The sequence below is a fragment of the Procambarus clarkii genome, chromosome 79 (assembly GCF_040958095.1).
Source record: "Procambarus clarkii isolate CNS0578487 chromosome 79, FALCON_Pclarkii_2.0, whole genome shotgun sequence".
Lineage (NCBI taxonomy): Eukaryota > Metazoa > Arthropoda > Malacostraca > Decapoda > Cambaridae > Procambarus > Procambarus clarkii.
Genome location: NC_091228.1, coordinates 1,389,563 through 1,533,741, shown reverse-complemented (window position 1 = coordinate 1,533,741; position 144,179 = coordinate 1,389,563). Strand labels below are relative to the sequence as shown.

General features: G+C 44.4%; 1 protein-coding gene across 16 annotated transcripts; it reads right to left on the bottom strand.

Annotated features, from left to right (window-relative positions):
• Window positions 1-27,505: 27,505 nt before the first annotated feature.
• LOC123750373 (PI-stichotoxin-Hcr2g) lies at window positions 27,506-100,407 on the bottom strand. 16 transcript variants are annotated; one of them, XM_069314418.1, is made up of 6 exons: window positions 99,980-100,407; window positions 69,707-69,787; window positions 55,817-55,913; window positions 45,688-45,922; window positions 45,528-45,655; window positions 27,506-40,205 (listed from the first exon to the last, which is right to left on the bottom strand). In XM_069314418.1, exon 6 carries the CDS (start codon window positions 38,933-38,935, stop codon window positions 37,730-37,732), a length of 1,206 nt encoding a protein of 401 aa, XP_069170519.1. In that variant the 5' UTR covers window positions 38,936-40,205; window positions 45,528-45,655; window positions 45,688-45,922; window positions 55,817-55,913; window positions 69,707-69,787; window positions 99,980-100,407; the 3' UTR covers window positions 27,506-37,729. The 16 variants fall into 16 exon arrangements, with proteins under 16 accessions (XP_069170519.1, XP_069170516.1, XP_069170517.1 ...); XM_069314415.1 differs by having other exon boundaries at window positions 27,506-40,346; window positions 99,980-100,405; XM_069314416.1 differs by lacking the exon at window positions 45,528-45,655 and having other exon boundaries at window positions 45,784-45,922; window positions 99,980-100,406.
• Between the last annotated feature and the right edge of the window lie 43,772 nt (window positions 100,408-144,179).

The following is a 144,179-nucleotide window of genomic DNA, read 5'->3' as shown; positions in this document are numbered from 1 at the left end:
AAATTATAGTTTTTAAGTATCCGACATATTTGTATCCGAAATTTCATCTCTGCAATGAAAGAGTTGTGTAGCCGAAGAGGAACATTGTACGTAGTGAAAAACAAAACCAGTTTGTTGCCTTGTTAAAGGGTTCAGCAAAACTCTTTGTGTAAGGACCTGAATACAGGAAAGTTGCAAAATATATTGAGAATCCCTCACTGTGTATGAAGTGTTCTCGTTTAGAAATGCCAGTTTACCTGAAAAATAACTGAAAAAGAAGAAAAAATTTTGCCATCTTGATGCAATTGTAGAGACATTCACAATGATGGTTCCTCTTTGTGTCCCATGAAGCGCCAAGTGAGGGATTCCAAGCCGGCACTACTCACAAGCAGGATAATCGAAGCTCCGAAGGAAGGCAAAATCGTACAGCAGGAACGAAGAAGTGACAGTGGAGAGACAACGACAGTTTAGGAGGTAGCCAAATGTGGTAAAAATGCCTGTTTCTTTATAGACAGTAGAGGAGCGTCGGAGTCTTTAAATAGCAGACGACCAATATACCCGAATATTGTGATCGAGTGTAAATCACAATATTCTACGTAAATCACAATAGAGAATTTTAAGACATTAGACAAAAACGGGTATAAAGTAAGATTCATGTGGATTCTTTCACATGTGGGAATACTGTTGAATGAGGCAGTTGATGAGATAGCGAAGAAAGCCTCAAAATTGTCGATGTTGTATGTCAGAAAACTTTGAAACAAATAAAGACAAGAATCATGAGGATGAAGAAAAAGTTTAGAGAAATATTATGTTCTAAACAGAATATATTAATAAAATTTCAAATAAACCAACTGGAATTTTTTTCCAATTGGTTTATTTGAATTTGTTATATATATCGAAGTCCCCTAGAGAAAAAATATACACTTACCAGAGTAGGAAGGCAGTAATTATCCACCAGCGACCACGGTCAAGCAACAACTGCGTAGCGAGGTACTGACTGACAATTCTTTTATGGGCGAGGGTGTGGTGATCTTCCCTCTTAAGTTTATGATATTTTTAATCCTGGTGACTTACAATGCGTTTAATAGGCAGGATGTGGAGTCTTGATTTTAATAGGCATGATGTGGCGTCTTGATTTTAATAGGCAGGATGTGGCGTCTTGATTTTAATAGGCAGGATGTGGCGTCTTGATTTTAATAGGCATGATGTGGCGTCTTGATTTTAATAGGCATGATGTGGCGTCTTGATTTTAATAGGCAGGATGTGGCGTCTTGATTTTAATAGGCATGATGTGGCGTCTTGATTTTAATAGGCAGGATGTGGCGTCTTGATTTTAATAGGCAGGATGTGGCGTCTTGATTTTAATAGGCATGATGTGGCGTCTTGATTTTAATAGGCAGGATGTGGCGTCTTGATTTTAATAGGCAGGATGTGGCGTCTTGATTTTAATAAGTAGGATGTGGAGTTTGGAGGCAGATCAACAGGGGCCAAATGAAAATCGCCTTCTGCTCTGCCCCATCATGTTCATTCAGAGAAAGAAGCAGAAACATTAGCAAATATATTTGCATCAAGAGCCAGTTCCACTCAACTTCCTCAAGCAACTCTAACTCACCAACAAAGACTTTAAGCAGCAAGATCGGCCTTGCAGCATAGGGGCCTCGTAGCCTGGTGGATAGCGCGCAGGACTCGTAATTCTGTGGCGCGGGTTCGATTCCCGCACGAGGCAGAAACAAATGGGCAAAGTTTCTTTCACCCTGAATGCCCCTGTTACCTAGCAGTAAATAGGTACCTGGGAGTTAGTCAGCTGTCACGGGCTGCTTCCTAGGGGTGGAGGCCTGGTTGAGGACCGGGCCGCGGGGACACTAAAAAGCCCCGAAATCATCTCAAGATAACCTCAAGATAGAAGATGGAAAAAACAGAGATGGTTTAGCCTTACCTGACGAACTAGACCAACCTTTCAATCTGAAAGAACTCAGAAGAGCTACAAAGAAAACTAAAAACACAGCTCCAGGTGAGGACAAAATCAGTTACAACATGCTGGTCAAGCTAAAAGAAAAGATTGAAGAAGCCTTCTTGAATCTCATCAACATTGTATGGGTGACAAGAACTCGACCACACTCTTGGAATAGTGCAAATATAGTTCCCATTCCAAAACCCAAAGAACCAGGAAATCCAAGACCCATCTCATGAACAAGCTGTCTGGCCAGAACTGTAGAAAGTATTGCTCTCAATCGAATTGACTGGAAAGCCAGTTAAGCCACTGCACCAAAATATGTTTGCACAGAATGCCTTACCGTCCTCCTGAGTCAAATCAATGACAAACCAGGAATCCTTATCTTTCTAGACCTAGAAAAAGCATTCGAGCCAGCAGAGAGATAATATGCAACTCATCACAGAAATCCTACATATTGGAAAAGAAGCACACAATCTAGGGCTGTCAATCACCCTAAATTGGATATCAAGTCACATTGGCATAGATGGTAATGAAAAAGCAAATTCAGTAGCAAAAACTGCCACTGCTCTACCTGTTGTACAGTTAAAGTACCTTCACGTTGTTCACAGATTAAGGAGCAAATCAAGAAGAAAGTACTCACAGCAATCAAAAGTCGCCACAGTTCAAGTTATCTTGAGATGATTTCGGGGCTTAGTGTCCCCGCGGACCGGTCCTCGACCAGGCCTCCACCCCCAAGAAGCAGCCCGTGACAGCTGACTAACTCCCAGATACCTATTTTCTGTTAGGTAACAGGGGCATCAGGGTGAAAGAAACTCTGCCCATTGTTTCTCGCCGGCGCCCGGGATCGAACCCGGGACCACAGGATCACGCATCCAGTGTTCTGTCCGCTCAGAACAAAGTTCAAGTAAGTTTATTGAGAAAATAAATTACATCTCAAAAGGATAGAGTAGCTTAGTCTATTTCTACCCTCGTCTATATAAAGTCCCTTCAAGAGGCTCACAAACCAACACAGTACACAATTATTGTTGTTGTTGTTGTTATAGATTTAGCTACTCAGGACGAAGTGTCCATGTAGCACGGGCTATGGTGAGCCCGTAATTGAGTTTGGTTATACATGATAACCTTTTTGCTGTGATATTTGGGTCTAAGTTTAAAATGGAGGAGAGGACTTCTCCTTTTTCCCTGCTTATTTATCGCTTCTGTTTTAGTGCACTGGTTTTAATCTTGTTTTATTAACATTATCTTGGTGGCGGATGTAGATGCAGAATGCTCACTAATGAGTCCCATTCCTCAACAGCTTTTCTAATCATTGTAGTCGCGGTGGAATGTGCCTCTAATGCAGCTGTTGTCGTTGGATTAATGTTGAGTTTGATGCGCAGAGGTTCAGTAGCTTCACATTCCAGTAAGTAGTGCAATAGTGGCGCCTCTGCTTCTGTTTCACAGATGTGACACTCTTTAACTATTGGGTTCATTACCTCCCAGCAGCACTTGTAACCAAGTCTGAGTCTGTGTATGGCTACTGCAATGTCTCTGGATATCTTTTTGCCAGGCTTGAAAGAGGAGTAACCAGTGGCTTGTTCGTACCATATCGCAGAGGATCTTCCTTGCACTACTTTGGCTCTGTGGCGACCACAATTATTGATTACATTCTATATTTAACATTCCGATGATAATCACATGGCATACTGTGAGATCTCTTATTGATTATGCTGCCCCCTGTCTTGTCTGGTTTTGGTAAAGACAGACTAAACAAGTTGGAGAATGTACAAAATGAAGCCACGTGAATAATTCCAAGATTATTCTCATAGCCCAAGATATACTATTACTGAGATAATGATGATATGATTGATGATATGATAGAACATAAAGAGTATTGGGAATAGAATTTCAGAGATAAATGAAGCTTCGGCGATTAGATTAATGAGAGGCGAAGGAGCTAATGAATTAATCCTCTCACTTCAAAAGGTGGGAAGAAATAAATAAAGCTTGTAATATCATAATAAGATCCTTATGTTCTAATGTTACAAAGCATGATGTCCTTCAAAAATGTATTTCATTGTCAAATTAACACCAACGTGGGAGGAATATAATGTAGATGCAGTCATTTTTCCCTCAATGTTCCCAGACTCTTAAACTTTGCTGTGGTTTGCCAATTCATTGATAATCGACATCGCTTTGTCCACACCCTTCCCACATTTTAAGTCGCTGGGAAGCAATATCTCCGTAGTCAAAGACTCCCAACATTTTGAAATTTCTTCTTGCTCAACACTAAAGAACATAAGAACAAAGGTAACTGCAGAAGGCCTATTGGCCAATACGAGGCAGCTCCTATCTATAACCAACCAATCCCACTTATATACTTGTCCAACCCACGCTTGAAACAATCGAGGGACCCCACCTCCACCACGTTAGGCGGTAATTGGTTCCACAAATCAACAACCCTGTTACCGAACCAGTATTTACCCAAGCTTTCTGAGCCGCTGTCTACCATATTTAATAAATCAATAGAGTTAGGCAGAGTGCCAGAGTCATGGAAGGTAGCTAATGTGGTACCAATTTTTAAGAAAGGAGATAGATCACTTGCGTCAAACTATCGGCCAATTAGCCTAACGTCTATTGTGGGAAAGTTACTTGAATCAATAATTGCAAATACAATTCGTCTCCATCTTGAAAAACATAAATTAATAAAAATTAATAAATGAGTCGCAACATGGTTTTACAAATGGCCGTTCATGTTTAACAAATTTGCTAACTTTTTATTCCAGCATAGTTGAGGCAGTTGATAGTGGTAAGGATTGTGATGTTGTGTACCTTGACTTTAGCAAAGCTTTTGATACAGTGCCACATGAAAGACTAATTAAAAAAATTGAGCTCATGGTATTGGGGGTGCTATATTAAGTTGGATTAGGTTGTTGTTGTTGTTTAAGATTCGCTACTCAGAACAATAGGTTCCAGTAGCACGGGCTATGTTGAGCCCGTAAGTGGAGGCTCTTTGGAGCCATTATCTGTATCAGTGGCTGATACTAGAGATGTGGTGATGGATGGGGGTCTTCATGATGGTTTTCAGCCTGGAGGGCTGGCTATACCAGTTATGGAGCTGGTGGGGTTAGTGTAGACCTCTTGGTTTTCCGTTTTTTCTTTGCCTGCGACTTTGGCTGAGCAGTGCTGTCGTTAGAGTTTGGTGACGTGGCCTCCATGAGGAAGTCTTGAACCTTGTAGGTGTCGTATTTGTGATGCGGCGGTGGAGCTCCTACTATGATTTCCTCGTCTGAGGAGTCCGTAACCTCCGTAGTGGGCGTTTTTGTCTTTCGCCTAGCAGCCTTAGGTAGGTTTAGGTGTCGTTAACTGGTGGTTGTAGCTATTTCAGGAGCGCTGGTGGTGCTGTTATCGTTTGTAGACAGCACGTCTGCTAGCGCGGCTGCTGAGATAGTGATGGTAGGAGTGTTGGGAGCTGGAGAAGGAATTACCTCTGTTTGTGTCGCCCGGGTCATGGGCGGTTCTGGAGCCGGTGTTGAAGTTGACCGCATGGTCGTCCTGGTGGTAGTCTCCGGAGTGGTAGAGGAGGCAGTGAGATTTACGCTAGTGGCTATGATGGGGGCCAGGCCATTGTCTATGTATAATGCGTTTAGTTCACTGACAAAGCGCTGGTTGTCTGGTCCTGCAAGCCTTTCCGCTAGTTTAAGAAGACCAGGGATAATGCCTACACGTGATGCAGGGGGCTGTGAAGAAGCCTGTGGGACCTTGGGGACCTTGGGTCCCCAATGAGAAGGCTGTGTCGCCTGCTGGGAGGAGCCACATGTTGGTAGGACCGGAAAGTTTTCTGGTCGACTAGTACATAAGAACAAAAGCAACTGCAGAAGGCCTATTGGCCCATACGAGGCAGCTCCTATTTATAACCACCCAATCCCACTCATAACATGTCCAACCCATGCTTGAAACAATCGAGGGACCCCACCTCCACAATGTTACGCGGCAAATGGTTCCACAAATCAACAACCCTGTTACTGAACCTATGGGATGAAATATCTAGGGCATCTAGATATAACAGTATTTACGTCATGGGTGACTTAAATTTTAGTGGAATAAACTGGTTGAACAAAACAGGGAATAGTGAAGCAGAAGATTTTCTAGAATTAATTGACGATTGCTTTCTTACGCAACACATTAAGGAACCAACACGGGAAAATAATATTTTAGATTTAGTGTTAACTAACAGGGAAACACAAATTAATGACATCGAAATAGGGAGTGAGCTAGGGAACAGTGATCACAAAGAAATCAGATTTAGCATAGAATGGAATAGACCTGTAGGAGAAAATTCTGTTAAAGTGCCAGATTTTCGAAAAGCTGATTTTAATAGCCTAAGAAATTCTTTGGGTCAAATTGATTGGAAAGTCTTGGGTATGGGGTGTTTGTATACAGATACAAAATATTTATTAAAAATACTACTCATCTCTTCATCACTATCTGTTATTTGACCGTTCTCAGTTTTTAATGGACCTATCCTTTCCCTAGTCTTAGTACGATATAACTGAAAAAACCCTTTAGGATTTGTCTTTGCTTGCCCTGCTATACGAACTTCATAGTTTCTTTTTGCTTTCCTTATCTCTTTTTTAACATTTCTAACCAGTTGTACGAATTCCTGTTCTAAAGTGACCTCCCCCTTTTTAATCCTTTTGTACCAAGCTCTCTTTTTACCTATAAGGTTCTTCAAATTCTTTGTTATCCACTTTGGGTCATTAGTATACGATCTATTCAATTTGTATGGTATACTACGTTCCTGTACTTTGTTTAGAATATTCATAAATAAGTTATATATTGAATCCACATCGAAATCCCCATTTACGTCACCTATCGCTGGGTTCATGTCTCGCTCCAAGACCGGCCCCCATCCCATACCCAAGACTTTCCAATCAATTTGACCCAAAAAATTTCTTAGGCTATTAAAATCAGCTTTTTGAAAATCTGGCACTTTAACAGAATTTTCTCCTACATGTCTATTCTATTCTATGCTAAATCTAATTTCTTTGTGATCACTGTTCCCTACCTCACTCCCTATTTCGATGTCATTAATTTGTGTTTCCCTGTTAGTTAACACTAAATCTAAAATATTATTTTCCCGTGTTGGTTCCTTAATGTGTTGCGTAAGAAAGCAATCGTCAATTAATTCTAGAAAATCTTCTGCTTTACTATTCCCTGTTTTGTTCAACCAGTTTATTCCACTAAAATTAAAGTCACCCATGACGTAAATACTGTTAGATCTAGATGCCCTAGATATTTCATCCCATAGATGCTTTGCTTCCATTCTGTCTAAATTTGGTGGCCTATATATAACTCCTATTATAATATTATTTGCTTTTTCATATAATTCTATCCAAATAGTTTCTGTGTGTGGCTCAGTTTTGATTCCCTCTTTGAGACTACATTTCAAATTGTCCCTAACATATATGGCTACTCCCCCTCCTCGTCTAATATATCTCTGTGTGAAATAGTTTAAATCCATTTATTTGATATTCAGCTAATAGTTCTCTATTTTCTACATTCATCCACGTTTCGGTAAGTGCAATAATATCTATTTTTCTGTGCAGACAAGAGCATTTAATTCGTTAATTTTATTTCTTAGACTTCTACTGTTAGTGTAATATACCCTAAGTGAATTGTTATTTTGAGGCCCTTCTCTTTCCCTGATCATTTTGCCAATTCCTTTCTCCCACAAACACATACTTTTATTATCTCCTTCCAAATCAATTCCCATACCTCTATCTACTAACAGTTTAAACCCAAACAAACACCTCTAACCACTTCTTCCAACGAGTTCGCAACAGCAACAACCCCAGCTCTCGATAGATGCACCCCATCACATAAGAAGAACATAAGAACATAAGAACAAAGGTAACTGCAGAAGGCCTATTGGCCCATACGAGGCAGCTCCTATTCTATAACCACCCAATCCCACTCATATACTTGTCCAACCCGTGCTTGAAACAATCGAGGGACCCCACCTCCACAATGTTACGCGGCAATTGGTTCCACAAATCAACAACCCTGTTACTGAACCAGTATTTACCCAAGTCTTTCCTAAATCTAAACTTATCCAATTTATATCCATTGTTTCGTGTTCTGTCCTGTGTTGATACTTTTAATACCCTATTAATATCCCCCCGGTTATGTCCATTCATCCACTTGTAAACCTCTATCATGTCACCCCTAACTCTTCGCCTTTCCAGTGAATGCAACTTAAGCTTTGTTAATCTTTCTTCATATGAAAGATTTCTAATTTGGGGAATTAACTTAGTCATCCTACGCTGGACACGTTCAAGTGAATTTATATCCATTCTATAATATGGCGACCAAAACTGAACTGCATAATCTAAATGGGGCCTAACTAGAGCAAGATATAGCTTGAGAACCACATCAGGTGTCTTGTTACTAACGCTGCGATTAATAAATCCAAGTGTCCGATTTGCCTTATTACGAACATTTATGCATTGATCCTTTTGTTTTAAATTCTTACTAATCATAACTCCCAGATCCCTTTCGCAATCCGACTTCGCAATCACAACACCATCTAGCTCGTATCTTGTAACTCTATCATCATTACCTAACCTCAGAACTTTACATTTATCAGCATTAAACTGCATCTGCCAATCCTTTGACCATTTCAAAACCCTATCTAGATCAACTTGAAGTGATAGTGAGTCCTCCTCCGAATTAATTTCCCTACCGATTTTCGTATCATCGGCAAATTTGCAAATGTTGCTACTCAAACCTGAATCTAAATCATTTATATATATTATAAACAACAGAGGTCCCAGGACAGAGCCTTGAGGCACTCCACTTACAACATTTTCCCACTCTGACTTGATTCCATTTATACTAACTCTCTGTTTCCTTTGGTATAGCCATGCCCTAATCCAGCTTAATATAGCACCCCCAATACCATGAGACTCTATTTTTTTAATCAGTCTTTTATGTGGCACTGTATCAAAAGCTTTGCTAAAGTCAAGGTATACAACATCGCAATCCTTACCACTATCAACTGCCTCAACAATGCTAGAATAAAAAGATAACAAATTTGTTAAACATGAACGGCCATTTATAAAACCATGTTGCGACTCAATTATTAATTTATGTTTTTCAAGATGAAGACGAATTTTATTTGCTATTATAGATTCGAGTAACTTTCCCACAATAGACGTTAGGCTAATTGGTCGATAGTTAGACGCAAGTGATCTATCTCCTTTCTTAAAAACTGGTATCACATTAGCAACTTTCCAAAACTCTGGCACTCTGCCTGACTCTATTGATTTATTAAAAATGGTTGACAGTGGCTCAGAAAGCTCCTCTTTGCATTCTTTAAGCACCCTGGCAAACACTTCATCCGGCCCTGGGGATTTGTTTGGTTTGAGTTTTACTATTTGTTTAAGAACATCCTCCCTGGTAACTGCTAAACTCGTCAACCTGTCCTCGTCCCCACCCACATAGACTTGTTCGGCTGAAGGCATATTGTTAAGTTCCTCTTTAGTAAATACAGATACAAAATATTTATTAAAAATACTACTCATCTCTTCATCACTATCTGTTATTTGACCTGTCTCAGTTTTTAATGGACCTATCCTTTCCCTAGTCTTAGTACGATATAACTGAAAAAACCCTTTAGGATTTGTCTTTGCTTGCCCTGCTATGCGAACTTCATAGTTTCTTTTTGCTTTCCTTATCTCTTTTTTAACATTTCTAACCAGTTGTACGAATTCCTGTTCTAAAGTGACCTCCCCATTTTTAATCCTTTTGTACCAAGCTCTCTTTTTACCTATAAGGTTCTTCAAATTCTTTGTTATCCACTTTGGGTCATTAGTAAGAACATAAGAACATAAGAACAAAGGTAACTGCAGAAGGCCTATTGGCCCATACGAGGCAGCTCCTATTCTATAACCACCCAATCCCACTCATATACTTGTCCAACCCGTGCTTGAAACAATCGAGGGACCCCACCTCCACAATGTTACGCGGCAATTGGTTCCACAAATCAACAACCCTGTTACTGAACCAGTATTTACCCAAGTCTTTCCTAAATCTAAACTTATCCAATTTATATCCATTGTTTCGTGTTCTGTCCTGTGTTGATACTTTTAATACCCTATTAATATCCCCCCGGTTATGTCCATTCATCCACTTGTAAACCTCTATCATGTCACCCCTAACTCTTCGCCTTTCCAGTGAATGCAACTTAAGCTTTGTTAATCTTTCTTCATATGAAAGATTTCTAATTTGGGGAATTAACTTAGTCATCCTACGCTGGACACGTTCAAGTGAATTTATATCCATTCTATAATATGGCGACCAAAACTGAACTGCATAATCTAAATGGGGCCTAACTAGAGCAAGATATAGCTTGAGAACCACATCAGGTGTCTTGTTACTAACGCTGCGATTAATAAATCCAAGTGTCCGATTTGCCTTATTACGAACATTTATGCATTGATCCTTTTGTTTTAAATTCTTACTAATCATAACTCCCAGATCCCTTTCGCAATCCGACTTCGCAATCACAACACCATCTAGCTCGTATCTTGTAACTCTATCATCATTACCTAACCTCAGAACTTTACATTTATCAGCATTAAACTGCATCTGCCAATCCTTTGACCATTTCAAAACCCTATCTAGATCAACTTGAAGTGATAGTGAGTCCTCCTCCGAATTAATTTCCCTACCGATTTTCGTATCATCGGCAAATTTGCAAATGTTGCTACTCAAACCTGAATCTAAATCATTTATATATATTATAAACAACAGAGGTCCCAGGACAGAGCCTTGAGGCACTCCACTTACAACATTTTCCCACTCTGACTTGATTCCATTTATACTAACTCTCTGTTTCCTTTGGTATAGCCATGCCCTAATCCAGCTTAATATAGCACCCCCAATACCATGAGACTCTATTTTTTTAATCAGTCTTTCATGTGGCACTGTATCAAAAGCTTTGCTAAAGTCAAGGTATACAACATCGCAATCCTTACCACTATCAACTGCCTCAACAATGCTAGAATAAAAAGATAACAAATTTGTTAAACATGAACGGCCATTTATAAAACCATGTTGCGACTCAATTATTAATTTATGTTTTTCAAGATGAAGACGAATTTTATTTGCTATTATAGATTCGAGTAACTTTCCCACAATAGACGTTAGGCTAATTGGTCGATAGTTAGACGCAAGTGATCTATCTCCTTTCTTAAAAACTGGTATCACATTAGCAACTTTCCAAAACTATAGTATACGATCTATTCAATTTGTATGGTATACTACGTTCCTGTGCTTTGTTTAGAATATTCTTAAATAAGTTATATATTGAATCCACATCGAAATCCCCATTTAAGTCACCTATCGCTGGGTTCATGTCTCGCTCCAAGACCGGCCCACACCCCATACCCAAGCCTTTCCAATCAATTTGACCCAAAAAATTTCTTAGGCTATTAAAATCAGCTTTTCGAAAATCTGGCACTTTAACAGAATTTTCTCCTACTGGTCTATTCCATTCTATGCTAAATCTGATTTCTTTGTGATCACTGCTCCCTAGCTCACTCCCTATTTCGATGTCATTAATTTGCGTTTCCCTGTTAGTTAACACTAAATCTAAAATATTATTTTCCCGTGTTGGTTCCTTAATGTGTTGCGTAAGAAAGCAATCGTCAATTAATTCTAGAAAATCTTCTGCTTCACTATTCCCTGTTTTGTTCAACCAGTTTATTCCGCTAAAATTAAAGTCACCCATGACATACATACTGTTAGATCTAGATGCTCTAGATATTTCATCCCATAGATGCTTTGCTTCCATTCTGTCTAAATTTGGTGGCCTATATATTACTCCTATTATAATATTATTAGCTTTTTCGTTTAATTCAATCCAAATAGTTTCTGTGTGTGGCTCTGTTTTGATTCCCTCTTTGAGACTACATTTCAAATTGTCCCTAACATATATGGCTACTCCACCTCCTCGTCTAATATATCTATCTGTGTGAAATAGTTTAAATCCATATATTTGATATTCAGCTAATAGTTCTCTATTTTCTACATTCATCCACGTTTCGGTAAGTGCAATAATATCTATTTTTTCTGTGCAGACAAGAGCATTTAATTCGTTAATTTTATTTCTTAGACTTCTACTGTTAGTGTAATATACCCTAAGTGAATTGTTATTTTGCGGACCTTCTCTTTCCCTGATCGTTTTGCCAATTCCTTTCTCCCACAAACACATACTTTTAATACCTCCTTCCTCCAAATCAATTCCCATACCTCTATCTACTAACAGTTTAAACCCAAACAAACACCTCTAACCACTTCTTCTAGCGAGTTCGCAACAGCAACAACCCCAGCTCTCGATAGATGCACCCCATCACGAGCATACATTTCATTTCTTCCATAGAAGTGTTCCCAGTTGTCTATGAAAGATATTGCATTTGATTTGCAATATCTTTCCAGCCGGCAATTGACACCAAGTGCCCTCGATATCCATTCATTTCCCACTCCCTTTCTTGGAAGAATGCCACATATGATCGGGATTCCTCCCTTGCTCCTAACTAATTCAATGGCTGTCCTGAATCTCTGTATTAGTTCCTCACTCCTAACTCGCCCAACATCATTACCCCCTGCACTAATACAAATAATTGGTTTGTTTCCATTTCCCGTCATAATATCAGTCATGTTTCCAACAATATCACCAATTCCAGCTCCCGGATAGCAAACCCTTAATCTGTTCCCCCTATCTCTGGCACAAATCGTTCTGTCTAAATACCTCACCTGGGAATCTCCCACAACCATAGTCTTAGGATGACTAAGTTAATTCCCCAAATTAGAAATCTTTCATATGAAGAAAGATTAACAAAGCTTAAGTTGCATTCACTGGAAAGGCGAAGAGTTAGGGGTGACATGATAGAGGTTTACAAGTGGGTGAATGGACATAACAAAGGGGATATTAATAGGGTATTAAAAGTATCAACACAAGACAGAACACGAAACAATGGGTATAAATTGGATAAGTTTAGATTTAGGAAAGACATGGGTAAATACTGGTTCAGTAACAGGGTTGTTGATTTGTGGAACCAATTGCCGCGTAACATTGTGGAGGTGGGGTCCCTCGATTGTTTCAAGCATGGGTTGGACATGTATATGAGTGGGATTGGGGGGTTATAAATAGGAGCTGCCTCGTATGGGCCAACAGGCCTTCTGCAGTTGCTTTTGTTCTTATGTTCTTATGTACTAGTCGACCAGAAAACTTTCCGGTCCTACCAACATGTGGCTCCTCCCAGCAGGCGACACAGCCTTCTCATTGGGGACCCAAGGTCCCCAAGGTCCCCAAGGTCCCACAGGCTCCTTCACAGCCCCCTGCATCACGTGCAGGCATTATCCCTGGTCTTCTTAAACTAGCGGAAAGGCTTGCAGGGCCAGACAACCATCGCTTTGTCAGTGAACTAAACGCATTATACATAGACAATGGCCTGGCCCCCATCATAGCCAATAGCGTAAATCTCACTGCCTCCTCTACCACTCCGGAGACTACCACCAGGACGACCATGCGGTCAACTTCAACACCGACTCCAGAACCGCCCATGACCCGGGCGACACAAACAGAGGTAATTCCTTCTCCAGCTCCCAACACTCCTACCATCACTATCTCAGCAGGCGCGCTAGCAGACGTGCTGTCTACAAACGATAACAGCACCACCAGCGCTCCTGAAATAGCTACAACCACCAGTTAACGACACCTAAACCTACCTAAGGCTGCTAGGCGAATGACAAAAACGCCCACTACGGAGGTTACGGACTCCTCAGACGAGGAAATCATAGTAGGAGCTCCACCGCCGCATCACAAATACGACACCTACACGGTTCAAGACTTCCTCATGGAGGCCACGTCACCAAACTCAAACGACAGCACTGCTCAGCCAAAGTCGCAGGCAAAGAAAAAACAAAAAACCTAGAGGTCTACACTAACCCCACCAGCTCCATAACTGGTATAGCCAGCCCTCCAGGCTGAAAACCATCATGAAGACCCCCATCCATCACCACATCTCTAGTATCAGCCACTGATACAGATAATGGCTCCAAAGAGCCTCCACTTACGGGCTCACCATAACCCGTGCTACTGGAACCTATTGTTCTGAGTAGCGAATCTTAAACAACAACAACAACCTAATCCAACTTAATATAGCACCCCCAATACCATGAGCTTCTATTTTTTTAATTAGTCTTTCATGTGGCACTGTATCAAAAGCTTTGCTAAAGTCAAGGTACACAACATCACAATCCTTACCACTATCAACTGCCTCAACTATGCTGGAATAAAAAGTTAGCAAATTTGTTAAACATGAACTGCCATTTGTAAAACCATGTTGCGACTCATTTATTAATTTATGTTTTTCAAGATGGAGACGAATTGTATTTGCAATTATTGATTCAAGTAACTTTCCCACAATAGACGTTAGGCTAATTGGCCGATAGTTTGACGCAAGTGATCTATCTCCTTTCTTAAAAATTGGTACCACATTAGCTACCTTCCATGACTCTGGCACTCTACCTAACTCTATTGATTTATTAAATATGGTAGACAGCGGCTCAGAAAGCTTGGGTAAATACTGGTTCGGTAACAGGGTTGTTGATTTGTGGAACCAATTACCGCCTAACGTGGTGGAGGTGGGGTCCCTCGATTGTTTCAAGCGTGGGTTGGACAAGTATATAAGTGGGATTGGTTGGTTATAGATAGGAGCTGCCTCGTATTGGCCAATAGGCCTTCTGCAGTTACCTTTGTTCTTATGTTCTTTAGTGTTGAGCAAGAAGAAATTTCAAAATGTTGGGAGTCTTTGACTACGGAGATATTGCTTCTCAGCGACTTAAAATGTGGGAAGGGTGTGGACAAAGCGATGTCGATTATCAATGAATTGGCAAACCACAGCAAAGTTTAAGAGCCTGGGAACATAGAGGGAAAAATGACTGCATCTACATTATATTCCTCCCACGTTGGTGTTAATTTGACAATGAAATACATTTTTGAAGGACATCATGCTTTGTAACATTAGAACATAAGGATCATATTATGATATTACAAGCTTTATTTATTTCTTCCCACCTTTTGAAGTTAGAGGAATAATTCATTAGCTCCTTCGCCTCTCATTAATCTAATCGCCGAAGCTTCATTTATCTCTGAAATTCTATTCCCAATATTCTTTATGTTCTATCATATCATCATTATCGATGATGATATAGTATATCATAGTATATCATCCTAATAGTATATCTTGGGCTATGAGAATAATCTTGGAATTATTCACGTGGCTTCATTTTGTACATTCTCCAACTTGTTTAGTCTGTCTTTACCAAAACCAGACAAGACAGGGGGCAGCATAATCAATAAGAGATCTCACAGTATGCCATGTGATTATCATCGGAATGTTAAATATAGAATGTAATCAATAATTGTGGTCGCCACAGAGCCAAAGTAGTGCAAGGAAGATCCACTGCGATATGGTACGAACAAGCCACTGGTTACTCCTCTTTCAAGCCTGGCAAAAAGATATCCAGAGACATTGCAGTAGTAATACACAGACTCAGACTTGGTTACAAGTGCTGCTGGGAGGTAATGAACCCAATAGTTAAAGAGTGTCACATCTGTGAAACAGAAGCAGAGGCGCCACTATTGCACTACTTACTGGAATGTGAAGCTACTGAACCCCTGCGCATCAAACTCAACATTAATCCAACGACAGCAGCTGCATTAGATGCACATTCCACACGACTACAATGATTAGAAAAGCTGTTGAGGAATGGGACTCATTAGTGAGCATTCTGCATCTACATCCGCCACCAAGATAATGTTAATAAAACAAGATTAAAACCAGTGCACTAAAACAGAAGCGATAAATAAGCAGGGAAAAAGGAGAAGTCCTCTCCTCCATTTTAAACTTAGACCCAAATATCACAACAAAAAGGTTATCATGTATAACCAAACTCAATTACGGGCTCACCATAGCCCGTGCTACATGGACACTTCGTCCTGAGTAGCTAAATCTATAACAACAACAACAACAACAATAATTGTGTACTGTGTGGGTTTGTGAGCCCCTTGAAGGGACCTTATATAGACGAGGGTAGAAATAGACTAAGCTACTCTATCCTTTTGAGATGTAATTTATTTTCTCAAAATTTGGGAAATGAATGGATATCGAGGGCACTTGGTGTCAATTGCCGGCTGGAAAGATATTGCAAATCAAATGCAATATCTTTCATAGACAACTGGGAACACTTCTATGGAAGAAATGAAATGTATGCTCGTGATGGGGTGCATCTATCGAGAGCTGGGGTTGTTGCTGTTGCGAACTCGCTAGAAGAAGTGGTTAGAGGTGTTTGTTTGGGTTTAAACTGTTAGTAGATAGAGGTATGGGAATTGATTTGGAGGAAGGAGGTAATAAAAGTATGTGTTTGTGGGAGAAAGGAATTGGCAAAACGATCAGGGAAAGAGAAGGTCCGCAAAATAACAATTCACTTAGGGTATATTACACTAACAGTAGAAGTCTAAGAAATAAAATTAACGAATTAAATGCTCTTGTCTGCACAGAAAAAATAGATATTATTGCACTTACCGAAACGTGGATGAATGTAGAAAATAGAGAACTATTAGCTGAATATCAAATATATGGATTTAAACTATTTCACACAGATAGATATATTAGACGAGGAGGTGGAGTAGCCATATATGTTAGGGACAATTTGAAATGTAGTCTCAAAGAGGGAATCAAAACAGAGCCACACACAGAAACTATTTGGATTGAATTAAACGAAAAAGCTAATAATATTATAATAGGAGTAATATATAGGCCACCAAATTTAGACAGAATGGAAGCAAAGCATCTATGGGATGAAATATCTAGAGCATCTAGATCTAACAGTATTTATGTCATGGGTGACTTTAATTTTAGCGGAATAAACTGGTTGAACAAAACAGGGAATAGTGAAGCAGAAGATTTTCTAGAATTAATTGACGATTGCTTTCTTACGCAACACATTAAGGAACCAACACGGGAAAATAATATTTTAGATTTAGTGTTAACTAACAGGGAAACGCAAATTAATGACATCGAAATAGGGAGTGAGCTAGGGAGCAGTGATCACAAAGAAATCAGATTTAGCATAGAATGGAATAGACCAGTAGGAGAAAATTCTGTTAAAGTGCCAGATTTTCGAAAAGCTGATTTTAATAGCCTAAGAAATTTTTTGGGTCAAATTGATTGGAAAAGCTTGGGTATGGGGTGTGGGCCGGTCTTGGAGCGAGACATGAACCCAGCGATAGGTGACTTAAATGGGGATTTCGATGTGGATTCAATATATAACTTATTTAAGAATATTCTAAACAAAGCACAGGAACGTAGTATACCATACAAATTGAATAAATCGTATACTAATGACCCAAAGTGGATAACAAAGAATTTGAAGAACCTTATAGGTAACAAGAGAGCTTGGTACAAAAGGATTAAAAATGGGGAGGTCACTTTAGAACAGGAATTCGTACAACTGGTTAGAAATGTTAAAAAAGAGATAAGGAAAGCAAAAAGAAACTATGAAGTTCGCATAGCAGGGCAAGCAAAGACAAATCCTAAAGGGTTTTTTCAGTTATATCGTACTAAGACTAGGGAAAGGATAGGTCCATTAAAAACTGAGACAGGTCAAATAACAGATAGTGATGAAGAGATGAGTAGTATTTTTAATAAATATTTTGTATCTGTATTTACTAAAGAGGAACTTAACAATATGCCTTCAGCCGAACAAGTCTATGTGGGTGGGGACGAGGACAGGTTGACGAGTTTAGCAGTTACCAGGGAGGATGTTCTTAAACAAATAGTAAAACTCAAACCAAACAAATCCCCAGGGCCGGATGAAGTGTTTGCTAGGGTGCTTAAAGAATGCAAAGAGGAGCTTTGTGACCCACTGTCTACCATATTTAATAAATCAATAGAGTCAGGCAGAGTGCCAGAGTTTTGGAAAGTTGCTAATGTGATACCAGTTTTTAAGAAAGGAGATAGATCACTTGCGTCTAACTATCGACCAATTAGCCTAACGTCTATTGTGGGAAAGTTACTCGAATCTATAATAGCAAATAAAATTCGTCTTCATCTTGAAAAACATAAATTAATAATTGAGTCGCAACATGGTTTTATAAATGGCCGTTCATGTTTAACAAATTTGTTATCTTTTTATTCTAGCATTGTTGAGGCAGTTGATAGTGGTAAGGATTGCGTTGTTGTATACCTTGACTTTAGCAAAGCTTTTGATACAGTGCCACATGAAAGACTGATTAAAAAAATAGAGTCTCATGGTATTGGGGGTGCTATATTAAGCTGGATTAGGGCATGGCTATACCAAAGGAAACAGAGAGTTAGTATAAATGGAATCAAGTCAGAGTGGGAAAATGTTGTAAGTGGAGTGCCTCAAGGCTCTGTCCTGGGACCTCTGTTGTTTATAATATATATAAATGATTTAGATTCAGGTTTGAGTAGCAACATTTGCAAATTTGCCGATGATACGAAAATCGGTAGGGAAATTAATTCGGAGGAGGACTCACTATCACTTCAAGTTGATCTAGATAGGGTTTTGAAATGGTCAAAGGATTGGCAGATGCAGTTTAATGCTGATAAATGTAAAGTTCTGAGGTTAGGTAATGATGATAGAGTTACAAGATACGAGCTAGATGGTGTTGTGATTGCGAAGTCGGATTGCGAAAGGGATCTGGGAGTTATGATTAGTAAGAATTTAAAACAAAAGGATCAATGCATAAATGTTCGTAATAAGGCAAATCGGACACTTGGATTTATTAATCGCAGCGTTAGTAACAAGACACCTGGTGTGGTTCTCAAGCTATATCTTGCTCTAGTTAGGCCCCATTTAGATTATGCAGTTCAGTTTTGGTCGCCATATTATAGAATGGATATAAATTCACTTGAACGTGTCCAGCGTAGGATGACTAAGTTAATTCCCCAAATTAGAAATCTTTCATATGAAGAAAGATTAACAAAGCTTAAGTTGCATTCACTGGAAAGGCGAAGAGTTAGGGGTGACATGATAGAGGTTTACAAGTGGATGAATGGACATAACCGGGGGGATATTAATAGGGTATTAAAAGTATCAACACAGGACAGAACACGAAACAATGGATATAAATTGGATAAGTTTAGATTTAGGAAAGACTTGGGTAAATACTGGTTCAGTAACAGGGTTGTTGATTTGTGGAACCAATTGCCGCGTAACATTGTGGAGGTGGGGTCCCTCGATTGTTTCAAGCACGGGTTGGACAAGTATATGAGTGGGATTGGGTGGTTATAGAATAGGAGCTGCCTCGTATGGGCCAATAGGCCTTCTGCAGTTACCTTTGTTCTTATGTTCTTATGTTCAATAAACTTACTTGAACTTTGTTCTGAGCGGACAGAACACTGGATGCGTGATCCTGTGGTCCCGGGTTCGATCCCGGGCGCCGGCGAGAAACAATGGGCAGAGTTTCTTTCACCCTGATACCCTTGTTACCTAACAGAAAATAGGTATCTGGGAGTCAGCTGTCACGGGCTGCTTCTTGGGGGTGGAGGCCTGGTCGAGGACCGGTCCGCGGGGACACTAAGCCCCGAAATCATCTCAAGATAACTTGAACTGTGGCGACTTTTGATTGCTGTGAGTACTTTCTTCTTGATTTGCTCCTTAATCTGTGAAAAACGTGAAAGTACTTTAACTGTACAACAGGTAGAGCAGTGGCAGTTTTTGCTACTGAATTTGCCTTTTCATTACCATCTATGCCAATGTGACTTATTTTTGAGTGACTGGTATTCAATTTAGGGTGATTGACAGCCCTAGATTGTGTGCTTCTTTTCCTATATGTAGGATTTCTGTGATGAGTTGCATATTATCTCTCTGCTGGCTCGAATGGTTTTTCTAGGTCTAGAAAGATAAGGATTACTGGTTTGTCATTGATTTGACTCAGGAGGACGGTAAGGCATTCTGTGCAAACATATTTTGGTGCAGTGGCTTAACTGGCTTTCCAGTCAATTCGATTGAGAGCAATACTTTCTACAGTTCTGGCCAGACAGCTTGTTCATGAGATGGGTCTTGGATTTCCTGGTTCTTTGGGTTTTGGAATAGGAACTATATTTGCACTATTCCAAGAGTGTGGTCGAGTTCTTGTCACCCATACAATGTTGATGAGATTCAAGAAGGCTTCAATCTTTTCTTTTAGCTTGACCAGCATGTTGTAACTGATTTTGTCCTCACCTGGAGCTGTGTTTTTAGTTTTCTTTGTAGCTCTTCTGAGTTCTTTCAGATTGAGAGGTTGGTCTAGTTCGTCAGGTAAGGCTAAACCATCTCTGTTTTTTCCATCTTGCTGCTTAAAGTCTTTGTTGGTGAGTTAGAGTTGCTTGAGGAAGTTGAGTGGAACTGGCTCTTGAAGCAAATAGATTTGCTAATGTTTCTGCTTTTTTCTCTGAATGAACATGATGGGGCAGAGCAGGAGGCGATTTTCATTTGGCCCCTGTTGATCTGCCTCCAAACTCCACATCCTGCTTATTAAAATCAAGACTCCACATCCTGCCTATTAAAATCAAGACGCCACATCCTGCTTATTAAAATCAAGACTCCACATCCTGCTTATTAAAATCAAGACGCCACATCCTGCCTATTAAAATCAAGACTCCACATCCTGCCTATTAAACGCATTGTAAGTCACCAGGATTAAAAATATCATAAACTTAAGTGGGAAGATCACCACACCTCGCCCATAAAAGAATTGTCAGTCAGTACCTCGCTACGCAGTTGTTGCTTGACCGTGGTCGCTGGTGGATAATTACTGCCTTCCTACTCTGGTAAGTGTATATTTTTTCTCTAGGGGACTTCGATATATATAACAAATTCAAATAAACCAATTGAAAAAAAATCCAATTGGTTTATTTGAAATTTTATTTATTGACATAGTTATGTTAGTTTAGTATAGGTTAAGATAGGTAGGTTAGGTTCGGTTTTATATCTACGTTAGTTGTGACTAAAATTAAAAAAAAAAAAACATTAACTCATACATAATGAAATGATAGCTTCATCATTTCATAAGAAAAAATTGAATTTTGTTAAATTCAAGGAAACTTGACTTATTAAGCAAATCGTGTCTTGCATAGTAGGCCGAGTAGTGCGTTCTGGCTACTAGGTACAATATTTATTTATATATATACTACTTATAAATTATTGGGAAAAGAATTTAAGATATAATTGTAACTTCGGCGATTAGATTAATGAGAGGTGAAGCTAATGAATTAATCTTCTCACTTCAAAAGTTGGAAACAAATGAACAATGTATGTTCATGTTTAAAGATTCCGACGCTCCTCTACTGTCTATAAAGAAACAGGCATTTTTATCACATTACAACGGGAGACATCTCCCGTCACGCAGGGTGCAGTTGCACCTCCACACATCTACAGTATCATCTACTGATACTGGTTATGGCTCAAAAGGGCCACCACTTACGGGCTATTCATGCCCGTGCCACCTTTTGGATGGCTTAATCTTCATCAATTGTGTGGGAGACATCTCCCGTCACGCAAGGTGCATTCGCATCTCCAGAGATCTCCAGTATCAGCTCTTGATACTGGTAATGGCTCAAAAAGGCCACCACTTACGGGCTATTCATGTCCGCGCCACCTTTTGGGTGGCTTAATCTTCATCAATCAATCAATCGATACCACATTTGACTTTGTCGTCAAACGACAAACTTTGTTTGTCAACGACAAACTGTCGTTGTCTCTCCACTGTCACTTTTTCGTTCCTGCTGTATGATTTTGCATTCGTTCGGAGATTCGATTATCCTGCTTGTGAGTAGTGCCGGCTTGGAATCCCTCACTTGGCGCTTCATGGGACACAAAGAGGAACCATCATTGTGAATGTCTCTATAGTTGCATCAAGATGGCACAATTTTTTCTTCTTTTTCAGTTATTTTTCAGGTAAACTGGCATTTCTAAACGAGAACACTTCATACACAGTGTGGGATTCTCAATATATTTTGCAACTTTCCTGTATTCAGGTCCTTACACAAAGAGTTTTGCTAAACCCTTTAACAAGGCAACAAACTGGTTTTGTTTTTCACTACGTACAATGTTCCTCTTCGGCTACACAACTCTTTCATTGCAGAGATGAAATTCCGGATACAAATATGTCGGATACTTAAAAACTATAACTTTTGTGTAATATATTCCTACTTCAGGGGTAACTAAAACAATGTTCTTAAACCCGCCAGTCGTTAGCATATGATATTCTTTGGATGTGGGCTTCTGGGGACCGGTTATCATCCAGTGATGTATTAACACACAGATCTTTCTCTTTTTGACCCTTTTACCTCCTGGCTGCCCAGATGGTACCTTGTGTTCCCCCTCCTGCTCTCCTCACCTAATTTCATTACTTTATACTTTCCTGAGTTAAACCTTAGTACCCCACCACCACACACTTGGTCCGGGAGACATCTCCCGTCACGCAGGGTGCAGTTGCACCTCCACAGATCTCCAGTATCAGCTCTTGATACTGGTAATGGCTCAAAAGGGCCACCACTTACGGGCTATTCATGCCCGTGCCACCTTTTGGATGGTTTAATCGTCATCTTGGACACATTCATGGGAGACACCTCCCGTCACGCAGAGTGCACTTGCACCTCCACAGATCTCCAGTATCAGCTCTTGATACTGGTGATGGCTCGAAAGGGCCACCACTTACGAGCTATTCATGCCCGTGCCACCTTTTGGGTGGCTTCATCTTCATCTTCTTCATCTGTTTAAAACACGGGAGACATCTCCCGTCACGCTGGGTGCAGTCGCACCTCCACAGATCTCCAGTATCATCTATTGATACTGGTGATGGCTCAAAAGGGCCACCACTTACCAATTCATGCCCGTGCCACCTATTGGGTGGCTTCATCTTCATCTAAACACATTCACAAGGGAGACATCTCCCCTCATGCAGGGTGCATTCGCACCTCCACAGATCTCCAGTATCAGCTCTTGATACTGGTAATGGCTTAAAAAGGCCACCACTTACGGGCTATTCATGCCCGTGCCACCTTTTGGGTGGCTTAATCTTCATCATCATCAGTTAGCAGTAGACCATCTGGTCACCACTTGGTCCGGGAGACATCTCCCGTCACGCAGGGTGCAGTCGCGCCTCCACAGATCTCCAGTATCAGCTCTTGATACTGGTAATGGCTCAAAAGGGCCACCGCGTACGGGCTATTCATGCCCGTGCCACCTCTTGGGGGGCTTAATCTTCATCAATCAATCAAACCTTAGTAGCCATTTTCTAGACCATTCCTCCAGTTTGTTCAGGTCGTCCTGTAATTTTTTGACAACGTCATCTGTCTTGATTCTAATAATTTTTGCATCATCAGCAAACATTGAGAGGAACTTAATCCTTATGTTTTAATTTTAAATAAGAAAATTGCAACTTTTTCCACGGCTTTATATTTTATAATTGTTTGCTTTACAGACTTAAAGATGCTGAAGCTGTGGGAACCTACAGGATGCTGGTGCTTCTCCAGGAGGACAGGAAGCCTAATCCTTGGCACCGTGATGATGGTATGATTCAAGTCTTAATCTGTTTAATCTCTGATAACCACATATATAAAGTTAGATGCGAACAAGCCTGAATGGTCCCCAGGACTATATGAGTTTTCAGTTATATAAAAGTAATTCCTAATTATTAACAGCCTCTTGCATAATCACGTCCAATTGTGCAGAAAAGCCCCAATAGGCTTTTGGTTTGCAGAGTTGTCAAGACCACAGCGACGGCATACTGACCCACCAGAAAATATATTCCAGGAATAAATATATTAGAGTAAACATATAGAGTAAATATATTAGATCAAATATATTAAAGTAAACGTTTAGTGTATAAACACCGAGGAGCTGTGTGTCAGTTCAACAATTTTATTGGCTACTTAAGAACTGGAAACTTGGATTAAAATTGCATTGTTCTATTGTTAAGTCCCAGTTGCCAGTTCAACTGCAACAGTGTCCTAGTTCCAATATTGTTTTTTGTCGCTGATTTGTTAAATTGTTTAGTTACATTATAATAATTATCTGAAACAAAATATAACTTATCGGTTAATTTCATGTGTTTGATGTGGGACTGTTGGACTGTATTGGACCAAAAAAACTCCGAAAGGTTTTTTGTTTGTATAAAGAATGACACAGAGTATTACATTGAATATTATTATTTTTGTATATATTTGGGAGGCCAGTTCGATTCTTATTAACATTGAAAATAATTATATTTTTGCAGATTGTGTCACTCATTGTTATTGTTCTGCTTACTTATTGTCTGGTGATGATGGAAGTTCAAGAGAAAATACAAGGCGCGTGCAGCATAGTTCCCAAGTGGAAGGAATGTGAGAACGTGCTCGGAAATGTTGGTATGTCTTTATGTTATCATATTTTTGTTGAATGGTTTTTATGGCGTTTATTTGCAGAAACAGTCATACTCCTACACAAGAAAATGTGCAAATTCCTGTTTCCTGTTTAAATTAGACCTTTTTGACATACACTTAGAGTAAGTTTAGATTCGGCACTATATATTTATGACTCTTTGTAAGTTCTTTACAATGTTAAAAAATTAATATCTTGGCCTTAGTTAATTATATTCAAAATAAAAAAGAAATATTTATGAGAAATTGCTTTAATTTAATATCTAACGTGTTTTTGATTGCTTATGTTTACAGTGATTTCGTTGATATCAGTTTATATGGCGTTTACTGCAATTCAGGGAATATTCTGCTACATGCTGCTCCATGGCATCTGGATGGTAATTATGACATTTGTTTTAACATTTTATTAGAAATGAAACAATTATAGCTCTTTTGAACAGAAATTGGTCAGAAGAATTATTTACAATGTATACTGGTAATTGTGATTCGTGCAGATCAATTGAAGCATTTTTCCTCGGTGTTATCATTAAGAGCAAGAGCGTCATTTTACAATTTTACTTTGAGAGATAGTAAGAAGTCACTCGATCTTACTAACAACTCTACACATAGATATAATTGATTTGGGGGTTTTAATTATTTGTTGAAGAGTGGAAGAGGCGACCCAAAAATTACAGAGGTCAACATTATTACCTGAATGAAATTTAGCAATTTTGCCCTCTCCTACTTTGCCTCAGTCCTACTAGCAGTCTTCTGTAGCACATACAGAAGGGGCCTCGTAGCCTGGTGGATAGCGCGCAGGACTCGTAATTCTGTGGCGCGGGTTCGATTCCCGCACGAGGCAGAAACAAATGGGCAAAGTTTCTTTCACCCTGAATGCCCCTGTTACCTAGCAGTAAATAGGTACCTGGGAGTTAGTCAGCTGTCATGGGCTGCTTCCTGGGGGTGGAGGCCTGGTCGAGGACCGGGCCGCGGGGACACTAAAGCCCCGAAATCATCTCAAGATAACATAATTCCCCCCCCCCCAACTATCCTTCTTGAGGATATCTTGAGATGATTTCGGGGCTTACCGTCCCCGAGGCCCGGGGAATTCTAAAGTTCTCCTTATTGTTACACATCCCCAGGAAGCAGCCCTTAGCAGCTGTCTTAACTACCAGGTATATATGTACTGCTATGTAGCAGGAGCATCACTGGTGAAACTCTGCTCATTTGTTTCCGCCTAAACTGGGGATCGAACCAGGAACCTCAGGACTACAAATCCGAAGTTTTGTCCTCTCAGCTGTCATGCCCCTGCCCCAAGTGGGCATGTGCCTTACTGTTGGCAGGTTAGGTGGGGACATGTAATGTGCTGCAGAAGACTGATAGTGGCTAGTGGACAAGACTGCAAAGTGGACTCCTACAGGGGACCTGCTAGTATGACCATGTCCACAGTCATACTAGCAGTCGTCTGTAGCACATAACATGCCCCCCTCCCACCTACCCTGCCCACAGTCATACTAGCAGTCGTCTGTAGCACATAACATGCCCCCGCCTACCCTGCCCACAGCCGAACTAGCAGTCGTCTATAGCACATAACATTGCCCCCCTCCCACCTACCCTGCCCACAGTCATACTAGCAGTCGTCTGTAGCACATAACATGCCCCCGCCTACCCTGCCCACAGCCGAACTAGCAGTTGTCTGTAGCACATAACATGCCCCCGCCTACCCTGCCCACAGCCGAACTAGCAGTTGTCTGTAGCACACAACATGCCCCCCTCCTACCCTGCCCACAGTCATACTAGCAGTGTTCAGCAGCATTTTCCATCGTCATTTGCTTTTTCTCCAACACGATATTAGGTTCATGAGCATATGTGATTTCTGTGTATTCATGAAAATATTCTACCCCATATACTGTATAGTGAAATATATTATATTATATGACAGGATTATTGTACTGTTCCCAGTCATAATGCTCTTGACGAGTGACTTATCTAACTCATCTATTTCCTCCAGAAAATGCCAAGGTTGATGCTACCCCACATGATACTGAAGTTGGTAGCTATCATCTTCGTCATCTTAACTACTGTTGTAGTGGGCATTTTAGTGTTGATATATGTTATTGTCATATATGTTACTGCTGTTATTGTCTTCGCCATCTTGTTTGGTGTGTGGATGTTGTTGGAAACCTACTTCCTGCTGGTCATGCGAGCCCACTATATAGACGTAAGTCATTAGGCTTTGTTTTAATTGTTAATTTTGCCATTTTATTTACGTGAACTTTTAATCACAAAAAGTTCACGTGGGAGATTTCACATAATGAAATATAATTTATGTTAACGTAAAGTTCTGCAGCTTCAAAATTATTTGAAGTCTATTATTACTAAAGTAAGTACAGCTTTTAATTTGTGTATGTACTGAGCTTCCAACTAATATTAATTTTAATTTTCAGATAAAGTGTTTAGTGTCCAGCACCGATAGAGAACTGCTGGATGTTTCTGACGAGGTCATCACAGTCTTCTAGTTTAAGACTCCAGAAATAATAGCTAATATTACACAATATTTCTCACAAATTAGGAAATTGAATTGAATGCTCTGCATTTATCTTACTGTACTGTAATGTTTAGCTTACAGTGAAGATAGTCATTATTACCTATAAAGGCATGATTCAAAGTAAGGAATGTTCGCCTGAGACCCTTAAACTATCGGTGAGATGTATAGAGTGTAATGCCCAAGGATTAGTAGAGGATCTGCTTGTATAATCTAAAACTATGTCATCTTGACGCTTTAAATTTATTTCAATAGACGTGTAAGCTTGTGATGACGTAAAATAAGCGGATAACATGGATCCGTTTATTTTTTCCAAGCATGTTGTTGAAAAACATTGGCGATACATATACCATATTTCAGCTAAGAATTTGTTCTAACGCTTAACTGTATTTCTTGTATTTGTTAAATAAAAAAAAACTTAAGTGTGTATTACTTTCTCACAACAAATTTTGTTAAAATATAGCGGAAGAAAATATTAAATTTGTGAAGCATTCAGTTACACCATAGCAAGAGTGACATTTTCTGATCAGGGAGAAAAAAAAGAGTCCAACAGCATGGAGATCTATTTATTAATTAGTAGAACAAGTAAATAATTTCTGGAGAACATGTTAATGAAGCGGCTATAGCTTGTATATTTTACAACTGCATAAGATAGACATGTATAACTTTGAGTACACTAAATCAACTTAAGTGAGCACCCGTAATAACATTAATACAGTATGCTTATAGCCTAATTAAATCAAGATCTGCAGAACACCGAATGCTTATTATCTATGAGTAAAAGTAAGGCAAATGTATAACATATTTGTCATGGAGAATCGGGGCATTTAGAGTAACATATAATGGCATAAACATGTAACATTTAATAATGTCCATGGCCAAGCGACACGAAAATACATAATGTAAATTCATAATGAATTAGTACGTAAATTAACCAGTACATGCAGAATATTCATAGAGGCTGTGAGATGCCTGAATTAAAATGTAGGACACAAAGTTACCCAGGCCTTAAGGCCGTGCCGCCAAGGAATAAAGATATAAAGATTTCCGGACTAAAGGTATTGCTTACTATTATCTAGAAAGCATGTAAAGTATGCGGCAATATTAACATTACTCCTACAAGTCAGAGTAAGTAGCTGCGGACAGCGGAACACTTAGGGACCGACGCTGCACCCCCACTCCGCAAGGCCGAAGGGCGAGTGCCCACTGGCAGCGGGAGGAGCGTCAGCGTGGAGGGGCGATGACATCTCCCCTGATGTAGGGAGGCGAGGCCGTGCCATCAGAAAGGGCGTCGCTGCGAGTTCTGCGTCGCGGGGCATCGTGGAGCTTGCCTTGTCTTCGTCCATGTTACGACCCTGGGTTCCTCAGTGGAAACCAGAGGTCAATATTGAGCTAAATAGACTGCCTTATAGTGGCACTCCTTATTTCTTCGTTTCCACCACTCCTTATAGTGGTGGAAACGCATCACGAGATGCAGTTGTTTGTATCATCCCTGCCAGACGTAAGACTATTCTTGTTTCTTACGGAGCATTTAAAGACTGAGCTTGGGGTTGATTATTAAATAATAAAAGAAGCACCAACTATGTTTACTAATACTTTCTAATCAAGTGTAAAGTAAATCTGAGTAAACTTGGGATAGGATTGCTGTACGATTAGTTGAGCAGTCTACTGGCAGCGAGTGAGCTGGGAAGGAGATGCGAGAAGCGTTCTTCTCTGCTGGCTGTTGTGAAAGGAACCTTCTCTCCTCCTCTCGTTTCTTTATTTCTGTGGGCTAATACCCTGCTAAGTACACCGTCCACCACTTGGTCCGGGAGACATCTCCCGTCACGCAGGGTGCAGTCGCGCCTCCACAGATCTCCAGTATCAGCTCTTGATACTGGTAATGGCTCAAAAGGGCCACCACTTACGAGCTATTCATGCCCGTGCCACCTTTTGGGTGGCTTCATCTTCATAACACATTCACAAGGGAGACATCTCCCGCCATGCAGGGTGCATTCGCGCCTCCACAGATCTCCAGTATCAGCTCTTGATACTGGTAATGGCTCGGGGGGGCCACCACTTGCGAGCTATTCATCCCCGTGCCACCTTTTGGGTTGCTTCATCTTCATCTTAACACATTCACAAGGGAGACATCTCCCATCATGCAGGGTGCATTCGCACCTCCACAGATCTCCAGTATCAGCTCTTGACACTGGTAACACTAGTGTAACACTGGTAATGGCTTAAAAGGGCCACCACTTACGGGCTATTTATGCCCGTGCCACCTTTTGGGTTGCTTCATCTTCATCTTAACACATTCATAAGGGAGACATCTCCCGTCATGCAGGGTGCATTCGCACCTCCACAGATCTCCAGTATCAGCTCTTGATACTGGTAATGGCTTAAAAGGGCCACCACTTACGGGCTATTCATGCCCGTGCCACCTATGGGTGGCTTAATCTTCATCAATCATCATCAATCAGCTAAGTATACTGTGTAACGTTCTCATTGTCTGGCATAGGCGTGTTCTAATGTGTAGACTATTATACTTTGTATGAATTAGGTGTTCCTAGTGTTTGTATTACTAGTTATTCTAAAAGGGGTCCCAGTGGAACCACGTGGTCTCCCTACCCTAAGCTGACTTAAGCTTCTAGCTCTTCACTAGTAGTACTTTACCCTAGCTTGTTCTGAGTGTAAACCTTGTATCCTGCTTATGTGGACCAAGGCTTTTAACGTAAGATAGTGTGGTAAAGTAATTATTATTATTGTTATTGGTGTGAATGTATATGGGGGGTTGTTAAGGGGTTAATAAATAAGTAAGTTAGTAAAGGAGTATCCATTTTTCCTGTGTAGGAGATCCATGATCAACCTCTAGACTGACTATTGCTGTAATAAGCCACTACAAGTTTATTTCTATATATTTCTATATAGTGGGGGCCAGGCCTTTGAGATCTCCCATATTTGATAACCCTTAATGCTAACTACTACCCCTACTTCCATTTAATGTTAGATCCCCCATAGCAAGCCCATCATTTTATAACAGTCCACATCCGTGCCCGTATACCCGTTACCTCTGCTGTTAAAAAAGTAGTCAGGATTTCCTGAACTGAAAAAGGTACAGAGTCGGGCATACGTAGCTCAGTCGATTAAGGCAGTGCCTGGGATGACATTTTACCGATGTCAGGGAACGGTAAAATCCTGGTTTGGGCCTCGGAGAGGCTACGGGATCCAGTTAGTTTAGTAGAACTTCGGTTTCACTTTTTTTACCCTGTCGTAGCTCAGTCGATTAAGGCAGTACCTGGGATGCTCCAGGACGCGGACGCAGGTTCGAATCCTCGTCACGGCCCTTGTGGATTTGTTCATTTGATGCATCACGTTAGTGTGATCTCTGTGTGTATTAATGAATGATTTTGCTTTTGATTTGTAATATTTGTCCAGTGGATCTTCCTTCAGTCCTAGCCCAGCCGTGATGAAGGAAAGGTGCGTCATGGAGCGCTCTAGAAAGTTGTGAACTTATGAACTAGTGACTTTGATTTCAGAACTTCAGTTTCAACTCTTTTACCCTGTCGTAGCTCAGGCAGAGTCTGGAATGCTCCCGGACGCAGGATCGAATCCTCGTCACGGCCCTTGTGGATTTGTTCATTCATTGATAACTTTGAACAATTCTATGGAAGAAAGGACATGTATGCTCGGGATGGGGTGTGTCTATCTAGGGCTAGGGTTGTTGCTGTTGCCAACTAGTTGAAACCTGTGATTGGAGAGGGGTTTGTTTGGGTTTAAACTGTTAACATAAGAAAATGGTAACTGCAGAAGGCCTATTGGCCCATACGAGGCAGCTCCTATTTAAAACCACTCAATCCCACTCATATACATGTCCAACCCACGCTTGAAACAATCGAGGGACCCCACCTCCACCACGTTACGCGGCAATTGGTTCCACAAATCAACAACCCTGTTACTGAACCAGTATTTACCCAAGTCTATCCTAAATCTTAACTTATCCAATTTATACCTATTGTTTCGTGTTCTGTCTTGTGTTGATACTTTTTAATACCCTTTGTTATGTCTATTCATCCACTTGTAAACCTCTATCATGTCACCCCTAACTCTTCGCCTTTCCAGTGAATGCAACTTAAGCTTTGTTAATCTTTCTTTATATGAAAGATTTCTAATTTGGGGAATTAACTTAGTCATCCTACGCTGGACAATTCACGTTCAAGTGAATTTATATCCATTCTATAGTACGGCGACCAAAACTGAACTGCATAATCTAAATAGGGCCTAACAAGAGCTAGATATAGCTGAAGAACCACACCAGGTGTCTTGTTACTAACACTTCGGTTAATAAATCCCAGTGTCCTATTTGCCTTATTACGAACATTCATGCATTGATCCTTTTGTTTTAAATTCTTACTAATCATAACTCCCAGATCCCTTTCGCAATCCGACTTCACAATCTTAACACCATCTAGCTCGTATCTTGTAACTCTATCATCATTACCTAGCTGATTGATTGATGATTGATAAAGAGTAAGCCACCCAAGAGGTGGCACGGGCATGAATAGCCCATAAGTGGTACAATTTTTTTTCAGTATTCTGAGGTTGCATTTAATCATGAAGCTGTTATCGCGGGGGAGGATACTGCTTCACAGTCTTTATGAGGGTGTCCAGCTGCTGGACACCTTTGTTGATCAGGGTGGCCACTGCAAGATTCTTATCTTGAGATGATTTCGGGGCTTTTTAGTGTCCCCGCGGCCCGGTCCTCGACCAGGCCTTCACCCCCAGGAAGTAGCCTGTGACAGCTGACTAACACCCAGGTACCTATTTTACTACTAGGTAACAGGGGCATAGGGTGAAACTGCCCATTGTTTCTCGCCGGCGCCTGGGATCGAACCCAGGACCACAGGATCACAAGTCCAGCGTGCTGTCCGCTCGGCCGACCGGCTCCCTTGCCGGTTCAGGAGGAAGATTCAGGAACTCTTAAAGCTCTTCTAAGGTCGTTGGTTGCTTCACATTCCAGAAGATAGTGAAGTAATGGCTTTTCTGTGACAGTTTGGCAGAAGATGCACTCTCTCTGTCGGGGTTCACCAATCTCCCAGTTGCATCTGTAACCTAGACAAAGTCTATATAACCTAACTGCTATTTCCCTGTGGATTCTTTTTGGGATATTTAACCTTTCTAATTTGGTTGCCTGAAGATACCATGTTGTAGAGGGCGAACCTTCAGCTATTCTCTGGTGTAGGTAGGCTTTGTTGAGGCGTGAGAGCTGTTTGGTGATGATGTTTTTTATGTTCTCTAGGCTGGGTTGAATTGTTTCATGTATCACTGGATAACGAGTTGCCAATTTAGCAATTTCAACAGTTTTCTCATTTAATGGGATTCCAACTTGGGATGGGATCCAGTTTAAGGTTATGTTGAGTTCTTTAACGTTTGCCTTTAGCGACTGCTCCAAGATACAAAATGGTGGTAATTATTTCCACGTTATCTTTCCACTGTTTTTGTCCTAGTATCTGAAGTGCAGCTTTTGAGTCTGTGCGTATTGTTTCCACTAAATGAAGTTTTCGAGTGTGATTCAATCTTGATTGGATCCCACTACAAAAAGCTTTATTTTGGGGGAGATAGGGGGATATGTAACAGTGCAAGTATTTTGCACTCTTTCATGTATAATTGTGTGTGTGTGTATGTGTGCGCACGCTAGTCGCGAGGGAGGTGGTAGTGGAAGTGAGCCAGCCTAGCTTGTGCTGACGGGAGTACTATTGAACAAAGAAGCCCTGTTCTGGCTTGCGAGAGTACCCACCCTGGCTCAGCCAGAGAGGTGGTTGAGTAGTGAGAGTGGAACCTTTGCAAGGGAGAGTACATCCAACCAGCTCCTCCATCCGGGCGGGTGATTACCCATCACCCACCCCTGGGTGAACTTGTTAGTAAGGTAAGAGTGTCAGTAATACATTGTCTTAAGTGGGTGTCTTAGTGTTGACGAGCTAGTAGAGTCTGAACCATTTAGTCATGTATGGTGTGGGCGTGTATGGAGTGGGTGATCTCCCCTCCTTTTAATTTGGTCAATATTGTGTTAACTAATAGAATGTCAAAGTGTTAAATATCAATTGCTGGAATTTGAAATGATTTTAAATAATTTTTAATAAATTTCTATGTGTAGAACAAGCTTGACTTTTGTTTAGTCCTCTTTTTGAATCAATGTCCCCTCAAGTAAGAGTTAAGGCTAGAGAGACATCTAGATGAACACGTGAGAGATAACTAAATTAAGCAGTGTTCCTGTCGCATTGTTTAAGTGGAAGTGAATTTAGATTCAATGACAGGTGGTGGCAGCAAACATCAGAACATTTTAGAACATCAGTATTGTATAAGAGAATAACAGTTTTTGTCCACTCTCCCCTTTCTTCTTATGCCTCCTACATCACTCTACTCCTCCTTCATTGTCTCCCTCTGGCCTTCCCTCTCCCCGTTTTCTATTCCCGCTCGCCTCTTCCCCACCTCAGTTCCTGCCTCAACCTCCCCCATGTTCTATCTACCCATCCTTCATCCCTCTTTCCTCCTCTTCTTCATTTTCTTTGCTTTACTATTAATCATACCGACCCCCCCCCCGTTACAATGGTGGCAGCGGTGGGATATTAATTATCCTCGACTCACGTGTCTTGTGAGCTCGGACAAGCCACTAGTAGAGAAACTTAGTGACTAGAAAATTGGCGATTTTCGCGATTTTAATTTGGCGATTTTCATTTTAATTCGCGAGTTTGGCGATTTTGTTAACATCACGCGTGCCATACATTAAAAAGTAGAGTAAATAAATTGAAAAAATTGAAGAATCATTATAAGTTTTTGTTAAATTTAGTGGTAATTTTGAGATTATCATTCTGTAAGAGGCTGCTTATGTATGAAGCAGTCTAGTGAGGCGGTGTTGGTGACACTGATCGTGCTGTGTGTACTAGTGTATATGATTAAGTGTAGGGAATAAGTGTAGGAATAAGCGGGCTCGTGGTTCGTTGCTCGGAGCCACGCGCATTTTTTAAGATTAGTGATTTAAGTGCGTCACACGGAAAACTACAGAAAGTTTAGGGTATGCGCTTTCGCTCTGAAATCTATGGACAGAAATTAGTTCTCGTTTCTCTGCATAGCTTTCAGGGGTGTACAACCCAGTTATAGGTTGTACAGCAATCTGTTCGGCAGGTTGTCTGGGAAATTATCAGGGAAGGACGCTTACTGATACATTTCTGAGGAACATGGAGTTGCCTCGAGTTCTAGATCTTGACGCGAAGGTAGTGGACGGTGAATAAAGTCACCTAGAGCACGTACTGAGTCTTCATCATAGAGGGGGTAAGCTTTAGCAGCGGAGCTTATCTCAAAAATCGTGATATTGAATTGTGTCTTAGGGAGGACGGCTGCTGGTGTTGGATGTTTTTCCCCAAGGGCGGTTCAGACGTAGTTACCAGGCGTAGCTTACCGAGGAACAATCGTAGTTTTAATCACCACGAGAGTTAATCTTGAATTGAATTAGAATAGTCCCTAGATTAAGTATCTAGCATTAGAAACCTAGAAATTAAATGTCAGGCTAAGCTTTTACATAGTGTAAGGGATTTATTGTGTATTTTGTTAAATGTGGGAGAAGTTCAGAGCTAGAGGTGTAGCTTTTGTGGAGTTAATTTTCATTATGTTAGGTTTTAAAGATCAGTCAGTCCAGTCCTCGACTATACTTGGCTTGGGGAAGACTATGCTCGTTTTAGCACATTTAACTATTGACACCTGGTCCTGGACAGCATACTGTGGCTCTTACACTCTTTTCTCAGGTTGGAGTGGAGGAGTTATGTTTGAAGACTCCCAGGGGAGGACGAGAGTGTTGACTACCAACAACCTCCGCGACCACCAGGGCGGAGCAGTACTCTCTCTCAAGGTCATCCCTCATGCAGACGTCCACCACCCAGCTGTGGACCAGTGGTGGGGCACTACAGGTCCAGACGGACCCCGGGACGACCCTCGGGTCGTTCCCCACACAGAGGCTTCAAGAGTGACACCTTCAGTCACGCCTCAAGTACGACCCTAGTCTGCACTCATGGAGGATCCGCCTCTCAGGCTGTCCTCAGTAGACCCCAATATCACCGGGGTACCCAAAATTGGACCCCAGATGACGATGTCCCACTATCATCAGGACCCCAGTGGTTCCCAGGTTGTCTTGTCGACGACCCCACTGGTTGCGGAAGAAGAACGACCCCAGTCCGGTCCATCAACAACGGACCCCAGTGGACCCCATGTTGCCTGTCATCATCGCACGGCAACCTCCAGTGGACCCCCAAGCTGACTACGGTCGACTCTGGTTGTCTGTCATTATTTAGACGACCCCAGTGGACCCCTTGTTGCCGGTTACCAACTCCAGGCGACCCCATTGGACCCCAGTGGACCCCCAGGTTGTCATGTCGACGACCCCACTGGATGAACGAGAAAGAAGAGAGAAGGAAGAAAGAAGAAGATGCATGGGCCACCGTATACGACCAGCCTGTGACAGTTGGCGCCCGGCCCCTAGTGATGGTCATTGGTCACTAGCGTGGCCCAAGAAGATGCTCACACTTGGCACTTAGTCTGGTGCTTGGTGTTGGGAGCACTACACGCAAGGACCAGCCCGGTTGCCCTCATTAGCTGCCACTTGCTGGCAGACACATCATCTTGTGGCCGTGTGTGAGGTAGCGTGACAGTACAGACCGAAGACTCAGTCGAGGGATGTGGGCAGAAGGACGTCGCTGGAAGAGCAGCGCGGGTCTGTAGTTTGGAAGTGAAAATTGCCGCCCCAATGGTCGCGCCAGGACCCCAAAAACGCTGGCCAGTAGATGCTCGGCGTGGGCTGACCCTGACGTGACGTGGGCTGCCGAGTAAGCGGTATAGTGCACCTAGTAGGCTCTTGGCTCTGACCCCAGTTAACAGCGTTGTTGTGGCGCCTGAAGGAGCAGCATCCGGACACTGATAAATCGGGAAGCATTGTTACGACCCTCATTCCTGCCTGCAAATCGTGTTTCCCGGTGCCACATCTTCAGAGACTTTTAAAAGACATTTTAGTCTACTGAAAAGTATTGTAAAAATATTTGTTTAAAAAAATAGACCCAGTGAAAATTGAACTGAAATATTTTAGCTAGGATTTTGTCATTATTTTTTTCCTTAGGATGTATTTTCTTGAATTTTTTATGCACCTTGTTAATATGTTGATTCTTACTTTTATTTTGTCTCCACTAAATGAAGTTTTCGAGTGTGATTCAATCTTGATTGGATCCCACTACAAAAAGCTTCATTTTGGGGGAGATAGGGGGATATGTAACAGTGCAAGTATTTTGCACTCTTTCATGTATAATTGTGAGTTGTAATTGTGTGTGTGTATGTGTGCGCGCGTTAGTCGCGAGGGAGGTGGTAGTGGAAGTGAGCCAGCCTAACTTGTGCTGATGGGAGTACTATTGAACAAAGTAGCACTCTTCTGGCTTGCGAGAGTACCCACCCTGGCTCAGCCAGAGAGGTGGTTGAGTAGTGAGAGTGGAACCTTTGCAAGGGAGAGTACATCCAACCAGGCGGGTGATTACCCATCACCCACCCCTGGGTGAACTTGTTAGTGAGGTAAGAGTGTCAGTAATGCATTGTCTTAATTGGGTGTCTTAGTGTTGACGAGCTAGTAGAGTCTGAACCATTTAGCCATGTATGGTGTGGGCGTGTATGGAGTGGGTGATCTCCCCCCATTTTAATTTGGTCAATATTGTGTTAACTAATAGAATGTCAAAGTGTTAAATATCAATTTCTGGAATTTGATATGATTTTAAATAATTTTTAATAAATTTCTATGTGTAGAACAAGCTTGACTTTTGTTTAGTCCTCTTTTTGAATCAATGTCCCCTCAAGTAAGAGTTAAGGCTAGAGAGACATCTAGATGAACACGTGAGAGATAACTAAATTAAGCAGTGTTCCTGTCGCATTGTTTAAGTGGAAGTGAATTTAGATTCAATGACAGGTGGTGGCAGCAAACATCAGAACATTTTAGAACATCAGTATTGTATAAGAGAATAACAGTTTTTGTCCACTCTCCCCTTTCTTCTTATGCCTCCTACATCACTCTACTCCTCCTTCATTGTCTCCCTCTGGCCTTCCCTCTCCTCGTTTTCTATTCCCGCTCGCCTCTTCCCCACCTCAGTTCCTGCCTCAACCTCCCCCATGTTCTATCTACCCATCCTTCATCCCTCTTTCCTCCTCTCCTTCCCTTCTTCATTTACTTTGCTTTACTATTCATCATACCGACCCCCCCCCCCCGTTACAGGATGTGGGTAGGTTCATTCTTGTTTAGGATTTGTATTTCTGGAAACTGGTCCAGTAGATGTGTAATGTGAATGCCGGCCTCATTTGTTGTGTTCGAGCCCAGTGCCAATCGATGATGGGCATTAAAATCTCCACAAATGATTGTGTTTGTTGTTGTCGCGTGTCCAAGTAACACAGAGAGATCCATTTCGGCATGTGGAGACCTGTACACATTAAACACTTCAAGTTTGTCGTGTCTTAGTTCAATGGTTACTCCCATTACCTCCGTCCTTGCTCCACAATTGGGTGGGCTGGTTATGGACTTGCAGATCAGGTCACATTTTACATAGATTGCACATCTCCTGGATTGCCCGTTGATCCATGGAAGGAAGAAGCCTCGATAGCCTGAGATTTTAGGTTCTAATCCGGCTCGAAGCAAGCTCTCCTGTAGTATCAGGATGTCTATGCCCTTGGCTGCTGCTATGCATTGCAAGTGTTGCAATTTAGTGCGCAGTCCTTGCGCATTCCATTGCAGGATCTTTAGACCTCTAGGTTCTTGGAATTTGCTGATAATTCCGTGGTATCCATGGAGTCTGATGAACACGCCATGGAAGTTGCAATTGGTGTATAGGTTCTTAGTGGACCTGAAATTGGCTCATCAATGTCGCTTTCCGACGAGCTGGACTCTATCTGTTTTTTATGGGGGTGTCTCCTGCCCTGCTGTCTTGACGGTGTGGATATTACATCTTCGAATTTCTTGAGCTTGTGCTCAATTGTCTTCCGAGTCTCTGTGGTTTGCTTGATTCCATGAGATGACAACAGACTTTTGATCAACTCGGTGACCAAAGTTTTGAGCATTGGCCAGAGAGCGTCCAGTTCTGTTGGAGCACTAATTAATGTTGTGCTAGTTTGGGGCCTAGTGGCTTTTAGACCCTTCTCAGTGGTAACTTTGACACTGGAATTGTTAATATTGGCCCCAGTGTGCTTACTGGATGAAATGGGAGGCCGACTGCTTTGAACATGATTCTTGTGTCCTCCATCTTTCTTTTTGTCCTGTACAGAGGTCTTCTCACCCTTCACCATGGCCGATGGTGAAAGGCCGTGTGCCCCCACTTCCTGAATGGGTAGACCCCACGCGGTTTTAGTGGGCATGGGAGCTGGTATTCGTTTTGGTGGGGGTTTCGGCTCTGCTGTAGGCGTGGTGGGGTTAGTTTGAAGCCTTTTGAGCCTTTCAGGGCATTTCAAGTTCCAGGCATGATGTGCCTTGGAGCAATTTGGGCACTTTGCCTGGACAGGGTGGTTTGCCTTGTGTTTATCAATACATGTTTTTGTGTCATGGGGCTGGCTGCAGACTCCGCACCTCACTGGGCGTTGGCAGCCATCTTTGTGATGCCCAAATCTCTGACATCTGAAGCATCTTAGGGGTTCTGGGGTGTAAGGCCTGTGTTGGAACACGCCCCAGATTCCAAGGTCAAGTTTCTCCGGGATCCGTCCTCTTACTGTGAGAAGGACTTGTCGGGTTTCCTGTTTTGTGGTTCGAACTTGGCATCTCTCTGCTGACACCACATAGTTCAGTTTTTCGAGATGGCCAAGGGCCATATGCAAGGGATAGTGGAGGACAATGATTTTTCTTATTTTATCCTCTGGTTTCAGTTCCTCACATTTTGCGTAATTTTTCAGAATCGTAGCGGCCGACTCGTCCGAGTATGAACATTTACTTCCTGTTTGGGTGTCACGGCGAGTCATCTTCGTGTTTATTTACTTCGTGGTGGGATAGCAAATGCTTTGGTGACATTTTATGCATATGATCTTGTAGAGAATGTTATTGCCAACGCATTGATACCAAAATGAAAAACGTAGCTCGAGAATTGATGTTAGGAGCGTGAAAAGATTATACACTTTTTTGTGTTTACGCTTGAGCGCCCAGAATGCCGCGCGCACGAGGCGCTTTTTTTCACGAGTGCCGCGCACACTAAAGTGATAATTATTAAGTCACTGCTCATCCTCTCATGTGCATTTTATATATATAAAACGCTGAACTGTAATGTCAATCCTGACCTTAAAAGCTTCCTAGAAGGTTGTAACAGATCCCATGAGCACCACACCAGAAACAAATACTTATTTGATATTCCAAGAGTACAACTTAGTCAAACTAGAAATCCTTTACAAATCAAGGGACCCAGAATGTGGAATGACCTTCCCAATTATGTTAAAGACTGTACCTCTCCCAACCAGATTAAGATAAAAACTAAGTACCACCTAATTAACTCACTGTAACCTACCTCACCCCTAAATGTCAACCCATGTCTACGATTTTTAACAATGCTGTTTGTTGACCAAATTGTATTTTTGCTTTTTTTCTGCCATGTTTCCCCCCCTTTTTTTCTTATTTTTTCTCAACACAATTTATACTTTAATCTCAATTAGTATTAAGTTTTAGTCTTAGTGTTTTTCCTGCCCGAAACGCTTTGCATAATAGTGGCTTTAGGCATTGTATGTGCTAGCTCTATCTATAAATCCATCAACTTTTGTATCTCACCTTGTATGTGTGTACTTTACCTGAATAAATATTTATTTGTTTGTTTGATAGGTTAGTTTAGTTTGTCAAAGAAACACATGTAAAAAATAGTTTCCAGTTTGTCCAAAACTCTGTTATTATAGTGACATAAAATATACTTTGTCACTTATTACAAGAATCCATGTTTAAACTTAAACATTAATAACATAATATATTTATTAATGACAGTACTTTTCAGATTTTATTTATAAAATTAGGAGACAGTGCATATTAATAATAATTTGCATACAATGGGATATAAAAAAGAGTTCTGATGTTAGCCAGCCTCGCATACAACGCTGACGATATTTTTTTTTGGGGCTTCAGAAGTTAGGTTCGGTGTGGTATCAACTCCAAGAGCCTTCTCGCTTTCTGTTTAATGGAAGATTTCATCTCCCATTTTGTACCTTGTGCCTGGCCTCCTGCTCCCTCCACTTGGCTTCATTATGTGCGAAAAACCTGCCGGGATTGATATGAGAGGAGACTACCAGGGACTTGTACTGTATTAAATTAAAAATTACTGTCTGCAATTAATTCAACTAAAGTCTCTAGCTAGGGTCGTAAATCCTAGCTCCTCTTTTCCTAATGACAGATTGTGGGCTGTAAGGGGCAGGTGGGGTGAATGAATTAGTTGATAGGTTGATTGAAGATCCACAGTCCACCTGCAGACAAGTATCTCACATTAACTTGTATTTTTTTATACAGGGATAAGATTTCAATAAATTCAGTTCGATGACTGAACACTGGTTCTGTTTAAAGCAGGGATTTAAACATGTAGATAGTCCAGCCTAGCACCATAACTATCAACAGCCAATATATTCATATACTATAAACAACAATTTAAATTGTAGAAGTATGATATTAAATGACCTTAAATGTTGTCTAAGTACTAAAGATTATATTCAATTAGATAAACTTATATGATAAATTAAAGATAACTAAGCAAGCTATTGTTGACATAATTTATATATTCAAGGATATAGATATATTCAACTTATATGAAGAGGTTCAGTCAGCCTGATTGAATCTTTTTCCACACAAGGGACACTCATGAGGTTTTGTTTACCTCACGAGTGTCTTTATGCTTGGATAAAGATTCAGCTGCTGCACTACAATATTAATAAACTTACTAAAATATGAGGCGTTGCCTCACTCTATAACCGACAGACAGACTTATTGGATATATTAAAGTTATAGAAGCATACAATTGGCCAATTAATACACTAATAACATTCAATATACTTCTCTGATTGCCGGGGTGCCTGTCTGACAAGTGTGCCAGACTGGATATCTCTCTTGTTGCGAGTTTTGGCATGATATTTTTATTTCACAGCTTTCCTGAATGATGATCTAGTAGCATTGCTACATGATTGTCCTTAATTGCGTTTGCAGTACAAAGATGATGGTAATCATCAAACCAATTCTATTTGCTGATGACACAATAATAATAATAATAATAATAATAATAATAATAATAATAATTTTTATTTAGGCAAAGGTACATACATAAAGAGATTTTACAAAGTTTGTTGGCTTTATAGATAAGAGCTAGTACATACAATGCCTAAAGCCACTATTACGCAAAGCGTTTCGGGCAGGAAAAAACACTACTGACTAAAGCTTAAAACTAATGGGTAAAAAGAAAAAAATGCGTTGAGTACAAATAAAAATAGAGGTAAAAGAGGGGGGAACATTGTTGAAAAAACAGCACAAATACAATTACAAATTATTACAGTAAATTACATTAAAACAGCGTTGATTTGAAAAACAAAAAAAAAACAAAAAACATACATGGGTTGACAATAGAGGGGTAAGGTAGGTTACAGGGAATTTATTAGGTATAGCTTCGTTTTTAACTTAAACTGGTTGAGAGAAGTACTGTCTTTAACATGGTTGGGAAGGTCATTCCACATTCTGGGCCCCTTGATTTGTAGAGCATTTCTGGTTTGATTAAGTCGTACTCTAGGAATATCAAAACTGTATTTATTTCTGGTGTGGTGCTCATGGGTTCTGTTACAACCTTCTATGAAGCTTTTGAGATCAGGATTGGCATTACAGTTTAGCGTTTTATATATGTATAGTACACATGAGAGAATGTGCAGTGACTTAATGTCTAACATATTCAGGGATTTGAGTAGGGGTACCGAGTGATGTCTGGGGCCAGAATTGGATATTGTCCTAATAGCAGCTTTGTGTTGAGTAATTAGAGGACGTAAGTGATTTTGGGTAGTAGAGCCCCAAGCACAAATACCATAGTTGAGATATGGATAGATAAGGGAGTAATAGAGAGTCACCAGGGCAGGGCGTGGTACATAATATCTGATCTTAGAAAGAATGCCCACAGTTTTTGAAACTTTTTTTGATATGTTTAGAATGTGTCCCTGGAAATTCAGCTTGTGGTCAATGAGAATGCCAAGGAATTTGCCATCTAATTTGTTACAAATTTGGGTATTGTTTATTTTGAGATTTATTTGATTAGAGGATTTATTGCCACACAGAATATAGAAAGTTTTGTCAATGTTAAGGGTGAGTTTGTTGGCAGTTAGCCACAGATGGACTTTATTTAGCTCAGTATTTACTGTGGCATTTAGAGCAAGGGGATCAGGACTGGAGTAAATGAAGGTTGTGTCGTCAGCAAATAGGATTGGTTTGAGGTGTTGGGAGGCATTTGGAAGGTCATTAATGTAGATGAGAAAGAGGAGAGGGCCAAGTATGCTGCCCTGGGGAACACCAATGTTGATGGGTAGGGTGGGAGAAATTGTATTATTCACAGAAACACATTGGAGCCTGTCAGTAAGGTAGGATTTGAGGTATTGTAGGGAGTGTCCTCTGACACCATAATGATGTAATTTAAGAAGAAGGTTTTGGTGGTTGACAGTATCGAAAGCTTTACGCAGGTCCACAAATAACCCAACAGGGAACTCATTTTTATCAAGAGCTGTATGAATCGAGTTAAGCATACTAATAAGTGCATCGTTAGTGCTTTTTTTGGGCCTGAAGCCATATTGGCAAATGCTAAGTATATTGAGTTTGGCTAGATATGAGTAAAGCTGCTTATAGATTAGTTTTTCAAAATTTTTTGACAAGTTTGGCAGGATTGATATAGGTCTGTAGTTGTTAACATCTGTGAGATCACCACATTTGTGGACAGGCGTTACTCTCGCTTTTTTTAGAATATCTGGAAAGGTTTGGAGTTCAAGTGACTTGTTGAAGAGCAAAGCAATAGCAGGGGCTAAAGATCTGGAGGCTTTTTTGTAGATTAAAGTTGGTATCTCCTCAAGGGCACCAGACTTGGTTTTAAGAGCACCAGACTTGGTTTTTCAACCTTCATTTACTCCATTCCTGATCCCCTTGCTCTAAATGTCACAGTAAATACTGAGCTAAATAAAGTCCATCTTTGGCTAACTGCCAACAAACTCACCCTCAACATTGACAAAACTTTCTATATTCTGTTTGGCAATAAATCCTCTAATGAAATAAATCTCAGGATAAACAATACCCAAATTTGTAGCAAAATAGATGGCAAATTCCTTGGCGTTTTCATTGACCACAAGCTGAATTTCCAGGGACACATTCTAAATATATCCAAAAAGTTTCAAAACTGTTGGCATTCTTTCTAAGATCAGATATTTTGTACCTCGCCCTACCCTGGTGACGCTCTATTACTCCCTCATCTATCCATATCTCAACTATGGTATTTGTGCTTGGGGGTTCTACTACCCAAAATCATTTACGTCCTCTAGTTACTCAACACAAAGCTGCTATTACGACAATATCCAACTTAGGCCCCAGACATCACGCGGTACCCCTACTCAAATCTCTGAATATGTTAGATATTAAGTCACTGCACATCCTCTCATGTGTATTATATATATATATATATAAAACGCTGAACTGTAATACCAATCCTGACCTCAAAAGCTTCATTGAAGGTTGTAATAGAACCCATGAGCACCACACCAGAAACAAAAACCATTTTGATATTCCAAGAGTACGACTTAATCAAACTAGAAAAGCTTTACAAATCAATGGACCCAAATTGTGGAATGACCTTCCCAATCACGTTAAAGACTGTACCACTCTCAACCAGTTTAAGATAAAACTAAGCACAACCTAATAAATTCCCTGCAACCTTCCTTACCCCTATATTGTCAACCAACCCGCTCTCGCACAAGGCAGTACATATATGACTTATTGCTTACAGTCAATATTTGGCTTATTAATAAGTACCTATGTGGTATACTCCAAGTTATATTTTGTTTTTAAGATAGAACCTTTTCTTACAGGTCTGCTATATTAGTAATATTAGGAACTTTTTTCAGTTTTATTAAACAACAGATATTTTATAAAAAAATTTGATAATATCCTGAGTTACTTTAAAATTTATTTCAATATTTTAGTTTTGTTTTATTACTTTTATAAAACTGTTATATCAATATAGGTATAAGTTAAATACTAATTGTAATTAAAAAGCAATAAGAAGCTTATCTTAATATACTAAGAAGGTTATGTATGAAACACTTTGTGTAATAGTGGCTTTAGGCATTGTATGTACTAGCTCTATCTATAAATCTACCAATTTTTGTATCAGCTCGTGTATGTATGTATTTTACCTGAATAAACATTCGAATTTGAATTTTGAATTTGAATTTGTAATGATAGTGGAGGTGGAGACAGTGTCACTTTGTGTGCTCCACTCTACACTTATATAGGAATTTTTCATTGTAGATATATTGTCCAGGTACTCCCTCAGTTCTAGAGAGTAATCACTGGTGATAAAGATAATTCGATAAGGTGTCCTGAGCTAAGTAATGTTCGCTAAGGCACCGTGGTAAGTTTTCACTGTTTTGTAAACACATGCGTTCTGCCCCTCCGGGTGTGATGGGCGCTTCTCTCCTGAGTTTGGTTCCACCCCTCCCTAGAGAGAGTAGCTTTCAATGAATATTGATTGATTATTTTTACTGTACAGACATATGATTGAGATAAGATGTGATTTTAATATAATTAGATATAGGATTTAAAGATAATAAGTAGTACTTGATAGTACTACTGATTCTTATTAAGGATTCGATTTAATCCCTACCAGAAATCGAATCAATCGTTCCAATAGTTTTTTAATTAATAAATCCTTCTAAAAGCTTCTGGATCCTTGAGAAATCATGCACAAAGTCACATAGGCACCTATAGGGCCCTATGGTGTACGTGATCAGAGGCACAGTCATCTAGGATCAAGATGTATAATGAATCTATAGTGATTCTGATATGATTTTGATATCATATAGAAGTAATACATTTCTTAGATAATAATATAGATATAGTGGGGTAAAATTTTACCACACATTAATTATCATTTACTTCTTCTCACCTTAGTACAGCAGCTGGTTGACTTCATCTTACCTTAGTACAGCAGCTGGTTGACTTCGTCTCACCTTAGTACTGCAGCTGGTTGCCTTCGTCTCACCTTAGTACAGCAGCTGGTTGACTTCGTCTCACCTTAGTACAGCAGCTGGTTGACTTCATCTTACCTTAGTACAGCAGCTGGTTGACTTCGTCTCACCTTAGTACAGCAGCTGGTTGACTTCATCTCACCTTAGTACTGCAGCTGGTTGACTTCATCTCACCTTAGTACTGCAGCTGGTTGACTTCATCTCACCTTAGTACAACAGCTGGTTGCCTTCGTCTCACCTTAGTACTGCAGCTGGTTGACTTCATCTCACCTTAGTACTGCAGCTGGTTGACTTCATCTCATCTTAGTACTGCAGCTGGTTGACTTCATCTCACCTTAGTACAGCAGCTGGTTGCCTTCGTCTCACCTTAGTACAGCAGCTGGTTGCCTTCGTCTCACCTTAGTACAGCAGCTGGTTGACTTCATCTCACCTTAGTACAGCAGCTGGTTGACTTCATCTCACCTTAGTACAGCAGCTGGTTGCCTTCGTCTCACCTTAGTACAGCAGCTGGTTGACTTCATCTCACCTTAGTACAGCAGCTGGTTGACTTCATCTCAACTTAGTACTGCAGCTGGTTGCCTTCGTCTCACCTTAGTACTGCAGCTGGTTGACTTCGTCTCATCTTATTACAGCAGCTGGTTGTGCCAGCTGAACGGGGCGCAGGTTGACATGCACGTGTGGAAAGATGTAAACCGGTTCTCATTGCCTCCGCATCCACCATATACGAACCTGGGAGGAAAAAGACTGTGATCATCAGTTCATCTCCTAACCCAGAGAGGAAAAAAGTGGATGCTGCTATGGAAATTTGGTTAGTATCATTGTTATCATAACTGATAACTCACTATTAATTTTGAGCTTCAATGTCATTATAAATATTACTTAAGTAATTTTCAATTTTTTTACATTACTTAAGCAATATTATCTTTATCATCAACACACACATAGACAGCTAATTGGTGAATTTTTGACTTAGGATCATGTTATGATGACAAGAATCATAATTACCGAAATACCTACCTACCTTGAGGCTACCTTGAGGTGCTTCCGGGGCTTAGTGTCCCCGCGGCCCGGTCGTCGACCAGGCCTCCTGGTTGCTGGACTGATCAACCAGGCTGTTAGACGCGGCTGCTCGCAGCCTGACGTATGAGTCACAGCCTGGTTGATCAGGTAAATAATACCCTACATATGTTGAATAAGTTAGGAATTTCATTAACATTTTCATGAAATGGTAATTATTTTTCATATACTTCGAGTAAATAGCATATTTTTCGATAAAAGTCATAGGATTTTTTAATGTACAACTGCAAGGTATATGACACTGAGTTCATTATTGATGCTACTCTCTACATATTATTTATGCTCTCCTATATCTTTAAGAAACACGGAGTAAACTGTACAGAAATATATTAATATATAAAATATTACCAGAATTTATAAATACAATAAAAAAACAAGTTGAAGTTCTATATATATATTTAATATATTATATATTTATTTATATTTTATATATATATATATATATATATATATATATATATATATATATATATATATATATATATATATATATATATATATACCGGCCCGGGAGGGAACAGATGTGTGGTGAGCAAGGTTCTACACTTCAGCCAGTTTTAACTTGGATCACGATACCTGAGCCAGCCAAGACTTGACATTTGTAGGTATGAATACCTGCTGAAGGCCCCGGGGGAGGCAAGAAGAACCGTATCTCCTCCATTCCAACAAAATCAACATAAAATGGTGTGCTGTTTGGGCTTTGTGGATGGTGAGGAGAAGGTGCGGGTCGCCATCGTCCCACTGCCGCCACACACCAGTGCCCAGGCGGGGTGTGAGGGGAGTGATGGAGAGGCTCTCAAGCCTAGAGTGATGTTAGTCGGGAGTCAGTGCGTTTCCAATCATATTCGGTAAGTGTAGTGTTAAAACAAAGTGCACTAGTGATTTCCCAAGTGTTGAAATTGGGTAATAAGTGTGATGGTGGCCTCCCTCATGTGCTCCCTCCATTACCCCTGCCAACAGCATAGCCCACTCACCATCTTCCCGCACCCCGCTACCTGCACCTGACCCAGTCTCCAATCAACTACCAGCCTATACCCACAAACGGTGCCCAGGCAATGCCCTCAAGAGGGTAATGCTTGCCTTGTTACACTCCATTCGGGAAGGAGAGGGTGCACTCAGTGTGCAGCCAGTCGTCAGGACATCCAGGCATGGGGCATGTCGCACCTGACACACAGCTCCCTTCCATCCAAGAAGGGGAACGCCCAAGTGCAAACTCTCGATTCTGTGACAGACAGTTTTGTCTTATTTCTGATGGCACTGTCCACCAACATTCTGTCAATTCAGGTGGTTGTCTAGGGTCTAAGTGCCAGCCCCAGGGCAGTGACAGACAACCTGCTGCAGGAGCGAGGAACAATACCTCTCTCAACTTTATTTCAGCAGATAATCTGCTTGTAGCAGTCAAAGTGACGTCCACCAGGACCTTGCCCCACATCCCCAAGGCTGCCCATCACCAAGTAGCAGCCAAATCACCAGTCTGCTGACAATGGTTAACAATGCTCCTAGAACCACTGGATCGTGGCACATTCTCCCACTATTTGGGAATGCATGCCTAGCATTACCGCCGAGGAGAGACAAATCATTAGCAGCCTCAGTAATTAGGGCTCTTAATTAAGTCCCCAGAGAAGACAACCTTGTCCGCCTCCCCCCTCATGCCAAGAACATGGGCCGCAGGACGACCAACAATAACTCATCTGAGAACCACAAAATGAGAGCACAGATCACCAGGAAAATAGAAGAAGGCAATACCACAGGTGCCATCAGAATCATGACCAGCGGTGACACTATTGCCCACAGGAATGCCACGACAGCACAAGCTCTACAGGACAAATACCCACAGAGCTCCAGACAGTAGCAGGGATCCCAAGGATAACAATACTTGCATAGAACCCTTGACTGTTCGAGAATCTGAGGTGTACAAAGCAGCCATGTCTTTCCCAACAGGTTCAGCAGGGGGCTTTACAGGCCTAAGACCCCAGCACATCAAACAAATGCTGAACCCTGTGCTTGGAGATGCTGCAAAGGACCTTCTAGTGGAACTTACCAAATTCTCCAACATGTGTTTGGCTGGCGGCATCCCTGAGGACATCAGGCCTCTCTTTCATGCAGCAATACTCTGTGGTCTAGATAAGAAGGATGGAGGAGTCAGGCCCATAACCATTGACAACACCCTCCGACGCCTCGTAGATAAGGCTGCAGCGAGATCCATCAGCCAAGAAGCAGCCACCTTGCAGAAACCTAATCAGCTCATTTTTGGAATCCCCCCCCCCTATGCTGTGAAGCTGCAGCACATGCAGCGCGTGCTTACATTGCTGATCCCTCGTATAACGTAGCTATAACGTACCTCAGGTGTATCACCCCACAGATGCCTCCACCAAGCAGATTGTTACTAATTATGACTAAAACTTAAAGTTACTTAAAACTACTTAATGCCGCCACCACCTTCGCCTTTGCTGAACATATGTACTTTACAGTGACCGACGGCGAAGGGTACCGGTCACGGAAGAGTAAAAGTTAAGGATATCAGAGGGTGGGGGGGGGGGGGGGGGGTGAGAACACGGTCAACTTCTGCTATTGACTGGTAACTCTCTATGACTGACTAACAGGTACGAATGGATACACCAGAAGGACAGTTTAGTAATATATATTTTTTTAATTAAGCTCAATATATAAATCCTAATCTATCTTCCCTATCACGGCAATATAATTATCAACACTTGTGATGTTAGAACATAAGGGACGAGTACTCACTCAAGATACAACTGTGATGAAGCTTCCGTGTAGACACCAGATCGTCAGTCTCCCTTCCCCTGTCATGCCTCCCCCCCCTCACTCCTGTCTGGACTCAGACACAAAACACAACTCTCCTCTCCCTCGATTGATTGATTGATAAAGATTAAGCCACCCAAGGGATGGCAATGGCATGAATAGCCCGTAAGTGGTACAATTTTTTGTTCAGAAAATCTATTCAGTGTTTTTAGGTCGCATTTAATCGTCAAGCTGCTATCGCGGGGGAGGATACTGCTTGACAGTATTTATGAGGGTGTCCACCTGCTGGACACCTTTTTTGACCAGAAGAGTGGCTGTGTTGATGGCTTCAGGGTGGTTACTACAAGATTCGGGGACTTAAAGCTCTTCTAAGGTCGTTGGTTGCTTCACATTCCAGGAGATAGTGAAGTAGTGTTTTTCTGTGACAGTTTGGCAGAAGATGCACTCTCTCTGTCGGGGTTCACCAATCTCCCAGTTGCATCTGTAGCCTAGACGTAGTCTATATAACCGAACTGCTATTTCCCTGTAGATTCCTTTTGGGATATTTAACCTTTCTAATTTGGTTGCCTGAAGATACCATGTTGCAGATGGCGAACCTTCAGCTATTCTCTGGTGTAGGTAGGCTTTGTTGAGATGTGAGAGTTTTTTAGTGATGTTTTTCATGTTCTCTAGGCTGGGTTGAATTGTTTTATGTATCACTGGATGACGACTTGCCAATTTAGCATTTTCATTGGCTTTCTCATTTAATAGGATTCCAACATGGGATCCAGTTTAAGGTTATGTTGAGTCCTTTGGTTTAGAGACTGCTCCAAGATACAAAATGGTGGTAATTATTTGCACGTTATCTTTCCACTGTTTTTGTCCTAGTATTTGAAGTGCAGCTTTTGAGTCTGTGTGTATGATTGCATTTTGAGTGTTTTGTGCAATCACAAATGCGAATGCCTGTTGCATGGCAAACAGCTCAGTTTGGGTTGATGATACTAGTCCTCCCAGTCTCCAATATGCCTGTACGCTGGCCGTGCAAAGAGCAGCGCCAGCACTCTCATATTCTGTGTCCACCGATCCGTCTGTGAAGATGTGGGTGGCTCCTGCTACTGCAATGCTAAACATTTGCTCTTCTATTATGCGCCTTAGGATTGTCGGATCATTGGCAGCCTTTTTCATTGGGAGACTTTTTATTACTATTTTGAAAGTAGGCTCTTCCCACGGTGCGTAAGAAGTGTAATTTGGGTGTGGTTGATCACCCTCTCTATCAAGAATCATGCTTTTTAAATGTAGTCTGTTTAGGACATTTCCTGCTCTTGCAGCCCAAGAGTTTCCATTGTTTTGGCCTCGTCCAACCACCAAGGCCTGCCGTACAGGGATTGGATCAGGAGAAATAATTATCTTACTGATAATTGTAGCTGTTCTTTGTGATATTCTTTCTTGTAGAGAGGACAAACCCGTTTCCAGTCTAAGAGTTTCAAGCCTGGTCCACATGGGGGCTCCCAGTGCGGCTCTCATAGCATTGTTTTGGGCAACTTAAAGCTTTTTCCACTGTTGGTGTGATAGACTTGTGAGGGCAGGTGCGGCATAATCGATCACTGATCTGACTGCCTGTACATAGTATGTGCGAAGGACTTGCAGATTGGCTCCTCCAGAGAGGGAGGTTAGCGACCTGAGGATTGCCGTCCGGGCCGCAGTTCGCTCTCTCAAGTAAGTGACCTCAGCATTAAAATTCATGTGTGTATCCAGGATTATTCCTAGATACTGATAGGTGTCGACCCATTCAATTGGTTGACCCTGTACTGTGAGTTGGATGTTGGGCTTCGCTATTTTTATGGGCATGGCTTTTGACTTTGAGGGGTTGAGTTTGATCCCAATCTGTTTTGCCTCTTTACTGATGCAGTCTAAGCATTTGGGTGCAAGGCGCGCCGCATCCCTTCCTTTTATGATGATCACAAAGTCGTCCGCGTAGTTTAGCAGCCTGCAGTGATGTGGAAGTTTCAACCTCATTATTCTTTCCATTAAACAGTTGAAGAGAAGGGGGCTAAGAATACCTCCTTGCGGTGTACCATTTTCATATCTTTTGTACTCAGAGACTGTGCCATGAAGTTTTACTCTTGCTTCTCTGTTTATGAGACAGTTTTTGGTCCAGGAGAGCAGGTTGCCTCTGACCTCTTTGTCAATGAGGCAGCAGAGAATAGCTGGGGCGCTAGCCAGTTCAAAGGCTTTTTCGAGGTCCAGAAATATCAGCATTCCTGGTCTGTCATTCAAGTGGGCTAACAGAGTTGTAATACATTCCACTGTGCCAACCCCTCTTCTATAGGCATACATATCATGGTGCAGTTTAGGCATTTTCCACTCAAGTCTGTTGAGTGCCATTCTGTCAGCCGTCTTGGGTGCACAGCTTTGGAGAGAGATGGGCCTGGGATTAGCTGGATCTTTGGGTTTTGGGATCGGCACTATGTCTGCTCTATTCCAAGCAGAAGGTCTAGTTTGAGAAGTCCAGGCTAAATTAATTAACCTTAGGTAAGCAGCGTCTCCCTCTGGGCCGAGGTTTCTAATCATTTTATAGGTTATTTTGTCGGCTCCAGGGGATGTATCCTTGGAGTTTTTCTTAGCCCGATTGAGCTCATCCAGTGTGAAGGGGGCATTGGTGTCAGAGACTTCTTCACATGCTGTAAGGATTCTGTGTCACTTTTCTTCCTCTAGTCCGGTCTGTACTGCTAATTCTTCTGGTGGAAGCTGATTGCTGGCTGCTCTCTCTGCAAACCTGGTTGCCAGTACTTCGGCTTTCTGTTGAGGATCCTTGGGGTGTGGAGCTTTAGGTGTTTCATTCCCTTTGGCCCGGTGAATTTGCTGCCACATCTCCCCGAGAGGGGTGTGTTCATTCAGGTGTGAACACCATTCCAGCCACTTTTGTTCTTTTATTAGTCTGGTCTCTCGATGCACATGTTCCTTGACCTCACAAAGTAAGATCCTGTTGCGGTCTCTTGGCTGCTTTTTGTATAGCTTTCTTGTTCTGTTGAGTCTATGGTTGAGTTCTTTGACACGTTCGCAATAGTACCAATGATCTTTATGGTGTCCAGTGGACTGTTTTTTCAGTGGGACTGAGTGGTTGGCTGCACTTTGAATCGCTTTAACAAATTCTTGTTCTGCCTGATTTATGTCTTCAGGAAGATCATAGTTTCTATGCCACTCTGAAATGAGGTTTTGAAATGGGTCCCAGTTTGCTAAAGCAAAGTTCCAGGCTTCAGATGGAGGCGGAGGTGGGGTGGGTAGGTCTAATTTAAGATCAATTTGGACCCCATAGTGGTCGCTTGTGAGTGTGGGCTCAACTGACCATGTTGCTGTATCATCTCTTAGGGAGGCTGAAACGAAGGTAAGGTCTAATCTGCCTCCTTGGATGTGGGTGGGTTTATTCTTATTTAGGATTTGGATTTCTGGAAACTGGTCTAGTAGATGTGCAATGTGAATGCCGGCCTCATTTTTTGTGTTCGAGCCCAGTGCCAATCGATGATGGGCATTAAAATCTCCACAAATGATTGTGTTTGTTGTTGTCGCGTGTCCAAATAACACAGAGAGATCCATTTCGGCATGTGGAGACCTGTACACATTAAACACTTCAAGTTTGTCGTGTCTTAACTCAATGGTTACTCCCATTACCTCTGTCCCTGCTCCACAATTGGGTGGGCTGGTTATGGACTTGGAGATCAGGTCACATTTTACATAGATTGCACATCTCCTGGATTGCCCGTTGATCCATGGAAGGAAGAAGCCTCGATAGCCTGAGATTTTAGGTTCTAATCCGGCTCGAAGCAAGCTCTCCTGTAGTATCAGGATGTCTATGCCCTTGGCTGCTGCTATGCATTGCAAGTGTTGCAATTTAGTGCGCAGTCCTTGCGCATTCCATTGCAGGATCTTTAGACCTCTAGGTTCTTGGAATTTGCTGATAATTCCGTGGTATCCATGGAGTCTGATGAACACGCCATGGAAGTTGCAATTGGTGTATAGGTTCTTAGTGGACCTGAAATTGACTCATCAATGTCGCTTTCCGACGAGCTGGACTCTCTGTTTTTTAGGGGGGTGTCTCCTGCCCTGCGTTCTTCAAGGTGAGGATATTATATTTTCGATTTTCTTGAGCTTGTGCTCAATTTTCTTCCGAGTCTCTGTGGTTTGCTTGATACCGTGTAATAACAGCAGACTTTCGACCATTTCGGTGACCAAAGTTTTGAGCTTTGGCTAGAGAGCATCCAGTTCTACGTGAGCACTATTTAATGCTGTGCAGGTTTGGGGCCTGGTTACTTTTTTACCCTTCTCAGTGGTCACTTTGACACTGGAATTGTTACTCTTACTCTTATTGCCCCCAGTGTGCTTACTGGATGCACTGGGAGGGCGACTGCTTTGAAAATGTTTCTTGTGGCCCCCATCTTTCTTTTTTTGTCCTGTACGGAGGGCTTCACGCCCTTCACCATGGCCGATGGTGAAGGGCCGTGTGCCCCCTCTACCTGATTGGATAGACCCCACACGGTTTTAGTGGGCAGTGGAGCTGGTATTAGTTTTGGTGGGGGCTTCGGCTCTGCTGTAGGCGTGGTGGGGTTCATTTGAAGCCTTTTGAGCCTTTCAGGGCATTTCAAGTTCCAGGCGTGATGTGCCTTGGAGCAATTTGGGCACTTTGCTTAGACAGGGTGGTTTGCCTTGTGTTTATCAAGCCTCTCCCTCCAAGATGAAGATTAAGCCATCCAAAAGGTGGCACGAGCATGAATAGCCCATAAGTGGTGGCCCTTTTGAGCCATTACCAGTATCAATTGCTGATACTGGAGATCTGTGGAGGTGCAACTGCACCCTGCGTGACGGGATATGTCTCCCGTAGCCTCTCCCTCTTTCGTAACCAGCTTTTATACCCGTCTATCCCCAATTTCCCGTTGAATGGATGGATTTGAATCTGGTAACAAGGGATAGTCTTCTGACCATTTGAAACTACTCGAGGTGAGGTTTGTTTGACCTTACCTCACCTCTCTGTGAATGCCTCGTAAGTCTGGAATAATCCCAAATCTCTATTCAAGTCACCTCAACAACTGTTACACTCGGACCAAAGGCACTAAAAAAGCTTGACTTTAAAAATGCCTTCAATCACGTCAGAAGAGACACTGTCCTCAGGGCTGTACACAACCATTTCCGTCCCCTTTACCCATTCATGTGATCGTGTTACAGTGGGGACTCTAAGCTTCTTTTTGGGGAGCATGAAATAGACTCCTGTGAAGGTGTCCAACAAGGTAATCCCTTAGCCCCACTCCTTTTCTGCTTAGCTATCAAAGAGGTCACTGATAGTCTGACAAGCGAGCTTAACATCTGGTAGCTGGATGATGGCACTCTCGTTGGAACCCCAGAAAACGTTTTGGAGGATATAAGGAAAATCCAGGAGCAAGGAGCAGCCTTGGGCCTCATTCTCAATGCATCCAAATGCGAAATAGTCTCTTGGTATCCAGTCATCACTGGCCAAATAAAAACTGTTCTTCCAGACATTTTCGTTGTCGAGTCACCTGGCTGCACCCTCCTGGGTGCCGGCATTGGCCTGCAAGCAATCGAAGTGGTCCTGGATGCAAAAATCACTCACCTAAGGAGAATGCTGGACAGGATTGACAAGACTGAGGCCCATGATGCACTCTTCTTCCTCACAAGATGCCTATCTCTCTCTAAGTTGACTTATTTTCTGAGGTGTTCTCCATCCTACATCACCCCTAAATGAAATATGTATGACACCCTTCTGAGGTCCATGCTGGTGAAAGTCCTGCACCTTCCATTGGACGACTCTCAATGGGAGCAATCAACCCTCCATGTAAGACTTGGTGGCCTTGGCGTCCACATAGCCTCCCAGATTGCTCTACCAGCCTTCCTTTCCTCCTCCCACGACTTCGCAAGAGATACCCTACCTGAACCCCTGAGTGATTCAGCAGGCATACACGATCCTGCTTTCACTCAAAGTTCAAATTAGTGGGATGCTCTTGCAGCCCCAGCACCCATCCTAGATCCAACAAAAAACAATTCTCACTGAATACAAGAGTATTTTCAACAGAGTGGACGTAGACCAATATGGACTGCATGGGTTGTACCGCAGAAGATCCAAGGGCTGGCATGCAAGACACAACGAGGTCAATGACATCATTAAGAGGAGCCTCGTCTCAGATCAGCGCACAACAGAAAGAGAACCTCGCATCCTAGGGGACCAAAACTCGGATAACCCCGCACGTCGCCCAGATGGCATCGCAATATACCCCTGGAAGAGGGACAGACAGCTGGTGTGGGACTACATATGTGTTCCCACTCTGGCTGACACCTACATACACTTCGGTGCTGATCAAGCAGGTGGGGCGGTCAACCACAGGGAAACACCAAAATCAGTCAAGTACAGGCGACTGGTCAATACACCATTGTTCCTAAAGCGTCTGGGACGCATTGCCTCTGGGGTAGGAGTGCCTTGGGATTTCTCAAGGAATTGGGTTCCAGGCTCATTGACATCACCAGAGACCCAAGAACTGCCAGTTTCTTGTTTCAGCGTCTCAGTGTGGCGATCCAAAGGGGGAAACGCCTGCTCGGTTCACGTCCTGAAGCGGAGGGACCTCCAAGAGATTCATAACCTTATAGCACTAATTGTATTAACTAACGTACATCTTGTAACCTTTAAATATCTAATAAACCACTACAAAATTAAAAATATTTATATTTATATATATTATATATATTTAGATATATTATATACTGTATATTTATATAGAGAATTGTGTGTAGGTTACGTACTGTTGGCAAGAGTTGGTATTACTGTTATAGAAGAACCTGATAAAGCGGGCGCGACACATGCCAGTGATGGGAGGTAAGAGGCACAGCGGTGAAGGATCTGGAATGGGAAACACATTAGCACTATGTTCACCTACAATTATTAAGACATCAGTAATAATGTCTTAATAATTATTGTAATAATGATATAGTTTAATTTATTATAGACTCACAGTTACTGTTATGATTATATATACGATCAATACCATCGATCATGATTTCTGTGTTGTTTGTTAAGATCATCGATAGATACAGCGATAGCCGGAAGCTCGACATCTGCGAGGCACTACACATCAAAAATTCAACACCAGCAATCAACAGTCAATTAATGCACAACTATATTCTACCCACTTCAATACTCCGAACCAATATAGAAGCATCAAGAGGAAGTGGTGATGTTATGGGCCTATAGGCCTTCTGCAGTTACTTCTATTATGTTTTTATACCCATTTGTTCGTGTTCTGTCTTGGGTAAATGTCAATCACTTCACCCAAAACTTTTATATCACCTCACCCAAATGCGAGTATAAGTATGGATGTGTTTAAAGGTTACAGTTGTGTGTGTAAACTAAAGTCTTTGAAAATGTAATAAGTTATTACGAAACGCGTTCTAGCATCGCGTCAGACTAGAAATAAAAATAAATTTTGGAGAACTGATTTTTCAATAATGTATGTGTACATGTACTATGTTAGTGTATAAGTATGAATGTGTTCTTCGATTGTGTACATACCTTAAGTGTACTACAATAGTGTACATGTTTTTATGTGTAATATATGTGTTCTTCCATAGTGAACATACCTCATACCATATGTGTATTACAATAGTGTTCATACCTCATGTATACTACAATAGGGTTCATACCTCATGTGTACTACAATAGTGTTCATACCTCATGTATACTACAATAGTGTTCATACCTCATGTGTACTACAATAGTGTTCATACCTCATGTATACTACAATAGTGTTCATACCTCATGTGTACTACAATAGTGTTCATACCTCATGTATACTACAATAGTGTTCATACCTCATGTGTACTACAATAGTGTTCATACCTCATGTATACTACAATAGTGTTCATACCTCATGTGTACTACAATAGTGTTCATACCTCATGTATACTACAATAGTGTTCATACCTCATGTATACTACAATAGTGTTCATACCTCATGTATACTACAATAGTGTTCATACCTCATGTATACTACAATAGTGTTCATACCTCATGTATACTACAATAGTGTTCATACCTCATGTATACTACAATAGTGTACATGTTTTTATGTGTAATATATGTGTTCTTCCATAGTGAACATACCTCATACCTTATGTGTACTACAATAGTGTTCATACCTCATGTGTACTACAATAGTGTACATACCTCATGTGTACTACAATAGTGTTCATACCTCATGTATACTACAATAGTGTTCATACCTCATGTGTACTACAATAGTGTTCATACCTCATGTATACTACAATAGTGTTCATACCTCATGTATACTACAATAGTGTACATGTTTTTATGTGTAATACCTCAGGGTACATGTCTTATGTCTACTACAGTTGGGAACTTGCTTTAATGTGTAATATTACAGTGTACACACATCTATGTGTAGTATCATAGTGTACATGGTTCTTTGTGCACTAACATAGTGTACACGCTTCTATGTGTGCTATCACAGTGTATCAAGAAGGAAAAACATGCAGCACAATTAATTCACGAAATACCATAATATTACTACTATCTAAGTTTTTCATCAGTTGCAAGTAGTGGTTACATCCTAGTACATGTGGGTGAAAAAGTATGTGGAGTGGTGTGGTGATACAGCACGAGGAGTTCCCTGATAATGTGAAGAAATCATGAGAGAACTGGGAAATATCCAGAAAAAAAACAAATAATAATAATAAGAAAATGTATTTCTACTGTACATCATAAGCTAAACAACAGTTAGGATTATGTGAAACTACATAATACGGAGTTGATTAAGTATATGGCGATGTATGGATGTTCTACAATTTGTGACGTTCCAAGATAATATGGAGAAACGATGAATGGCCCATTAGCTAACTGAACAAAATACAGACGAAAACACTTAACTACCATATAGCATCGTGATAAACACTAGGATAAGTAAAGTTGCTAGGAGAAAGATATGAATTGAGTGTAGTTCTTCTTGTAATTACGGAGAATTGCCTCGATTCTTTCCTCTTTCCGCAATAAGTTCTGCTTGTAAGGTGTCTTTGGTGGTCACCTTCTTTTGTGTCTCGAGGTCGAATATGTCGTCCAACAGGATCTCCAACTCCACTTTGGTGGTGACAAAGAAGGTCACCACCAAAGACACCTTACAAGCAGAACTTATTGCGGAAGGAGGAAAGAATCGAGGCAATTACAGAAGCACCATACTGTCCCCCGAGCTCATAGCGGCAGCTAAGAGCCTTCGTGTGAACAAGGAGATAGTCGTCAGAAGAGGTGACAAGTCGCCAATATACGTCATTCTTAAAAAAGACGAATATCTGGCGAAAATGAACCTCATTCTCTCTTACCAAACTAAATTCCAAAGGGTAACGAAGGACACTACAGCCGAATTGAAAGCAAAGGTCAACAAATTGATCGAAACTGTGAACGTCAAGAAATCCGGACTCCATCTGCCAAAGATTATTGGGGAATATAAGCCTGGATACGCGTATGGAAATGTCAGTACACATAAGCCTGGAAACCCACTTTGGCCAATCATCAGCCAGATACCCACACCCACGTACAGACTGGCGAAGCGACTCAACGGCTTGCTGACTCCTTATGTCCCTTGCGCCTTCAGCCTGAAGTCTCCAAAGGAATTTGTTGACTTACTGCGGGGAACACGAGCCACAGGGATAAGAGCCTCGTTGGATGTAGAATCACTGTTTACCAACGTACCTGTGGATGAAACAATCGGGATGATAGCAGACAGAGTGTATCGTGATCCGGCCTATACTCCTCTTGACATACCAGAAAACATTCTAAGGAAACTACTCCAAGCTTGTACTAAAGAGGCACCCTTCTTGAGCCCGGATGGGCACATGTATAAGCAAGTAGATGGGGTCGCCATGGGTTCTCCCCTAGGTGACCTGTTTGTGAACTTCTACATGGGTACCATCGAACAAAAGGTCTTAGTCGACATGAACCTGAAACCGGCCATATACTGCAGGTATGTTGACGACATTTTTACACAGGTACCTGATGTCAGACATCTGCAGTAGATGAAGGAGGCATTTGAGTGGAATTCTTTGTTGCGTTACTTACGAGATGGAGAAGGATGGGAAGCTGCCCTTTCTAGATGTAACGGTCATGGAAAGGAGCGGAGGTTTCCACACTGCAGTCTACACTAAGGAAACAAACATAGGAATGTGCCTCAATGCCAACAGTGACTGCCCAGACAGGTACAAGAGGAGTGTCGTTAACGCTTATGTCGACCGTGCTCTCAGCCACAGCTCAGGATGGAAGCAAGTTGATGAAGAACTCTGTAGGGTAAGGCAGGTCCTATTCAACAACGGCTTCTCCAATGGTTTCGTTGAAGACATCATAAGAAGGAAGGTGAAACGCCATGCAACCTCTGAAGAGACAACTAACACAACACCTGTACCCCCTATTAGACTATTTTACAGGAACTTCTTTTCCACAGCTCATAAAACGGAGGAAAGGGTCCTGAAAGATATTGTTAACAGAAACGTTATCCCTACAGACAAAAATCAGAAGATACAATTGACGATCTACTATAAAACCAAGAAAACGGCCAACCTACTCATGAGAAACTCTCCAGACACAAAGCAGAACGCTTTAAAAGAGACCAATGTCGTCTATGCCTTCAAATGCCCAATTGGGGACTGTAAGCCTCAAAGAATTCAGTATATAGGCAAGACAACAGCATCTCTTTCCAGGCGATTAACGATGCATAAGCAACAGGGCTCCATTAAGGAACATATAATCTCTTCCCACAACCAGACTATCACCAGAGAAGTCTTAAAAAAACACAGAAATCATCGATAGATACAGCGATAGCAGGCGGCTTGATATCTGCGAGGCACTACACATTAAGAAGTCGACACCAGCAATCAACAGCCAATTAATGCACAAGTATATTCTACCCACTTCAAGACTCCGCACCAATATAGAAGCATCAAGAAATATGGGCCAATAGGCCCTTTGCAGTTACTTCCATTCTTCCCTTTAACTTACAAAATATTATACCCATTGTTTTGTGTTCTGTCTTGTGTTGAAAGTTTTTTTTCACCTCATCCCAAACTGTTGTAACATATCACCTCACCCAAATGCAGGTATAAAATCGAAGCTGTTTAAACACTGTTTAGTTATAGTTGTGTGTGTGTAAACTAAAGTCTTTGAAAATGTAATAAGTTATTACGAAACGCGTTCAAGTGTCGCGTCAGACTAGAAATAAAAAGTCATATTTTCAGTCATATTGGGGCACACGTGAGGAACACAAATGCAAACAAGCCATTTTCCATTACTTAATAGTGCAAACAATGGATTAAGGCGTCCTGTAGTTACCAGTTGCGTTGCTCCTGGGAGTATGGGTTCGAGTCACTTCTGGGGTGTGAGTTTTCAGTCACATATAGTCCTGGGGACCATTCAGGCTTGTTTGCATTTGTGTTCCTCACGTGTGCCCCAAAGAATGAGGTGATTTGATAAAATGCTATGCCCAAGATTACCATCCGAGTGCCGGCGGGGAAGAGGTTCGTATAGCTTCGCCTATCACTTCCTTCTGTCCGGTCGTGATGGTCAAGCGGATTAAAGCGTCCAGTAGTTACCAGTTGCATTGCTCCTGGGAGTATGGGTTCGAGTCACTTCTGGGGTGTGAGTTTTCAGTCACATATAGTCCTGGGGACCATTCAGGCTTGATTGCATATATATTTATATATATATTTATATATATAAATATATATATATATATATATATATATATATATATATATATATATATATATATTGTGACGATAATCTCCTTCAAGAGATTGAGCCTGCTCTTCCCTCCAAAAGACGTCGACATAAACATCTATATAGAACAAGTATGGAAGAAAAATCCAACAACGACAACACCAGCAAGGTTTGCCAGAGCGCAAAACGTATGCAGCCAGGAACACCTGCTCCACCTCAAACCGCCAAACTACCTGTCTTGTCGCCGGCTCCTCACTGATTGGCCGCGGGTCTAGCTGCAACTGCACTCCACCCACCATACTACTTGATGTCTGGGGCCGCCACGACCTCAGTCTTCAGAATATTCAGTGCTTTCATACGGTTAACACGTCTTCTTGGTAGACTGAGCTGTGGCTTACGTGTACTAAGAGAGGTGATAGCTTAAAGCCAATATTCCTGCACCTCTCATTTTATTGTATATTGCACAGCTTGTTATTGCTCACTTGTCTTAACGTAACTTTTCATTTTGTCATTTAATTACTCTTATTATTTTGATTGATTGATTTTATTATACGAATTTGTATGTCCATTTTATTCATGTTTTGTTTTTCTAACGTAATTAAAATTGCATTGTTAAAATTTACTTGTGTTTTGTGTGTCTTCTCCTTACCTTACCACAGACGAAGTTCCAGATTTTCTATTTTTTTTTATTCTATGTGATGAGGCCATACCCCTAGCTTTGAACAGCCGAACACCAACGCGTTACCGTCACATATTATATGGGGGCCTGTCCGGGAGCTTCACTCAGGTACTGGTGCCAAGTGGTAATTTATGGTAAGCGTATTTAACTTTGTTAACGTAGCTTTACTATTTTTCATATTCAATTTCGTTTTTTCTATGGTGCGGTGTATTGTGCATTACGAGAGTAACATATGGTGAAGGTGAGACAACTTTGGATTACGTGGTGACTGTAGGCCGCAGTCATACTCTTAATTGGTCATCTCTCCCTCCGTGTTATTACTCGTGTTTACCATCTTTGTCCCTTGGATATTTCTCATTTTTGACAGATCATCATATTGGTACCCTGGTACTGTGGTCTGCCCCGGGTCAAGTGCACCCAATCTTCTGCACTCTGACTGTAGGAGGACAAAGAGGGCCATAGTTCCTCTAGCTCGAACTTTAGTTGCTGAATTGGGACCTCAGCAGCAGTTCTCGTCACCAGTTGACACCTCGCACCCCTACACGTCAGTCAGAGATGATGATACATACAACGGTAGGGAATTAGCTTACTTTTTCAGAGCACAAAAGTTCGCTAATTCTGTAAGTATCATACTAATTTCAGTAGGAAAAACTTGCTTTATGTCCTATAGAGACTTGGCAAGGTATGCCTACATCCTTGGACTACCAATTTTACTTTTGAGGCAATTAACTGTTTCATTTGTTTTCGAAACTCTGTTTCATTTGTTAGTAGGATTTTCTTGCCCTTATCCTCTTACATGAGTACCGGGTACAAGATTTCCTGCGCCCTTGATTTAAATTAATCATTTAACATCTTGTACTTAACTTTAATTGTTAAAGATCCCACAGGATAGGTACCAGTTGCCACGTTGTCCTGTTTCTGACATTCACTATAACTGAATATTCGTGTTACATTTATTTGCTAATTTCACCATGTTTCGTCTCCAAGCTTTCCGTGCAAATCCAGCAGGTGAAATAGGGACTTTAAGTCGTGCCAAGAGGACTGAATTACAAACTCTTGCACATGAGTATCAACTAGAAGTTCCCTACCAAGCCAACAAAAATGACCTACACAACCTGTTGCTGGATTACTATTTAGAGCAAGGTAAGATAGACTCTGAAACTCATGAAACTTACTATATTGCAGATAAAACTGATTTGGCAACGATGAAACTCAAACTAGAGCTGGCCAAGATTGAACGCGAGCAGCAAAGGGAAGCCCTCGAACAACAAGAACGAGCAGCTGCCATACGAAGGGAAGAACACGAACGTGAGGCTGCTTTGAGGAGAGAAGAACAAGAACGCGAAGCTGCTTTGAGGAGAGAAGAACACGAACGTGAGGTCGCATTACTCCGTGAACGTGAACGAGTACAGCTTGCAACCAAACAACGCGAGTTGGAGATGCAACGCGAACATGACAAGCAACAAGCGACTCTGGCTCTAGAGTGTCGTCAACGCGAAATCGCCTTGGAAACTTCACACTTCACTCAACGCCAGCAAGCTACTGCCAATCTTCCCATCAGTTTTAATATATCACATGCAAGTAAGTTAATGCCATCCTTTGTAGAAGCAGAAGTTGATGTGTTTTTCACCACCTTTGAAACCCTTGCTAATCAACTCAGTTGGCCTGTCGACCAATGGGCCACACTTCTCAGAGTCCATATTACAGGTAGAGCTGCAGTCACACTCAGTACTTTGGCGTCTGAGAATGACTACCAGACTCTGAAACAAGCAGTGTTGGACGCCTACCTCCTCTCTACTGAAAGTTATAGAAGGAAATTCCGTGAACACCTGAAGGCAAGTACCACTACCTTCCTCGAGTTTGCTAACACAAAACGGAGATATTTCATGAAATGGCTGGAAGCAGCACATGTCTCTACTTTTACAGAACTCGTCAACCTGATGCTAGTTGAAGAATTCTTGAGGCGTGTGCCGCCTCCTGTCCGTCTCTACTTAGCAGATAAAGAAGAAACCGACTACCTGAAGTGTGCTAAGTCGGCTGACACTTACAGCCTCATCCACCGGCTGACACCCGAACCATCCTCCAGTAAGAAGTCGTGGTACAGTTACGAGAAAGTGAGCACCGATCAAGCTGGCTCGCAATTGTACTGCAAGTATTGTAGACTCTATGGACATACCATAGACAAGTGTGGTAAGTCTCAATACAAGGGAACCACTGACCCACAGAAACCCAAACCAACTCCTCCTAAGTCCGGTAAGCCTGTGATGAATGTTGGTATTAATGCTAATGATCTTTCTCTTTTCAGTAACCACCTGTATACTGGAACTGTCTCTGCCAACGGTTCAAATCCGGAGGGACGTTTCAAATTGAAGATCTTGAGGGACACAGCGGCTCTTCAATCGATCATCTTGAAGTCGGCTGTGCCCAACATCGTCTACACCGGAGAAACTGTCTTCATCACTGACCTCACTGCTACCACTCCATACCCTCTCGCCAGAGTCCACCTGGATTGTCCCTACGTGAACGGAGAAGTCCAAGTCGCCGTCAGGGAAAAGCCTTTTCCCATGCCTGGAGTGCAACTTCTCCTAGGCAACGACTTAGCAGAAGACCTGCAACCGACCAACCTGATCGTCATGGACAAACCCCAGGTGTGTAACTCTGTGCCAAGTAACCCTATTCTAGCGTATGTTCCAGCAGAGGTTCAAGAGAGTGATGAAGTTTCTCCTCCGGTTCTCGTGACCACCCGTGCACAAGCCGCACGTCCACAGCCAGCTGACTCTACTGCTACCGCTGTCCCTCAAGACCCTCAGAAACTACCCCCGAATCTGACCAAGTTGGAGTTCCGTAAGTTGCAGAGGGAAGATCTTACTTTAACACCATTGTTTTTCCAGGCTGAGACTCAACCCGACAGTATTCCTGGGTTCTTCCTAGAGAACGACTTGCTCTACCGCAGATATAGACCCAGTAAACTGAAGGAGGAGGACGATTGGGCCAACATCGAACAACTTGTGATTCCTACCAGTCTGCGGCCCACTATTCTACATCTGGCCCACGGAGCACTCTCCCACTACGGCTTCAACAAGACTTACCATGGAATTCGTCAAGACTACTACTGGCCAGGTATGGTAAATAGCGTCAAACAGTACGTAAAACAGTGTCATACATGTCAGATGGCAGGCAAACCGAACATCTCCATTCCCAGAGCGCCACTGATTCCCATACAGGTGCCTGCGGAACCTTTCCACAGACTCATAATAGACTGTGTTGGTCCTTTACCTCGGACCAGTTCAGGTAACGCCTATATCTTAACCATCCTGTGTCCTACCACCAGATTTCCCATAGCAGTTCCAGTGAAGAACATCACGGCTGCTACGGTAGTAAAACATCTATTGAAGATCTTCACTCAATACGGATTTCCCAGGGAGATTCAGAGCGACTGTGGTACCAACTTCACCAGTGATCCTGCTTCACAGGGTTCTCTTGAACGTAGTCATCAGACTATCAAAGCACTCTTGAAAAAGTTTTGTAGTGAAACCTCTAAGGATTGGGATAAGCAAATCGACCTTATAATGTGTATTTACAGAAGTCTCCCTAATGAGTCCCTAGGAGTATCTCCTTATGAGATGCTCTACGGCCGTAAGTGCCGTACTCCCCTTAAGGCTTTCAAAGACTCTCTCCGAGATGCCACCTTCAGTGAGCATCAGAATGTGCCCCAGTTTCTTCAAAACCTTCAACACATTCTAGAGAGAGTCCACCGTTTTGCCCATGATAATCTATTGAAAGCCCAGGAGAGGATGAAGACTCATTACGACCAGACCAGCAAAGTAAGAAAATTTAAGCCGGGAGACTTCATCCTAGCATACTTCCCTATCCCAGGTTCACCTTTACAAAACAGGTTTTCAGGACCCTACCGCGTCAAAGAGTGCAGAAATAACAACAACTACGTTATAGAGACTCCAGATAGGCGGCGGAAGACCCAGCTGTGCCACGTCAACCTCCTGAAGCAATATAATGGTACTCCTTTCACTGTTCTAATTAATTATTCCACCTTCACAGAACCCTACATCCACAGTGAGACCTTCCCAGCTTCTCCTCCCGAAAGCACTGACAAGGAGTCAGCGCTTTCTAATTCCGAAATCCTTAATGATCTTCCCAAATACTTTCAGGATAATCCTAGTGCACCTCTTGTCAAGATCTTCAGAGAACATCAGGAGTTGTTTTGAGATGACCCCCAAGAGTGTAATGTTACCCAGCACGACATCCAACTGCTCCCCGACACCCGGCCGATTCGTCAACCCTTCTACCGAATCAGCCCGAGCAAGAAGAAAGTCATGCATGCTGAGGTGCAGTACCTCTTGGATCATGGACTGGCTACACCTTGTGAGTCCCCCTGGGCCTCACCTTGTATCTTGGTGCCCAAACCCCAAGGTAAGGTGCGGTTATGTACTGACTATTGTAAACTAAACAACGTGACTGTCAAGGATGCTTACCCCTTGCCTAGGATAGATGACATCCTTGACGCCATTGGTAGTGCCCAGTACTTGTCCCAAGTGGACTTGCTTAAGGGGTACTATCAAGTGTGTCTAACGGAGCGAGCTAAAGAGATATCTGCCTTCATCACTCCTTTTGGACTTTTCAGATATGAACGCCTTCCTTTCGGACTATGTAATGCCCCGGCCACCTTTCAGAGAGCTGTCAACCGTGTCATCCAGGGCTTGGATAACACATACGCCTACCTGGACGATATCGTCGTAGCATCCAACACCTGGAGTGAACATCTGCTCCAGCTGCGACGTCTGTTCTCCAAGCTCCTGACAGCCGGCCTCACCATCAACCTGGGCAAGTCCACCTTCGCGAAAGGTAAAGTGCGTTATCTGGGTCATGTTATTGGGAGTGGCAGCCTAGCTCCGTTAGACTCACACACTCAAGCCATCCAACAGTATCCACAGCCTACCACCAGGAAGCAGCTCCTGCGCTTCCTTGGTCTTGCCTCCTACTACCGTAGGTTTGTGAGGAATTTCAGTACAGTCGCCACACCTCTAATTCTATTAACCAGTCCCAAGCAACGGTATAATTGGACCATGCAGCAAACCGTTGCTTTCGAACAACTCAAATTCCTCCTCTGTTCTAACCCCATTCTCGCCTCACCAGATATCGCCAAGCCTTTCGTCCTTCATGTCGACGCCAGCGGTACCGGCGTTGGTGGTGTCCTGATGCAACAACGAGGCGAGGAGGTTCTCCCTGTCAGCTACTACAGCTACAAATTGAAACCACACCAGAGGAACTACAGCACTATTGAAAAGGAGCTACTATCCATCGTCCTGAACCTCCAACACTTCGCTCCGTACCTACAAGGCGCCAGGTCTACAACCATCTTCTCAGACCACAACCCTCTCCGCTTCCTACATCAAGCCCAATTCACTAACCAGCGTCTTCTACGATGGGCTTTGTATTTACAAGATTTCAACCTGGAGATCCGCTATATCAAGGGTTCTGACAACACCATAGCCGATGCCCTCTCCAGAGTTTATGAAGTAGAAGCGACTCCATCTAATACTCCACCACATAACGACGTACTTCTTCCAGAACCGCAGGCTTCGGGGGAGAGTTGTGACGATAATCTCCTTCAAGAGATTGAGCCTGCTCTTCCCTCCAAAAGACGTCGACATAAACATCTATATAGAACAAGTATGGAAGAAAAATCCAACAACGACAACACCAGCAAGGTTTGCCAGAGCGCAAAACGTATGCAGCCAGGAACACCTGCTCCACCTCAAACCGCCAAACTACCTGTCTTGTCGCCGGCTCCTCGCTGATTGGCCGCGGGTCTAGCTGCAACTGCACTCCACCCACCATACTACTTGATGTCTGGGGCCGCCACGACCTCAGTCTTCAGAATATTCAGTGCTTTCATACGGTTAACACGTCTTGGTAGACTGAGCTGTGGCTTACGTGTACTAAGAGAGGTTATAGCTTAAAGCCAATATTCCTGCACCTCTCATTTTATTGTATATTGCACAGCTTGTTATTGCTCACTTGTCTTAACGTAACTTTTCATTTTGTCATTTAATTATTCTTATTATTTTGATTGATTGATTTTATTATACGAATTTGTATGTCCATTTTATTCATGTTTTGTTTTTCTAACGTAATTAAAATTGCATTGTTAAAATTTACTTGTGTTTTGTGTGTCTTCTCCTTACCTTACCACAGACGAAGTTCCAGATTTTTTATTTTTTTTTTATTCTATGTGACGAGGCCATACCCCTAGCTTTGAACAGCCGAACACCAACGCGTTACCGTCACAATATATATATATATATATATATATATATATATATATATATATATATATATATATATATATATATATATATATATATATATATATATATATATATATATATATATATATATATATATATATATATATATATATATATATTAGTATATTTTGGTAGCAGTCTTTCCTGTAGACATATATTATTAAATATGACCGAAAAAGTAAGATTAATAATTCTAACACGAATTTTCTCAATCTTTCGTACATTTCGTTTCACTGTTGGAGGTAAATCAAAAATCAATTCTCCAAAATTCATTTTAATTTCTAGTCTGACGCGACACGAGCGCGTTTCGTAAAACTTATTACATTTTCAAAGACTTTAGTTCACAAATACACAACTGAATAGAACTTACGCATCTCCGGTTTTATATCTACATTTGAGTGAGGTGGAAGGGGTGATGTGGCATTAACACAAGACAGAACAAGATATGGTATTAATAGGGTATTAATTTCATCAACACAAGACAGAACAAGAGTATTAATAGGGTATTAATTTCATCAACACAAGACAGAACACGAAACAAACATGTTTCGAAACAGAACATGTTTCGTGTTCTGTCTTGTGTTGATGAAATTAATACCCTATTAATACTCTTGTTCTGTCTTGTGTTGATGAAATGAATACCCTATTAATACCATATCTTGTTCTGTCTTGTGTTAATGCCACATCACCCCTTCCACCTCACTCAAATGTAGATATAAAACCGGAGATGCGTAAGTTCTATTCAGTTGTGTATTTGTGAACTAAAGTCTTTGAAAATGTAATAAGTTTTACGAAACGCGCTCGTGTCGCGTCAGACTAGAAATTAAAATGAATTTTGGAGAATTGATTTTTGATTTACCTCCAACAGTGAAACGAAATGTACGAAAGATTGAGAAAATTCGTGTTAGAATTATTAATCTTACTTTTTCGGTCATATTTAATAATATATATATATATATATATATATATATATATATATATATATATATATATATATATATATATATATATATATATATATAAATTCTCACTTCTCCCTTGTTTTCCCTGTATCTCATACATCTCATCTCCTCTGAACGATCCTTTTGATACTTGTCCACTCTATTTTGACTTCTACGTTTCTATCACTTACTTCCACTATATATCTAATTTCCATGCCCACCCTTCTCCTCTTCTGAACGATCCTTTTAGTGTTTTACCCCATATATTTTGATACTCGTCCACTCTATTATGAACTACATTTTCATTTTGTTGTTGTTGTTGTTGTTGTCATATCAATTTTTGCTTTCTAATATCTCATACACTTTATCCATGTCTATCTTGCACATTTTTTTTCTAAACAAAAAAAATCTAAATTTGCTTTCCATATTTTTTTTTTTAATTTATTTTCCAAAATTTATTACTCCAATTTTTTTCAATTTTTTCCATATTTATATTTTTGTGCAACATCCATTTTACAACTTTGCAACAATCCATATCAAGGTGACTGAGATCACCGGTGCACTCCTGCAATGTTGCAATGCAATGCTGCAGGAATGCAGCATTGCATTCCACCTTTTTTCCCTACTACCAACATACTACATATGTGACCTTGGCACTCCCACCAACATATTAATAATGTGTGTAGTGCGTAGAGTCACTCTTCGCTACTACTGAGTGGCCTCGTAGCCTGGTGGATAGCGCGCAGGACTCGTAATTCTGTGGCGCGGGTTCGATTCCCGCACGAGGCAGAAACAAATGGGCAAAGTTTCTTTCACCCTGAATGCCCCTGTTACCTAGCAGTCAAATAGGTACCTGGGAGTTAGTCAGCTGTCACGGGCTGCTTCCTGGGGGTGGAGGCCTGGTCGAGGACCGGGCCGCGGGGACACTAAAAGCCCCGAAATCATCTCAAGATAACCTCAAGATATACTCACAGTTGCTGCGGCCGTTGAAGTTCTGACTGGCCGCTCCCACCGCCACCAGCAGCACCACCACCGTCACCGTCCAGGCGCGCACTGTAACACACATCCTTGTTATCATATGTTACTGTAACACTCATCCTAATACCTTATATTACTGTAACACACACCCTTGTTATCTTATGTTACTGTAACACACACCCTTGTTACTTTATGTTACTGTAACACACACCCTTGTTACTTTATGTTACTGTAACACACACCCTTGTTACTTTATGTTACTGTAACACACACCCTTGTTATCTTATGTTACTGTAACACACACCCTTGTTACCTTATGTTACTGTAACACACACCCTTGTTACTTTATGTTACTGTAACACACACCCTTGTTACTTTATGTTACTGTAACACACACCCTTGTTACTTTATGTTACTGTAACACACACCCTTGTTATCTTATGTTACTGTAACACACACCCTTGTTACTTTATGTTACTGTAACACACACCCTTGTTATCTTATGTTACTGTAACACACACCCTTGTTACCTTATGTTACTGTAACACTCTCCCTTGTTACTTTATGTTACTGTAACACACACCCTTGTTATCTTATGTTACTGTAACACACACCCTTGTTACTTTATGTTGCTGTAACACACACCCTTGTTACTTTATGTTACTGTAACACTCTCCCTTGTTACCTTATGTTACTGTAACACACACCCTTGTTATCTTATGTTACTGTAACACTCTCCCTTGTTACCTTATGTTACTGTAACACTCTCCCTTGTTACCTTATGTTACTGTAACACACACCCTTGTTATCTTATGTTACTGTAACACTCTCCCTTGTTACTTTATGTTGCTGTAACACTCTCCCTTGTTACTTTATGTTGCTGTAACACTCACCCTTGTTACTTTATGTTACTGTAACACACACCCTTGTTACCTTATGTTACTGTAACACTCTCCCTTGTTACCTTATGTTACTGTAACACTCTCCCTTGTTACCTTATGTTACTGTAACACTCTCCCTTGTTACCTTATATTGCTGTAACACTCACCCTTGTTACCTTATATTAGTGTCCATCCTTCTCTCCATCAATTTATCCATCTATGTATCCGTCTATCTGTCCATCAGTTTATTCATCTATCTGTTTATCTATATGGCCATCATATCTATCCATATATGAAAATATGTAGGATTAAACAGCATCTACCAATCTTTTGACCATTTCAAAACCCTATTTAGATCGCCTTGAAGTGAAAGTGAGTTTTTCTCCATGTTTGTTTTCATCCCGATTTTTGTATCATTGGTAAATTTTGGAAATAATGCCGCTTAAACCTGAATCTAAATCATTTATATATATTATGAATAATGGAGGTCCCAGGACAGAGCCTTGAGGCACTCCACTTACAACATTTTTCCCACTCTGACTTAACCCCATTTATACTGTCTCTTTGTTTCCTTAGGTATAACCATGCTCTAATCTAATTTCATATACCACCAAGAATACCGTGAGCCTCCATCATTTTAATCACTCTTTCATGTGGCTCTGTATCAAAAGCTTTGCTATGGTTAAGGTACACAACATCACAAACCTTACCACTGTCAACTGCCTCAACTATGATCTAATAAAATGATAGCAAATTTGTTAAGCATGAACGGACGTTTGTTAAACCATGTTGTGAATCATTTATTAATTTATGTTTTTCAAGATGAAGACGAATAGCATTTACAATTATTGTTTCACTTACCGAAACATGGATGAATGAAGAAAACAGAGAACAATTAGTTGAATATAAAATGAACAGATTTAAACTATTTCACATAGATGAAATATATATATATATATATATATATATATATATATATATATATATATATATATATATATATATATATATATATATATATATATATATATATATATATATTAGACGAGGAGGAGGAGTAGCCATATATGTTAGGGAAAATTTTAAATGTAGTCTCAAAAAGGGAATCAAAACTGAGCCACACACGGAAACTATCTGGCTAGAATTAAACGAAAAAGCGCACAATCTTATAGTAGGAGTTATATATAGGCCACCAAACTTAGACAGAAAGGCAGCAAAGCAGCTATGGGATGAAATATCTAGAGCATCTAAGTCAAACAATATTTGTGTCATGGGTGACTTTAATTTTAGTGGAATAATCTGGATTAACGGAACAGGGAATAATGAAGCAGAAGATTTTCTAGAATTATTTGACGATTGCTTTCTTAAGCAACACTTAACCAACACGGGAAAATAATATTTTAGACATAAATCTAGATTTGTACTTCCGTGTTAATTAACAGGGAAACACAAATTAATGACATCGACATTAGGAGTGAGCTAGGGAACATTGATCACAAAGAAACTAGAATTTGCATAGAATGGAATAATGGAAAAAATTTCTAATAAAGTGCCAGATTTTCGAAAAGTTGATTTTAATGGCCTAAGAAACTTTTTAGGTGAAAAATTTTGGAAAGTCCTGGGCATGTGGGGTGGGCCGGTCTAGGAGTGAGATGTGAACCCAGCGATGGGTGATGTAAAAAGGGGATTTCGATGTTGACTCAAAATATAACTTATTTAAAAATATTCTAAGCTAAACACAAGAATGTAGTATACTATACAAACTGAACAGATTAAATAATAATGACCCGAAATGAATAACAACGGATCTGAAAAAACTTTATAGGTAGAAAGATAGCTTGGTACAAAAGGATTAAGAATGGGGAAGTCAGTTAGAACAAGAATTCGTCCAACTGGTTAGAAATGTTAAAAAAGAGATAAGGAGGGCAAGAAGAAACTATGACAAACTAAACTATTGCTTAGCAGGGCAAGCAAAGTCAAATCCTAAAGGTTTTTTACAGTTATATTGAACAAAGATTAGGGAAAGGATAGGTCCATTAAAAACAGACAGGTCAGATAACGGATAATGACGAAGAGATGAGTAGTATTTTTAATAAATATCTTATGTCTGTATTTAATAAAGAGGAACTTAACGTTATGCCTTTAGCCGAACAAGTCTATGTGGGTTATCTTGAGATTATTCTTGAGATTATTTCGGGGCTTTTTAGTGTCCCCGCGGCCCGGTCCTCGACCAGGCCTCCACCCCCAGGAAGCAGCCCGTGACAGCTGACTAACACCCAGGTACCTATTTACTGCTAGGTAACAGGGGCATTCAGGGTGAAAGAAACTTTGCCCATTTGTTTCTGCCTCGTGCGGGAATCGAACCCGCGCCACAGAATTACGAGTCCTGCGCGCTATCCACCAGGCTACGAGGCCCCTTTGATGGGTGGGGAAGAGGACAAGTTGACTAGTTTAGCAGTTACCAGGAAGGATATTATTAAACAAATAGTAAAACTCAAGCCAAACAAATCCCCAGGGCCCAGAGAGGTGTTTGCCAGGGAGCTTAAAGAATGCAAAGAGGAGCTTTGTGAGCCATTGTTTACCATATTTAATAAATCATTAGAGTCAGGCAGAGTGCCAGAGTCATGGAAAGTTGCAAATGTCGTTCCAATTTTCAAGAAAGGAGATAGATCACTTGCATCAAACTATCGGCAAATATTGCGCCAAACTTTAAAATCAGCTTTTACAGAATTTTCTCCTGCAAATCTATTCCATTCTATGCTAAATCTGATTTCTTTGTGATCACTGTTCCCTAGCTCACTCCTTATTTCGATGTCATTAATTTGCGTTTCCTTGATAGTTAACACTAAGTCTAAAATATTATTTACACATGTTGGCTCCTTAATGTGTTGCGTTAAGGATGCAATCGTCAATTAAGTTTAGAAAATACTCCGCTTCATTATTCCCAGTACTATTAAAGCAGCTTATTCCATTAAAATTAAAGTCACTCATGACACAAATACTATTTGACATAGATGCTCTAGATATTTCATCCTATAGATGCTTTGCTTCCATTCTGTTGAAAGTTTGGTGGCCTATATATAACTCCTATTATAAGAGTTTAGCTTTTTCGTTGAATTATATCCAAATATTTTGTGTGTGTAACTTAGTTTTCATTCCCCTCTTTGAGACTACTTTTCAAATTTTCCCTTACATATATGGCTACTCCCTTTCCTCGTCTAACATATCTGTGTGAAATAGTTTAAATCCGTTTATTTGATATTCAACTAATAGTTCTGTTTTCTACATTCATCCATGTTTTGGTAAACCTAATAATATATATTGTTTTTGTGCAGACAAAGGCATTAAATCGTTTATTTTGTTTCTAAAGTCTTGCTGTTTGTGTAATATACCTTAAGTGTATTGAGAATTTGAGGCCCTTCTCTTTCCCTTTTCATTTTGCAATTTTTTTTCCCCACCTATACATACTTTTATTGCCGCCTTTCTCCATATTAATTCCCATACAACTATCTACTAACCGTTTAAACCAAAACAATTTCTCCAACCACAGGTCTCAATGAGCTGGCAACAGCAACAACCCCAGCACTAGATAAATGGAGAAAGAGGAGCTCAACTAACTCATAGGAACATGCAAAAGTCGACTCAGGGCACTTAAAGCTATGGCCTGGAATAGACATGGAGTCTCTACTGCCGTCCTTAAAATGATGTACACAGCCTATGTGCGCTCCGTCATGGACTATGCCGCACCAGTTTTGTATACCTACTTCCAAAGCGATATGAAAAGGCTCGAAAGCATACAGAATGAAGCAATGACAATCATTCTTGGAGTTCCAAGAACTGCCAAATCGTCTAATCTACGAGAGGAGTTGTCCCTCCCCAGTGTTAAAAGCAGGATTAAGGAACTGAATGCTAAGCTTGCAATTAGGATAGCCAGAGATCCCCATTACTATAATATTGCCAAGAAAACACTGACTTCTGTGCTGCTAACAGGAGGAAACAGGAGAAGCAAAAAATGGCATCACAGATCAGCCTGCTACCTCGAAGAACTTCACCTGCTTGAGCAAGCCAGTGAGCTCATGCCTGTAGAGAGGATGGGAGGGAGGATGAACATCCCTGGGATGATGACTCATGCAGGATTATCATCAATGAAATGGCGACAAAAAATCCAACATGTTACCACAAGAAATGAGGCACAATTATCTCGGGGACATTTATATAGAAGCCGGAGATGAACTAGATCAAATTTACACTGATGGGTTATCTAATCTGTCAATGGTAGGGCTGGTGCAGCATTCACTGTAACTAGGAATAATGCCTTTCAACGCAGAAATGAAGAGAAAGCACGCATTGAGAACTATGCTTCTTCAATGCAAGCAGAGCTAACTGCCATTGCTATGGCGTTAAGATTCCTTGAACGAAACGCTAATGGCGCAGTTATCTGCACTAACTCAAAAGCAGCGCAACAAAGCCTAAGTAAAAATCGGGCAGAAAATCTTGCGATAGTCGCTGAAATTAAGAGAGCTGTGAAGGTACTAATCAACCAGGGAAGAGTCGTCAAGTTTCTGTGGACGTTGTGGACAACGTCAACAGAAACCAACGTGTGGTTGTTCTGTGGACAACCCCTCCCATGTTGGAATATGTGGGAACGAACGAGCAGATGTGCTGGCTGCTGAAGGTGCTGAAGGAGACCATATTAAATACTTCATACCCAATGCAGGCGATGAGTCACAATAACGTGGCTGAAGTATGTTGACCAGACCACACACTAGAAGTTGAAGGGACGACGACGTTTCAGTCCGTCCTGGACCATTCTCACAATCGACTTGAGAATGGTCCAGGACGGACCGAAATGTCGTCGTCCCTTCAACTTCTAGTGTGTGGTCTGGTCAACTTCATACCCAAGACTCTGCTACAAATTATAGGTATTATCAGGCAACATCACTATGACAAGGTAACTGAGGAAAGTAGGATAGAAACACAAACCAGTGAATCTGTACGATGGTACAATATGGTTGCTGCTGGCAACCTTAACCATTATGGACGAAGAGGAGGTGGCCGTGGGAGAGAATCAGTAATAGCGAGAATCTGTCTTGGATACAAATATCCATGGCAATTCAGAATGGAAAGAATAGCTGAGCAGTGGAGTTGCAAAATCTGTGATGAGAGTGACGGACACCGCCTTGACCACTACCTGAAAGAATGTGAACACCTGAGAGACATTAGAAATATGTGTAGAATAATAAACTCCACATTGTTTGAGTTAGGAAAACACTATATGTCAAATATTGATATTGTTCTTAAAAGATTCCCCCATTTTGCACCCGCAAGATAACGTAAGATCTTAAGGATTGACAGATGTTAATATTCTTGTTTGAGGAGATGAAATTGAAATTGAAATTGAAATAAGTTTATTGAGGTAAAATACACACAAAGGGATGAGGTAGCTCAAGCTATTCTCACCCCGTTCAGTACATCGTGTTAATACACACATACACACACATCACAAACAATAAACATATTACCAAACATTCTGAGATTTTGAGGAGGTGTTCACTTGAGACAGTTAAGCATGTCCCAGCTGCGTCTGGATACAAGTGACAGGATGAACAACCCAGCGGGTTTTCTTCCTATTGGGGAGTGTTGTACATGCTGCTATGGCGGCATGTCCACTCACAGGATGAGTGGCACTGCCCAATAAACTCGCCCCTCGGGGCAAAATTAAAAAAAAAAACATCCCGAGCATACATATCATTCCTTCCATAGAAATGTTCCCAGTTATCAATGAATGATATTGGATATTATTTGCAATATTTGTCCAGTCAGCAATTGACACCTAGTGCCCTCGACAACCATTCATTTCCAACTCCCTTTCTTGGAAGAATGCCACATATGAATGGGATTCCTCCCTTGCTCCTAACTAATTATATAGCTGTCTAAAACCTCTGTCAGTGCCTCACTCCTAACTCATTCTACATCATTTTCACCGGCATTAATACAAATAATGGTTTTGTTCCCATTTTCAGCTTTAATATTATTCATGTGGTTAACAATATCACCAATTCCTGCTCCCGGAAAGCAAATTCTTAACTTGTTCCCCTCTATCACTGGCACAAATAGTTCTATCCAAATACCTCACCGGGCAATCTCCCACAACCAAAATTGGGAACCAACCAGGCTCCCGCCAAACACACACCGACACTACGACGTTGGTACAACGTTCGAACAAGTTTTAACTCCTCCTAACCAGTTATAACAACCAATATAGCAAGTTGTAACAACGTTCTAATACGTCATAAACACGTTAAGCCAAGATGTAACAACTTTATTATAAGTTGTAACAAGCGGAAAATAGAGACAGTTTCGGTTTGTGTTTCCAGGGCTGTTGAGTGCCAATCAGGCTCCCAAATAGCATTCGTTTTCCAGCACGGGGAATAAGTTGGAAGTTTCTAGGACATCGGTAGGCGGCGTTGCCAGAGTCTTCTTAAGATCCGTGTCTTTTGCGACATTCTAAGACGAACACTTTCTAATACTGGTCTCCTCCTCCTCTGTTTCCTCTTGACATTGCTTCAGCTGTCGTAGCTCCTCCCGTAGGGAATCCAGCTCTGTCCTCAGAGCTTGACATTGCTTCAGCTGTCGTAGCTCCTCCCGTAGGGAATCCATCTCTGTCCTCAGAGCTTGACATTGCTTCAGCTGTCGTAGCTCCTCCCGTAGGGAATCCAGCTCTGTCCTCAGAGCTCCACGTAGATTCATCACTTCCTTCTCTACACCTTCCATTATTACTATGATAGCACAGTCGGAGCTCCAGATAATACACCCTTTCACTGTAAATCCCTGCACCTATGTTGTCCATCTATCTATCCACCCTTCAATCTACTTTCTGTCTCTATCTCTACCTCTGTCTGTCTGTTTGTCTGTCTCTCTATCATATAAAATATAATTGTGTAATGTGTGTGTGGTCGCCAGTGTAAGGAACTTTGTGGTGTAGAATGCTAATAAGAGAATAGTCACCCCTTACTCTGATACAACCCGTTCTCACAAATTTAATAAGTCAGTATTGACTTATTAAATATGTGCATAGGTGACATACTTAACATAATAGATACCCTTAAAAAGCTTCATAGAAAACACCGACCTTACCTAACCTACTTAGTATGTTAAAATAAGCATCTTATTGCTTCGTAATTACAATTATTACCTAACCTATAATAGGTATAGGTTAAGTAATAATTGTAATTACGAAGCAATAAGATGCTTATCTTAAGATACTAACAAGGTTAGGTAAGGTCGGTGTTTTCTATGAATCTTTTTAAGGGTATCTATTATGTTTAGTATATCACCTATGCACGTAGTTAATAAGTCAATATTGACTTTACGAATTTGCGAGAACGGGTTGTCTGATAAAGTGCTGCGGAGTGAGAAACCTTCGAAGCTCTGAAAGAACCGTCCATTGTATGTGCGTAAGGCCAAATTATTGACAGCAGAAAATTTCTGCTAATTTTTCCGACATCAGTGAATAATGTTGCATACTACTATAAGAAAAAAAATTGTTTGAAAAGTTAATTTTGAAAAAATTAGCTTTGCAGCTGGCGGGCAATGTTAAAAATTGTCGTTGGGGGTGTGAATGTGACCGTGGCACACCGCAGCCAGCCACCACGGCCCACCGCTGTTACTCCCACCACAACCAGCCACCACGGCCCACTATAGCCAACCACCACGGCCCACTACAGCCAACCACCACGGCCCACTATAGCCAAGCACCACGGCCCACTACAGCCAGCCGCCACGGCCCACCGCTGTTACTCCCACCACGGCCCACTACAGCCCAGCACCACGGCCCACTACAGCCAGCCGCCACGGCCCACTACAGCCCAGCACCACGGCCCACTACAGCCCAGCACCACGGCCCACTACAGCCAGCCGCCACGGCCCACCGCTGTTACTCCCACCACGGCCCACTACAGCCCAGCACCACGGCCCACTACAGCCAGCCGCCACGGCCCACCGCTGTTACTCCCACCACGGCCCACTACAGCCCAGCACCACGGCCCACTACAGCCCAGCACCACGGCCCACTACAGCCAGCCACCACGGCCCACTACAGCCAAGCACCACGGCCCACTACAGCCCAGCACCACGGCCCACTACAGCCAGCCGCCACGGCCCACTACAGCCAGCCGCCACGGCCCACTACAGCCAAGCACCACGGCCCACTACAGCCAAGCACCACGGCCCACTACAGCCAGCCGCCACGGCCCACTATAGCCAGCCACCACGGCCCACTACAGCCAAGCACCACGGCCCACCACAACCAGCCACCACGGCCCACTACAACCAACCACCACGGCCCACTTCAGCCAGCCACCACGGCCCACTACAGCCAACCACCACAGCCCACCACAGCCAAGCACCACGGCCCACCACAACCAGCCACCACGGCCCACTACAGCCAACCACCACGGCCCACTACAGCCAACCACCACGGCCCACTACAGCCAGCCACCACGGCCCACTACAGCCAACCACCACGGCCCACTACAGCCAACCACCACGGCCCACTACAGCCAACCACCACGGCCCACTACAGCCAGCCACCACGGCCCACTACAGCCAACCACCACAGCCCACTACAGCCAAGCACCACGGCCCACTACAGCCAACCACCACGGCCCTCTACAGCCAACCACCACAGCCCACTACAGCCAACCACCACAGCCCACTACAGCCAACCACCACGGCCCACTACAGCCAACCACCACAGCCCACTACAGCCAAGCACCACGGCCCACTACAGCCAACCACCACAGCCCACTACAGCCAAGCACCACGGCCCACCACAACCAGCCACCACGGCCCACTACAGCCAACCACCACAGCCCACTACAGCCAAGCACCACGGCCCACTACAGCCAACCACCACAGCCCACTACAGCCAACCACCACGGCCCACTACAGCCAACCACCACAGCCCACTACAGCCAAGCACCACGGCCCACTACAGCCAACCACCACAGCCCACTACAGCCAACCACCACAGCCCACTACAGCCAGCCACCACGGCCCACTACAGCCAGCCACCACGGCCCACTACAGCCAAGCACCACGGCCCACTACAGCCAACCACCACGGCCCACTACAGCCAGCCACCACGGCCCACTACAGCCAACCACCACGGCCCACTACAGCCAAGCACCACGGCCCACTACAGCCAGCCACCACGGCCCACTACAGCCAAGCACCACGGCCCACTACAGCCAACCACCACGGCCCACTACAGCCAGCCACCACGGCCCACTACAGCCAACCACCACGGCCCACTACAGCCAAGCACCACGGCCCACTACAGCCAAGCACCACGGCCCACTACAGCCAACCACCACGACCCACTACAGCCACAATCTACCCTAGGTGGAGTGGGAGGGAAAGAAGACGGGGGAGGGAAAGGAGCAGAGGGATGAGAAGGAGAAGAAGGACGGGAAGGATCAGAGGGAGAGGAAGGAGCAGGGGGAGGGGGGAAGCAGGAGGGATGGGGTAAAACGAAGAAGGTGAGAAATAAGCATTGGTTGAAAAAGGGAAGGGAAGAAGCATGGGTGGAGTGGAAAGAGCATAGGAGGGGAAAACAGTAAGGGGGAGTAAAGGATCAGGGTGAGGGGTGGAGCATGGGGAGAGGAATGGGCGCAGGAACGGAGAGGAGCAGCGGGAGAGCAAGGAGGAGGGGGAGGGGAAGAAGCAGGACAAAGGGAACATTGAAGGGAGTGGCGGGAGAAGGAGGAGGAGGAGGACAAGGAGCAGGAAGGGAAAGAATGAAGCTCAGTAGAAGAAGGAGAATATTATGCTGCGGAGGTTAAGGTCTGGCCACACAAGACAATGTTGGCATTTTTCATCACTACCCAGGAAACACAAACCGTAACTGACCCTATTTTCCGCTTGTTACAACTTGTAATAAAGTTGTTACATCTTGGCTTAACGTGTTTATGACGTATTAGAACGTTGTTACAACTTGTTATATTAGTTCTTATAACTGGTTAGGAGGTGTTAAAACTTGTTCGAACGTTGTAGCAACGTCGTAGTTTCGCTGTGTGTTTGGCGGGATAACACCTACTCGCTGCTGTCTACGATGATGCAACAGGAACTGACTCACCATGAGTGTGCGCGCGTGCGTGTACTCACCTAGTTGTACTCACCTAGTTGTGTTTGCAGGGGTTGAGCTCTGGCTCTTCCCGCCAAACACACACCGAAACTACGACGTTGGTACAACGTTCGAACAAGTTTTAACACCACCTAACCAGTTATAACAACCAATATAGCAAGTTGTAACAACGTTCTAATACGTCATAAATACGTTAAGCCAAGATGTAACAACTTTATTACAAGTTGTAACAAGCGGAAAATAAAGACAGTTTCGGTTTGTGTTTCCAGGGTTTGGTCCCGCCTCTCAACCGTCAATCAACTGATGTACAGATTCCTGAGCCTATTGGGCTCTGTCATATCTACATTTGAAACTGTGTATGGCGTCAGCCTCCACCACATCACTGCCTAATGCATTCCATTTACTAACTACTTGTGTCCCCTTGTGCGTGTGCCACCCGTGTTAAATAATCCATCCTTGTCCACCCTGTCAATTCCCCTGAGAATTTTGTATGTGATGATCATGTCTCCCCTAGCTCGTCTGTCTTCCAGTGACGTGAGGTGCAGTTCACGTAGTCTGTCCTCATAACTCATGCCTCTTAGTTCTGGGACTAACCTAGTGGCATACCTCTGAACTTTTTCCAGCTTCGTCTTGTGCTTGACTTGGTACGGACTCCATGCTGGGGCCGCATACTCCAGGATTGGCCTTACATATGTGGTATACAAGGTTCTGAAGGATTCCTTACACAGGTTTCTGAAAGCAGTTCTGATGTTAGCCAGCCTCACATAGGCCGCTGATGTTATTCTTTTGATGTGGGCTTCAGGAGACAGGTTTGGGTGTGATATCAACTCCCAGATCTTTCTCTCTGTCCGTTTCGTGAAGGACTTCATCTCCCATTCGGTATCCAGTGACTGTCCTCCTAGTTCCTCCTCCTAGTTTCATTACCTTACATTTACTTGGGTTGAACTTTAGTAGCCATTTGTCGCACCATTCCTTCAGTTTGTCTAGGTCATCTTGTAGCCTCATACTATCCTCCTCTGTCCTGATCCTCCTCATAATTTTCGCGTCATCAGCAAACATCGAGAGGAACGAGTTAATTACTTTCTGGAAGATCATTTACGTATATCAGAAACAGTATAGGTCAAAGGACTGATCCCTGTGGGACTCCACTGGTGACTCCACGCCACTCCGAGACCTCACCTCTCACGGTGACTCGCTGTGTCCTGTTGCTTAGGTACTCTCTTATCCAGTGGGGTACCTTCCCTTTCACTCCTGCCTGCATCTCTAGTTTGTGCACTAGTCTCTTATGTGGTACTGTGTCAAAAGCTTTCTGGCAGTCCAGAAATGTGCAGTCTGCCCAGCCCTCTCTCTCTTGCCTGATTTTTGTTGCCTGGTCATAGAACTCAATTAATCCTGTTAGGCATGATTTGCCATCTCTGAACCCATGTTGATGTTGTGTTACAAAGTTCTTTTGCTCCAGATGTTCCACTAGCTTTTTTCGCACAATCTTTTCCATCATCTTGCTTGGAATGCAAGTTAGGGACACTGGCCTGTAGTTCAGTGCCTCCTGTCTATCACCCTTATTGTATATTGGGACTACATTGGCCATCTTCCAAATTTTTGGCAGTTCGCCTGTTACCAGTGACTTGTTGTATGCTATGGAGAGTGGTAGGCACAGAGCCTCTGCTCCTTCCTTAAGGATCCATGGTGAGATTCCAACCGGGCCTATAGCCTTTGTCACGTCCAGATCTAGCAGATGCTTCCTCACCTCCCCTCTGGTAATCTCAAACTCCTCTAGTGGTGTCTGGGTTGGTGTTCCCTCCCTTATCTCTGGGACTTCTCCTTGCTCTGAGGTGAAGACTTCCTGGAATTTCTTATTGAGTTCCTCGCACACTTCCTTGTCGTTTGTAGTGAACCTTTCTGCTCCTACCCTCAGTTTCATTACCTGTTCCTTCCCTGTTGTTTTCCTCCTGATGTGGCTATGCAGCAGTTTGGGTTGAGTCTTTGCCTTGCTCGCTATGTCATTTTCATATTGCCTCTCTTCTCACCCTGACGTATTCATTCCTGACACTCTGGTATCTTTCTCTGCTCTCTAGTGTTCTGTTGTTTCTATAGTTTCTCCATGCCGTTTTACTTACCTGCTTTGCAAGCTTGCAACTCTGATTAAACCATGGGTTTCTCATTTCCATTTCATTTTTTTCCTTTTGGACTGGGACGTACTTGTCTGCTGCCTCCTTACACTTCTGTGTGATGTAGTCCATCATGTTTAGAACCGTCTTTCCTCTGAGCTCTGTTTCCCAAGCTATTTCAGTTAGGAATTTTCTCATCTCCTCATAGTTTCCCTTCCGGAATGCCGGCCTCTTGTTTTCTGGTCCCTTCCTTGAGTACATTAACCCTTCTTTGACCAGATATTCAAACACCAGTACACTGTGATCACTCATACCCACGGGGGCTTCAAGACCGATTTCCCTTATGTCTGAACCGTTCAGAGTGAATACTAGGTCGAGTCTTGCTGGTTCATCATTGCCTCTCATTCTCGTGGGATCCTTAACATGCTGACTTAAAAAGTTTCTAGTCGTCACCTCTAGCAGTTTCGCTCTCCATGTTTCCTCACCTCCATGTGGTTCTCTGTTTTCCCAGTCTATCCTTCCATGATTAAAGTCCCCCATGATGAACAGATGGGATCGATTTCTACAGGCAGCAGCGGCTGCCCTCTCAATGATAATGTTAACTGCTATGTTGTTTCTGTCATACTCTTGCCTGGGTCTTCTTTCACTTGGTGGTGGGTTATATATCACTGCTACTACTACTCTTGGTCCTCCCAGCGTCATGGTGCCTGTGATGAAGTCTCTGAACCCTTCACAGTCTGGAACAACCATCTCCTAGAAACTCCATTCCTTTCTCATCAGTAGAGCCACTCCGCCTCCTCCCCTTCCTTCCCACCAATTACATCTGGGTTTACTTCTTGTGTTCTTTCCCTAAGTTTGTAATCCCATCTATGTTTGGCCTTGTTTGTAATCCCATCTATGTTCGTGTACATGACCTTGAAGCTGACTCTCTTCTGTCCATTCTCAGTTTCTGTTGATTCCACTGGAGTTGGGCGGCAAGGGATTTCTGGGATGGGTGAGCCTAGGATGGGGGACCTGAGGGGTCTGGGGTGTGAGGGGGGCTGGAAGGGTCTGGAACAGGGGGGGGGGCTAGGCGGGTCTGTCGTGAAGCGGCTGAGGGGCTCCGGGGTTGGGGATTAGTTGGGTCATGCGATAGGGGAGCTGGAGGGGCATGTGGTGGGAGGTCATGGGTTGGGGTATGCATGGTAGACTGGGATGGGTTGACAGGGAGGTCAGGGGTTGGCAAGGGGAGGGGAGACTGGGGAGGGGGGCCTGGAGGGAGGGAGTGGGGTTGGGAGGAGAACTTGGGATGAGGAAACTGGGAAGGGCACAGGCTGGAGAAACAGGGAAGGGCAAGGGGTGCAGGAACAGTGAGGGTCTAGGGTAGGGGCTGGGGTAGGGGCTGGGGGAGAAAAATTGCATGCGGGGAACATGGGAGGGTCTGGGGGAGAAAAAGGGCATGGGGGGAACATGGGAGGGTCTGGGGTCGGGGAACATGGGAGGGGGGCATAGTCTGAAGGGGGACTTTACTGTCTGGGGAGGTGCAGGTGATTGGTGGGGGATGGCTGAGGGGTTGGTTGGTGGGAGGCTTCTGTTACAATCCTCCCTGGGGATGCTGGTTTGCTGGTGGGGGGATTCCCACTCCCTTCTGAGGTTTTTGGAGACACTGAGCTGAGTCCTGTGGCTCTCATATCCCCTCCCCTTTCTCTGCGTCTCCTCCTTGTTTCTGCAGCCTTCCTTCTCTCCTCCCTTGTCATGTCCCTTTGCATAAAGATGTCCCAGTATCCCCCTAACCTCACAAGTCTGCTCTTCCTGGATAGGATTGTCTCCCTTGTTGCCTCGTTCGTGAGCACTAACTTTATCAATCGTTTCCTTTCCCTCTTGTAGATGCCCAGCCTGAAAACCTTCTCTATGTTTCCATCTACCTCCTCCATATCCAGTCCCTCCAAGATCTCTGTCATGGTTGCTCGGTCCCTCTTTCTCCACTCCTCCCGATTGGATCCCTCTGGTTCCTGTACTCTGCAACTATAATTGTTCGTTTCCTTTCCAGCATTTGTTCAGTGCATTTTGCAGCTTCCTGTGAGGTAGCTGCTTTCATAGCTGCTGCCTCTAGAGCGGCCTTGGCACTTGGGCTGTTCTGCAGTATTTCTGCAAAAAAAGAGTCCCCCTGGAAGGAGCCTTCCATCAGCTTCGTCCCCTGTTTCCAGGAGGTTGCATACCCCGTGCTGGTTTGAATTCTGATTTTCCCTGAGTCTCTTTATCTCCTCTCTGGCTTCCTCTAACTCACTCCTTTTGGTTCTGTATTAATGTTTGCATTTCCTGCATGTCTCTGCCAAACCTCTCTTTCATGTCCTGCAGGTCTCTGCTGAATCCCATTTGCATTGCCTGCAGGTCTCTGCCGAATCGCCCTAATGTCTGGTTGAGCCATTCAAAGGTAGTATCCACCATTCCCCCCTGTCCCTGTATTTGGTGATGTCCCTTCATCATTTTCCCTGGATGAGGGAAAAAAAACGTCCTGCCTTTGTGTGTGTGTGTGTGTGTACTCACCTAGTTGTACTCACCTAGTTGTGCTTGCGGGGGTTGAGCTCTGGCTCTTTGGTCCCATCTCTCAACCGTCAATCAACAGGTGTACAGATTCCTGAGCCTATTGGGCTCTATCATATCTACACTTGAAACTGTGTATGGAGTCAGCCTCCACCACATCACTTCCTAATGCATTCCATTTGTCAACCACTCTGACACTAAAAAAGTTCTTTCTAATATCTCTGTGGCTCATTTGGGCGGTCAGTTTCCACCTGTGTCCCCTTGTGCGTGTTCCCCTTGTGTTAAATAGCCTGTCTTTATCTACCCTATCAATTCCCTTGAGAATCTTGAATGTGGTGGTCATGTCCCCCCTAACTCTTCTGTCTTCCAGCGAAGTGAGGTTTAATTCCCGTAGTCTCTCCTCGTAGCTCATACCTCTCAGCTCGGGTACTAGTCTGGTGGCAAATCTTTGAACCTTTTCCAGTTTAGTCTTATCCTTGACTAGATATGGACTCCATGCTGGGGCTGCATACTCCTGGATTGGTCTGACATATGTGGTTATCTTGAGGTTATCTTGAGATGATTTCGGGGCTTTTAGTGTCCCCGCGGCCCGGTCCTCGACCAGGCCTCCATCCCCAGGAAGCAGCCCGTGACAGCTGGCTAACACCCAGGTACCTATTTTACTGCTAGGCAACAGGGGCATAGGGTGAAAGAAACTCTGCCCATTGTTTCTCGCCGGCGCCTGGGATCGAACCCAGGACCACAGGATCACAAGTCCCGCGTGCTGTCCGCTCGGCCGACCGGCTCCCCTATACAAAGTTCTGAATGATTCTTTACACAAATTTCTGAATGCCGTTCGTATGTTGGCCAGCCTGGCATATGCCGCTGATGTTATCCTCTTGATATGTGCTGCAGGAGACAGGTCTGGCGTGATATCAACTCCCAAATCTTTTTCTTTCTCTGACTCCTGAAGAATTTCCTCTCCCAGATAATACCTTGTATTTGGCCTCCTGCTCCATGCACCTATCTTCATTATATTACATTTGGTTGGGTTAAACTCTAACAGCCATTTGTTCGACCATTCCTGCAGCTTGTCCAGGTCTTCTTGAAGCCTCAAGCTGTCCTCCTCTGTCTTAATCCTTCTCATAATTTTGGCGTCGTCAGCAAACATTGAGAGGAATGAGTCTATACCCTCCGGGAGATCATTTACGTATATCTGAAACAGGATAGGTCCAAGTACAGAGCCCTGTGGGACTCCACTGGTGACTTCACGCCAATCGGAGGTCTCACCCCTCACCGTAACTCTCTGCTTCCTATTGCTTAGGTACTCCCTTATCCACTGGAGCGCCCTACCAGTTGCTCCTGCCTGTTTCTCCAGCTTATGCATCAACCTTTTATAGGGTACTGTGTCAAAGGCTTTCCGATAGTCCAAAAGTGTGTGTGTGTATGGGGGGGGGTGTACTCACCTATTTGTGCTAGCGGGGGTTGATTCCCCGCACATTCCCACCAGTCTTGAATAGTTTACCCTTGTTTACCCGGTCGATTCCCCTGAGGATTTTGTAGGTTGTGATCATGTCTCACCTTACTCTTCTGTCTTCCAGTGTCGTAAGGTGCATTTCCCGCAGCCTTTCCTCGTAACTCATGCCTCTTAGTTCTGGGACTAGTCTAGTGGCATACCTTTGGACTTTTTCCAGCTTCATCTTGTGCTTGACAAGGTGCAGGCTCCATGCTGGGACCGCATACTCCAGGATTGGTCTTACATATGTGGTGTACAAGATTCTGAATGATTCCTTACACAGGTTCCTGAACGCTGTTCTGATGTTAGCCAGCCTCGCATATGCCGCAGACGTTATTCTTTTTATGTAGGCTTCAGGAGACAGGTTTCTTGTGATATTAACTCCTAGATCTTTCTCTCTGTCAGTTTCATTAAGTACTTCATCTCCTATTCTGTATCCTGTGTTTGGCCTCCTATTTCCACTGCCTAGTTTCATTACTTTGCATTTACTCGGGTTGAACTTCAACAGCCATTTGTTGGACCATTCACTCAGTCTGTCTAGGTCATCTTGTAGCCTCCTACTATCATCCTCTGTGTCAATCCTCCTCATAATTTTTGCATCATCGGCAAACATTGAGAGAAACGATTCTTTACCCTCTGGGAGATCATTTACATATATCAGAAACAGTATAGGTCCAAGGACTGACCCCTGCGGGACTCCATTTATAACGTCTCACCAATCTGAGACCTCACCCCTCACACAGACTCGTTGTCTCCTGTTGCTTAGGTACTCCTTTATCCAATGGAGTACCTTCCCTTTCACTCCAGCCTGCATCTCCAGCTTTCGCACTAGCCTCTTGTGTGGCACTGTATCAAAGGCTTTCTGACAATCCAAAAATATGCAGTCTGCCGACCCTTCTCTTTCTTGCCTGATTTTTGTTGCCTGGTCGTAGAATTCAAGTAACCCTGTGAGGCAGGACCTGCCATCCCTGAACCCATGTTGATGCTGTGTTACAAAGTTCCTTCGCTCCAAATGCTCCACTAGCTTTCTTCGCACAATCTTCTCCATCAGCTTGCATGGTATGCAGGTTAGGGACACTGGCCTGTAGTTCAGTGCCTCCTGTCTATCCCCTTTCTTGTATATTGGGACTATATTAGCTGCTTTCCAAATATCTGGCAGTTCCCCTGTTGCCAGTGATTTGTTATACACTATGGAGAGTGGTAGGCACAGTTCTTCTGCTCTTTCCTTTAGTATCCAAGGGGAGATTTCATCTGGGCTTATAGCCTTTGTCACATCCAACTCTAGTAAACACTTCCTTACTTCCCCGCTGGTAATCTCAAACTCTTCCAGTGGTTCCCGGTTAGCTATTCCCTCTCTTATCTCTGGAATTTCTCCTTGCTCTAAGGTGAAGACCTCCTGGAATTTCTTATTCAGTTCCTCACACACTTCCTTGTCGTTTGTAGTGAATCCTTCCGCCCCTATCCTTAATTTCATGGCCTGTTCCTTTACTGTCGTTTTTCTCCTGATGTGGCTGTGCAACAATTTAGACTGAGTCTTTGCCTTGCTTACAATGTTATTTTCGTATTGTCTTTCTGCCTCTCTTCTCATCCTGACATATTCATTCCTGGCATTCTGGTATCTTTCTCTGCTCTCAAGTGTCCTGTTATTCCTATAGTTTCTCCATGCCCTTTTACTTTGCTGCTTAGCTAGCCTACATCTCTGATTAAACCTATGGGTTTCTCATCTTCATTTCACTGTTTTCCTTTTGGACTGGGACAAACTTGTTTGCTGCGTCCTTGCACTTCTGCATGATGTAGTCCATCATATCTTGGGCCGTCTTTCCCCTGAGCTCTGTTTCCCATGCTATTTCTGTTAGGAATTTTCTTATCTCCTCATAGTTTCCCTTTTGGTATGCTAACCTTTTGGTTTCGGTATCCCTCCTCGAGTTCAATAACCCTCCTTCAATCAGGTACTCAAACACCAATACACTGTGGTCGCTCATTCCTACTGGGTCCTCAAAACCGATTTGTCTTATGTCGGGTCGTTCAGAGTGAAGACTAGGTCGAGTCTCGCTGGTTCGTCATTTCCTCTCATCCTTGTGGGTTCTCTGACATGCTGGTTTAAAAAGTTTCTAGTCATCACCTCCAATAGTTTGGCTCTCCACGTATCCTCGCCTCCATGCGGTTCCTTGTTCTCCCAGTCAATCCTTCCGTGATTGAAGTCCCCTATGATGAGCAGGTTGGATCTATTTCTACAGGCAGCAGAGGCTGCCCTCTCAATTATAGTGTTAACTGCCATGTTGTTGGTTTTATACTCTTGACTGGGTCTTCTGTCATTTGGTGGAGGATTGTATATTACTGCTGTGTGTATGTGTGTGTGTGTGTGTGTGTGTGTGTGTGTGTGTGTGTGTGTGTGTGTGTGTGTGTGTGTGTGTGTGTGTGTGTGTGTGTGTGTGTGTGTGTGTGTGTGTGTGTGTGTGTGTGTGTGTGTGTGCTCACCTAGTTGTACTCACCTAGTTGTGTTTGCGGGGGATGAGCTCTGGCTCTTTGGTCCCGCCTCTCAACCGTCAATCAACAGGTGTACAGATTCCTGAGCCTATCGGGCTCTATCATATCTACACTTGAAACTGTGTATGGAGTCAGCCTCCACCACATCTCTTCCTAATGCATTCCATTTGTCCACCACTCTGACACTAAAAAAGTTCTTTCTAATATCTCTGTGGCTCATTTGGGCACTCAGTTTCCACCTGTGTCCCCTAGTGCGTGTGCCCCTTGTGTTAAATAGACTGTCTTTATCAACCCTATCAATTCCCTTCAGAATCTTGAATGTGGTGATCATGTCCCCCCTATCTCTTCTGTCTTCCACCGAAGTGAGGTTTAATTCCCGTAGTCTCTCCTCGTAGCTCATACCTCTCAGCTCGGGTACTAGTCTGGTGGCAAACCTTTGAACCTTTTCCAGTTTAGTCTTATCCTTGACTAGATATGGACTCCATGCTGGGGCTGCATACTCCAGGATTGGCCTGACATATGTGGTATACAAAGTTCTGAATGATTCTTTACACAAGTTTCTGAATGCCGTTCGTATGTTGGCCAGCCTGGCATATGCCGCTGATGTTATCCGCTTGATATGTGCTGCAGGAGACAGGTCTGGCGTGATATCAACCCCCAAGTCTTTTTCCTTCTCTGACTCCTGAAGAATTTCCTCTCCCAGATGATACCTTGTATCTGGCCTCCTGCTCCCTACACCTATCTTCATTACATTACATTTGGTTGGGTTAAACTCTAACAACCATTTGTTCGACCATTCCTTCAGCTTGTCTAGGTCTTCTTGAAGCCTCAAACAGTCCTCTTCTGTTTTAATGCTTCTCATAATTTTAGCATCGTCTGCAAACATTGAGAGAAATGAATCGATACCCTCTTGGAGATCATTTACATATATCAGAAACAAGATAGGACCGAGTACAGAGCCCTGTGGGACTCCACTGGTGACTTCACGCCAATCGGAGGTCTCACCCCTCACCGTAACTCTCTGCTTCCTATTGCTTAGATACTCCCTTATCCACTGGAGCACCTTACCAGCTACACCTGCCTGTCTCTCCAGCTTATGTACCAGCCTCTTATGCGGTACTGTGTCAAAGGCTTTCCTACAATCCAAGAAAATGCAGTCCGCCCAGCCCTCTCTTTCTTGCTTAATCTTTGTCACCTGATCGTAGAATTCTATCAAGCCTGTAAGGCAAGATTTACCCTCCCTGAACCCATGTTGGCGATTTGTCACGAAGTCCCTTCTCTCCAGATGTGTTACCAGGTTTTTTCTCACGATCTTCTCCATCACCTTGCATGGTATACAAGTTAAGGACACTGGCCTGTATTTAAGTGACTCTTGCCTGTCGCCCTTTTTGTATATTGGGACCACATTCGCCGTCTTCCATATTTCTGGTAGGTCTCCCATCTCCAGTGACTTACTATACACTATGGAGAGTGGCAAGCAAAGTGCCTCTGCACACTCTTTCAGTATCCATGGTGAGATCCCATCTGGACCAACAGCCTTTCTAACATCCAGATCCAGCAGGTGTCTCTTGACCTCCTCTCTCGTAATTTCGAACTCTTCCAAGGCCGCCTGGTTTACCTCCCTTTCTCCTAGCACAGTGACCTCACCTTGTTCTATTGTGAAGACCTCTTGGAACCTCTTGTTGAGTTCTTCACACACCTCTCTGTCATTCTCTGTATACCTGTCCTCGCCTGTTCGAAGTTTCAATACCTGTTCTTTCACTGTTGCTTTCCTTCTGATGTGACTGTGGAGTAGCTTTGGTTCGGTCTTGGCTTTGTTTGCTATATAATTTTCAAAACTTTTCTCTGCTTCTCTTCTCACCCTGACGTACTCATTCCTGGTTCTCTGGTATCTCTCTCTGCTTTCTGGTGTTCTGTTATTCCGGAAGTTCCTCCACGCCCTTTTGTTCAGTTTCTTCGCTTCCATACATGCCCTATTATACCATGGATTCTTCTGTTGCTTCTCGGATTTTTCCATTTGGGCCGAGATGAACCTGTTTACTGCCTCCTGACACTTTTGGGTAACATAGTCCATCATACCCTGTACTGACTTATCTCTGAGGTCTGTGTCCCAAGGTATTTCACTTAGGAAACTTCTCATCTGTTCATAATTTCCCTTTCGGTATGCCAGCCTTTTCATTCCTAGTTCTTTTTTGGGGGGAGATAAGTCCTAGCTCTACCAGGTACTCAAAGTTCAATACACTGTGGTCACTCATTCCCAAGGGCGCTTCCATCTTAACTTCCCTTATATCCCATTCATTTAGGGTAAATATCAAATCAAGCATTGCTGGTTCATCTTCTCCTCTCATTCTTGTTGGTTCTTTGATGTGCTGGCTTAGAAAGTTTCTTGTTGCCACGTCCAGCAGCTTAGCCCTCCATGTTTCTGGTCCTCCATGCGGGTCTCTGTTCTTCCAATCTATCTTCCCATGGTTGAAGTCTCCCATAATTAGTAGTCCAGATCCATTCCTGCTAGCAACAGAAGCTGCTCTTTCTATTATGTTAATGGTGGCCATGTTGTTTCTATCATATTCCTGTCTAGGTCTTCTGTCATTTGGTGGTGGATTATATATGACTACGACTATAATTTTTTTCCCTCCATTTGTTACGGTACCTGCTATGTAGTCACTGAAACCTTCACAGCCCTGAATATCCACCTCCTCAAAATCCCAGCCTTTTCTCACCAGCAGAGCTACACCACCCCCACCTCTTCCTTCCCTCTCTTTCCTCATAACATAATAGTCCTGTGGGAACAGTGCGTTTGTTATCGTTTTCGTGATCTTTGTTTCTGTGAGGGCTATTATGTCTGGGTTTTCCTCTAGTACCCGTTCTCCAAGCTCATTTGCTTTATTTGTAATTCCATCTATGTTAGTGTACATCGCTTTGAGGCTCACTTTCTTCTGTCCCTTCTCAAATCGCCTCCTTGGTGAGTGTTCTGCTGGTGGGGGAGGCTGTTCCATGGGTGTGAGGACCTGTGAGGTGGATAACAGGGTCTCAGAGGATACTGGGATGAGGGGTGGGGGATCCACTGAAGGGGAAGGGACAGGGAGGGTATGGGGTGAAAGAAGAGGGAGGACGGGAAGGAAAGGGGGGGAGGGAGGACTCGGGAGGAGGGGAGGGGTAGAAAGGTGGGGATTGGGTGTGGGGGGAGGGAGATTTGGCTGAACATTTGAGTGGGGGCAGGGAGGGTTTGGGGTAGGGGGGTTTTCTATGCAGAGGAGGGAGGCGGGGTTGTCCTCCCTTCTGGTGTTACTGGGTAGCTGGTTGTGGGTTCCCCCTCGCCTCTGGGGGTGTTGTGTTGGGAGCTGTGACTTCCTGGTTTTCCCCTCTCGCCCTGCGCCTCTTCCTTGCTTCTGCCGCCACGGCTCTCTCCTCCCTTGTCATGTCTCTCTGGAGGAATACATTTTTTAATTTTCCCACGTTTTTCAGGGAGCTCTTCCTTGATAGGATCTTCTCCTTTGTGCTCTCGTTTGCAAACACTATCTTTATCATTCGGTCTCGGTCTTTGTTGTACCAACCTAGCCTGAAAACCTTCTCAATGCTATGCTATTCAACTAAACGTGCTAAAAAATATGTTTTTTAGCATGTTTTTTTTAGCATCTAAAAAATGCATCTGTGTGTGTGTGTGTGTGTGTGTGTGTGTGTGTGTGTGTGTGTGTGTGTGTGTGTGTGTGTGTGTGTGTGTGTGTATGTGTGTGTGTGTGTGTGTGTGTGTGTACTCACCTAATTGTACTCACCTAATTGTGCTTGCGGGGGTTGAGCTCTGGCTCTTTGGTCCCGCCTCTCAACCGTCAATCAACTGGTGTACAGATTCCTGAGCCTATTGGGCTCTATCATATCTACATTTGAAACTGTGTATGGAGTCAGCCTCCACCACATCACTTCCTAATGCATTCCATTTACTAACTACTCTGACACTGAAAAAGTTCTTTCTAACGTCTCTGTGGCTCATTTGGGTACTAAGCTTCCACCTGTGTCCCCTTGTTCGCGTCCCTTGTTCGTGTGTGTGTGTGTGTGTGTGTGTGTGTGTGTTTGTGTGTACAAGTGTGTGTATTAGAATGTGTGTGTGTTGTGTGAGTTGCTCTCTGATGGCAGCTACTTGGTTTTCCCAGGAAATGACTGGTCATTGTTGCTTAACTTGACAACAGCAACTCCCCAAACACGCTCCCCTCGGACGCCTGTTGTGGGCAACCCACTAGGTGGTGCCTGGCCTTACCTGTGCCCACCCTCCTCCACCTGGCCTCATCAACCAAACATGCTAAAAAACATATTTTTTAGCACGTTTAGTTGAATAGCTGAAATAATCAGGCCTGGCCTCTCTGGAGTTTTCCTAGAGTATATACAATGACATGCGGATAATATGTGGGAAGTCCAGAGGTCCTCCTAGTGTTTACAAGCTCTGGTGGATAATATAGCTATACCATAAGAGAGAATGTCTGTCTGATTATTTGTATGTTTGTTTATTTCCTTCATTGATTGTTTGTGGAGGAAGAACAGTGTCAGGCGGCGACAAAGTTTTCGCAATGGTTACAATTTCGAAGTAAATTATACAGAATGACTTTTCTCTCTCTCTGACATCTTTCTAACCTCTCTCTCTCTCTCTCTTTCTCTCTCTCTCTCTCTCTCTCTTTCTCTCTTTCTCTCTCTCTCTCTTTCTCTCTCTCTCTCTCTCTCTTTCTCTCTTTCTCTCTCTCTCTCTTTCTCTCTCTCTCTCTCTCTCTCTCCCTCCCTCTCTCTCCCTCTCCCCCCTTCTCTCTCTCTCTCTCTCTCTCTCTCTCCCTCTCTTTCTCTCTCTCTCTCTCTCTCTCTCTCTCTCTCTCTCTCTCTCTCTCTCTCTCTCTCTCTCTCTCTCTCTCTCTCTCTCTCTCTCTCTCTCTCTCTCTTTCTTTCTCTCTCTCTCTCTCTCTCTCTCTCTCTCTCTCTCTCTCTCTCTCTCTCTCTCTCTCTCTCTCTCTCTCTCTCTCTCTCTCTCTCTCTCTCTCTCTCTCTCTCATCAGAACATATCAACAGGGCTCCTAGAGTTGGTGTCCCACCTCAGGAGATGGGCGTGCACCTCAGGAGGGGGGCGTGCACCTCAGGAGATGGGCGTGCACCTCAGGAGGGGGGCGTGCACCTCAGGAGATGGGCGTGCATCTCAGGAGATGGGCGTGCACCTCAGCAGGTGGGCGTGCACCTCAGGAGATGGGCGTGCACCTCAGGAGATGGGCGTGCACCTCAGGAGATGGGCGTGCACCTCAGGAGATGGGCGTGCACCTCAGGAGATGGGCGTGCACCTCAGGAGATGGGCGTGCACCTCAGGAGATGGGCGTGCACTTCAGGAGATGGGCGTGCACTTCAGGAGATGGGCGTGCACTTCAGAAGATGAGCGTGCACCTCAGGAGATGGGCGTGCATCTCAGGAGGTGGGCGTGCATCTCAGATGAGCGTGCACCTCAGGAGATGGGCGTGCACTTCAGGAGATGGGCGTGCAACTCAGGAGATGGGCGTGCACCTCAGGAGATGGGCGTACATCTCAGGAGGTGGGCGTACATCTCAGGAGATGGGCGTGCATCTCAGAAGATGGGCGTGCACTTCAGATGAGCGTGCACCTCAGGAGAAGGGCGTACATCTCAGGAGATGGGCGTGCATCTCAGGAGATGGGCGCGCACTTCAGATGAGCGTGCACCTCAGGAGATGAGCGTGCACTTCAGATGAGCGTGCACCTCAGGAGATGGGCGTGCACTTCAGATGAGCGTGCACCTCAGAAGTTGGGCGTACATCTCAGGAGATGGGCGTACATCTCAGGAGATGGGCGTGCATCTCAGGAGATGGGCGCGCACTTCAGATGAGCGTGCATCTCAGGAGATGGGCGTGCACTTCAGATGAGCGTGCACCTCAGGAGATGGGCGTACATCTCAGGAGATGGGCGTACATCTCAGGAGATGGGCGTACATCTCAGGAGATGGGCGTGCATCTCAGGAGATGGGCGCGCACTTCAGATGAGCGTGCACCTCAGGAGATGGGCGTACATCTCAGGAGATGGGCGTGCACCACAGGAGATGGGCGTACATCTCAGGAGATGGGCGTGCACTTCAGATGAGCGTGCACCTCAGGAGATGGGCGTACATCTCAGGAGATGGGCGTGCACCTCAGGAGATGGGCGTGCACCTCAGGAGATGGGCGTGCACCTCAGGAGATGGGCGTGCACCTCAAGAGATGGGCGTGCACCTCAGGAGATGGGCGTGCACCTCTGGAGGTGGGCGTGCACCTCAGGAGATGGGCGTGCACCTCAAGAGATGGGCGTACATCTCAGGAGGTGGGCGTGCACCTCAGGAGATGGGCGTGCACCTCAGGAGATGGGCGTGCACCTCAGGAGATGGGCGTGCACCTCAGGAGATGGGCGTACATCTCAGGAGATGGGCGTGCACCTCAGGAGATGGGCGTGCACCTCAAGAGATGGGCGTAAATCTCAGGAGGTGGGTGTGCACCTCAAGAGATGGGCGTGCACCTCAGGAGGTTGGCGTGCACCTCAGGAGGTGGGCGTGCACCTCAGGAGATGGGCGTGCACCTCAGGAGACGGGCGTGCACCTCAGGAGATGGGCGTGCACCTCAGGAGATGGGCGTGCACCTCAAGAGATGGGCGTACATCTCAGGAGATGGGCGTGCACCTCAGGAGATGGGCGTGCACCTCAAGAGATGGGCGTACATCTCAGGAGGTGGGCGTGCACCTCAGGAGATGGGCGTGCACCTCAAGAGATGGGCGTACATCTCAGATGGGCGTGCACCTCAGGAGATGGGCGTGCACCTCAAGAGATGGAAGTACATCTCAGGAGGTGGGCGTGCACCTCAAGAGATGGGCGTGCACCTCAGGAGGTGGGCGTGCACCTCATGAGGTGGGCGTGCACCTCAGGAGATGGGCGTGAACCTCAGGAGATGGGCGTGCACCTCAGGAGATGGGCGTACATCTCAGGAGATGGGCGTGCACCTCAGGAGATGGGCGTGCACCTCAGGAGGTGGGCGTGCACCTCAGGAGGTGGGCGTGCACCTCAGGAGGTGGGCGTGCACCTCAGGAGATGGGAGTGCACCTCAGGAGATGGGCGTGCACCTCAGGAGATGGGCGTGCACCTCAGGAGATGGGCGTGCACCTCAGGAGATGGGCGTGCACCTCAGGAGATGGGCGTGCACCTCAGATGGGCGTGCACCTCAAGAGATGGGCGTACATCTCAGGAGGTGGGCGTGCACCTCAAGAGATGGGCGTGCACCTCAGGAGGTGGGCGTGCACCTCAGGAGGTGGGCGTGCACCTCAGGAGATGGGCGTGCACCTCAGGAGATGGGCGTGCACCTCAGGAGATGGGCGTGCACCTCAGGAGATGGGCGTGCACCTCAAGAGATGGGCGTACATCTCAGGAGATGGGCGTGCACCTCAGGAGATGGGCGTGCACCTCAAGAGATGGGCGTACATCTCAGGAGGTGGGCGTGCACCTCAAGAGATGGGCGTGCACCTCAGGAGATGGGCGTGCACCTCAGGAGGTGGGCGTGCACCTCAGGAGGTGGGCGTGCACCTCAGGAGATGGGCGTGCACTTCAGGAGATGGGCGTGCAACTCAGGAGATGGGCGTGCACCTCAGGAGATGGGCGTACATCTCAGGAGGTGGGCGTACATCTCAGGAGATGGGCGTGCATCTCAGAAGATGGGCGTGCACTTCAGATGAGCGTGCACCTCAGGAGAAGGGCGTACATCTCAGGAGATGGGCGTGCATCTCAGGAGATGGGCGCGCACTTCAGATGAGCGTGCACCTCAGGAGATGAGCGTGCACTTCAGATGAGCGTGCACCTCAGGAGATGGGCGTGCACTTCAGATGAGCGTGCACCTCAGAAGTTGGGCGTACATCTCAGGAGATGGGCGTACATCTCAGGAGATGGGCGTGCATCTCAGGAGATGGGCGCGCACTTCAGATGAGCGTGCATCTCAGGAGATGGGCGTGCACTTCAGATGAGCGTGCACCTCAGGAGATGGGCGTACATCTCAGGAGATGGGCGTACATCTCAGGAGATGGGCGTACATCTCAGGAGATGGGCGTGCATCTCAGGAGATGGGCGCGCACTTCAGATGAGCGTGCACCTCAGGAGATGGGCGTACATCTCAGGAGATGGGCGTGCACCACAGGAGATGGGCGTACATCTCAGGAGATGGGCGTGCACTTCAGATGAGCGTGCACCTCAGGAGATGGGCGTACATCTCAGGAGATGGGCGTGCACCTCAGGAGATGGGCGTGCACCTCAGGAGATGGGCGTGCACCTCAGGAGATGGGCGTGCACCTCAAGAGATGGGCGTGCACCTCAGGAGATGGGCGTGCACCTCTGGAGGTGGGCGTGCACCTCAGGAGATGGGCGTGCACCTCAAGAGATGGGCGTACATCTCAGGAGGTGGGCGTGCACCTCAGGAGATGGGCGTGCACCTCAGGAGATGGGCGTGCACCTCAGGAGATGGGCGTGCACCTCAGGAGATGGGCGTACATCTCAGGAGATGGGCGTGCACCTCAGGAGATGGGCGTGCACCTCAAGAGATGGGCGTAAATCTCAGGAGGTGGGTGTGCACCTCAAGAGATGGGCGTGCACCTCAGGAGGTTGGCGTGCACCTCAGGAGGTGGGCGTGCACCTCAGGAGATGGGCGTGCACCTCAGGAGACGGGCGTGCACCTCAGGAGATGGGCGTGCACCTCAGGAGATGGGCGTGCACCTCAAGAGATGGGCGTACATCTCAGGAGATGGGCGTGCACCTCAGGAGATGGGCGTGCACCTCAAGAGATGGGCGTACATCTCAGGAGGTGGGCGTGCACCTCAGGAGATGGGCGTGCACCTCAAGAGATGGGCGTACATCTCAGATGGGCGTGCACCTCAGGAGATGGGCGTGCACCTCAAGAGATGGAAGTACATCTCAGGAGGTGGGCGTGCACCTCAAGAGATGGGCGTGCACCTCAGGAGGTGGGCGTGCACCTCATGAGGTGGGCGTGCACCTCAGGAGATGGGCGTGAACCTCAGGAGATGGGCGTGCACCTCAGGAGATGGGCGTACATCTCAGGAGATGGGCGTGCACCTCAGGAGATGGGCGTGCACCTCAGGAGGTGGGCGTGCACCTCAGGAGGTGGGCGTGCACCTCAGGAGGTGGGCGTGCACCTCAGGAGATGGGAGTGCACCTCAGGAGATGGGCGTGCACCTCAGGAGATGGGCGTGCACCTCAGGAGATGGGCGTGCACCTCAGGAGATGGGCGTGCACCTCAGGAGATGGGCGTGCACCTCAGATGGGCGTGCACCTCAAGAGATGGGCGTACATCTCAGGAGGTGGGCGTGCACCTCAAGAGATGGGCGTGCACCTCAGGAGGTGGGCGTGCACCTCAGGAGGTGGGCGTGCACCTCAGGAGATGGGCGTGCACCTCAGGAGATGGGCGTGCACCTCAGGAGATGGGCGTGCACCTCAGGAGATGGGCGTGCACCTCAAGAGATGGGCGTACATCTCAGGAGATGGGCGTGCACCTCAGGAGATGGGCGTGCACCTCAAGAGATGGGCGTACATCTCAGGAGGTGGGCGTGCACCTCAAGAGATGGGCGTGCACCTCAGGAGATGGGCGTGCACCTCAGGAGGTGGGCGTGCACCTCAGGAGGTGGGCGTGCACCTCAGGAGGTGGGCGTACACCTCAGGAGATGGGCGTGCACCTCAGGAGATGGGCGTGCACCTCAGGAGATGGGCGTGCACCTCAGGAGATTGGCGTGCACCTCAGGAGATGGGCGTGCACCTCAAGAGATGGGCGTACATCTCAGGAGGTGGGCGTGCACCTCAGGACGTGGGCGTGCACCTCAGGAGGTGGGCGTGCACCTCAGGAGATGGGCGTGCACCTCAGGAGATGGGCGTGCACCTCAGGAGATGGGCGTGCACCTCAGGAGGTGGGCGTGCACCTCAGGAGATGGGCGTGCACCTCAGGAGGTGGGCGTGCACCTCAGGAGGTGGGCGTGAACCTCAGGAGGTGGGCGTGCACCTCAGGAGATGGGCGTGCACCTCAGGAGGTGGGCGTGCACCTCAGGAGATGGGCGTGCACCTCAGGAGGTGGGCGTGCACCTCAGGAGATGGGCGTGCACCTCAGGAGATGGGCGTGCACCTCAGGAGATGGGCGTGCACCTCAGGAGGTGGGCGTGCACCTCAGGAGATGGGCGTGCACCTCAGGAGATGGGCGTGCACCTCAGGAGGTGGGCGTGCACCTCAGGAGATGGGCGTGCACCTCAGGAGGTGGGCGTGCACCTCAGGAGGTGGGCGTGCACCTCAGGAGGTGGGCGTGCACCTCAGGAGATGGGCGTGCACCTCAGGAGATGGGCGTACATCTCAGGAGATGGGCGTGCACCTCAGGAGATGGGCGTACATCTCAGGAGATGGGCGTGCACCTCAAGAGGTGGGCGTGCACCTCAGGAGGTGGGCGTGCACCTCAGGAGGTGGGCGTGCACCTCAGGAGATGGGCGTGCATCTCAGGAGATGAGCGTGCATCTCAGGAGATGAGCTCGTAACACTAGAGGGTTCAGGCATTCCAAAGTGAATCAACAACAAATCTTTTTCGTTTATCTTACTTTTATCTCTCCCCCAGCTCGATTATAGCTGTCCCCAGGCGGGTCGTTGAGCGCTGACAGCCGTCTGCAGGCGGGTCGTTGAACGCTGGGAGTCGTAAGGAGGTGAGTCGTTGAGCGCTGGGAGTCGTCAGCAGGTAAGTCTTTAAGTACTAGAAGTTGTCAGTAGGTGTAGCACTGGGAATCGAACACTGGTTGTTACTGAACACTGGAAATCGTCGAGGACTGGGAGTCGTCCCAGGATGTGTCGTCGTTGTCTCACTACGAATCTGTGTGGTAAGACTCCGCAATGATCTCAGTATATATATATATATGAACTTCCTGCTGGGAAGGTATGCAGTGGAGGCGTGACCACACACTAATATACCTGTTCTCCCTGAAGGTCGCACCACCCGCCTGCGTCCCGGTAGTGTGGAACTGCGGCGTAGGCGCCTCTGTTTTCCTTCTCTCATCATAAACCATGTTCACAGGGGCGTCAAGGAGGTGCACAGAGTTGCCTGATCGTGTATGTGTCAGTGGGGCCCATGAGGTACATGTTAATAACTAGTTACATGTGCATTATGTTATTGTAATCTTGATATTTTGTCGTAAACTCCAGCGCGAGAACTGGGAATATTGTAAGAGGCGGGTGGAGTGAGGGATCGTCCTGTATGTAGTATGTTCTGGACGGAGGGCTTGGTGTAGGGTCCAGGCAAGGTACATAGTGTAGGTGTAGTTTGAAGGTGAGATAAATGCGCGTGCACACACACACACACACACACACACACACACACACACACACACACACACACACACACACACACACACACACACACACACACACACACACACACACACACACACACACACAGGGGAGCCTCGTAGCCTGGTGGATAGCGCGCAGGATTCGTAATTCTGTGGCGCGGGTTCGATTCCCGCACGAGGCAGAAACAAATGGGCAAAGTTTCTTTCACCCTGAATGCCCCTGTTACCTAGCAGTAAATAGGTACCTGGGAGTTAAAAAAAAAAAAAAAAAAAAAAAGTAGTTAGTAAACAGTTGATTGACAGTTGAGAGGCGGGCCGAAAGAGCAAAGCTCAACCCCCGTAAAAAAAACACAACTAGTAAAAAACACAACTAGTAAACACACACACACACACACACCCATGCCAGCTCTGCTCCACCACCCCTCCCCCCATGCCCTCCTCTTTCCCCTCCCCCCCTTCACCCACCCAATGCTCTTCCTTGTTCCCCCCACCCCAGGCTCCCCTTCCTACTCCATCCCCTTCCACCCATCCCTCTCGTCACCGGGTTTCCATTCATTCCCCAACCCGTGACCTCCCTCCCCACCCACCCCATGTCCTCCCAGCTCTCCCATCCCATGTCCTCATTGTCCCCCCCTCCCCCCCGATTCCAGACCCTCTCAACTCCACCATCCCAGACCATCCAAGGCCCTCCTATTCCAGATTCCCCCCCCCCCACCAGATCATCCTGATCTACCCTTCCTAGACTCTCCACGCCCTGCCATCCCAGACCCATCCAGCCTCAGCATCCCAGACCATCCTAAACTCCATTATTCCAGATTCCGCTCCCTCCCTTCCCAAGATCATCCTAGTCCCCCTTAACTAGACTCTCCATGCCATCCCATCTCAGACCCCTCACTGTCTCCCTACTGCAGCAGCATCAAAGGACACTGAGATAGGACTGAAGCATGGCAGCTTCAAAGTAATGTACTCAAACATAGATGGGATAACAAAGCAAATAAATTTTGGGAAAGAGCACAAGAAGAGAATCCAGATATAATATGACTCACAGAAACAAAACTGCCAGGAATCATAACTAATGCAGGTTTTTCCCAGGACTATATTGTAATAAGGAAAGAGAGAGAGAGAGGAGGAAGGAGAGATGAAGAATATCATTATTGATAAGAAAGGACTAGAGCTTCGAGGAGATGGTTAGTCGAGGCTGCGAGGGGTTCTTGGACTACATAACAAGCTCCATGACGATGGGAGGACCAACAGTATGAATTAGCACTGATATATGACCCTTCACAAAATGACAGAAGACCCGGGCAAGAGTATAACATAATCAACATAGTTGTTAATAATATAATTGAAAAGGCAGCCTCTGTCGCCTGTAGAAATTGATCCCGACTGTTTATCATGGAGGAGATTTCAACCCCAGAAAGATAAACTGGGAGAACAAATAACCGCATGGAGGCGAAGAAACACTTAGAACTAAACTACTGGAAGTGGCAACAAGAAACATTTTAAGCCACCATGTCAGGGGACCCACATGCATGAAGGGTAACGACGAGGTTATCTTGAGATGATTTCAAGGCTTTAGTGTCCCCGCGGCCCGGTCCTCGACCAGGATTCCACCCCCAGGAAGCAGCCCGTGACAGCTGACTAACACCCAGGTACCTATTTACTGCTAGGTAACAGGGGCATTTAGCGTGAAAGAAACTTTGCCCATTTGTTTCTGCCTCGTGCGGGAATCGAACCCGCGCCACAGAATTACGAGTCCTGCGCGCTATCCACCAGGCTACGAGGCCCCATAAACTTTATAAACTGAGGCCCCATAAACTGAGCCAGCTAAAATTTATCTTGTAGTCACTCTGAACGACACCGACGTAAGAGAAATCCACCTTCGAAGCCCCCGTGAGAGTGGGCCATCACAGTGTACTAATGTTCGAGTATCTGGTATAACAAATGGCCGCTGTACCGAGTTTCCTCATCAACAATTGTCTCAGTTCTTGTCATCTCATAAGGCATCTCACCAGCATGACTTACAGCATCTACAATAGACTCTGAATGGTCATACATCATCATAAAATGCTGCTAGTGCCTTACAGCATTAACAGTCACCCCTGCACGGTCTTACAGCATCAACTTTGACCCCTGCACGGTCTTACAGCATCAACAGTCACCCCTGCACGGTCTTACAGCATCAACTGTGACCCCTTGCACGGTCTTACAGCATCAACTGTGACCCCCTGCACGGTCTTACAGCATCAACTGTGACCCCCTGCACAGCCTGACAGCATCAACAGTTACCCCTGCACAGCGTTACAGCATCAACAGTCGCCCCTGCACGACCTTACAGCATCAACAGTCACCCCTGCACGGCCTTACAGCATTAACAGTCGCCCCTGCACGGCCTTACAGCATCAACAGTCGCCCCTGCACGACCTTACAGCATCAACAGTCACCCCTGCACGGCCTTACAGCATCAACTGTCACCCCTGCATGGCCTTACAGCATCAACAGTCACCCCTGCACGGCCTTACAGCATCAACTGTCACCCCTGCACGACCTTACAGCATCAACAGTCACCCCTGCACGACCTTACAGCATCAACAGTCGCCCCTGCACGGCCTTACAGCATCAACAGTCGCCCCTGCACGACCTTACAGCATCAACAGTCGCCCCTGCACGACCTTACAGCATCAACAGTCACCCCTGCACGGCCTTACAGCATCAAGTCACCCCTGCACGGCCTTACAACATCAACTGTCACCCCTGCACGACCTTACAGCATCAACAGTCGCCCCTGCACGACCTTACAGCATCAACAGTCACCCCTGCATGGCCTTACAGCATCAACTGTCACCCCTGCACGGCCTTACACCATCAACAGTCACCCCTGCACGGCCTTACATCATCAAGTCACCCCTGCACGACCATAAAGCATCAACTGTCACCCCTGCATGGCCTTACAACATCAACTGTCACCCCTGCACGGTCTTGCAACATCAACAGTCACCCCTGCACGGCCTTACAGCATCAAGTCACCCCTGCACGGCCTTACAACATCAACTGTCACCCCTGCACGACCTTACAGCATCAACAGTCGCCCCTGCACGACCTTACAGCATCAACAGTCACCCCTGCACGGCCTTACAGCATCAACTGTCACCCCTGCACGGCCTTACACCATCAACAGTCACCCCTGCACGGCCTTACATCATCAAGTCACCCCTGCACGACCATAAAGCATCAACTGTCACCCCTGCATGGCCTTACAACATCAACTGTCACCCCTGCACGGTCTTGCAACATCAACAGTCACCCCTGCACGGCCTTACAGCATCAACTGTCACCCCTGCACGGCCTTACACCATCAACAGTCACCCCTGCACGGCCTTACAGCATCAACTGTCACCCCTGCACGGCCTTACACCATCAACTGTCACCCCTGCATGGCCTTACAACATCAACTGTCACCCCTGCACGGTCTTGCAACATCAACTGTCACCCCTGCACGGCCTTACAACATCAACTGTCACCCCTGCACGACCTTACAGCATCAACAGTCACCCCTGCTCGGCCTTACAACATCAACTGTCACCCCTGCACGACCTTACAGCATCAACAGTCACCCCTGCACGGCCTTACAGCATCAACAGTGACCCCTGCACGGCCTTACAGCATCAACAGTCACCCCTGCACGGCCTTACAGCATTGACAGTCACCCCTGCACGGCCTTATAGCATCAACAGTCGCCCCTGCACGGCCTTACAGCATCAACAGTCACCCCTGCACGGCCTTACAGCATCAACAGTCACCCCTGCACGGCCTTACAGCATTAACAGTCACCCCCGCACGGCCTTATAGCATCAAGAGTCACCTCTGCACGGCCTTACAGCATCACTTCACCCCTGCACGGCCTTACAGCCTCAACAGTCACCCCTGCAAGGCCTTACAGCATGAAGAGTCACCCCTGCACGGACTTACAGTATCAACAGTGACTCCCTGCACGGCCTTATAGCATCAACAGTGACTCCCTGCACGACCTGACAGCATCGAAAGTCACCCCTGCACGGCCTTACAGCATCACTTCACCCCTGCACGCCTTACAGCATCAAAAGTCACCCTTGCACGGCCTTACAGCATCAACAGTGACCCTATGCACGGCCTTATAGATTCAACAGTCACCCCTGCACGGAGTTACAGCATCAACAGAGACCCCTGCACGGCGTTACAGCATCAACAGTCACCCCTGCACGGAGTTACAGCATCAACAGTGACCCCCTGCACGGCCTTACAGCATCAACGGTCGACCGTGAGTAGTGGGAAACGACACAATGACCGTGCGTTTTGTTTTCTCCAGCGCACGGTCATTGTATCAGGGTGGTTTCCAATTTTTTTTTTCGGGGGGGGGGGGGGGACATTGCATTAGGGGGGTTTTCCAACATAGTATTATCTCTCAACTTCTTCCTTCCGTCATAAAATTTCGTTCAAGGGGTTTAAAAGCTCGGTCTGTGTCTCGTGTGTTTGGCGCTGCCCCGGTGACCCTACACAAAGCCTTACAGCATCAACCATGCCGTAGCTCAGTCAATTAAGGCAGCGTCTGGGATGCTCTCGGACGCAGGTTCGATTCCTCGTCACGGCCCTTTTGAATTTGTCCACCATACACAGGCATTGCTTATGGTCAATGACGTCATCAGCTAGCCAGTCTTCAACTCGCCTGTGGATTAAAATCACCAACACCACTTGGTCCGGGAGACATCTCCCGTCACGCAGGGTGCAGTTGCGCCTCCACAGATCTCCAGTATCATCTTTTGATACTGGTAATGGCTCGAAAGGGCCACCACTTACGGGCTATTCATGCCCGTGCCACCTCTTGGGTGGCTTAATCTTCATCAATCAATCGGATTAAAATGCCGGCTCCTGTCATAGCCGAATTTCGTTACCATGGTGACCCTGCATCGACATTGCTAATGATCAATGACGTCAGACAATCTTCATCTTCCTTCTACAAGACTATTATTGTATATTAACCAAAAAAAACATCAACTGTCTCTATTAGATGAACTGCAGTAGGTCTATTCCCTATTAATATCCCCTTTCATCTCCATTTATACACTACAATAATGTTACTCTATTAATACACACAGAAATCACAATAGCGTGATGCATCAAATGAACAAATCCACAAGGGCCGTGACGAGGATTCGAACCTGCGTCCGAGAGCATCCCAGACGCTGCCTTAATCAAAACCAAAAAAACATCAACTATTAGATGAACTGCAGTAGGTCTATTCCCTATTAATATCCCCTTTCATCTCCATTTATACACTACAATAATGTTACTCTATTAATATTCAGATATATCTGGAAGCTTTATAGTACCCATCCAAAGATGGTTTAATGTCCATAGGAATGAATGAAATCCACCATCAGCCATTTGCATGTAGCAAAGGGGTACAACACAGAGTATAAACTATCATGTATCTCAGCCTTCACCCCTGTTGTTGAACCAGTATTTACCCAGGTCTTTTTCCTAAATCTAAAACTTATCCAATTTATGCCCATAGTTTCGTGTTTTGTCTCGTGTTGATACTTTTTATGGGCTATTAATATCCCCCTTCGTCATGTCCATTCTCTATCACCTCTTATCATGTCACCCCTATTTCTTCGCCTTTCTAGATAATGTAATTTAAGCTTTATCAATCTTTCTTCAAGGATTGCTTATCGAGCATAGGGCAAATAAAAATGAAAACCTTCTATCACCCATTTTGCATGAAAAAGACCCCCCCCCCCCCCGCCCACCCTCCAGACACAGTGACTTCAACAGGGGATTCGGTAGTATTCCAAATATATTTCGCTGCTAGTCCTGTGTACGTCTCAAATTCGCTCAAAAACATGCCTCCCACACCTTACTTTAGCATATAACAAATCAAAATACTCATTCAGTATACATATATCTGAACTGCATTGTTTTAAAGCAGCCTCGCATGTTTTTTTAAATATGGCCATCTGCCGTTACCTTCTTTCAGACGCCATCATCCCCAATGCGGTGTTATCCACCAATAGGGTTACCTTGAGGTGCTTCCGGGGCTTAGCGTCCCCGCGGCCCGGTCGTCGACCAGGCCTCCTGGTTGCTGGACTGATCAACCAGGCTGTTGGACGCGGCTGCTCGCAGCCTGACGTATGAGTCACAGCCTGGTTGATCAGGTATCCTTTGGAGGTGCTTATCCAGTTCTCTCTTGAACACTGTGAGGGGATTGCCAGTTATGCCCCTTATGTGTAGCGGAAGAGTGTTGAACAGTCTCGTGCGTCTGATGTTGATAGAGTTCTCTCTCAGAGTACCTGTTGCACCTCTGCTTTTCGACGGGGGTATTCTGCACATCCTGCCATGTCTTCTGGTCTCATGTGATGTTATTTCTGTGTGCAAGCTTGGGACCAGCCCCTATAATATTTTCCACGTGTAAATTATTATGTATCTCTCCCGCCTGCGCTCAAGGGAGTACAGATTTAGGCTCTTTAGTCGGTCCCAATAGTTTAGATGTTTTACTGAGTGGATTCTAGCAGTAAAGGATCTCTGCATGCTCTCCAGGTCAGCAATTTCTCCAGCTTTGAAAGGGGCTGTCATTGTGCAGCAGTACTCCACTCTAGAGAGCACAAGCGTTTTGAAAAGTATCATCATCGGTATAGCATCTATAGTGTTAAAAGTTCTTGTTATCCAACCTGTCATTTTTCTTGCAGTTGTGACGGCTACTTTATTGTGTTCTTTAAAGGTAAGGTCTTCCGACATGAGTACACCCAGATCCTTTACATTGCCTTTTCGTTCTATGTTATGATTTGCCTGAGGTTTGTATGTGGTTTCCGTTTTTATATTTTCATTTTTTCCATAGCGCATGAGCTGGAACTTATCTTCGTTAAACACCATATTATTTTCTGTAGCCCATAGAAAGACCTGATCTACATCTGACTGGAGGTTTGCCGTGTCCTCTATGTTGCCTACTCTCATGCTTTACGTTGGACGTTGCCTTTACGTTTACGTAAAGGGTACGTTGCTTTACGTTTACGTAAAGGGTACGTTGCTTTCTGCCCGAAACGCTTTGCGTAATAGTGGCTTTAGGCATTGTATGTACTAGCTCTATCTATAAAGCCAACAAACTTTGTAAAATCTCTTTATGTATGTACCTTACCTAAATAAAATTATTATTATTATTATATTATAATTATTATTATTATTATTATTATTATTATTATTATTATTATTATTATTATTATTATTATTATTAAAACATAACGTTAAAAGTGGTTCCAAGGAAGGACCCTGTCTCTCATTAGCACATTCCTTAATCTCTCTATTGTTCTCTGCAAGTGACATCACGGCCTGTGTCATGATGTCTTGCATCAACTCATATCTGGCTACGACCGTGGAATGGCGTGACCAGCGCACGCAATGACTGTGCGCTGGAAAAAAAAAACGCACAGTCATTGTGTCGTTTCCCACATCAACAGTCACCCCTGCACGGCCTTACAGCATCAACACTTACCCCTGCACTGCCTTACAGCATCAACACTTACCCCTGCACGGCCTTTCAGCATCAACACTTACCCCTGCACGGCCTTACAGCATCAACACTTACCCCTGCACGGCCTTTCAGCATCAACACTTACCCCTGCACGGCCTTACAGCATCAACAGTCACCCCTGCATGGCCTTACAGCATCAACACTTACCCCTGCACGGCCTTTCAGCATCAACACTTACCCCTGCACGGCCTTACAGCATCAACACTTACCCCTGCACGGCCTTACAGCATCATCAGTCACCCCTGCACGGCCTTACAGCATCAACACTTACCCCTGCACGGCCTTACAGCATCAACACTTACCCCTGCACGGCCTTTCAGCATCATCAGTCACCCCTGCACGGCCTTACAGCATCATCAGTCACCCCTGCATGGCCTTACAGCATCAACACTTACCCCTGCACGGCCTTACATCATCAACAGTCACCCCTGCACGGCCTTACAACATCTTCAGTCACCCCTGCACGGCCTTACAGCATCAACAGTCACCCCTGCACGGCCTTACAGCATCAACAGTGACCCCTGCACGGCCTTACAGCATCAACAGTCACCCCTGCACGGCCTTACAGCATCAACAGTCACCCCTGCACGGACTTACAGCATCAACAGTCACCCCTGCACGGCCTTACAGCATCAACAGTCACCCCTGCACGACCTTACAGCATCAACAGTCACCCCTGCACGACCTTACAGCATCAACTGTCACCCCTGCACGGCCTTACAGCATCAACAGTCACCCCTGCACGGCCTTACAACATCAACAGTCACCCCTGCACGGCCTTACAGCATCAACTGTCACCCCTGCACGGACTTACAGCATCAACAGTCACCCCTGCACGGCCTTACAACATCAACAGTCACCCCTGCACGGCCTTACAGCATCAACTGTCACCCCTGCACGGACTTACAGCATCAACAGTCACCCCTGCACGGCCTTACAGCATCAACAGTCACCCCTGCACGACCTTACAGCATCAACAGTCACCCCTGCACGACCTTACAGCATCAACTGTCACCCCTGCACGGCCTTACAGCATCAACAGTCACCCCTGCACGGCCTTACATCATCAACTGTCACCCCTGCATGGCCTTACAACATCAACTGTCACCCCTGCACGGCCTTACAACATCAACTGTCACCCCTGCACGGCCTTACAACATCAACAGTCACACCTGCACGGCCTTACACCATCAACAGTCACCCCTGCACGACCATAAAGCATCAACTGTCACCCCTGCACGGCCTTACATTATCAACAGTCACCCCTGCACTGCCTTACAGCATCAACTGTCACCCCTGCACGGCCTTACAACATCAACAGTCACCCCTGCACGGCCTTACAGCATCAACCGTCACCCCTGCACGGCCTTACAACATCAGCTGTCACCCCTGCACGGCCTTACAACATCAACAGTCACCCCTGCACGGCCTTACAACATCAGCTGTCACCCCTGCACGGTCGTACAACATCAACAGTCACCCCTGCACGGCCTGACAGCAACACTTAACCTTTCCAACACCTAACCTGTTGGCTTCGTTACCAACTGTGGGAAAATCTACCGGTGATTGAGTTGATTATTAATTAAAAAAATTGTATTTAATTATATTTTTTACTTATGTGTGAACTGTATTATATAATTTATTATCAACAGTAAACTTCTCTTCACACATTTTGCGGGGTTTCATTTTTTTTACTGTACTTAAAATTAAGATTTTGGCTAAGATGTTAAACTACACTACTACGTTTTAGTTAAAATTTATATAGCCTAAGCTGTTGTGGCGTGTGAGAGTTGGTCCTCTGGCATGGGACTTAGTCCTCCAAATGTGGTCCGTCCTGAATGTGCAGTGATGGCGACCGTGGGTCGTGGGATTTTTTTAATTTTGCCCCGAGGGGCGAGTTTACTGGGCAGCGTCACTTATCTTGTGAGGGGACACACCACCATAGTGACAGTATTGGGCAGCGTCACTTATCTTGTGAGGGGACACACCGCCATAGTGACAGTATTGGGCAGCGTCACTTATCTTGTGAGGGGACACACCGCTATAGTGACAGTATTGGGCAGCGTCACTCATCTTGTGAGTGGACACACCGCCATAGTGACAGTACTGGGCAGCGTCACTCATCTTGTGAGGGGACACATCGCCAAAGTGACAGTATTGGGCAGCGTCACTCATCTTGTGAGTGGACACACCGCCATAGTGACAGTATTGGGCAGCGTCACTCATCTTGTGAGGGGACACACCGCTATAGTGACAGTATTGGGCAGCGTCACTCATCTTGTGAGTGGACACACCGCCATAGTGACAGTACTGGGCAGCGTCACTCATCTTGTGAGGGGACACATCGCCAAAGTGACAGTATTGGGCAGCGTCACTCATCTTGTGAGTGGACACACCGCCATAGTGACAGTATTGGGCAGCGTCACTCATCCTGTGAGTGGACACACCGCCATAGTGACAGTATTGGGCAGCGTCACTCATCTTGTGATTGGACACACCGCCATAGTGACAGTATTGGGCAGCGTCACTCATCTTGTGAGTGGACACACCGCCATAGCAGCATGTACAATACTCCCCAAAAGGAAGAAAACCCGCTGGGTTATTCATCCTGTCTCTTGTACCCAGACACAGCTGGGACTTGCTTAACTGTCTCAAGTGAACAGCTCCTCAAACTAGAAGATTAACATCTGTCAACCAATAAAATCTTACGGGTGCAAAATGGGGAAATCTTTTAAGAACAGCATCAATATTTGACAAATAGTGTTTTCCTAACTCAAACAATGTGGGGTTTATTATTCTACACATATTTCTAATGTCTCTCAGGTGTTCACATTCATGTAGATAGTGGTCAAGGCGGTATCCGTCACTCTCACCACAGAATCTGTCGTGGGTGTTACGGACCCGAGCCCAGCGTCCGAGCACGGAGCAGTGACGACCGCGCCATCTGTGGGTCGGCTCCCGAAACCCCCTCCAAATGGACGACGCCATCTAGTGAGGACGAGATATACCGGCCACAGGGGCTGGTTTCCCGTCCTGATCAGCTCGTAACATAGCCGCTGTTGACCACTGGTGAGGTGACGCTTAGACAGCAACGCCATCTATGGAGTGGATAGGTGGACGTTTGCGTCTAAGCCTGTAAGTGAGGTTGTTACGAACCCGGATCCAACGTCCGAGCCTGGAGCAGTGACAAACACGCCATCTGTGGGTCAGCTCCCGAAACCCCCGCCAAACGAACGACGACACCTAGTGAGGACAGCGTGTACTGGCCTCGAGGACCAGTTTCCAGTCTGGTTCAGCGCTCAACACCGCCGCTCCTGACCTCTGGTGAGGTGGTGCTCCGACGACAGCGCCATCTATGGAGTGGATATGTCGGGCGTTTGTATCTGAGCCTGTGAGTGTGGTGTATTAGTGTCCCAGTTATTGATGACGTGTCTGCTTACAGAGCCGACCTGGGACCACTGTGTTGAAGGTGGAGTCAGTCTACCCGAGGCAGCCAGTCTCCATACAGTGAAGTTTGCTGCAGCTGTCGTGACGTCGTCCCCCCGGAAGAACACTGTGGTGTGTTAAGCCTGCCAGTGGAGTGGCAGTGGAAGGATTTACCCGGGACCGACGGTTGGAGACGATAATCCACTGGGGTATTGAGGACAGGAGGGTGATTGGTGATATCACACGAGACTCCTGTCTAGGGCGTACCCCTTATATCGTTCGTGGAGTGGCCGTACCAGCCTTGGTGGCTCAGTACCTGCCAGCAGACCTGCTGGACGTGTGGTTGACGGCCTCCACGACGGTGCCCCCAGTGGACCTGTGTTGTGGCTGACCTGTGGCCAGGGTAGACTCGGCGTTCTCAGAGGACACGTCTTGAGGCCACGAAGAAAGCACCGCGGACTCAGCACCTAGCTTCGAGGATCCATAGTCTCCAGCAGAAGACTACAGTGTTGATCCCCTTTGTAAAGTGTTAGTACCCCTCCCCCTTGTGTACGTTTTACTTTTATATATTTAAATGGTGAAGGTTATATTATATTATATTAAGTTCTTACCTTTCTTTCCCTACTCCCTTTAAGTTACTTGCGTCACGGATCGCATCCCTTGATAGCCACTACTGGCTTGGGAACGGATATATATATCTTTCTCTAACTACATCAGAGTAAGAACCCCGTTGCGTCCCGAGAGGGCCGTAACATAATTGGCATCCCCAGCGGGATCCGTCCCCTTGTTAAGTGTGTTTGACAGGGGTGGTGAAGTGGCGTAATCCCTGTAAATAATTCCCCCCGTGTGACGATTGTGACGTTATACGTCCTGTGCGGTGCTCAGTGACAAAGTGCGATATTGTGCAGTGCGGTGCTCGCTGTGATTAAGCGATTAAGTGCAATATTGACTAGTGCGGTGCTCAGTGATTCAGTGCAATATTGTAGAGCGAAGTGTTCGCTTGGACTCAGTGCAATATTGGGTAGTGCGGTGCCCGGAGTGATTACGTGCAATATTGGCAAGTGCAGTGTTTGGTGCAATATTGGCGTAGAACAGTGCTCGGTGTGTTAAGTGCTAACGTGTAAGCAGTGTGTTAAGTGCAAAGTGTTCCATCTGTGACAATGGCAGACAAAGCTACCATCGATGATCTGGACGATGTTCAGGCTTTTCTGAACAGAGTGGACTGTCTTGCCAGATTAAAGTATCTGAGCAAACCGGAACTTGTACTAGTGAGCGCCTACCTGGAGATCAAGATCCGTGCCAGTGATTCCCGTGTGGAGATCTTGTCCAAGGTTCACCGGCACCTGAAGGCAGAAGAGAAACAGGAAGGCGAGACTCCTAGTACAAGGGAAGGTGAGGAAATAGCTTCCACAGAAAAGGAAGATAAGGGCAGTGACATTGACAGTGATGCAGGTGAGCTTAATATCAGCTTCCTAACAGTCAAAATGCGTGCCCTAGAGATTAATCGAGAAATAGAGTGGAAGAAATTAGAAATGGAAAGAGAAAGACAAGATAAAGAATTGGCGATGAGGCGTTTAGAATTAGAACGAGAAAGAGAGAGAGAAGAACGAGAAAGAGAACGAGAAGAACGAGAAAGAGAACGAGAAAGAGAAGAGAGACGAGAGAGAGAAGAACGAGAAAGAGAGAGAGAAGAACGAGAAAGAGAGAGAGAAGAACGAGAAAGAGAGAGAGAAGAACGAGAAAGAGAGAGAGAAGAACGAGAAAGAGAGAGAGAAGAACGAGAAAGAGAAGAAAAAGAAAGACAGAGACAACATGAACTAGAAGTATTACGATTAGGCGCTGGACAGAGACAAACTGGAGTAAGCGGTTTCGATCCGGTAAGGAATATCAAAATGGTCCCCAAATTCAACGAGAGAGAAGTTTCGAAGTTCTTCGCAGCCTTCGAGAAAGTTGCTGCCTCTTTGGAGTGGCCAAGGGAGAATTGGGCCATCATGATACAGTCAGTCTTGACTGGGAAGGCCCAAATCGCCTACTCTACGTTATCCCTTGACGACTCTGGCGATTACGATATGGTGAAGAAAGTGGTGCTCATGGCGTACCAATTGGTACCTGAGGCATATAGGCAAAAGTTCAGAAACCTGAAGAAGACCTCAGAGCACACTTTCACCGAATTCGCCACCATCAAGGAGCGACTTTTTCAAGAATGGTGTGCCTCTCGGAAGGTGGAGACCAAGGAAGACCTCGAGCAGCTGATTCTGCTCGAGGACTTCAAGGATTGTTTGTCTGTAGACCTGAAGACGTACTTAGAGGAACAGCAGGTAGAGACCTTGAGTGCAGCAGCCACCATGGCTGAAGAGTATATCCTGACTCATAGGCCGTCTGCTAAGTACGTCCCGAGGAATTACCAGCGCCGGTTTGACAGACCTCACGACGTAGAAGAAGACAGACCCGTCCCACAAAGTGCTAAGAAGACGCCCCCAGGTAGCCCTCGAAGAACAAGTCCTAGCAGTCCGAAACACCGGAGCCCGAGGAGGAATATGGTGTGCTGGACTTGTGGGCAGAAAGGGCACATAGCTGCTAGGTGCCGAGGCAGAAGAGGTGGCAGTGCACGAAGGGAGGTGATGTTGATGAGCTGTGGTACATCACCAGTAGGAAACCAGTCTACGACGACGCAGGAAGGACCAAGTTTGTTGGCCCCTCACACTTCAACCGGGTATGTAACGAGTGATCATACTGGTAGATCAATTGTAGTGCTCAGAGATAGTGGAGCAGCCCAGTCCCTGATTGTGAAGAGCTCGTTACCCGAGGGAGTAAGTGTGGATGGGAGACCAGAGGTGATCCTGGTTGGGTTTCCAAGGACGCAGTACATCGCCCCCTTAGTGCCAGTACATCTCGACTCGCCTTATTTCAGCGGCACATGTGCGTTGGCAGTAGTCGATACCCTCCCTGTGGCTGGGATTGACGTGGTACTAGCCAACGACTTGGTGACCGATTGGAGCACCAATCATCCCAAGGTTGCGGACGAGTTTACCAGAACAGCACGGTCTGAGGTAACAGGCAATGGTAATGTCCAGGTAAAGACAGACCCGGATTTGAACATGTCTAATTTGTCCTCTCCCCCGCAGATCGACAGTTATCTAGCAGTGTCTCCTGATTCTCTCGACAAGGAACATGAGGTTAAGAAGGCAGAGGTACCTGAGCTAGAAGAGAGGCCTCGTGTGCAGACACCCACGGATACCAACGAGTCTGGAGCGAAGGCTGAGGGGTGCTTGCGGTATGGCAAGTTACAGCGTGTAGTGGACCAGCCAGAGATTCCCCAGACGTCAGAGGTATGTGAGGTATGTTCTAAAGGTCTAGTGCCCTCTTTGGTCCAAGCCAGGCTAGTGGATGGTGCCGGCTATGGACATGACAAGCTCAGGAAACTTATCCCTCGACTTACCAAATGTTTCCTATCGGTATTTTGTTTTGTTCTCCTATGTGCTCTCTGTGTTCTCAGTAAGGATCAGTGGACGACCCGACGAATGATGGCTCCCATGAACATCGCGAAGAGGTCCCAGGGATTGGAGATTTGTACTGCAAGTGTTGCAGTTGAAGGGACCTGGGAGGTAATAGATGATACAGGAGGTACGATATGTGATAATATGAGTGACTGTTTCCGACAGGTTGACACCCCCCGCGTGACTGCTGAGCCTCAACACAGCGTTATACGGAACGTTGGTCGACCTGACGGGGGCAGAGCGAATGCCATCTTCGGTGAGCAAGCAGCCCTGTTGGAACTAGGTGTGGGCCTAGTAGAGGAGTGTATAGTAAGTACTGACTTGCCCATTGTCGCTCTCACTCTGAATTATCAGACCCCTGTATTCCAGGTTCCTGTCTCCCTGAAGGACCATCGGACCGGCACCAGAAATGCCGTCTGTGGTCAGCCATCATCGGTGCCACGACATAGGGAAGTGTCGAGTCACCCCAGATCGCGTCGAAACCAATCCTTACTCGAGAGGTGTGAGATGATGTCCCTGCTTGACATCGCAGTGGAGACATGGAAGATTACGTCAGGCAGATCATTGCCTTCTATCTGCAAGTTCCCTTTGTGCCAGGGTTCCTCAGAAAAGTTCTGTGGACAAGACAACCTCATCACTCCAGTTCATAGTATAAGTAAGTCCATTTGGAGTTGTGTCGCCCTGCTAATTTGGTTTGTGTTTTTTATAGAACCCCAAACCAAATTCTTTTTGGTGGGGAGGTGTTACGAACCCGGATCCAACGTCCGAGCCTGGAGCAGTGACAAACACGCCATCTGTGGGTCAGCTCCCGAAACCCCCGCCAAACGAACGACGACACCTAGTGAGGACAGCGTGTACTGGCCTCGAGGACCAGTTTCCAGTCTGGTTCAGCGCTCAACACCGCCGCTCCTGACCTCTGGTGAGGTGGTGCTCCGACGACAGCGCCATCTATGGAGTGGATATGTCGGGCGTTTGTATCTGAGCCTGTGAGTGTGGTGTATTAGTGTCCCAGTTATTGATGACGTGTCTGCTTACAGAGCCGACCTGGGACCACTGTGTTGAAGGTGGAGTCAGTCTACCCGAGGCAGCCAGTCTCCATACAGTGAAGTTTGCTGCAGCTGTCGTGACGTCGTCCCCCCGGAAGAACACTGTGGTGTGTTAAGCCTGCCAGTGGAGTGGCAGTGGAAGGATTTACCCGGGACCGACGGTTGGAGACGATAATCCACTGGGGTATTGAGGACAGGAGGGTGATTGGTGATATCACACGAGACTCCTGTCTAGGGCGTACCCCTTATATCGTTCGTGGAGTGGCCGTACCAGCCTTGGTGGCTCAGTACCTGCCAGCAGACCTGCTGGACGTGTGGTTGACGGCCTCCACGACGGTGCCCCCAGTGGACCTGTGTTGTGGCTGACCTGTGGCCAGGGTAGACTCGGCGTTCTCAGAGGACACGTCTTGAGGCCACGAAGAAAGCACCGCGGACTCAGCACCTAGCTTCGAGGATCCATAGTCTCCAGCAGAAGACTACAGTGTTGATCCCCTTTGTAAAGTGTTAGTACCCCTCCCCCTTGTGTACGTTTTACTTTTATATATTTAAATGGTGAAGGTTATATTATATTATATTAAGTTCTTACCTTTGTTTCCCTACTCCCTTTAAGTTACTTGCGTCACGGATCGCATCCCTTGATAGCCACTACTGGCTTGGGAACGGATATATATATCTTTCTCTAACTACATCAGAGTAAGAACCCCGTTGCGTCCCGAGAGGGCCGTAACAGAGGTGCCCTAGAGTGTAACTTGTACTGATGACGTGTCTGATTACAGAGTCGACCTGGGACTGCTGTATTGGACGTTGGATCAGTCTACCCAAGGCAGCCGTAGTATCTCCACGCATTTGCTGCAGAAGCTGTGAGTCACCCCCCGGATGAACACTGTTGTGTTAGCCTGCCTGTGAGGTGGCAGAACCAGGGATTGTCGTACCCGGAGCTGACTGGTGGAGAAGACTAGCCACTGGGGTGTTGTGGTGAGGAGAGTGATCTGTGGAATCACACGAGGCTCCTGCCTAGGGCTCGCAACCCTAGTATCGGTCGTGGAGTGGCCTACGCAGTGTAGCTGATTGGAACCTGCCAGCTACAGGCTGGTTTTGTGGTTGAAGGCCTCCACGACGGTGCACCCAGTGGGACTGTGATTTGGCTAGCCTGTGACTGGGGAAGACTCGTCTAGAGAATCTGAGGATTCATCGTGAGGCCACGAGAAGAGGACCAGGGCTACTCATCGTGAGCACCGTGGAACATCCCGTGTCTTCGGAGGAAGACGAGTTATTGTAAATAAGAAGTGTTGTAATAGCAACCCCGCGTGTGACTGTGATATATTTATTTATGGTGGTGGTAGCAATATATATATAATTTAGTGTAATTGTATCCCTTCCCCTTTAATTTACTTGCGTTACAGAACACACCCCTTGAAAGCCACTAATAACTTGGGGCCGGATACCCAAACTCTAATAACATCAGATAAAGAACCCAGTTGCGACCCAATAGGGCCGTAACAGTGGGATAGTACAACTCTACTAATTTCTGGCGTGCTCACAATATACCTGGGAAACGATACATTTAACAAAAACATATATACTTCAATTGTTGCACATAAATGTGTTCAATTAGACACACTTACCATTGTGGGTGGTGTTTCATGCAGCGTAACGATTTAAGCTGCATTTAATTTTTTTTGGCAATAATACTGGTACTAATAGAAAAAAACGACTGCACTTTCCTTGTTCTGCAAGTTGCATCAGACTTGGCAACAAATTGTGACTAATATGAGTCATGTTGTGGTCTGGGTCTTGCTGGAGTCAATTTGTGTTGTGGGAGGCCCCCTTGTGGGCTCAAGTTTTACCACAACAACAACAACACTTGACTCTCAGTGGCTTTGTTTACCATCACCGCTCTCCTCCCTCCCCGCTCTCGACCCGTCCAGAAACGGCGGGTTTAATTCAAGAGAAGTGACTTATTTACTATATTTGTCTACTGATTTTTATTGAAGATATGATTAATAGCAAAAATTTGTTTATTGTGTTGCCAGTTCTGAGACTGGAAGATGATAAGTGTAACATTAATTAGAAACGTTTAAGAACAATGTCAACCGGCCTTTCCCGTTCTCTGTATTATTTTTATGACTAACTAATGTATTTATTAGTTACATGAACTAATGTCAATTAACTGCATTTTATGACTGTTACATTAGTTTTTATATATGATGTGGGGATTTCCCACACCAAAACTTCCTCTTTTGGATTCTTCACCAACACTCCTCTTGATGGCTTCCTCACTACCACTCCCCTTGTTGGCTTCCATATCAACACTGTTGGCTTTCTTACCAACACTCCCCCCTTTTGGCTTCCTTACTAATACTGTCTTTTTTTGGATTCACTACCAACACTCTCCCTGATGGCTTCCTTACTTACACTCCCTTGTTGCTTCCTTACAACACTCCAATTGTTGTCTTCCATACGATTACTCTCCCTGTTGACTTCTTTACCCACACTCCCTCGTAGGTAACACCTATATAGATTATATTCTCTTATCCAGATCTAATTGTCCACTAATTCACCCTCTGGGTTTCTGTTGATAGCTGGTCTTATATAAATTCTAATTAATATTATGCAAAGGCTTATATCCATATCCTTTCCAAGTGCTGTTTATTAGTACTGGCTTAGTGCTTTCTCCTGATAATTATATTACGTTTCATATCCTCCTGATAATTAACTTACATTTCCTACTAATTATCTCTGAGGTTATAGTTTGGCCTACGCTCCCATACATTAACAATGAGGTAATTCTCCATACAAGGGTTTATACGCCTATAGGAGTAAACTGCTTCTCGGTGCGTATACACTGAGAGTTTACTTTGGTCATGCACTTTGTTCAAGACTAAAGTATACTTGCTGGTTGGTTAGCAGACTATTGTGGTGGTCTTAATAACACTACAGTGGTTGATAGGACTAAAGTATACCTGCTGGGTATTCACCTAGTTGTGCTTGCGGAGGTTGAGCTCTGCTCTTTCGGCCCGCCTCTCAACTGTTACTCACTACTAATTTATTTATTTATTAATTTTTCCCACACCACCACACATCCCAGGAAGCAGCCCGTGACAGCTGACTAACTCCCAGGTACCTATGCAACCCGCCCTCTTAAAAATAACGTCGCTTTTCGCTCGTATGCCCACTATGGCCAAATTTGGAAGTAATTTGAAATGAAATCGACTCACAAAAGTGACGTACTGTTCCGTTTTCTGTTTGAGTCGTCCGGCTTACTAGGCAAGCTTGTAACACTGTAAAGTGTTTGGTTTAGTTTATTTAGAACATATATAGTATATGAGTCAGAGACAAGAATTTGAGAAGGCGCCAGTTTGTCCACCGGAAAGTCACACCTCTAAGAGTTAATGACCCCAAGTGACCTGAGGTCAGATCATGCGAATTTCACCTTACTTCTACTAATCTTATAATTGGAGCCTGGTAGCCTTCAAACATGCCGATGTTTAAGGAGTGGCTTGGTAGAGTGCCGGAGGCTATCTACTTGTGGGCAGAGTTAGTTACTAGGTTCCCCAATATATACTCGGAGAGCTATCGAGTCGAGAGCATTAACAAGACAGAAGACCAGGCAGCAGAGCAGGACGACAACAGCCGAGACAGGCTGTCGGTCGGACGGGGGTGAAGCTGCCTGACAGCTGCAGACTCCCCCCCCCCCCCCTCTATCCAGCTATAGGCAGACACTTGGTGAGTTGAACATTAAGGTGACTTGGTCGTGTTTTGCAAGTGTTGTGTGATGATCAGGGGCAGTCAGTTGTAGTGTTCTCAGATTCTTGGATGATGACTCACTTTACATATATAGATCTTGAACATTGCTTAAATTGTAATAGTTATCATGTGAAATATAATTGAATTTATTATTTAAATGGACTTTATTTTGTTCCCTAGAGATTTTGAGTTGAGGTGAGAAAGCCTCTTCAGTTACTGGGTTCATGATTTAATGAGTACATGATAAAGATGGGACATACTAATAATGACCTTTTGATAACATCTTTTGATAATATTTTGATACAGACAAGTTCCATTCCTTGTCTTGTATATAATGGTCTTGAATGGATGGTGGCAGCATTTCGTCTTCTACTACTATCTACTCTTCTACTTCTACCTATCTACACCTCTCCCTCCACCCCTCTCTAAACTCTCACTTTCAACTAATGACCCTCCTCGCTCCTCCCACCTCCCTACCCCTCACCCCAAACCCTCACTAATTACTTCACTATTCATTTCTTTCCTTTCGTTTTCTCTTATACGTTTGTGGCAGTGAAAGGTATTCTAGAGTTCTCTCTAGAGTTTCGAGTAGCTGATCCAGTTACGGCGCCTTGTAGTCTTAGCACCTAGGTAGTCAAATACCTAGGTTACAAGGTGTTGAACGAGAGAGGTTGCCTTAGGAACTCTGGGAGTGCTCTAGAATAGTTAACTAACTGGGGACGGGATAACGGACTAGAGAGAGCTGTTTGCCCCGGCCTCGTTAGTTAACTGGGGGGGGGGGGGGTGGAATAATGGACAAGATAGAGATATTTCCCCCACCCCCCGTTACAATGGTGGCAGCGGTGGGATACAGCTCTCTCTAGTCCGACTAACGAGGCCGGGGGATCTTGACAGGTGTTTAATAATCGCGTTTTAGCGAGTTTTTTTTTCAGTTTAGGAGATAGTGATTCTCTGGTGATGTGTTTTAGTGATTTTGTGAGTTTTGTGAAGTTCAGGGTATGCTCACCAGAACTTGCGTGTGTAGTGATTTGTGTTAGTGATAAGATTTGGCGATTTTGAAACTTAGCGGTTGATGGGTAGTGGAGGTCACCTGAGTGTGACAGGTGACCTTGCATGTCCCATGGGGACACCCAGCCACCGCTGGTCTCCAGGTCAGTTGGGGAGTGGCAGGTGTAGTTCTTAAGTAGTTTTAATTGGTGGTTCTGCTCAGATTATTGCGATCGACTGTTTTACTCCACTTGAACGCAATAACCCGAGGTGTACTGGTATTGTACAGCATGCTAGGGGGAGGCTTAGTATGTCAGTAGACTTCACGTTGGGGACGCTCGACGTTAGATAGTCTGGTCACAGGGGTGGCAACAGTTTGGAGTTCTTGACCGGCAGAGAAGCGAGGGAAACACTCTGGGTCACGTAGGTGGCTGTAGGTTAAGGGTGGGAGTAACGGTTAATTATGTACGTAAGATTAGGAACGGTACAGTTAAGTTAGGCTAGTGTTTTGTCTATTAGTTTTGATATTTATTGTGGAGATTGGTTTAGGTGACAAGTTAAAAGTAGTGATGACCTTATTCTCTCTTCTCTAAACTTTACTCTGTTACTGTTTTATGTTCCACCAAGTCAATATCATTCAGTGTTAATTGGGTTATTAAAATTTGAGTGTAGTTGTTGCCAGGAGGAGAGCATTATGCTCGGACTGTGTAAACCCTATACAAACTACAGGGTCACACAACATTTTGGGAGCACGGTATTGTCGCCTTTCTGTTCATTCACAGGTTCTCGCCAGAAGAGAGGCGAGGCGCACATACAAAAGAGGGAGACGGCTGCTGTGTACCATACTCACGGGCGGTTATCACCAACACCACGACCAGCCCACTACCTGGAGGTCATGGCTCCACCACCACCACCACCACCACCCCGGGGACCCCAAGATGCAGCCCTCTCGGTCGGTCAACATTGGTCTACCCAGTGGACCCCAGGACGGACGGACCCCAGTGGACCCCAGGTCGTTCTGCAGACGACCCAGTAAAGATGGAAGAAGAACAACAACGACTCCAGTCTGTCCCACAAACATCGGTCTACCCAGGATGGACCCCAGGACGGACGGACCCCAATGGACCCCAGGTCGCTTGTCAAAGACCCATGGGAGGAGGAAGAGAGAAGAAAGAAAAGAGAAGAAAGAAGAAGATAAGACAAGCTGAGTGAAACACGATGCCTAGTGTCCCTTGCTGGTGTCAGCATCATTGCATGGAGCGTAATTGCAAGACAGGATCGTTTGCCTTAACTGGCCGCCCCTCCTGCAAGCATGTTGCTCTGTTGAGTGATTCTTCCTGTGTCGTGCGGACTTGATGTGGCTGTCAGAAGTTGCTTTCTGAAGGAGGCGTGCTGGAGCAACAGGGAGGAGAAGAGTAGGATGGGATTTCTACGTTGGCAACTATTATATGAAGGTCTTGAACCTTGTAGTCCCTATAGCTGTGAAAAACCCCAATATACGTCTCTCATGGTGACTGACATAGGGCCAATTACAGATCAGCTAGGACAACCGAATTCCACGGTCCTGTGCGCAGTTCAAGTAGTAACGGCTTTCTGGTTGACCAAGTGTTGTTGTGCGTTAACGACGGAGAAGCGACGGAGGCAGTTGTGTTGAAGAAATGTGGTACAGCATTATCTACAAGACCAAGCAGTGACGTCGCCCAGCCAGAGACAATGAACGTCTGTCTACATATTACATTTTTTTAGAGTAGGATGATGTATATTTGTTTAGCTAGGATGTATTCTTTTCGTTAATAAAGTTGTCGCACACAGCTAGCTCGCTTTAGCAGTGTTGCAAAAAACTTTATTTTCGGGGAGAAGGGGAGATGTAACACTGTAAAGTGTTTGGTTTAGTTTATTTAGAATATATATAGTATATGAGTCAGAGACAAGAATTTGAGAAGGCGCCAGTTTGTCCACCGGAAAGTCACACCTCTAAGAGTTAATGGCCCCAAGTGACCTGAGGTCAGATCATGCGAATTTTACCTTACTTCTACTAATCTTATAATTGGAGCCTGGTAGCCTTCAAACATGCCGACGTTTAAGGAGTGGCTTGGTAGAGTGCCGGAGGCTATCTACTTGTGGGCGGAGTTAGTTACTAGGTTCCCCAATATATACTCGGAGAGCTATCGAGTCGAGAGCATTATCAAGACAGAAGACCAGGCAGCAGAGCAGGACGACAACAGCCGAGACAGGCTGTCGGTCGGACGGGGGTGAAGCTGCATGACAGCTGCAGACTCCCCCCCCCCCCTCTCTATCCAGCTATAGGCAGACACATGGTGAGTTGAACATTAAGGTGACTTGGTCGTGTTTTACAAGTGTTGTGTGATGATCAGGGGCAGTCAGTTGTAGTGTTCTCAGATTCTTGGATGATGACTCACTTTACATATATAGATCTTGAACATTGCTTAAATTATAATAGTTATCATGTGAAATATAATTGAATTTATTATTTAAATGGACTTTATTTTGTTCCCTAGAGATTTTGAGTTGAGGTGAGAAAGCCTCTGCAGTTACTGGGTTCATGATTTAATGAGTACATGATAAAGATGGGACATACTAATAATGACCTTTTGATAACATCTTTTGATAATATTTTGATACAGACAAGTTCCATTCCTTGTCTTGTATATAATGGTCTTGAATGGATGGTGGCAGCATTTCGTCTTCTACTACTATCTATTCTTCTACTTCTACCTATCTACACCTCTCCCTCCACCCCTCTCTAAACTCTCACTTTCAACTAATGACCCTCCTCGCTCCTCCCACCTCCCTACCCCTCACTAATTACTTCAATATTCATTTCTTTCCTTTCGTTTTCTCTTATACGTTTGTGGCAGTGAAAGGTATTCTAGAGTTCTCTCTGGAGTTTCGAGTAGCTGATCCAGTTACGGCGTCTTGTAGTCTTAGCACCTAGGTAGTCAAATACCTAGGTTACAAGGTGTTGAACGAGAGAGGTTGCCTTAGGAACTCTGGGAGTGCTCTAGAATAGTTAGCTAACTGGGGACGGGATAACGGACTAGAGAGAGCTGTTTCCCCCGGCCTCGTTAGTTAACTGGGGGGTGGAATAATGGACAAGATAGAGATATTTCCCCCACCCCCCCGTTACAAGCTTAGAAGAGGCAACTTTCCATTAACGTTTTTCATAACGTTTTGAAACTTTATGAGAATTTCCTGCCCATCTAACCTATCAGAGGACCCTTAACTTACTGTTGTTGAAAAAAAAATCCCAAATTTATTTTCATTTTCAAATTACGTCCATATTCGGCCATACGGGCAAATGGCCAGAAGCGACGTTCTTTTTAAGAGGACAGGTTGACCTATTTACTGCTAGCTAGGTAACAGGAGCATCAGGGTGAAAGAAACTCTGCTCACTGTTTCTCGCCGGCGCCCGGAATCGAACCCGGGACCACAGGAACACGCGTCCAGCGTGCTGTCCGCTCAGCCACCGGCCCCTACCACCCTGATCGGGTGGTCAGTAAGCTATTGTGGCGACCTTAATAACCTTACGGAAGTTAATAGGACTAAAATATACTCTCTGGTTGTTCAGTAAGCTATTGTGGCGACCTTAATAACCTTACGGAAGTTAATAGGACTAAAATATACTCTCTGGTTGTTCAGTAAGCTATTGTGGCGACCTTAATAACCTTACGGAAGTTAATAGGACTAAAATATACTCTCTGGTTGTTCAGTAAGCTATTGTGGCGACCTTAATAACCTTACGGAAGTTAATAGGACTAAAATATACTCTCTGGTTGTTCAGTAAGCTATTGTGGCGACCTTAATAACCCTCCAGAGATTGAATGAATTAATGTATACTTACAGGCTGGTCAGTAAACTATTGTGGTTGCCTTAATAACCTTCCATAGGTAAATCGGCCTTAAGCCTAACTTCTAACCAGTTTTCCAATGTTGAAGAACAATTAAATTCGCAAAGCAACAAAATTTTAAAGGCGCGTAATTTTTAGATAATTAAAGTTAAGGACCGACTATGCTAGGCTGCGATGTTGGAGAGAGATAAAATGGGATAACTTGCTTTTTGACGAAACTTAATTTTATCTTAATTCTCTGAATATTTTAGTTTGACTCAGCACCAGGTAGGGTTCTGGTTTTATATCGTTCTGCTAAATAATTATAATTTAGAATGATACTAAGCTATTAGTAATAAAAGACGAAACTGTTACTGAAAATTATCATCGTCAAATGATAAGGTCTCTCTCTCTTCTGACAAATTATTCTATAAGGCTAACGTAGTATGCTTCAGGTCAAATACTAGAGTGGCCTATGACAGATAATAAATTTGATTTTTTTTTGAGATATATACAAGAGTTGTTACATTCTTGTAGAGCCACTAGTACGCGTAGCGTTTCGGGCAAGTCCTTAATCCTATGGTCCTTGGAATACGATCCCCTGCCGCGAAGAATCGTTTTTTCATCCAAGTACACATTTTACTGTTGCGTTAAACAGAGGCTACAGTTAAGGAATTGCGCCCAGTAAATCCTCCCCGGCCAGGATACGAACCCATGACATAGCGCTCGCGGAACGCCAGGCGAGTGTCTTACCACTACACCACGGAGACTGCTACATAATAATTTGCTTAATAATTTGTCTGAGTTTATCTGAGGGCCACTAACACTAGTGGCCTCGGCGTGGACAGGAAGCCGGATTAACGAGAACGTGTCCAATATGGATAAATGACAAGAATAACAATAGGGGAGTTATCCCCGGCAACGTCACCTGCTGCTTTCTGGTTTTCTATGATGAATCCAGGTTGCAGGGTAGACTCATCTCAAATGTCGACGGTGTTGGACAAGGAGCTGGAGCCAGTCCAACACTCTGATATTTTTTTAAATTTATTCATTTTGTCAGGGGACAGGAAGCCAGAGTGTATTCATATACGTTTTGGACTTTATCGATGGTACTCCTCCCCCCCTAAGATCGATCGAATTACTGACCCCGCCCAGGATGCCACCCGAAAACAAGCTAACTTAAAAAATCAAATCAAATGTTTATTTAGGTAAAGTACATACATACAACGGGTGATACAGATTTTGATGGATTTATAGATAGAGCTAGTACATACAATGCCTAAAGCCACTATTACGCAAAGCGTTTCGGGCAGGAAAAACATTAAAGACTAAAACTTAATACTAATTGAGATTAAAGTATAAAATGTGTCGAGAAAAATATAAAAACAAAACAGTGAGGAACATGGCAGAAACACAGCAAAAATATAATTTGGTCGACAAACAGCATTGTTTAAAAATAACAGACCTGGGTTGATATTATAGGGATAAGGTAGGTTACAGGGAGTTAATTAGGTAGTGCTTAGTTTTTATCTTAAACTGGTTAAGATAAAAAACTGGTTTTTATCTTAAATTGGTTAAGATAAAAAACTGGTTAAGATAAGAGAGGTACAGTCTTTAACATGATTGGGAAGGTCAATCCACATTCTGGGTTCCTTGATTTGTAGAGCATTTCTAGTTTGATTAAGTTTGATTTGAAAAACTCCTGAGTACATACTCGCTGCTAAATGAACAGAAGCATTAGGTGAAAGAAAATGTTCCCAACCATTTCTGTCCCACCCGTGATTCGAACCCGGAATTCTCGATTGTGCGTCGAGAACGAATCCAACTATACCAACTATACTACCTGGACCCTTAGACATGCATACAAGGGTTGAAGTTCATGTGCATGTTCATGTGCATGTTCATGTTCATGTGCATACACATGAACTAATCTAAATCACAATTCTGACATTTGCTCACATAAGCCAACCATAAGTTGAGACAAAGAAAAACTTATATTAATAAAATGCTATTCATAGTAAATGAATATGACATTAGTATCATTAGGTATAACTAATCAGTAACACTAAGAGTAGCTAGGTAAGTACTACTTTGCAAGGCATTAATATAATCATCTTGAGATGATTTCGGGGCTTTAGTGTCCCTGCGGACCGGTCCTCGACCAGGCCTCCACCCCCAGGAAGCAGCCCGTGTCAGCTGACTAACACCCAGGTACCTATTTTACTGCTAGGTAACAGGGGCATAGGTTGAAAGAAACTGAGCCCATTGTTTCTCGCCGGCGCCTGGGATCGAACCCAGGACCACAGGATCACAAGTCCAGTGTGAAAATAATTAAACACGTTTCATGCCTTAAATGCTATACGTGTTATAGTGGCTTTGTAAGGACACAAATGTTATGTACTCTCTCACAATCCTATTGTAAGTTCTTGTATATAAATAAATAAACGTAGTAGAGTACAATTGTTTCTCTCCGTCCCATGATAGATACTTAATTGTTCATATATTCCTTCCATGTGCTATATAGCCATACTTGCTTAGCACTTTCTCCTGATATTTCTCCAGTATTGGGCAGCGTCACTCATCCTGTGAGTGGACACACCGCCATAGTGACAGTATTGGGCAGCGTCACTCATCCTGTGAGTGGACACACCGCCATAGTGACAGTATTGGGCAGCGTCACTCATCCTGTGAGTGGACACACCGCCATAGTGACAGTATTGGGCAGCGTCACTCATCCTGTGAGTGGACACACCGCCATAGTGACAGTATTGAGCAGGGCCACTCATCCTGTGAGTGGACGCACCGCCATAGTGACAGTATTGGGCAGCGCCACTCATCCTGTGAGTGGACACACCGCCATAGTGACAGTATTGGGCAGCGTCACTCATCCTGTGAGTGGACACACCGCCATAGTGACAGTATTGAGCAGGGCCACTCATCCTGTGAGTGGACGCACCGCCATAGTGACAGTATTGGGCAGCGCCACTCATCCTGTGAGTGGACACACCGCCATAGTGACAGTATTGGGCAGCGCCACTCATCCTGTGAGTGGACACATCGCCATAGTGACAATATTGAGCAGCGCCACTCATCCTGTGAGTGGACACACCGCCATAGTGACAGTATTGGGCAGCACCACTCATCCTGTGAGTGGACACACCGCCATAGCAGCATGTACAACACTCCCCAATAGGAAGAAAACCCACTGGGTTGTTCATCCAGTCTCTTGTACCCAGACACAGCTGGGACTTACTTAACTGTCTTAAGTCAACAGCTCCTCAAACAAGAAGATTAACATCTGCCAACCCTTAAAAATCTTACGCTATCATGCAGGGGCAAAATGGGAGAATCTTTTAAGAACAGTATCAATACTTGACAAATAGTGTTTTCCTACCTAACTCAAACAATGTGGGGTTTATTATTCTACACATTTCTAATGTATCTCAGGTGTTCACATTCTCTTATGTAGTGGTCAAGGCGGTGTCCATCACTCTCACCACAGATTCTGCAACTTTGCTGACCAACTGTTGCTTCCATTCCAAATCGCCATGGATATCTGTATTCAAGACGGATTCTCGCTATGACTGATTTTCTCCCGCGGCCACCACCTCGTCTTCCATAATGATTGGGATTGCCAGCTGCAACCATATTGTACCAGCATACAGATTCGCTGATTTGTGCTTCTATCCTCCTTTTCTGAGTTACCTTGTCACGGTGATGATGCCTGACAATACCTTTAATTAATTTGAAACAGAGTCTTGGGTATGAAGTATTCAGTATGGTCTCCTTCAGCGCTGTTACGGCCCTCTCGGGACGCAACGGGGTCCTTACTCTGATGTTGTTAGAGGAAGATATATATATCCATTCCCAAGCCAGTAGTGGCTATCAAGGGATGAGATCCGTGACGCAAGTAACTTAAAGGGAGTAGGGAAAGAAAGTTAAGAACTTAATATTATAATTAACACCATCACCGATTAAATATATAAAATAAAAGAGTGCACAAGGGGGAGGAGTATTAACACTTTACAAGGGGATTAATCCACAATCGATGTCTTCTGCTGAAGACGCTGGTGCCATAACTCTCGGTGCCGAGTCCTTGGTGCTTTCTTCGTGGCCTCACAACGAATTCTCCAAAGAAGTTGAGCCTACCCTGGCCACAGGTCAGCCAAAACACAGGTCCACTGGGGGCACCGCCGTGGAGGCCGTCAACCACACGTCCAGCTGGTCTGCTGGCAGGTTCTGAGCCAACAATGCTGGTACGGCCACTCCACGAACGATAAAAGGGGAACGCCCTAGACAGGAGCCTCGTGTGACACCACAAATCACTCTCCTGTCTTCAGTACCCCAGTGGATGATCGTCTCCAACAGTCGGTCCCGGGTAAATCCTTTTACTGCCGCTCCACTGGCAGGCTAACACACCACAGTGTTCTTCCGGGGGGACGACGTCACAACAGCTGCAGCAAAGTTCAAGGTATGGAGACTGGCTGCCTCGGGTAGACTGACTCGACTCCCATCACAGTAGTCCCAGGTCGACTCTGTAAGCAGACACGTCATCAATGACCGGGACACTAAAACACCTCACTTACGGGCTCGGGCACAAACACCTGACGTATCCAGTCCATAGATGGCGCTATCGTCGGAGCACCACCTCACCAGAGGTCAGGAGCGGCTGTGTTGTGAGCTGCACAGGACTGGAAACTGGCCCTTGTGGCTGGTACACCTTGTCCTCACCAGGTGTCGTCGTCCGTTTGGCGGGGGTTTCGGGAGCTGACCCACAGATGGCGTGGTCGTTACTGCTCCGTGCTCGGACGCTGGATCCGGGTTCGTAACAAGCGCCTTCAGCAGCCAGCACATCTGCTCGTTCATTCCCACATATTCCAACATGGGAGGGGTTGTCCACAGAACAACCACACGTTGGCGTCCACAGAAACTTGATGACTTTTCCCTGGTTGATTAGTACCCTCACAGCTCTCTTAATTTCAGACAGTTCACCAGTGTTGTGTGGGTGCGTCCAGCCAGGCCTGCGGTAAGTTGAACACTGACTCTGCGCCTCTCCCATAGGCAGCAGTTGACCACAAGCCTGGCCAACCAGTATTATATTACTCACAACACCCAGCGTCTTCCTGCTCACACTACCCCATAGTACTAGCCTAATGCTTATACCTAACATTATTGTTGTCCCCTAACTCCCCTTGCCACTTCGGGGGGGTATAGGGTGTTTATGTAGCTTCAGGGCACCCATCCCCCCAGCCACAGGGCATGGCGAGAAGGCACCCCTAAGCACACACATACACACACTTTTAGACACTTGTGCAAGGAATCATTCAGAACTTTGTATACCACTTATGTCAGATCAATCCTGGAGTATGCAGCCCCAGCATGGAGCTGCATAAGACTAAACTGGAAAAAGTTCAAAGGTTTGCCACCAGACTAGTACCCGGGCTGAGAGGTATGAGCTACGAGGAGAGACTGTGGTGATTAAACCTCACGTCGCTAGAAGACAGAAGAGTTAGGGGGATATTGTAATGGTATGTGTCAGTCCTCAGTCCGACCTCTGGTCATTCTCCCCCTCCCTACGGGCAGTTTCCCTTCTTACCAGAGTCAAATTACCCCTAGGCAGGGGGTCAAGTCACTTGTTCCCCAATCCCTATGTCTCCAATCTCTCCAAATCATTTGTCTCTCAGTCATTTCCAATCCCCTTTTTCCAATCCATTTCCCCTCTCCTCCTGCCTTTGCCACTAACCATTTGACAGTTATAAGAACAGTGACGAATTACCGTAATTCTCAAGTTTCGAGTGAGGGAGCTCGGAGCCATACGACCGTTTGGGTTTCCTGTTGTAGCGTGGGAATGGTTCATGATCCTACAGGAGTAAAACAGAACTTTCAGAACAGGCCTATGTCCCAGGAGCCTAGGGGGCGGAGCTAAGTCAAGAGATTGGCTGGCCTAAGAGTGACACTCTGTGTTCATTGGTTGAGTAGAGAGGCAGAGTCCCTCAGGGTAGTGCCTCTCCATGCCATTGGCTCGTACGCTAGATCACCTAGTTATGTTTAAATCCATTGGCCATAGGCTTGGGATAGGCGGAGTTAATTTGGGCCTAGGAACTAGGGGGTGGAGCCTGTCCCACTGGTAAGCGTTTTAATAAAGATTAGTTAGTGTGTCTTGGGGCCTCAACTGAGGTACAGGTCAGGTGACCTGCGGGCAGCCAATTAATATCCTTTGGCAAGCTGCAGTATTGAAGGTAATTGTGCACTTGAGTTATGTATATTTCCGTATTACATTCCATTGCCTCGTAGGGTTTTTAGAGTAGGCTATGTTTCAATTTTGATTTAAATATACGGGTTCCAATAATAAAGTATTTTAACGTATTTGTGTTTAGTTATCTGTTCCCTTTGATTAATGACTGTGTTATTCATTCTTGTGATTTTCATTTGCTGTGCTAGAAACTCCCCCGTGTTCTCCATCTTATGAATAGTAAAGTCGCTCTAGAATCTCCCGTTCAGTTCAGTAAGATTACAGTATTAATACATGAAGATTCATTTACGTGCCCTTTGAGTTCCCTGATTATTGAGTCCCTTCCTTTCTGGGGAACCAATAATTTTAGACACATTCATTTATGTTTGGGAAGGTGGTGGCAATGTTTTAATGATTTTGAATTATCAGTTATAATTAATAACCCCCTATTCTTGTTGTGTTCTCCTCATTTAATATTCAGTTTATATTCGTGGCAGTCCAGTGAGGGGTCATACTGGACTGCAACAGTGTTAAGCTGGGGTATTGGATGAAGGGAAAGAGTAGAGAGAGAGAGAGTTACAGCAAGGGTAGCGTTCAGAACGATTACAAGGGTGGCAGGTTATTACAATATGATCACCACGTACAAGATTCTCACGGGAATTGACGGGGTTCATAAAGACAGGCTATTTAACACAAGGGGCACACGCACTAGGGGACACAGGTGGAAACTGAGTGCCCAAATGAGCCACAGAGATATTAGAAAGAACTTTTTTAGTGTTAGAGTGGTTGACAAATGGAATGCATTAGGAAGTAATGTCGTGGAGGCTGACTCCATACACAGTTTCAAGTGTAGATATGATAGAGCCCAATAGGCTCAGGAACCTGTACACCTGTTGATTGACGGTTGAGAGGCGGGACCAAAGAGCCAGAGCTCAACTCCTGCAAGCACAACTAGGTGAGTAATTATGTGAGTACACTCCAAACACACACACACACACACACACACACACACACACACACACACACACACACACACACACACACACACACACACACACACACACACACACACATACTTTATACGTATTTTATACGTTTAAAAGACGACTTTATATACATAGTCACCTTTCTGCTACTAAATAAATACGTCAGAAAACGTTTTGTGTTTACTGGGACCGTTGTCATGTAAACAAAGAAGAAAAATCTGTCTCCTCCCAACATTATTATTTTTTAACTTAGTAGGCCTACAGTCTCTGCCATTAGTCATACTAGGCACAAGTAATTGATCACGTCATTAGTAGTATGCCAAGATAATAGGCCTAACAAGTTTCTGCCCCAATGCCTAATTGGGTAACTATTTTCGTTATCTTTATTACCAATCTTAACAGATATATAAATATATTAGAAGGATGTGCAACCACGTGGGTTGGTGGGAAAAGCGACGACCTTCAGTCTTGCAGGGTTGGGGTTCGATCCCCGATGGTCTAAATAGTTGGCCGCCATTCCTTCACCCCCGTCCTTATATCCTGGGTTCAGCACTTTTTCTTCATAATTACCTAATTTATATAAATACGATATCTGTTTTTTTGTGTACCGGAATATTTTTTCCATAGGGACAACCAAATTCTTTGAACTAGGCAGAGTTGGTTAGACGTGTTGGTGTCAACAGATCATTATAGCTGCGAAAATAAAGTCTTGGGCTGACCTCATCTGGCCCCACAGTCTTACCTGTGTCGAGTGTTTTAAGATGGTGACCTTCAGTCTCCTGTATAACCACTTGAGTCATCCTAGACACAGTGCTTGTAGCATGATGTGGAGGCTGACGCTCAGGATCAGGGACTTGCATCTTGGTAGCAAAGGGGTTTGCCAGTAGATCAGCGTTCACCTGATGGGCTGCAACAGTTCCACCCTCCCGGGTTAGAGGAAGAATTGCGACCCCAGATTGATACCCCGGCCGATTTTTAACCAGAGACCATCAGACCTTAGATGGTCTCATGATTCAACCCTTCCAGATACAAATTTTCTTCAAGTTTCGGATTCCCATCTGGATATATCCCACTTTTGAACTTATTTCATTATACCACAGGATAGTCTATGCACGTTTCTGTTATGAGAAAACAGAACATCAGCAATACTAAATGAGGGAAAATTTCTTGGCCTATACTTAGACAAGAGACTCAATTTCCACACCCACATACAACACATAACCAAGAAGAAAGTCTTTAAAACGGTTGGGATGCTCTCTAAAATCAGAAATTATATACCTAACTCTGCTCTCCTCTCACTATATTATGCACTAATATATCTCTATCTTACTTATGGTATCTGTGCTTGGGGCTCGACCACTGCAAACTACCTTAAACCCATCATCACCCAGCAAAAATCTGCAATCAGAACAATAACAAACTCTTATTTCAGACAACACTCAGCCCCCTTGTTTAAATGCCTAAACATGCTAAACATAAACTTACTCAAACAAATTGAGTAGTTGACACAAATTGTCTTGTGTCAACTACATTTACAAATGCAAACCCTGTTCTGAAACTCTCCCTAGACAGATGTAATAGGACCCATAATCACCACACCAGAAATAAATATCTATTTGATATCCCCAGAGTCAAACTTATTCTGTGTAAACACTATGCAAATAAAGGGACCTAGTCTATGGAACTCACTCCCTAACGAATTGAAAAGCTGTCCAATTTTGCCTTATTCAAAAACAAAACAAAAAAGTACCTAATTTCATCTTCATTGTTTCCTACCTAGTGCTTTAAACTCCCACTGAATCTAGTGCTGCCCAATTCCCCAATATATGTACTTAGGCCATTTAACTTTACCATTGTAATCAGTGATATCATCTTATATCGTGGTTGTTATATTGAACAACTATGATAGGGATGATATGATGATTGAAGATATGACAGCCATGATATGATGGTACATTGATATCATCTTATATTTTGGTTGTTGTATTGAACACATACTGTATATTGAGTGTAAATCACGAAAATCAACATGTGATGAAAAATGTGAGTGTCAGACCACGAAGGAAGAATTAAAACCGGAATTTCCTTAAGTACTTTCGTATTTAATTAATAATATATCTTCAGAACGATGCCTTCTGAAGGATGCCTACATCTTTCTGAAGATGTATTATTAAATACGAAAGTACTTAATGAAATTCCTGTTTCCATTCTTCCTTCGTGGTCTGACACTGTCATACTGTATATTGTATGCTACCCAATCCCCCAATATATGTACCTAAGCCTTACAACTTTACCATTGTAATCATTGCTATCATCTTATATGTGCTATCAATGTGCTTTATGTGCCTACTAATCTTTGTCAAACTATCAATCAAGCTATCAGTGCTATCAATGTGCTTTATGTGCCTACTAATCTTTGTCAAACTATCAATCAAGCTATCAGTGCTATCAATGTGCTTTATGTGCCTACTAATCTTTGTCAAACTATCAATCAAGCTATCAGTGCTATCAATGTGCTTTATGTGCCTACTAATCTTTGTCAAACTATCAATCAAGCTATCAGTGCTATCAATGTGCTTTATGTGCCTACTAATCTTTGTCAAACTATCAATCAAGCTATCAGTGCTATCAATGTGCTTTATGTGCCTACTAATCTTTGTCAAACTATCAATCAAGCTATCAGTGCTATCAATATGCTTTAATATGCCTACTAATCTTTGTCAAACTATCAGTGCTATCAATGTGCTTTATGTCTCTACTATTCTTTGTCATAAATTCTTACAAATGTACCTGTTAACATTTTATAAAATTTGCTAGAAATTTCCTACTTAAAATTATTTGTTAGATTAAGGACTTGCCCGAAACGCTATGCATACTAGTGGCTTTACAAGAATATAAACACACCAGGCTTAGTACTCTCATCAACTCAATGCACCTTCTTGTACATTGGTACCTTCTTAAATAAATGAGCCGAGGGATGCCTTTTAAATCTCCTCCAGGTCTTGTTTTTGGCCTCAACTGCCATCCGGCAGCGATATCCAGACCAAGGTTGATCCGTATGCTTGGTCACACACTGTCGGTGAGGGATATCCCTATGCTGGAGGTCCAGTATACGACTGCTGAAAGCGTTTGTGTGGCTGTTCACGGCATTCCAATCAGTTGCTTCAAGCTCTGAGCGGAGGGCTGGCCAGTTTCCTCTGTCCTATAGTCAGGTAATTCGAACAGACTCTTCACCTCGATCTATCGGGATAGCCAGTGTAGTAAAGACAGCCTTGTGGTCTGAAGAACCAACATATCCTAGAGGTCTGCAGTGAACTATGGTGAAGGTATGTCAGTTACAACAGAATCAAGGGACGAGCCTGAAATGTGGGTTGGAAAGCTAAATTTTTGTTTCGGATTGCAGACTGTTAAAAGTTCGTCCAAATCACTCTGTGCGAAATTCTAACACTCCCTTCCCTATGCCCCCCCCCCCTCTCTCTCTCTCTCTCTCTCTCTCTCTCTCTGTCCCTCCCTGCATAATCCTATCACAACATAGTAGGAAAAGGAACAAACATGGCAGGGAGAAGCACCAATGGCACAGGGGAAAGTCAGTGACTTAATGAAGGAAATGTTCTTCCAAGCTTGGGAGAACATCAGGATGTTCTTGGTAAACCATCAGATAATCATCCCAAGAGAAGATGGAAATGTGTCAATGGAAGGGACTGCCACTATACATGCAACATTTTCAGAAATTATAAGACCTCAGAAGCAATGTCCACAGTGAAGGAAGTAGCCATGAAAGCAGCTAACCCACAGGAAACAGCAAGATGCACTAGTCAGCTGCTAGAAAGAAAAAGATCAGTGGTAGCAGTGGGCATTAAAAGAACAGGAAGGCTCCAGTAAGACAAAATGGTAAGGACAGAGCAGCGGTGAGAGAGATACTAAAGAGGTTATTGATGGAAGGGGCTGTACAAAGCATTGATAAGGTTTTTAGGTTAGTCTGGTACAACAAGGACTGAGACCACCTGATAAAAATAGTGTTTACAAACGATACCACAAAGGAAGAAACTCTAGCAAGGAAGAATTCTAGCAAATGTGAGTGGGACACAAAAAGTATTCCTCCAGAGAGACATGACGAGGGAGGAGAGAGACATGATGGCAAACGCAACGAAAAAGCGTAGGTAGAGTGGAGAAAACCAGGAAACCACAGCCCCCCGACACAACATTGCCTCGTAGCCTCGTAGCCTGGTGGATAGCGCGCAGGATTCGTAATTCTGTGGCGCGGGTTCGATTCCCGCACGAGGCAGAAACAAATGGGCAAAGTTTCTTTCACCCTGAATGCCCCTGTTACCTAGCAGTAAATAGGTACCTGGGAGTTAGTCAGCTATCATGGGCTGCTTCCTGGGGTGTGTGTGTGTGTGTGTGGTGTGGAGAAAAAAAAAAGTAGTTAGTAAACAGTTGATTGACAGTTGAGAGGCGGGCCGAAAGAGCAAAGCTCAACCCCCGTAAAAACACAACTAGTAAACACATTCAAAGAGGTAAGGGAAAGAAGGGAACCCCCAACCAGCATCCAAGCAACACCAGAGTGGAGCAATACCCTTACCCTCCTCCCCATAGAAGCTCTCATTACCCAAAACCCTCCCAGTTCCCACTCAAATGCTCATTCAAAACCCCATACCCACCCAGTCATCCCTTCCCCATTCCAACCCTGTCCCCCTTCTCCCCTTCACCCAATACCCTTTCTGTCTCCCCCCTCCCCCCCCCCGCAAATCCTTCCTGTCTCCCCCTCCCTCCTTACTCCATACCCTAACTGTCCTCTCTTCCCTTGACATCCCCCCCACCCCTCACCCCAGAATCCTCTTGAGACCCTGTTAACTCTCTCCCAAATCTTCACGCCTGGGGAACAGCTTCCTCCATCAGCAGAAAGCTCATCAAGAAGGGGACATAAGAATGAACAGAAGAATGTGAGCTTCAAGGCAATGCACACTAACATAGATGGGATTACAAATAAAACAAGTGAACTTGGAGAATGGGCACTAGAAGAAAACCCAGACATATTAGCACTCACAGAAACAAATCTAATGAAAACCATAACAAATGCAGTGTTTCCACACGAATACTATGTAGTAAGGAAAGAGAGAGAATGAAGAGGTGGAGGTGGAGTAGCTCCGCTGATAAGAAAATACTGGAGTTTAAGGAAATGGTTATCCAGGGTTGTAAAGGTTTCAGAGACTACATAATAGGTACTGTCATGTTCACAGAAAATGGTACCATCCGTTTTCTATGTGTGGCGGAGCAGACGCCAGAGAGAGAAGGTAAACAGAGCGTACAGGACGCCCGCCAAGCTTGGTAGCTACTAGTCATGTATCAGTTTAACTAGAAAAGTCAGTAACTAAGCAATGACTTTATATCAACCCTACAATCAAGACTTCCTCAGTAACACACAAACACCACATTGGCGACGAGGATGAACTGGGAGCGCAGGTATTTTGTTCAACTTCAAACAAGGAAGGAGCATGCTGTCTCGCCCAGAGGAGGAAGGAGAAGTCGTGCTGTGAGCACCATACCCAATGCTGTGTGCTAACCAATGCTTTGTGCTAACCAATGCTATGTGCTAACCAATGCCATGTGCTAACCAATGCTATGTGCTACCCCAAGCATGTGCTGACCCAAGCTTTGTACGAGTAATCTGCGTGCTGACGCCGTGTACGAAACGACGCTTTGATGTGTACAAAATCTGATGTTTTGGTTACGAAACGACGCTTCGTGCTACAAAATTCTTCACACTGAACAGACTGCTGTACCAACTGCTGTACCAACTGCTGCACCAACTGCTGTACCAACTGCTAACTACTGCTGTTCCAACTGCTGTACCAACTACTAACTACTGCTGTACCAACTGCTGTACCAACTGCTGCACCAACAGCTGTACCAACTGCTGTACCAACTGCTGTGAGTAGGAACAACACATGTACACAAGGGCTAGGTAAGAAGTCAGTTGCTGCTATATTGTGCACTGTTGTGAACTTTTGCATTAAAATGCTTGTGTGCTTTGCAAAATTAAAGTAATTACAGTGAATTCTTAACTAACATATACAGTGCAGTAAGTGTTTAATATTTTGAGGAACATTTTAAGTGATAAGTTTACTTTTATTCAGTAAAAAAGTAAAAATGGCAAATATACCTCAGTTTCCTGCATTTGATCCTGACTGTGATCAGACAAACCTGTCACAGAGGTGGGTCAAATGGCTTAAAAGGTTTGAAAATTTGTTGATAGTTTCTGACATCGAAAGTGCTGAAAGAAAGAGTGCCTTTCTACTTCATTATGCAGGTGATAGAGTTTGTGACATCTTTGATACACTGAAAGACACTGGTCGTGCCAAAGATTATGACATTGCCAAAGCCAAACTAACAGAGCATTTCAAACCAAGGCAAAATACTGCAATGGAAATTATGCATTTCAGGAGAGCCAGACAACTCTCTAATGAAACTGTGGATCAATACCACACACGTCTGCAGGGTTTAGCAGCCCATTGTGAGTTTGCTGATATTGACAAAGAAAATAAACAGCAAATAATTGAAACATGCACATCTACACGTCTTCGTTGAAGAGCTCTAGAACTTGTTGATGATGAAAGTTCTCTTACCAAGATACTGGATATTGCTCGTCGAATGCAAGATGCTGCACGTGATGCTCGTGTCATGGAGTGCAGTGCCAACAACGGTTCTGCCACTGTTACTAACAGTGATGAGGTACGTAAGGTTCAGGGAGGACACCGTGATCAAAGAAGATATCATGCCTAACCTAACAGTAAATTGAGCCGAGAACCACATCACACCTGGAGTCATGGAACAAGACTCAAGCAGGCACAACGACCCACATCAGAGGGTGTCAACAATAAATGTTACAATTGTGGAGGAGACTACCCACACCAAGGTAATGTTTGTCCTGCTCAAGGTAAGAAGTGCTATGAGTGTGGAAAACTAGGTCATTTTGGTGCTATGTGTCGTTCCGCACTAAAGAAACCACAGTCAATGAATAAAAGCACTGTACGAGGATCAGGTCAGAGGGGTCGAGGTGGTAAACACAATATTGCACCTCATATCCAGAATGTTAATAATGTACAAGACAACATTTCATTACAACCAGTCTCAGATGACAGTGAATGTGATTACACTTATGGAGTACAAGCAATCACAGAATGGAATGATCTTCCAAACAACCCAGAGACATGTGTATACATTGCTGGTATTTGTCTCAAAGTTCTCATTGACACTGGATCAAACATTGACACCATTGCTGAGTGCCACTATAAAAAATTTAAACAACAGTTCCCAAAGCTAGAAAAATACAATGATAAAGCCACTGCCTATGCTTCAAAGGTAGCCTTGCCAGTGATTGGAACTTTCACTGCAGAGATTAAGTCAAAGAATGCAATGCTCACTACTACATTCCATGTTGTTAGGAATGCAAAGGAGTCTTTACTCAGTTACAAGACTTCAACCAAAATGGGGCTACTTCAGCTTTCTAATGCTGTAGCAGTGGAATCTGCAAACAATGTTGATGGTATTGTTGCTGAATTTTCTGATCGATTTAAATCCATAGGTTGTTATACTGATAGCAAAGTACATCTGCATATCAACCCAGATGTAATTCCAGTTGCCCAACCACATCGCCGACAACCATTCCATACTCGCAAGAAAGTCGATGCCGAACTGGATAGGCTGATGGAACTAGATATCATTGAACCAGTAACAGGCCCAACACCATGGGTAAGCCCAATTGTCACTCCACCAAAGCCGAAGAATCCAGATGAGATACGCATTTGTGTTGACATGCGTGTTCCCAACAAGGCAATAATGCGTGAACGCCATCCTACACCCACTGTAGATGATATGATCTACCGCTTGAATGGTGCAACTGTATTCAGCAAGTTAGATTTAAACAAGGGCTATCATCAGCTTGAACTTGATGATGAGAGTCGCTTCATCACAACGTTTACGACACATCGAGGTCTGTATAGGTACAAGCGCCTGAGTTTTGGTATTAACAGTGCTGCCGAGGTATTCCAGCACACCATCAGCCAGGTATTGCAAGATATACCTAATGCTGACAACATGTCTGATGACATCATTGTTTATGGCCGTACCCAAGCTGAACACGACAAAGCTCTTCGTGCAACATTGCAACGCTTACGAGAAAAGAATCTGACGGTAAGCCGAGCAAAGTGTGAGTTCAATCAACATAAAATTGAATTCTTTGGACATGTACTTAGTGACAAAGGTCTGTCTCCAGATCCTAAGAAAGTTGCAGATATCAAGAATGCTGCACCTCCTTCAACGTCCACTGAAGTACATAGTTTTCTGGGAATGGCAAACTACTGTTCTCGCTTCATTCCAGATTTTGCTACCATTACAAAGCCTCTACGTGAGCTCCTGAAGAAAAATGCATCATGGTACTGGAGCGATATCGAGCAAAATGCATTTGATGCTGTGAAAGATGCACTAGTAGAGAATGCGACTGCTGCATACTTTGATCCATCAATGGACACTGAGTTAACGGTGGATGCTAGTCCTGTTGGTTTAGGTGCTGTTTTAGCCCAACACAAACCTGGTCAACCAGATTCCAGAGTAGTAATTGCCTACGCCAGCCGTTCTCTCACAGATGTTGAGCAACGATACAGTCAGACAGAGAAGGAAGCTCTTGCTCTTGTATGGGGCTGTGAACACTTCAATGTGTATCTGCTTGGTGCGCCCTTCACCACGATAGTCACTGACCACAAACCGTTGGAGACCATCTTCAATAATCCAAAGTCCAAACCACCAGCTCGCATTGAGAGATGGGCTCTTCGTCTGCAACCATACAACTTTACGGTGAAATACAAGCCGGGTGCAGGCAATCCCGCTGATTACATCAGTCGACATCCTGCCAACAGTTTCACCATCACCAAGCATCAGCAAGTTGCCGAGGAATATGTACACTCTGTAACCTGTGATGCAGTCCCTAAGGCTCTCACTCTTGATGAAATCCGTACTGCAACCCTAGAGGACCCAACTCTGCAAGCAACAGTGGATGCATTGACTAAGAAAAAGTTTCCACGCATCCCACCCTCAGGAGTTGACCAAGATGCATTCAAAGCACTTGAAGGCATCCAGACAGAATTAAGTGTTACGCTACAACGCGACACTGTGCTGCGAGGTACTCGTATCGTCATTCCAGCTGTTCTCCAGCAACGTGCTCTGAAGCTTGCACATCAAGGACACCAAGGTCTTGTTAGGACCAAACAGCTGCTACGAGAAAAGGTGTGGTTTCCTGGCATTGATTGTCAAGCAAAGGATATGCATGATGCCTGTGTCCCTTGCCAAGCTGCAGTGGATACTTCAAGACCAACACCTCTACAACCTTCACCACTACCTGCTGCACCATGGACGGAAGTATCGATGGACTTCTGCGGACCACTACCAACTGGAGAGTACTTGATGGTAGTCATTGATGATCACTCACGTTATCCAGAAGTAGAAATCATCACTTCCACATCTGCAAAGGCCGTCATCCCGAAACTCGACAAGATCTTTTCAAATTTTGGCATTCCTGAAGTTGTCAAGACGGACAATGGATCGCCATTAAATGGACAAGACTTCGTCAACTTTTCTGAGCATATTGGATTCAAACACCGCCGTGTGATGCCACTACATCCTCAAGCAAATGGAGAAGTTGAGAGATTCATGCAACCTCTCATGAAAGCGGTACGCTGTGCTCATGCCGAAGGACGATCCTGGAAACAAGCTATGTATGCTTTTCTCAGGAACTACCGTGCAACACCACATGGAACACTGGGCAAGTCGCCTGGTGAACTTTTATTTGGACGTCCTATGAGAATCGCACTACCCGTCATGCCAGCCGAGGTAACGGATACACGTCTCGCTCAGAAGGATGCACTAGCCAAGGGCAAAATGAAAATTGCTCATGATCAACGTGCAAAGGAACGATTCATAAAGGTTGGAGATACTGTTCTCGTTAAAAAGAAAAAAGAGGGAAAGCTAGATATGCCGTATGATACAAAACCATATAAAGTGATTAGTGTAAAAGGGTCTATGGTAACAGCTATTAATAGAGATCATAGTATAACACGTAATATGGCCTATTTCAAAGTGATTCCAACTAGTGTAGAAAATGATGAAGTGCAAATTCGTGCAAAAGAAAAAGAAAAAAATAGTTATAACCCGACAAACAATTCATCAAGGGATGTCATTGCATTTAAGGACTCTCGTCCTAAACGTCATGTTAAACGCCCTTCACGATTTGATGATTAATTGTGTTCCTATGTAATGCAAAATATTTACTTGTCATGCTGAACTAAATTTAATATTGTTTGAATAATGCAAATATCTCATTCAATATTTTGTAACTTTGTATTACAGTTTCTTTCATGTTTGTTTAACATTGCATATGTATTTTTAACATTGAAATCCTTTGTGGTAAAGATTAAGTTGTTTAAATTCTTTGTGTGCTTAATTAATGCTAAATGTATGCAATATCTCTTGATATGTTAATAACTTACTTTGTGTCAATAACTTTGCTTTGTGCTACAAGCATGGTAGACATCCTGTATTCATTCTTTTTAAAGAAAAGGCGGGATGTCATGTTCACAGAAAATGGTACCATCCGTTTTCTGTGTGTGGCGGAGCAGACGCCAGAGAAGGTAAACAAAGCGTACAGGACGCCCGCCAAGCTTGGTAGCTACTAGTCATGTATCAGTTTAAGTAGTAAAGTCAGTAACTAAGCAATGGCTTTATATCAACCCTACAACCATGACTTCCTCAGTTACACACAAACACCACAGGTACCATAGCAATTGGATGACAAAAACTTTCATTAGTAGTCATATATTGCCCCCCACCAAATGACAGAAGATCCAGTTAGGAATCTGACCCAGATCAGGCCCCTGTAACAGTAAAAGAACAGGTGGTGAAACTCAGAACGTGTGAGGACAGGTAAACAGAGAATCACAAAGAAGTGTGTGGAAGAACTCCACATGAGACTTCCGGAGGTCTTCACAATAAAATGAGGTGAAGTCCCTGTGCTAGGAGAGGTGGCAGTAAACCAGGCAGTCTTAGAAGGGTTCGAAATTATCAGAAATGAGATTAAGATCTGTTCCAGATCTTTTAGATCTGGATGTGAGAAAGGCTGTTGCCCCAGACAGAATCTCACCATGGGTATTGAAAGAGTGTGCAGAAGCACTTTGCTTGCCACTCTCCATAGTGTATAGTAGGTCACTGGAGAAGGGAGACCAACAAGAAATATGGAAGACGACTAATGTAGTCCCAACATACCAAGAGGGTGACAGACAAGAGGCACTGAACTACAGACCAGTGTCCTTAACTTGTATACCATGCAAGGTGATGGAGAAGATCGTGAGAAAAAACCTAGAAACACATCTGGAAAGAAGGGACTTTGTGACAATCCATCAACATGTGTTCAGGGAGGGTAAATCTTGCCTTACAGGCTTAATAAAATTCTACGATCAGGTGACAAAGATTAAAGAAGAAAGAAAAGGTTGGCCGACTGCATTTTCTTGGACTGTAGGGAAGCTGGTTAAACAGGCAGGAGTAACTGGTAGGGCGCTCCAGTGGATAAAGGAGTGCCTAAGCAATAGGAATCAGAGAGTTACAGTGAGGGAGTGAGACCTCAGATTAGCGTGAAGTCACCAGTGGAGTTCCACAGGGCTCTGTACTCAAACCTATCCTGTTTCTGATACATGTAAATGATTTCCCAGAGGGTATAGACTAATTTTTCTTAATGTTTGCTGACGACGCCAAAATTATTTGGATTTCATGGCGGGGAGGGAACGTGAGGAGCAGAGTTAGTAGACGTTATAGTCAGGAATTTCCTAACACAACATGTGAAGGAAGACTCAAGGGAAAGAGGAGGGGTTACACCGTGCCTATTAGAGCTGATTATCACCCATAACATGGAAGACATCGAGAATTTGGAACATGAAATACCTCTACGAGCCAGTGACCATTGTGTCCTAGTCTTTGACTACATGATGGAACTTAAAATTGTGACCACAGGACAAGAGGTCTGGGAAAGGAGAGTTGACCACAGGAAAGAGGATTACGGGAGAATATCTGGAAGAAGTGCAATGGG

Excerpts from the sequence above, each read along its gene's own strand:
- LOC123750373 (XM_069314418.1), bottom strand. The coding sequence starts at position 38,935 with ATGACTCGCCGTGACACCCAAACAGGAAGTAAATGTTCATACTCGGAC.